The sequence below is a fragment of the Dermochelys coriacea genome, chromosome 1, assembly GCF_009764565.3.
Source record: "Dermochelys coriacea isolate rDerCor1 chromosome 1, rDerCor1.pri.v4, whole genome shotgun sequence".
NCBI lineage: Eukaryota > Metazoa > Chordata > Testudines > Dermochelyidae > Dermochelys > Dermochelys coriacea.
The window spans coordinates 211,774,457-211,918,635 of record NC_050068.2 but is presented as its reverse complement, the minus strand read 5'-3'; the positions used below and the strand labels follow the sequence as shown (position 1 = coordinate 211,918,635).

General features: G+C 45.2%; 2 protein-coding genes across 15 annotated transcripts; one reads left to right on the top strand and one right to left on the bottom strand.

Annotated features, from left to right (window-relative positions):
* Positions 1-26,885: 26,885 nt before the first annotated feature.
* On the top strand, positions 26,886-83,760 carry LOC119851571 (rap1 GTPase-activating protein 1). 10 transcript variants are annotated; one of them, XM_038391656.2, is made up of 24 exons: positions 26,886-27,136; positions 36,388-36,481; positions 36,991-37,026; positions 44,318-44,365; positions 45,927-45,965; positions 46,060-46,251; positions 48,063-48,166; positions 49,167-49,245; positions 49,823-49,876; positions 49,970-50,053; positions 50,888-50,988; positions 51,948-52,077; positions 52,732-52,836; positions 55,635-55,706; positions 58,226-58,312; positions 60,499-60,633; positions 62,504-62,653; positions 64,707-64,810; positions 66,632-66,748; positions 67,122-67,248; positions 71,896-71,998; positions 79,373-79,458; positions 79,604-79,673; positions 81,489-83,760. In XM_038391656.2, the coding sequence occupies exons 3-23, from the start codon at positions 37,009-37,011 to the stop codon at positions 79,625-79,627; spliced, it is 1,959 nt and encodes a 652-aa protein (XP_038247584.1). In that variant the 5' UTR covers positions 26,886-27,136; positions 36,388-36,481; positions 36,991-37,008; the 3' UTR covers positions 79,628-79,673; positions 81,489-83,760. The 10 variants fall into 10 exon arrangements, with proteins under 10 accessions (XP_038247584.1, XP_038247552.1, XP_043369215.1 ...); XM_038391624.2 differs by having other exon boundaries at positions 52,681-52,836; positions 66,635-66,748; XM_038391632.2 differs by having other exon boundaries at positions 26,888-27,136; positions 52,681-52,836.
* GSTK1 (glutathione S-transferase kappa 1) lies at positions 83,253-101,070 on the bottom strand. 5 transcript variants are annotated; one of them, XM_038391687.2, is made up of 8 exons: positions 100,868-101,070; positions 98,873-98,954; positions 97,921-98,049; positions 92,851-92,951; positions 92,405-92,440; positions 88,692-88,808; positions 88,030-88,123; positions 83,253-84,052 (listed from the first exon to the last, which is right to left on the bottom strand). In XM_038391687.2, the coding sequence occupies exons 1-8, from the start codon at positions 100,958-100,960 to the stop codon at positions 84,003-84,005; spliced, it is 702 nt and encodes a 233-aa protein (XP_038247615.1). In that variant the 5' UTR covers positions 100,961-101,070; the 3' UTR covers positions 83,253-84,002. The 5 variants fall into 5 exon arrangements, 3 of the variants coding, with proteins under 3 accessions (XP_038247615.1, XP_043369220.1, XP_043369218.1); XM_043513285.1 differs by lacking the exon at positions 100,868-101,070 and adding an exon at positions 100,304-100,411; XM_043513283.1 differs by lacking the exon at positions 88,030-88,123 and having other exon boundaries at positions 100,868-101,042.
* Positions 101,071-144,179: the final 43,109 nt, after the last annotated feature.

The window sequence follows — 144,179 nt, the reverse complement described above, 5'->3', positions numbered from 1 at the left end:
ATGGCTGGTAAAATAAGCTGTGCTGGAGGGAATATATATTCCTGTTTTTGTGTCTTTTTGTAACTTAAGGTTTTGCCTAGAGGGATTCTCTATGTTTTGAATCTGATTACCCTGTAAGGTATTTACCATCCTGATTTTACAGAGGAGATTCTTTTACCTTTTCTTTAATTAAAATTCTTCTTTTAAGAACCTGATTGCTTTTTCATTGTTCTTAAGATCCAAGGGTTTGGGTCTGTGTTCACCTGTACCAATTGGTGAGGATTATTATCAAGCCTTCCCCAGGTAGGGCTTGGGGGGGATATTCTGTGGGAAGACATCTCCAAGTGGTCTCTTTCCCTGTTCTTTGTTTAAAACGCTTGGTGATGGCAGCATACTGTTCAAGGACAAGGCAAAGTTTGTACCTTGGGGAAGTTTTAACCTAAGCTGGTAAGAATAAGCTTAGGGGGTCTTTCATGCAGGTCCCCACATCTGTACCCTAGAGTTCAGAGTGGGGAAGGAACCTTGACAACATACAATTAGAATCCTTATACACCAATTAAAAAAGTAAGAGGTGGTGGCTTATTCAATAGCAGAATAGGCAGGCAATGAAAAAGCAAGAGAGTGGGATGGTTGCGGTGGTCATTGCAAATGGGGCGACAAGGGGTTGGTTACCAGAAGCAAACAGGACCTTAGAAAATATCTCCCCTAGGAATCTCAGCATATGAAAGAAGAGAGCTGTCAGAGAGTTAAAAAGCTGGGTACATTGGCATTAGTTGTTGGAGGAGAGGCTTTATTAGATTTTGGGATAAGTGGAAGAAATTTGCCTAAAAATGTAATAGCGAAGTTGGCCGACTTGTTTTATGAAAAATTTCTGGATATTGGCATTGAAGATCAGGGTAAAATAAAGGCTAGAATTAATAGATATCTCCGCTGCATTGTTGTTTTTATCTCACTAGTCATGACCTGTGTTACTTGCACATCAGTTTAATCAATATCTGCTATATAGAGTATTAATGGAATTACATAAATAGCTGGAGTGAATCTTCTTAGGACTGACTGATTTAGTTGGGGATTGGTCCTGCTTTGAGTAGGGGGTTGGACTAGATGACCTCCTGAGGTCCCTTCCAACCCTGAGATTCTATGATTCTATGACTGTCATGCATTCATGAGGAAGATAGTTTGTAATGTAATTGTAAATACACAGTCTGAGCATTTTTGTTTCTGTAGCTTCTGCTGGCTGGCATATGGACTCAGAAATACAAAGCAGTGTAAATATTTTGACCATAATAGCCAACACATAATTTCTTGCAATAAAATTCTCCTATTTTTTGCCTCTTTACATGCTGATTTTGGTGTTACTTTTGGTATTTTTCCTCATTTGTCTGTCATTTAGAGTCTCGCCATGTGGCATGGCTCAGCCAGCTGCTGTGCACTGAGCTGGTCACATCACCATGACTGGGAACAGTGGACCATACAGCCAAATTGGGAAGTCCATGGAAATTCCAAGACCTGGGGATTTAAAAGGGGACAGGATGGGTGGGAAAGAAAAGGCCTTGCTGGTGATTAGTACAGTGACCGTGAAGGGAGAGGGTGTTATGTGCAGGGGGAGACATGGACACCTCTACTCGTATGTGAAGCTGTATCTACCCTTTCATGGACACTAATGGCAGTGTTCATGGAATCTGGAAATCTCCATCTCACCCCACCCCCCAAGTCAGCAAACTCAGTCTCCATTAATATATTTTATAATAAAAAGCTATATATCTGCTGCAGAGGGTCCATCATCCCCAGATTCCTCCTCTTTCTGATAAATTGGATTGGTTGCACTATACACTCTTGCAATCTCCCCTTTTCCTCCCACCCAGAATTCCTATAACCTTGGCAATATACAAGGCATCTCCTGATGTGGCTCCTTGGTCCCCAGTTCTCCTAATTGGAGGTGTGGGGAGTGTTTTCTTTCCCCTGCTCCTGGCCCCCCCCCCATGGCTACATCTCAAGGCACTTTGGGGCTGTTTAAGCACTCCCGGCTGGGTGAGAAGAGAGTCCTGATATCTTCTCTATTTCCTCTCATCTTCTAATTTTCCCTTGCCTCCTGTCCAGACTGCTATTAATTAACCTGCTCTTTGCAGCAAGCTTTCTTATCAAAACAGTCTGGAGGAACTTGCTCTGCTCCCTAGAGAGGTGCTGCTGGCATATGTCATAGATTCCATTAATACCTATATAATTAAAAGGGTTAATGTCACTGGTTGTATGTAGAAAGAAATTACAGAAAGTCAGAGCAACAACCTATGGGACCCATGCATGTCCAGAGGGCAGGTTCCCTTCTCTCTGTTCTGCTGAAATCCTGGGCAGTCTCTGCTCTGGGAACACAGTGCCTTTGCATCTGCTGCTCCTGACCCCTTTTCTCCTAGGTCCTGCCAACTCACCCTGAGGGAAAGTGACTTTGCTTTTCCTTATCAGCTTATGATCCAGAGAATGGTTGTGCACTGTGTACATAAGCCATGGGGCAGCAGATGAGGTGGCAGATGTGGTACTGCTCCCTCTAGGCGATCCTGAGTGAATGGGGTGGGTTAGGAGCAGAGTCCCAACTAAATTATGCTACTCCTCCTTGGCACTTTAGAGAAGCATATGGAATGTCAGTTGTGCTTGAGCTGTAGCCTGTCAGAGGCTGATTATTCACTTTTGTCCTACTAGCTGGCAATCTCCTCCTTGTCCTCTGACGCACTCCAGAAACTGTGGACTCTGTATACATACCATAAAAACTTCTCACATCACATCTCCAGATGCTGCCTGGCCCCTATTTGTCAGGGTCAAAGTCAGGCCATGGAAACAGATCAATCATCTATGTTCCTACTATATAAGGGTTAAAGCACATTGGGAGGGGCTATAGTATTGCAGAGGAAACCTGCACTGCTGCTGCTGGAGCCTCGCCAGTTTTGGGGATACACAGAAAGGCAGAGATTGCTCGGACAGATGGAAATCCTAACAGAATTCCTCAAGCCTACACATGCAGAGTTGCATTTGTGGTGAGGAGTTGCTCCAGGATTGCAGGTCTTGAAAAGGAACTAATTAACCAAGATATAAGGTTTCCAGGAATCCTCAGTATTTATCCACCCCAAGCATTCAAAATTCACAAGTTAGGCCCCAAAATCATGAAAATGGCCCCTTAATTGTGAGATTTTACAAAAATAATGAGTGTTGAGTTATTTTTCTTTGCATTCTGGTTTCCTAGACTCTAGGATGCATTCAGGTTACATTTTCAAGCTTTTCTCTACAACAAAGAAATAGAGAACTTTTTTCTTTTAATGAAAGCTGAGATTCTCTTGTAACCCCTGGGCTCCAGGAACAGGGCTCTCAGAGAGGAAAAAACACAAAATATCACAAGACTTGTGATAAAATCATGAGTTCTAGCAACACTGTTGGTCCTAATAATGACCCCTCAGAGCCCAGTGGCACTATGGGGTGAAGGGGATATGTACAGATATGGATTTTAATGTAGAGCCAAACATGAGCACACTGGAGAGGGGCTTCCCCTCAGGGAAATGTCAAGTAGAATTGAATATAGATAAAACCAGTGAGCTTCTACAGACACTACTCTAAAATCCAACAGGATTTAAAAGAGAATAAGATCCTTTCATAGGCTCTTATGCCCCCTCAATGAGAATTCTAGAGCAGGAACAATAATATTTAAGTTCTATCGGACTGTTCAGAAAACCTATAAAAAGCGTCCCATTTTCTGTCAAATTCTGGAGGACTTTTCTGTAATACATTTGTGCCAGAATCCCAAAATGAAAAGGAATGGGTGGGAAAATAATCCCTTGAGCAGGTATTCACCCATTCCTATCTCGCATATCTGCAACCCAAACAAACTCCCTTTGTTTTACTTTTTATTATTTTTTAGCTGTCTGTGGCACTTCAGGCACTAATCATAATAGTGTCGTGGTCCCAGTTTATAAGAACATCGGTTACAATGGATTATGAGCCAGGTTTTCTGAACAGAACAATGGTGTGCTACTAAGTGTACCATATGGTATATGCAGACTGGCTGGGTGCTGTATGGATTGCACAGGTCACATCCCTCACCCCTGTCTATGGACACCAACTATCAACACCTAATGGTCTTTCTCACCTAGTGAAACAAAGGCACCCAGCTTTTGGGGTCTGTGTGTTGCTCCTGGGTAGAATGCTGCAGTTGCCTTGGCTTCTGATGCTGGGCTGGAGCTAATAGTGTGGTGCTGAGAATGGAGGGGAAACCTGATGCCAGGGTAGGAGAAGAGGATGGGGGAGGACAGCAGGGAACCAGTGTCAGGAGAGCTGGAGGGGACCCATTGCTAGAAGATGGTACAAAAGGAAGGAAGAATGGCGTGCTGTGGGAGGAATGAGAGAACAGGAAGAAATACTATAGGGGAGGAAGAACGAAGGTTAATTGAGGAGGGAGAAAGCAGATAAGGGAGACACATGGTATATCTACATGACAAGTGCTAAAGTGGCACAGCTGTAGCTACGCTGCTGTAGCCTAGACACTTACTACAGTGATGAAAGGGGTTTCTCTGCTGCAGTGGTAAATCCAGCCCCTCAAGAGGCCATAGGTGGAACAGTGGAGAATTATTCTGTCAACCAAGCTGTGTCTACAGTGGGGGTTACGTCGGCATAGTTATGTCATACCGGGCATGAAGTTTTTTACAGCCCTGAGCGATGTAGCTAGGTCAATCTAAGTTTTAAGTATATGTGGTGTTCTTGTAGCAATGTTGGTCCTAGGATAGTATATAGACAAGGTGGGGGAGGTAATATCTTTTATTGGACCAACTTCTGTTAGTGAGGAAGACAAGCATTCGAGATTATGCAGAGCTCTTCTTCAGTTCTGTGCAGAACAGCTCTGTGTAAGCTCAAAAGCTTGCCTCTCTCACCAATAGAAGTTTGTCCAATAAAAGATATTACCTCCCCCACCTTGTCTCTTTAAGATTTAGGTGCAGACCAGGCCCAAATGTGGTGACACTAGGCAGCACAGGCTGCCGTGTGACCCTGTGAGCCAGAGAGAACTACAAGGTCTGTCTGTGTCCTGCAGCCCCAAACAGAATACCTTTTGCATTCATAAGAGTCCTGTCTCTTCTCTGTCAGAAATAACACAAATATCCCCTCACAGTTACAAGAATCCCAAACTGTTTTATAAACAATGTGTAGCAGCATAATCACCCACCCCTAAAATGCTGCCACCTCTGGGGTGGAATGCCACAGCTATCTAACAATTTACAGTAACAGTGAATAACAGTTTAAGGCAGGGAATAAAAAAGGATGGGGGATTTTAGGAATGTAGAATGTCCTTATCAGAGCTGGAATTTAGCCTAGATCTCTTTAGTTTGTGGGATCACACACCATCCCTGCCCAGAGGTGCTATGGGGGATGGATATGGGCCACATTATATCACCTAGAAATTGAAACTCCATATTTGGCAATACTAAGGCCTGGTCTACAGTACGTGGTTATTTCAGAATTAGCCGAGTTACCTCGAAATAAAACTGATTCTGTCCACACGACCAAACCAATTTTTTCGATTTAACAGGTTCTTTACTCCGATTTCTGTACTCCACCTCGGCAAGTGGAGTAGTGCTAAAATTGAGATCGCAGTTCCAGTTACAGGTATTGTGGACGCAATTCAACGATATTAGCCTCCAGGAGCTATCCCAGAATGCTCCCTTGTGACCGCTCTGGACAACACTCTGAACTCCGATGCACTAGCCAGGTAGGCAGTAAAAGCTGCAGGAACTTTTGAATTTCCTGTTTGGTCACCATCAGCACAGTCCACCATCACAGGTGACCATGCAGTCCCTGATTCGCAGACGAGCTCCAGCATGGTCCGAACGGGAGGTACTGGATCTCATCGCATGTTGGGGAGACAGATCTGGCAGAACTACCTTCCAAAAAAAGAAACGCAAATATGTACCCTAAAGTCTCCAGGGCCATGACAGAAAGAGGCTACTCCAAGGACACAGAACAGTGTCATACAAAAAGCAAGGAGCTCAGGCAAGCGTACCAAAAAGCCAGGGAGGCGAACGGGCACTCTGGGTCACAGCCCCATACATGCCGTTTCTACCATGAGATGCATGCAATTATGTGGGGTGACAACACCACTACCCCACCACTGTCCATGGACACCTGCAAGGGGGGAGTAACACGGAGAGAGGAGGATGAGTTTTTGAAGGACAAAGAGGAGGAGGAGGAGGACAGTGCACAGGCAGCAAGTGGGGAATCCGTTTTCCCCCCTAGCCAGGAACTATTCTTAACGCTGGAGCCAATAGTCTCCCCCCGCTCCCAAAGCATGCTCCCAGACCATAGAATCATAGAATATCAGGGTTGGAAGGGACCTCAGGAGGTCATCTAGTCCAACCCCCTGCTCAAAGCAGGACCATGACCCTGGAGAAGGCACTTCTGGTGAATGAGAGCTTGATCGGAGCCCGCAGGGGGGTTCGGGGGAACAGGAGGGAACCCAGCCATGCTGGGCTGTTTGCATTTAGTTTAAAGGGCTCATCCCTGCTCAGAGCCTCATCGGAGCCCCGCAGTGGGTGCGGGGAGGGGAGGGTGTTGTGTAAAGTGATCATCCCAGAGAGCCTGCAGGCTGCCTGCAAGCTGAATTCTGTTGCCTGGCCACTGCCTGCAAGCTGAATTCTGTTGGCTAGCCACATGTGATGGCTTACTCACATCAAAGTGACAGGCACTTCAATATAAGAGGCAAAATGAGACCTTGTACAGAAAGAACATGTGCTGTGTACTATGAATTGCCTGTGTCACTGAGAAAGAGTGTCCCCTTTGTGCTCTAAAATGTATCTTTTAAAATACTACCCTCTCTTTTTCTCCTCCCGCAGCAGGTGCAAATGTTCGAACGTGGCCCCTATCTACTCCATCCCAGAGGCTGGTCCAGATTAGAAGGTGGAAAAAACAAACTCGGGATGACATGTTTGCCGAGCTCATGCAGTCTTCCCGTACTGATAGGGCCCAGTTGAATGCGTGGAGGCAAACAATTGCGGAATCACGTAAAGCGTTACTTGAATACAAAGAGAGGAGGGACGTGTGCAATGAGAGCAGGCAGGATGGCTCATGGGGGAGCAATCTGACACGCTCCACTGTATGGTGGATCTAATGCGGAAAAGGCAGCAAGACCACAGACTGCCGCTGCAGCCCCTGAATAACCACCGTCCCTCCTCCCCAAGTTCCATAGCCTCTTCACCCAGACACCCAAGAACATGGGTGGGCGGGGGGAGGGGGCTACGGGGACCCACACAGTCAACCCAGAGGATTGCACAAGCAGCAGAAAGCTGGCATATCCTAAATTTTGATTTGGTTTCTGGACTTGTCCGTCCTTTTTCCTCCACCCCCCAAACCCAATACCCCCCTCTCACATCTAGCTTCTGATTTCTCTCAATGTTTTGTGCAACAAATAATAAAGAATGGATTTTAAACCATTGTGACTTTATTTCCTTTCATATATATTATAGGGGGCAGGTAACTTTAAGAGAAACAAACACAACTCTCACACCGTACCCTGGCCAGTCATTAAACTGGCTTTCAAAGCTTCTCTGATGTGCAGCGTGCCCCACTGCACTCTTCTAATTGCCCTGTTGTCTGGCTGTGCAAAACTGGCCACCAGACAAGTTGCCTCAACCTGCCACCCTAATATAAATGTCTCCCCCTTACTCTCATAGATATTGTGGAGCACACAACAAGCAGCAATTATAATTGGAATATTGGTTGTGCTGAGATCTAACTGAGTCAGTAAACTGCACCAGCGTGCTTTCAAACATCCAAACGCACATTCTACCACCATTGTGCACTTGTTCAGCCTAAAGTTGAACTGCTCCTTACTACTGTCCAGGGTGCCTGTGTACGGCTTCATGAGCCATGGCATTAAGGGGTAGGCTGGGTCCTCAAGGATAACTATAGGCATTTCAACATCCCCAACAATAATTTTCTGGTCTGGGAAATAAGTTCCTTCCTGCAGCTGTTCAAACAGATCAGAGTTCCTGAAGATGCGAGCATCAAGCACTTTTCCCGGCCATCCCACATTGATGTCAGTGAAACATCCCTTGTGATCCACCAGTGCTTGCAGCACCATGGAAAAGTACCCCTTGTGGTTTATGTATTGGTCGCACCCATGTTCCGGGGCCAAGATGGGGATATGCGTTCCGTCTATCGCCCCACCGCAGTTAGGGAACCCCAGTGCATTAAAGTCATCCACAATGGTCTGCACATTTCCCAAAGACACTACCCTTGATAGCAGCTGGTCAATGATTGCTTTGGCTACTTGAAGCACAGCAGCTGCCACAGTAGATTTCCCCACTCCAAACTGATTCCCGACTGACTGGTAGCTGTCACGCATTGCAAGCTTCCACAGGGCTATGGCCACTCGCTTCTCAACGGTGAGGGCTGCTCTCATTTTGGTGTCTTTGCGCTTCAGGGCAGGGGACAGCAAGTCACAAAGTTCCATGAAAGTGGCCCTATGCATACGAAAGTTTCTCAGCCACTGGGAATCATCCCATACCTGCAACACTATGCTTGTTTCCCAGGCCCAGAATAGGCGTTCCACAGCATGAACCTGACCAAACACCACCATGATCTCCCAATCGCCACATGCCATGCCATCTGTGTCCATGTCCTCATCAGTATAGTAATCGCACTGTCGTTGCTTCCTCGCCCGGTTTTTCAGGTACTGCACATACTGCTGGATAATGCGCAAGGTATTTACAATGGTCAAAACTGCGGCGGAGATCTGATCGGGCTCCATGACTATGGTGCCTGCACAGGTAATCCTGGAAAAAGGGCGTGAAATGTAGGAAAGCAGAGTGGCAGCGGAAGCTGTGCTGTTCGGTTCACGATAGCCGAACAAAGGCTGAAAATGGTTGTCTTCTGTAGCTTTCACAGAGATGGGAGCCCAGGACAGACAACATGGAGAAGCTCGGAAGTGTGGCAATAGCGGGAGAGCAAAGTTGACGGTGGAAGCGTGACGGTGGAAGCTTTGCTGCTTGGTTCATGATGGCCGAGCAGAGTTGGCAGCTGAAGCATTCGATGAGAAAGAGTAGATAGTAGAGATTACATAGGAAGTTGAGAGGAAATGAGAGGTGGATTCATAGTAGCAGGAGAGCAGTGGTGCACCGTCTGCTGAAAGCAGTATGGCATGTGCACGCCAAAAAGGCACGAAACAATTGTCTGCTGTAGCTTTCTGATGACACACACCCAGAAACATCCGCGAGAATGTTTTTGGCCCATCATGCACTGGGAGCTTAACCCAGAATTCCAATGGGCTGTGGGGACTGCGGGAACTGTGGGATAGCTACCCACAGTGCACCACTCTGACATTAGATGCTAGCCTTGGTACTGTGGACGCAATCCGCCAAATTCATGCGCTTTAGTGGGGACACAGAAGACCGAATGTATAGAATAGCTTCTGAAAATTCAAATAGAATAATTTCAAAATAATTTCGTACTATAGACGTACCCTAAGGGTAAGAGAAACAGCCCAGCAGAGCTCTGATCCTGCATAAGAAATGTTACAGTGTTTGTCCCTTGCTCTTGAGCAAACTCAAACAGTTTGCAAAGTTTATTAACACCTTTAAAAACTTAAATATAAACATTCACATGCCCTCTCACCCGGGACTCTAGATCAGTGACTCCCATGCATAGTGTGCTGCCTTCCTGGATTTTTATCAGTAGCTGACAGGCTGATTTACCACCTGGGTGGGCTGATTAATTAATTAGTTAATGATTGAACTGTGCTTTGAAGTTGTAGAGCACTATAATATTAGTGATAATGATCATTTATGGAGTGTTTTACACTTTACAGATATAGTGCAGAGTGAGGCATATTCCCTGTCCTGGAGAGTTCACAGGCTGAGGCCTTATTTTCAAAGCTTAAAAAAAGGGACATTTTATACTATGGGGTAACTAATTCGTGAGCTATCCTGAGGTAAAAGCACAGTGAAGACTTTAGTTTTACTGTGAGGTAAACTAAATGAGGTCAACCCCAAACAGGGGTACAGAGCTGACCTTTGTGAGTTTACCTGGTGGTAAAACTAAAGTGCTTGGTCTTCACTTCATTTTTATTTCAGGATAGTTACTTGAGGTAAAAAACACACAACTTTTGTTTAGCAGTGAAGACAAGGCCTTAGGCAGGTGAGATAAAGACAGAGAAGCCAGCAATTTAAGTAAGGGAGGGTATGGCGCAATTACTGATGAGGACAACAAGGTAGGAAAGATTCTTGGAAAAAGTATATTTTAAACAGTGGCTTCACTTGAAAAGTGAGTCTGTAAAAATAGCACCTTCTGGCCTACTAGACCATCTCTATTCAGAGTTGCTGGGCTTAGTGACAAAAATAAGTTTTGCCTGCTTCTTACTCCTGTTTGCATGCCTAACCAGCACTGCTCAGAAAGAAGGAGATGAAGCCTATTCCTTCCCATGTGTCATCAACTGAATTGATTTCTATATTCCAGTCAGTTGCACCTGTGCAAATAGGACTCCTGAGGGGTCACTTAGGGCAGAGTTTGTCTTTATTATTGATCAGGATGTACGAGTTGGGAAGAACCTAACTTGAATCTCAGTTCCTTGAGGCAGTTAGTTAGATAGATGTTTTACCCCCCTCCCTGTAAAGTGAACTCATTTGATCTGGTGTAACTGAGACCAAATAAACAGGAAGTCAATGAATTCCCATTTCTACAATCACATTTCAAAGCAGAGCTGCATTTCCTTAACACTGGCATTTTCTGACTTTGAGTGCTGTTAACTTTGCAGCCTGAATGTACTCTTAACATTGGGTTTGTTCTATGGTTTGTAAAGCTCTTCACAATGAAAGGTAATGTACATACAGATTAAATATTTATATTAATTATTATTATTACTGTAGAAATAAGGAAATGGCCCTATCTCATGGAGCTATCACATTCTCTCTGTGTTTGTTCAGCAGCACCCTGCTCTACCACAATGCAGATATTTACTATTTCTACAGTTTCCATCACTTTGGCAGGGGTCCACTGATGTTTACAATTCCACACATTTCTTTAGGCCCTGACACACATTAAGAAAGAAGAAAACAGCTTGCTCTTCCTTTAGCCATTACAGTTCGTTTTAGTTGCAGTTAAGGAATTGTTGGATGTTCCCTAACTAAAGGATACAGCATTAGCATTGCTAATCCTCCCTGTTTCCATCTAGAAATTATTGGGTGCTCTCTTTTCCAGCCATACCATCACTTGAGGTCTAGGAACTGTTGGATGTTCCCTATCCCATCCACAGAGTTCATTGAAATCTAGCTATTATTGGATGTTCTGTGTCCTAGCAGCCCAGTTCACTGCAGTCTAGCAATTGCTAAATGCTCCCTAGCTCAGCTGTTCTCTTCAGTCTAGTAAAAGTAGATGCTCCCTCTGGTGGGTGTATAATTTTAGGCAAAACAGTAGCTGCTCATATGCCCTATACTATTAAAAATAGCATTTATAAATGAGAAAAGGACTGAGCTTTTGCTGCAGCCCTAATAGTGGAAATACATGATTATTATTAATCATTATTATTTATATTTTGGTGAAGCCCAAGGGTGCCAGTCAGGATTGGGCCCCATAGTGCTAGGTGCTGTACAAACCCAAATAAGAGACAACCCTTTTCTTAAATAATTTACAATCTAATTGGCAAGACAAAGCATTGGAGAAAAGGACGCAGATTACAAGGAGAACATATAACACACAAAGACCTTCCTAACTAATAGGTTTCATAGGAATTCAGCATTAGTGGATGGTTTGTGGCCACTTACTCATGGTCCTTTGTCTGGTGGACAATCTCTCCCTGAATGTTGTGATGCTGTAAATAGTAAGATACATCCTATCTTGTCTGTATTGCAGTAAATAGTGGCAGCTCTAAGGCTCTACTTGAATTGCAGAATGATCTTCAAATAATTGCAGCTGAGTTGCAGATAAGATATGAAAAATCACAAAAAAGTAATAATTGACCTTTACCAATAGCAGCAATTTGGAAAAGCCAGAGTAAACGTATTTGATTAAGAAAAATTTGCTGAACGATTTAACCCTCAAGTATTACATTATGTTTTTGATAACCAAACATTTTGCTGTAACTATATTACATTCATTTAAAAAAAAAGTGACCGGTACAATATAAAATTCAGAAGACTAAAAGTCTTAACAGAGCTACTGTAGAAATCAAGTCCAGTCACTTTAGCCTTTTATATTTTACAGGCATTGGACGTTAGTGCAGTACTAATTGCATAATCAAAATGTGTGCAAAATTGTGCATTGTGCAAAGAAAGCTAATTAAAATCAAAATTATGGGGGAAACCTAATATTGCAGGATCCACAATTTCTGCAGTATCACAAATGAATTAGGACCTTAATAGTGCCCTAACTACTAGATGCTCTCTATCCCTGATATAACCTTATCAGTATGCAGTGTAGTTGTCGCCATGTCAGTTCCAGGATATTAGAGAGACAAAGTGGGTGAGGTAATCTCTTTTATTGGACCATCTTTGGTTGGTGAGAGAGTTTGTCTCATCAACAGAAGCAGGTCCCATAAAAGATATTACCTCACCCACCTTGTCTCTCCAGTAGCCTTATTAGTTCAGTAATTGATGTATGATCCCTACCATTGTCTTTTGCCTCACTGCAATTGACAGACAGTCCCTGACAATATCTTGATGTGTAGTAAATGATAGACACTCTCTAGCTCAGGGGTGGGCAAACTTTTTGGCCTGAGGACCACATCAGGGTTCCAAAATTATATGGAGGGCTGGTTAGGGGAGGCTGTGCCTCCCCAAACAGCCAGGCATGGGCCGGCACCGGCCCCCTATCTGACCCTCCCCTGCTTCTTGCCCCCTGACAACCCACCCAGGACCCCTGCCCCATCCACCCATCCCTGTCCCCTGACTGCCCTCGGACCCCCACACCGCTGACTGCCCCCTGCCACCCCATCCAATCCCTCCTCTCATTCCTGACAGCCCCCTGGGACTCCCGCCCCATCCAACCACCCCTTCTCCCTGTCCCCTGACTGCCCCCGGAACCTCTGCCCCTGACTGCCCCCCCGCCACCCAATCCAACCCCCACTCCTTCCTGACTGTCCTCCCAGGACCCCTGCCCCCATTCAACCCCCCTGTTCCCCACCCTCAGACCACTCCAACCCCTATCCACACCCCCACCCACTGACCACCACCCCAAACTTCCTCTATCCAATCCTCCCCCCCAACACACTCCTTGCCCCCTTACAGCACTGCCTGGAGCACCGGTGGCTGGCGGCGCTACAGCCGTGCCATCCAGAGCACCAGGACAGGCAGCCACGCCACCCGGCTGGAGCCAGCCACACCACCGTGCAGCACAGAGCACCGGGTCAGGCCGGGCTCTGCAGCTGCACTGCCCCAGGAGCTCGCAGCCCTGCCGCCCAGAGCAGTGCGCTGGTGGCGCAGTGAGCTGAGGCTGCAGGGGAGGACAAACAGCAGGGAACGGGGACGGAAGCTAGCCTCTGAGGCCAGGAGCTCAGGGGCCAGGCAGGAGGGTCCCATGGGTTGGATGTGGCCTGCGGGCCACGGTTTGCCCACTTCTGCTCTAGCTGGTTTGTCATGGTTAGGGCCCTACCAAATTCACGGTCCATTTTGATAAATTTCATAGTCATAGGATTTTAAAAATCTTACATTTCATGGCTTCAGATGTTTACATCTGAAATTTCAGTGTTCTAACCATGGGGGTTCCAACCCGCGAGGAGGCTGGGGAGTTATCACAAGGCTATTGTAGTAGGGTGATGGTATTGCCACCCTTGCTTCTGCATTGCTGCTGGCTGTGGTGATGCCTTCAGAGCTGGGCAGCCAGAGAGCAGCAGCTGCTCACTAGGAGCTCAGTAATGAAGGCAGTACCACCATCACCAGCAACACAGAAGTAAGGGTGACAGTATCATACAATGACAGGTGCCATCCTCACTTCTGCACTGCTGCTGCTGCTGGTAGTGCTGCCTTCAGAGCTGGGCACTCAGCCAGCAGCCATCACTGTCAGGCTACCCAGCTCTGAAGGTAGCACAGAAGTAAGGGTGGCCATACTGCGACCCCCCCTACAATAGCCAGATTTCATGGTGGAGACCAGATATCATGGTCCATGATGTGTTTTTCATGGCCATGAATTTGGTAGGACACTAGTCATGGTGTAGTAATGTGGGGATACTTCCTAGCTGAACTCTCTTGACATAATAATTGGGTATATTTCCTATATTGTTTTCTATGCTGCTGGTTGGTACATGCTTGATGCCCACCTCAGTATTGCCAATCCCAAATGTTCAAAAATCACGAGTCAGGCTCACCAAAATCATACAATTGGCTTTAAAAATTATACAATTATGTAAAAATAATAGATTTGGTGATCTTTTTATTTGCCTTCTATTTTTTGAGCCTTTAGGGTGCACTGGGGTCACATTTTGAAGCTTTCTCCACAGCCATGAGGGCTAGAATCTTACTTTTTCTTTAAGAATGAAGGCTGAAATCATCACATACCCAGTTGATTCCAGGAGCTGGTGTTTTAAGGAAAACAATAATTATCATGAGACTCATGACCAAACCATGAGAGTTGGCAACACTACCACCTATCCTGTTTTTAACAGGATACCCCTTAATAGGTGCCTAGTATTCCATGTCTTGAGTCTAATAAGCAGCAGTAGTAAGAAAAGTGGAGGGAGGGAAGATACTGTTGTGGTTGGTTGAGGCACTAGACTGGAACAAGGGAGTTCTAGGTTTAATTTGTTGTATGTCTTCAGGCAAGTCACTTTATCACACCGTTTAATGTATGTAAATAGGGATAATAATACTACCTCGTATATCTTGTTCATTTAGAGAATAAGATCTTCAGAGTGCCCCTTTGAACAAGCTTTATGCTTGTATTTTGCATATACTTGCTCTTTATTTTCTTGGCGTGTAGCTGGTCATCCTGCTGCTTCTCATGGTGCAGTAATTTGTGGATGATCTCTACCTCTGTTTCCCACTTCCCCCTCCCTCCAGCCAGCTCATATACTGCAGTGGATCGTGCTGTCCACGCTAATAGGCAGCCGTTTCCTCTCTTAAAGGGCCAGCTTCATCTTTCTTGTTCCCCAAAGAACCGCCAGGATGACAAGAGTTGTGCAGGGGGGAATGGGGGGGGACATAATCTCTCTGAGAACACAGTGTATCTCCAGATAGTCCCACCCCACAAAAGGATTCAGAGTAGCAGCTGTGTTAGTCTGTATTCGTAAAAAGAAAAGGAGGACTTGTGGCACCTTTGAGACTAACAAATTTATTTGAGCATAAGTTTTTGATGAAGTGAGCTGTAGCTCACAAAAGCTTATGCTCAAATAAATTTGTTAGTCTCTAAAGTGCCACAAGTCCTCCTGCTCTTTTCACAAAAGGATTGTCACTCACAACCTCCCTGTCTGGGAGTCGCTGTCTCCTAGGATGAGGCTGCTGCAGGTTCATTTTAGTCCCTTATAGAGCTCACAAAATGAAACAATCTCCCTCCAAGCTCCTGCATCTCAGGCCAGAGGGGCATGTGCTTGGGAAGTTTGTAGGGAGTCACTGGATCCAATTTAAATGGATGTGGAGACATTAATGGAATTTTATTTTTACTTCTTCTAACCCACCCTCTGCCTGACCCCCTCACCTCCCAAAAGGAACTAACTCTCCTCATTCCCCTCCTGCCTAAAACTGACCCAAACTCACTCTCTGCTCTCACCATGAGCCCTTCCACCATTTTCCTGAAATCTCCTCTCCCGCCTCCCACTCTGCCCAATATCGCTCCCACATCCTCCTGCCTGCTTGGAAACTGACAGGTAGCCTAGAGAGCACATGTTTGGAGACAGTAGGTAACCTAGGTTTGAGTCCTTGCTTCAGATCAGACTAGAGTTAGGACAAGAACTGGGGTCTCCCACATTCTAGGTAAGTGCCCTAACCATTAGGCTCTTCTGCAAAGGGGATTAAATTGCTCTCATTTTTCACAAAAAAGTAGGAAAGGTCTCAGTTTTGTCCCAGTGCAGAATGGGGAAAAATTAAATCTCAACATTTTCACAGGACAAGAAAACAGTTTCCCACCCAGCTCTACTGGCTCTGTCCTTGACTTATTGGGTGACCCTGAGTGGGTTGATTAATTTCTCTGTGCCAGTTTTCCCATCTGTAGAATGGGGATAATAATTGAGACCAACCTCAGTAAATTTTTTGAGGTTTTTAGTTGAAAAGTGCCAAGTAAGCATATAATGCATTATAATCCATATAGCACCAAATGTGTGCTAGAGTCTTTACAGACAGATATGAAGACAAGGGCCCTGCCCTAATGAGTTTATAATCTAAACAGATGATACAAAGATCTAAAATGGAGGATAGGAGCAACGATTTTATTACAGAGGTTATGATTAAGGCAAGATATCAAATCATTCACAGGATATATGCAGTATGGGTCTCATTTTCAGACTTGGATGCCTAAGTTTAGGGACCTACATCTGTATTTAAGCACCTGATGGAGTCTTCCATTGAGTTCAATGGAGGACCTACAGTCACTTATGTGGGTCCTGGGATGAAACCAATAACCAATTTCTGACCTGCAGCCCTGTCTGCAAGTATGACAGGTGATGAGAATTGTAGATGAATGTGAACTGCTTTTAGCTTTACACCTCGCACAACTCTCCTTGATTGCAGGAATCAGGAATTTTGAGCCCTCAAAATCTTTCAGTCTGAGGTGGCAGAGCTGCCGCTATCTGATTTTGTCACTCATGGCTAAGAGATCCCAGGTGTTGAGGTTAACATTGCAAATTTGGAGGTTATTGAGAGTGTCCTTTGGTCTGTCCCTAAAACAACTTCCAGTCTGCAATTCTTGGTAAAAGACCTCCTTTGATATTCTACTGTCAGACCTACAGACCACATAATCGCACCATCTCAGCTGTAAAAGCACCAATGCCTGTGATGTTGCAGCACTCATGGACCCTTGGTGTTTGGAACCAAATCTTGCCATTTATTTCCCATTATCCACAGTAGATATCATACATGGAATGGGTCCAAGCATGTGGTGTTGATAACTAGTCCATGTATCACAGTTGTAGAGAAGTGTGGTGATGACCATGGTGCAGTAAACATCTGGTTTTGTTTGCAGTCTGACACCATGTTCCTTCCAGAGACTACAGTGAAGTTTTCCAAAGGCATCATTGGCTGTATTTATGCACTTCATAATGTTATTGTCAATCATGACATCTAGTGAAATGAAATTTGTCAATGACCTTGAGAGGTCCATTGTCGCTGGACACAACTGGAGTAGTTGCAGTACTTCCCAGTCGAGGCTGGACCATGGTGTCTTCTAAATACCAATAGGATGTACCTGCATGCTGATTTAGGCACCTAAATAGGGCTTTAGCTGCCAAAATCAGTACTTAGGGGCCTAGAACTAGTATTTGGTTGCCAAAATACAGATGGAGGTGATTAACTTTAAGCACCCAAATCTGAAACTCACACGTAGATTCAAATTCCAAATAAATTTACATTCCCAATAACGTATTTTAAAAATTAGCTCCTGTTTAATTAACTTCCTTGTCCAGACTACAATGGCTGGTGACATCCAAAGCAGCACACAGGAAGTCCAGAGCCAAGCCAGGGTGGAGGAGAAAATAATCTGCACCAGATGCAGGATTGGCACATACATTACTTCTTCCTTGGAGCTCACCTCTGAACTATCCAGCATCTCTGTGATGAGATGGAGAGGCCTACCCACAGGAGCGAGGTGCTCTTTGTGGCAGTTAGTCACCATTGCATTAGGCTCTTTAGCCACTGGATTCTTTCAGTACTCTTCCTTAAGAAACCAGGAACTAGACTGTGATTCAGAGTCACACCTTGGTCCTTCCTCTGCTCTTGGGGTACTGCCACAACTATACATTGCCCCAAATATGTATCCAAAGTCGATGTGTCCCCTGTCCAAGAGTGCAGGCAGCCCAGAATGCTCCAAGACAAATGAAGTATGGCAGTAACAAGAGTATCTCTCCTCAATAGCTACGAAGACCAGTTTGGGATCATGTACCATGGGAACATCATATGTGTTCAGTAGGTATGTGCTCTGTTTCTGAATGCCCACACAGGCTGCCAAGCACCAAAAGAAATGGTGCTACAGCATACAATTCCTGCATCATTTCAAGCTGAGTTGACTTGTCCATGCAGTAGCTGACACACTGTGTTATACCGCTCTACATAGCAGTAAGAATTCTTCAAGTCACTTCAAGTCACATAGAGGCCACTGTTTGGTTGATACCAAAGATATCATCAATGGAGTACTGAAAGAATCCAGTGGCTAAAGAGCCTAATGCAATGGTGACTGACTGCCATAAAAAGGGCCTTGCTCCTGTGGGTAGGCCTCTCCATCTCATCTCAGAGATGCTGGATAGTTCAGAGGTGAGCTTGTTCCTCTGGGTAACTCTGAAAGGTCCTTTGTGACTCACAGATCGGGTGTCTCCACTTCTGATTCTCAGGCTCCCTTGTCCACTTGCTTCTTCCTCTCTCTGAGCTGAATCAAGCCACAAGCCCAGCATGGTTGCTTTTCCAACCCAGTATCTGAAACCTTGCATTGCCAGCTCTCATGATTTTATCATGAGTCTCACCAAAAGCAAGGTTTTCTTAAAGCCTCAGCTCCTGGAGTCATGATTATATGAGACTTTCTTTCTTTCTTTCTTTCTTTCTGTGAGTTTCTAGCTCTCATAGTTGTGGAGAAAATTTTGAAAATTTGACCCCCTCTAAAGACTCAAAAAAGATAAATCAAATAAAAAGAGTTATAATGTATTTTTTTAAAATCTCATGAATTTTTAGGGCCTGACTCCTGACTTGTACTTAAGGTTGGCAATACTGAAAACCCCAATACGCTCTTTCTCTGCACTCTGTATATGTGCCTGTGTCCTTGCCAACTTCCTATCCCCTCCCCCAGCTCTCCCAAAACCAATTCCTAAATATAACTAACTTATCTTTCTTATTCTGATCATATCAAACTCTCTTTTTCTCTCTCCTGCTCATCCTCTATCAGTGAGTGTTGGTTGGGCATAGGGGGATTATATTTTACTGGGAGAATGGCTGCAGAAATCTAGTACAGGGATGGTTCTTGAGTAACTGCATCTCCTGGCTTAGTGACACCTCTGACCTGGCTGAATCTGGTGCTGCCGTTGAACATCCCTGCTTGCCTGGAAAATCCTTACGGAGGACTCACCCAAAAACCACATCCTGACTTCACCCTTCTGGAGCACAGGAGACCCAGAACACTCAGAGTGCATGGCCATGACCAAATCCAATCTTTAAAACCCCATGGAAGCCCAACTCAATCTCCAACTTGTACCCAGAGGTGGGCACTCAAATCGTGGTGTGCACATGCACAAGCTTTTGAAAAAGTTGACATTAATGAGATAGAAGGCCAGGGACTGGTTGTCAGAGTCTTTTTTCTTACTCTGACTGTGCTTTACGTTAGTCATAAAGTGCACCTCTCCTTTGAAAAGTGTCTCTCTATCAATTGCACCCTGGGATTCCATGTTTATCATCTCTCAGCGATATGGGAACACATGTGCTGAGTTTACAAGTAAGGAGATGCTGTTTTCTAACTGTCAGTTCCATAATTCATCCTTTCCTATAAAATATGCAGGTGATACCAAGCTGGGAGAGGTTGCAAGCAGTTTGGCGGACAAGATTATAACTTAAAGTGGCCTTGACAAATTGGAGAATTGGTCTGAATTCAACATGATGAAATTCAATAAAGATACATGCAAAATACTTCAATTAGCCCTGGTCTACACTACGAGTTTAGGTCAAATTTAGCAGCATTAGATCGATTTAACCCTGCACCCATCCAAACGACGAAGCCATTTTTGTCGACTTAAAGGGCTCTTAAAATCGATTTCTGTACTCCTCCCTGACGAGGGGATTAGCACTGAAATTGACATCACCTGGTCGAATTTGGGGTAGTGTGGACACAATTTGATGGTATTGGCCTCTGGGAGCTATCCCAGAGTGCTCAATTGTGACCGCTCTGGACAGTATTCTCAACTCAGATGCACTAGCCAGGTAGACAGGAAAAGCCCCAGGGACTTTTGAATTTCATTTCCTGTTTGGCCAGCATGGCACAGGTGACCATGCAGAGCTCATCAGCAGAGGTGACCATGGAGTCCCAGTATCGCAAAAGAGCTCCAGCATGAACCGAACGGGAGGTACTGGATCTGATCGCTGTATGGGGAGATGAATCCATGCTATCAGAACTCCATTCCGAAAGGCGAAATGCCAAAATATTTGAAAAAATCTCCAAGGGCATGAAGGACAGAGGTTATAACAGGGACCGCCGCAGCGCCGCGTGAAACTTAAGGAGCTCGGGCAAGCCTACCAAAAAACCCAAGAGGCTGCTCCAGGTCAAAGCCCCAGACATGCCACTTCTATGATGTGCTGCATGCAATTCTAGGGAGTGCCCCTACCACTACCCCACCCCTGTATGTAGACTCCTACAAGAGGAGAGTCTCATGCAACAGGGATGAGGATTTAGGGGACGAGGAAGATGAGGAGGAGGAGGAGGATGAAACCGTTCTCCCTGACAGCCAGGAACTGTTTATCACTCTGGATCCAATACCCTCCCAACCCTCCCAAGGCGGGCTCCCAGACCTTGAAGATGGAGAAGGCACCTCTGGTGAGTGTACCTTTGTAAATATAATGCATGGTTTAAAAGCAAGTGTGTTTAATGATTAATTTGCCCTGAAGACTTGGGATGCATTCGTGGCCAGTACAGCTACTGGAAAAGTCTTTTAACGTGTCTGGGGTTGGAGCAGAAATCCTCCAGGGACATCTCAATGAAGCTGTCCTGGATGTACTCCCAAAGCCTTTGCAAAAGGTTTCTGGGGGGGGCAGCCTTATTCCATCCTCCATGGTAGGACACTTTACCACGCCAGGCCAGTAGCATGTAGTCTGGAATCTTTGCATAACAAAGCATGGCAGCGTATGGTCCCAGTGTTTGCTGGCATTCAAGCAACATCCATTCTTTATCTCTCTGTGTTAGCCTCAGGAGAGTGGTTTCATTCATGGTCACCTTGTTGAAATAGGGGAATTTTATTAAGGGGACATTCAGAGGTGGCCGTTTCTGCTTGGCTGTTTTCCTGTGGCTGAAAAGAAATCATCCCCACTGTTAGCCACGTGGTGGGGGGAGGGGTGAAGCGATCATCCCAGAGAATTGGGCGGGGGGGTTAGTTGGGTTTGTGCTGCACGTTAACCCGAAAACTGCAGCCCCTCCTTTTAAATGGCCCACCCATTTTAAATGGGTAACCCAACGGGGGCTTGGTATGGGAAATGAGGGCACTGCTGTTTGAAACCATTATCACATGTTATGAAGGTTAAAGAAGCCAAAAGACTGTGGCTAACCATGGCTGCCTGCAAGCCGAATTCTGTTGCCCGGCCCTGCATGTGTGATCTCTCACACCAAACCGGCAGGCCCTCAATATAAGAGGCAAAATGCGACCTTATATCGAAAGCACATGTACTATGTAATGTTAACAGCTTGGTTCACCATGAAAGAATTTACCCATTGTTCTCTAAAATGTGTCTTTTTAAATACTACTCTCCCTTTTTTTCCTCCCGTAGCTGTAAATGTTTCAATGCTCCCCCTATCATCTCCGTCCCAGAGGCCAATGCAGATAAGAAGGTGAAAAAAATGCACTCGCGATGAGAAATGTTCTCTGAGCTCATGCAGTCCTTCTGCACTGAAAGAGCTCAGCAAAATGCATGGAGGCAAGCAATGTCAGAATTCAGGAAAGCACAAAATGAATGCAAGGACAGGAGGGACAAGCAAGAGGAGAGGTGGCAGCAGTGTGATGAGAGGAAGCAGGATGCAATGCTGAGACTACTGGAGAATCAAAGCAATATGCTCTGGCATATGGTTGAGCTGCAGGAAAGACAGCAGGAGCACAGACTGCCGCTGAAGCCCCCGTGTAACCGCCCACCTTCCTCCCCAAGTTCCATAGCCTCCTCACCCAGATGCCCAAGAACGTGGGGGAAAAAGGGGTGCTCCAGGCACCCAACCACTCCACCCCAGAGGACTGCCCAAGAAACAGAAGGCTGGCATTCAATACGTTTTGAAGTGCAGTGTGGCCTTGTCCTTCCCTCCTCCCCCAACCCTTCTGGGCTATCTTGGCAGTTATCCCCCTATTCGTGTGATGAATTAATAAAAAATGCATGAATTTGAAACAACAATGACTTTATTGCCTCTGCAAGCGGTGATCGAAGGGGAAAGATCGATTGGCTTACAGGGAAGTAGAGTGAACCAAGGGTTGGGTTTTCATCAAGGAGAAACAAACAGAACTGTCACACCATAGCCTGGCCAGTCATGACACTTGTTTTCAAAGCTTCTCTGATGTGCAGCATGCCCCGCTGTGCTCTTCTAATCGCCCTGGTGTCTGGTTGCACGTAATCAGCGGCCAGGCAATTTGCCTCAACCTCCCACCCCGCTGTAAAAGTCTCCCCCTTACTCTCACAGATTTTGTGGAGCACACAGCATGCAGTAATAATAATGGGAATATTGGTTTCGGTGAGGTCTAACCGAGTCAGTAAAGTGCGCCAGTGCACTTTTAAACATCCAAATGCACATTCTACTACCATTCTGCACTTGCTCAGCCAATAGTTGAACAGCTCCTAACTACTGCCCAGGGTGCCTGTGTATGGCTTCATGAACCATGGCATTAAGGGGTAGGCTGGGTCCCCAAGGATAACTATAAGTATTTCAACATCCCCAACAGTTATTTTCTGGTCTGGAAAGTAAGTCCCTTGCTGCAGCTGTTCAGATAGACCAGAGTTCCTGAAGTTGCAAACGTCATATACCTTTCCCGGCCATCCCACGTTGATGTTGGTGAAACGTCCCTTGTGATCCACCAGTGCTTGCAGCACCATTGAAAAGTACTCCTTTCGGTTTATGTACTGGCTGCCAGGGTGGTCCGGTCCCAAATTAGGGATATGCGTTTCGTCTATCGCCCCACCACAGTTAGGGAATCCCATTGCAGCAAAGCCATCCACTATGACCTGCACATTTCCCAGGGTCACTACCCTTGATAGCAGCAGCTCAGTTATTGCATTGGCTACTTGGATCAGAGCAGCCCCCACAGTAGATCTGCCCACTCCAAATTGATTCCCAACTGACCGGTAGCTATCTGGCATTGCAAGCTTCCACAGGGCTATCACCACTCGCTTCTCAACTGTGAGGGCTGCTCTCATCGTGGTATTCTTGCACTTCAGGGCAGGGGAAAGCAAGTCACAAAATTCCATGAAAGTGCCCTTACAGATGCAAAAGTTTTGCAGCCACTGGGAATCATCCCAGACCTGCAACACGATGCGGTCCCACCAGTCTGTGTTTGTTTCCCGGGCCCAGAATTGGTGTTCCACGGCATGAGCCTGCCCCATTGCCACCAGGATGTCCAAACTGCCAGGGCCCATACTTTGAGAGAAGTCTGTGTCTATGTCCTCATCACTCTCGTCACCACGCTGCCGTCGCTTCTTTGCCTGCCTTTGCAGGTTCTGGTTCTGAACATACTGCAGGATAATGTGCAAGGTGTTTACAATGCTTATAACTGCTGTGGTGATCTGAGCGGGCTCCATGCTTGCTGTGGTATGGCATCTGCAGGAGAGCAGGAGAGCAGAGTTGCAGTGGAAGCGGTGGCTGATGATGGATGCCATGAGAATAGATATTTATAGAGAACAACGAGAAGACCTGCGAGGTGGATTCATGAGAGCAGGAGAGCAGAGTTGCAGCGGAAGTGGGAGCCCACGACCGCCAACATGGAGAAATTCGCTATCGAGACAAGAACAGGAGAGCAGAGTTACAGCGGAAGCGGTGGTTGGATGACCAGTTTTGCAGACCTACTGCACTGTCTGCCGCCAGCAGCACCAGGACACAACAGCGGCGGTGTCAGTGAGCTAACCTGAGAGAGCTGCACGCTTGCCGTGGTATGGCAAGACAAGAGCAGGAGAGTAGAATTGCAATGGAAGCGGTGGTCATACAGAGGACCTGCAAGGTGGCACCAGGAGAAGAGTTGCAGCGGAAAAAAGGCGCGAAACAATTGTCTGCCATTGCTTTCACAGAGGGAGGGGTGACTGATGACATGTACCCAAAACCACCACGACAATGTTTTTGCCCCATCAGGCCTTGGGAGCTTAATCCAGAATTCCAATAGCTACCCACAGTGCAATGCTTGAAAGTTGACGCACTCCGCCGACTTAATGCACTTAGTGGGGACACATACAATTGACTGTATAAAATCGCTTCTTTAAAAATCGACTTCTATAAATTTGACCTAATTCCATAGTATAGACATATCCTTAGGAAAGAAAAATCAAATGCGCAAATACAAAATGGGGAATAACTGTCTACATGGTAATGCTGCTGACAAGGATCTGGGGATTATAGTGGATCATAATTTGAATATAAGTCAACAATGTGATGCAGCTGTGAAAAAAGCTAATATAATTGTGGAGTGTATTAACAAGAGTGTTGTATATAAGACTCTAAAGGTAATTGTCCTGCTCTACTCAGCATTGGGGAGACCTCAGCCAGAGTACTATGTTCAGTTCTGGTCTCCATGCTTTAGGAAAGATGTGGACAAATTGGAGAGAGCCCAAAGAAGAACAATAAAGATGATAAAAGATGATAAACCTGATCTATGAGGAAAGGTTAAATTAACTGGGGATATTTAGTTTGGAGAAAAGAAGACGGAGGGGGGACCTGATAACAGGCTTCAAATATGTTAAGGGCTATTATAAAGAGGATGGTGATCAGTTGTTTGCCATGTCCACTGAAGGTAGGACAAGAAATAATGGGCTTAATGTGCTGCAAGGGAGATTTAGGTTAAATATTAGGAAAATGTTCTAACCATAAGGATAGTTAAGCTCTGGAACAGGTTTCCAGGGGAGGTTGTGAAATACCTGTCACTGAAGGTTTTTAAGAACAGCTGGGCAGACTGTCAGGGATGATCTAGGTTTCCTTGGTCCTACCTCAGTGCAGGGGGCTAGACTTGAGGACCTCTTGTGGTCCCTTCAAGCCCTACATTTCTATGATTCTGGGCTTCGAGACTCAAGCTGGGATCTTTGCTTCTCACACATAATCAACTCCAGGAATAAAAATTTTGCAGACTAACTGCTGCCTTCATTAAATCCCTGATAGCCTACATCTGAGCTGCAGATGTTCTGTATCCTCTACTACAATGAACGATATTCCACTCACCATAAACACAGAGTCAACCCATCCCAGCTATCCCCCCCTTATTGATGTTCACTGCTTCATTAATGACAGGTTTCAGAGTAGCAGCCATGTTAGTCTGTATTCGCAAAAAGAAATGGAGTACTTGTGGCACCTTAGAGACTAACAAATTTATTAAAGCATAAGCTTTCGTGAGCTACAGCTCACTTCATCAGCTGTAGCTCACGAAAGCTTATGCTTTAATAAATTTGTTAGTCTCTAAGGTGCCACAAGTACTCCTTTTCTTTTTGCCTCATTAATGTTCTCCAAAATGGCCTTTTTGAGTCACACTTTCTCCTGCTTTTATCATAGCCCAAAAGGCAATTTGTATGGAAAGCTAAAATAAAATCACTTGAGTTGGGATGTAATAAGTATAATACACGTCTTTCCACATCCTGCCTCCTCTTCAATCGGCCTACATGCATCTGTCCCCTGCTGCTGCCTGCCTCCATTCTACCCCTCATCCCCTGATTTTCTTTCTCCTGATCCAGTAATTGTTGGAATGAGAGTGATGGGAATCTGTCTCAATCCCAGAGTGTGTGATTTGTGCCACTCTCACACCCAGTCTGTCATTTTCAGTGGAGGTAGTAGGGTGGGATGGTGTGTAAGGAGAGGTTTTGTTAACTGGCTGTATCCCGATCAAACCCCATTCGGTGAGCTTGAGCTCCAAGACTCAGATCCTCAGAGGTATTTAGGTGCCTAACTCCCATTGGAAACAATGGGGTTTAGACACTTAAATACCTTTGAGGAACTGGGGCTTAGTGCCTTTCTAGACCAATTTAAGTTACTCATTTAGTCTTTGATCAGAGCACGGAGGCTCCTCAAGACGCCCCCACCTCACTTACACAAATACTTAAGAGGAGGTATAGGCTTCATCCTCTTCTGGCTCATGTTGTGGGACCATGCCACATCTTTTAATTACCAAGCCACATCTTTTAATTAGAACTTAGCAATAAAGGAATATCTCAGTCTAGACACTGAGGGCAACTTCTGACCTGTACCATGGGATGTGAGATGAGATCTTGGTAAATCCAGCTTACATCAATGGGGAAACGGTCAGGAGGACTGGTTGGCTCATGGGAAGGGAATACAGAGCCTTTCCCCTCTACTGAAGTAGTTACAGTCCAGCCCTATGATGGGGGGAGGGGGAGCTTCCTGTCTTAGATGGGGAGTGAAATCAATGGGTACAGAGCTTTTCACCTATAGGGCACAAGTCTCACAATACTATTAACTGTAAGTAGTTAGTCTCTGTTCCTTGGCCACCACATGAAATAAGCTGGGTTTTCAGTCAATCTATGTACTAAATTCACTGCAATTGACACCAATCAGACTGTGATTGAGTGGGCCACAGAGACAAGCCCCACTTTCCCTCCCCCTGCCAAAAAAAAATCCTGGGTCATTTCTGTAGGGCTGGGATTATGGTGTTGGCAGGGGCCAGGGTGCCTGTGGGAAGGTACCATTGCCAGTGCTGTACCTGCCTTGTGAATGCCAGTTCCTGGTAGGGTTGCTAGTTTTGGTTGGACATATTTCTGGAGGTTCCATCACACCACATAATCTTTAAATACAGATTAGTTCCTGGAGACTCCAGCACACTCCTGGAAGGTTTGCAAGACCACTCCCCAAACTGACCCCTTTCCCTAGGATCCATGTTCCCGGTATAAGAGCACAGCAGGCAGGGCTCTTCCCCTGAAGGAGGATCTCTTTGGTGTGGAGTGTGACCGCTCTACTCCCTCTCTCCGCAGGTGGGGGCAGCGGAAGGGGAGGGCAAGACAGAGAGAGCAAGAGGAAGAAGACACTGCAACCTACTTGAATAATTGATAGCGCGAGGAGGGGGGCGCATATGCGGGAGCAGCTGGACTCCCTGTGTCTCCATCCGCTCACCAGCCGGGGATGAGAGAGCCCAGCTCAGGTAGGGGAGCGCAGCTGCTTTTCATTCTCTCCCCTCCTGCAATGCCAATTAAATGTGTTTTGTGATCCGGGGGGAGGGCGGAGGCAGCTGGGCAGGGGGCTGACACGGGTCCCCCTGGCACGGTGCAGGGAACGGAGCCTGACTAAGGGAGTTTCAGTTACAAGGGGGAGGTGGCTCTGATATTTTGTAAAGAAAGTGTGCTGTAATGCAGTGCGCAGAGAGGCAGGGATGGTTGGCCAGAGGCAGGGAACGTGGTGGGGTAGGCTATGTGGAGAGGGAGTGAGACAGAGACACTGGACAGGTGGAGAGGGAGTGGGGTTAAAGGGGTTTGTCTGAGGGACCTCACCTTTATCCTGCCAATCTCATGGCATCAAATCTTGAACCCAGATGGACTATGGGAGGTGCCACCTGTGCACATCTGGAACTGGAACAGGGGAGTGTGTGTGTTGGTGTGTGTGTCTGCGTTTGTGTGAACGTGCTTGTGTGCAACTGTGTGTGCAGATATGGCTTTGTGTGTTGCTGTGTGTGTGCGTGGCTGCACCTGTGAACCTGTTTGCTTATTTATTAAGGTTGCACAGTATTAATAAATCCAGAGGGAGACAGTTTCTGTGCGGACGAGTTTACAATCTGAGGGGTTATGTTTGTGTGACTGCCTGTGCCTGTGTGTTCCTGTGCATGCATTCCCTTCTGTGAGCTAATGTCTCACTTCAGATGTGCTTACAGTGACTAAATTAATAGACGGATGGTGCCGAGATCAATTTGTATTAGACTAAATCCAAACCTTTCCAGCTCAAACCTATACATATTCAGAATGAATGACCTAACACACTGACCCATACATCCTGAAACATACCCATTAACACAACTGGATGCACGTGCCTGTACAGTCAGGTGGCATCATTGTATTGAGTGCATACCCACAGGCAATCTTTGTCTTGAGTGCAAGTTGAGGGCAGCAGTTGTTAAGAGTGGTTGTGGATTAGTAGTATATTGAGGGACAGTGAGTACCAGGGAGTTGTGACTACATGTTGAAGTGAGGCTTGTTTGAGGAGGGAGGCTGTTTGTAACTAGATTGTGTGCTGGGGACCTGTGGGTGCTGAGTTGCAGAGGAAGCTGTTTTTCAGTTGTATATTGGGGTGTGTATTTTGGTTCTGTAAAGTTGTGATGCAGTGAAATGAAAGCCAAGCCTAACCTACCTAGAGAACCAGTAATAAGAGAGCTCTAATCTACACTCCCCCTGAGGGACTTCTCCTCAGAGTACAAGACCCTTCACCTGTCCAAATTTCATTACCCATATGCTCCCTTTTTGTTCTAGTTTAGCTAATCTCCCCTTCCCATTCAGAAATTCCCGTAATTGTGAGTACACAGTTCTTCTCATTCCCCAGCAACAGAGATGGAGGGACAGAGAGCATAGCCATGATCTGTTCTTGATGGGTCCTAAAGCTTCCAGTCAGCCTATTCAGCTCCTCATTGTATGTGATGCCTCAGGTTCAGCTCTGAAGTGTTGGAAAGAGACATTAGCTAGCTTTCGTCACTTGTTTTGTCCTCTCTTCTCTGTATGTTTCCAGCATTATGAGATGGGAGTTGCTTGTGGGAGGATCTGTGCTTGACCTGGACAACGATGCACAGCCAGGTCACTTGCAATTCCATTGGCCTTTCATGACGAGAACATTTTGGAGGCAGTAGAACAGCATTCCCACACTCGTGTCCCCAACAGGCATTATACCACCCCTCTCTTCTTTTCTTTCTTTCTACCCCATCTATATCTGGTATTTCCTGTATAGTATATGCAGCTATACTCTCTCCTACCTTCTCATTTCCTCTGCTCCTTCCTACCCCTCTGTGACTTTCTTTTCTTTCCTGCTCCTCCTCCTGTCTCCGTTTGTCTCCCTTTTTGTTCTTTTTCTCTGTCTCTCCTTTCACTCTTTGCCACTCTCTCTTTCTTTCTCTTTCTCCCCCCAATGATTAAAGTAGCTCAAGATGAGCGAGGGAGCTCACCAGCTGTAGTGGCTGCTGTCACAGGTCTTGATGTTATGTGGTGACGGAGCATTACATCATTTTGTGGCATTGGGACACACATAGCAAGGGGAACAGATGGGGGCAGAGAGGAAATGTACCTGAAAGGACTCCAAGTCCCCAAGCAGCAGGGCCACAGACAGGTAAACACAACTTTGTGTGTATGTCTGTGGGGTGGGGGGTAGTGCCCCCAACCGCAGTCTCTACCAGGATGGAGAATCTATACTAATGTGAAAGCAAAGAAATGTGAATAGGCCTGGGAGATTCTGTCCCCCCAAAGGTTTGAAATGCCCCATGCAATAGCTTGCAGACTCCAACGGTTAGACATTTCACAAGAGAGATTTTATGCCAAGTCTCTGCATTATGTATTATTACTGCCTGGAGAGGGTAGAGCTAAAAGGGGTTGGTATAGCCTTTTCCTCCATGTATAGGGAATGGGCGGCAGTACGGGATTGCTCCTGTGATCCTCTCTTCCTATAGGGTATTGCAAGCTGGCTGGGGGGGACAGACCCTACTTTAGAGGAGGGGAGGTAAATAGGGGACTCTTCTTCCCTTCTCAGGTTCAGCTGCTACTTTACCCACTGGCAGAAAATTCTGGGAACCCCTGAAATGCCTCAGCCAATCACTAAGTCCCTCAGTTGCTCCCACCTGAGATTCTCCTTCTTGGAGGTCCTCATCTCAACAGCCTGGCAGGAGAGGATGTGCGGAGAGAGCTGAGCTTTCCAAGCCATGGAGAAGGAACAGTACCCACGTCTCACATTAACTTCTGCTCTCTCCCTGCATCCTGTTTCTCAGTCTCTCAATCTCTCTCTGCCACTCTCACTCTCTGCTGCTCACAGCGTGTCCCGCAGTGTCTCCCTGGGAGCTTCCTGCCCTCATGTGGCTCATGCCCAGCCCTAGCTGTGAGCAGCTCTTTCCTTTCTCTCATTTGGAGTGTGTCTCAGGAAAGAGAAGTAGGTGAGGGTTGGGACTTGGGGGGGCAGAGGAAGAAGCCTGTGCCCTCTAGAGATGGGGAGGTGAGTCTGTGTCCAGCTGCATGCCGAGAGGGGAGGAGAGGAAGCTGGCAAGCAGGAGAGCCAGGAATCCACCTTTAGCAGAGAGAAGAGTAGAGAATGTTTTCTCGGAAGCGCAGTTTCACCTTCGGAGCCTATGGAGGGTATGTACCTTTACCAGCCCCTGGCTCCCTCTCACGGACTTTGCATTATGCAGTCTCTTCCTACTGGAACCCTGGCAAAGCTGTGGGAGTAAAACTAGTTAAAACTAGAGAGGGAAACCTCCAGGGAAATTCACATATGCATCTCTGCTTCACCTTATCTCCATCTTTCTGATATTGGGACAACTTCGTCTCCTTTCTCCAGCAGAGAGAGGGCTTTCCCAGGCCTGTGTGTATTGTGGGCTAGGGTGGGGGAGTGACTGATTGTTTTCTTCAGGATGAGCTCTCCTTCAAAGGCTGAGACTTCAATATCTTCCCTCCTCCCTCCCTCCCTCCCTCCCCTTAGATGGAGACGCAGTTCCCCAGTTCTGATGTTTCTGGAGATGGCGATGGGTGTTTGAGGTTAGGTGCATTTTCCTCAGGACTTCTCCTTCCAGAGCAGAACAGTGTAACACCCGGCATGCCTGAAGGGCATGGACCATAGGTGTGGACCAAATGACAGATAGAACTTGGAGTGAGTGTTTAGCCAGTTGGCCAGATGACCCAATAGGCCTTCTCTGTCTGTTCCCGAGGCAAAAGGAGGCTGAGGCATTTAAACAAAATCCTAGACAAAGAATGAGGACACAGTGGTTCTCAACCTGTGGTTCATAGGCCGCTTGAGGTCCAGTCAGCACAGAGCTGCAGCCCATATGAAATCCTTAGGACCATACAGGTAGTATTGGATGCAGCCCACATAACACATTGTGGGCCATATATGCGGCCTTGTAGTGGGGCGGCTGCCTCACTCCAAGGTAAAAGGGATTAAGAACAGCAAAGGGAGGCTGGTGAGGTAGTTGGCCCCAGGTGTGGCTGGCTTAATCAGGTCACAGCTGGCCTGGATAAAGAGGGCTGTAGACCAGGAGCTGTGAGGAGTTTTACTCTAGCCCTAGAGTGGGAAGGGCTAGCAGCCTGGGAGCAATATTCCCTCTAATTTTTGACAGGTTGTGTGTATAAAAAATTTCTTCTGTGCAAATTTTTGACAGGCCATGTGTGCAAAAAATTTCTTCTGTGCAAATTTTTGTGTGTGTGGTGTTTTGCCATGTGCGTGGGGTTTAGGATCTGTGCGTGCACGCACACACACACAGCTTAGAGGGAACAGTGCCTAGGAGCAGGGTACCTGAAGCAGAGCAGTGCTGGGCAAAGGGAGCTGGGGAGCTCCAGCCTGGTAAACCCCCAGGCTGCAAGCCTTGGTGAAGGCCTACAAAGGTACTGGGGCTACAAAGGTGGCAGCCTGGGAACAGGCAGAGGCAGCTGGTCCTAACCCCTTGCCAATGATGAGTGGCCATTACAGACTGCAGTTTGCCCCAGAGAAAGGGAGCTAGATGATGACTGGCAGTAGCCACTGAGGCAAGGTGGGCTTAGAGGGTTGGGGGTTCTCCTGGGAGGGGAGACCCAGAGTGTGGGGGTACTGCAGTGGGCAGAACCCCAGGGTAAGGGACACTGGGGTCCAGGAGGGATACAGGGCCTGAGGCAGGCGAGACACTGGCCAACAGAGGGCATTCTGGAGCTGAAGTTGAGCTAATTCCCAAGATGACCAGCAGGAGGGGCCATGCCAGTGAGTCATCCCTTTGCTACAGGCCTACAGTGGTAAATAGGTTGAGAACCACTGAGCTAGAGTGTTAGCCTTTATCAGTGGCAGCTGTTCACTCTCACTGTCTCTGCCTCTATCTTGCTCTCTTTCCTTTGGAGTTCAGGAATCAATCTGTGACACAGTGGTGGGGAATGCAAAGCTCCAGCTACTACATGCTCTGGTGTTGTGATTAGGATGTGATCACCAAACCCCCGAAGAGCATGATTGGCAGAGCTAGGCACTGGAGAGAGACCCAGATCTGGAATAGCAAGGGCTGCTGCAGGTCAAGACAAATGATCCTCAGCAAACATTTTATTTGATTTCTTCAGAACTATTTTCTGGCTGTGAATTACCTGCAGACAGATTCTAATTCTTATGAATTTGGTGATTCTTCTAAATGTTTCAAGGAACACTTCTCATGAACATAGTTCAGTTTAAGAGGGTTACTTGCCAGCTACTGGCCATGGCTACTACATTGAGTTACCTGTAATTTGCTATTCATGGCCATTTGATTAGTTCCTGAAGTCACATATTGTTGTTTCTGCCCCTGGGCTGGACTCCTAAGCCCATGAAGAGCCTTCAAGATAGCCACATGCACCCTTTAACCCTGAGCCCCTATGAGAATAATTTCATGAGGATTTGGACACTTTCCCTTCCAGAGAGCAACAAATCACTTCTATGAATGCCTGTAGAAGGGGAATTAAAGGGCTTGTGACATCTGTCAAAGTGGATGTGCATGTTTTATTTTCAGGATGGAGAAGCACTGGCAGAGTATATGTGGAGATGGATAGATAGCTGAGAGGGCTGTAAAGGGTCTTCCACAGGATTTCAGGGCTGAATGTGGAGATTGAAGGACTGGAATAGTTGTGCATGCTGCAGATCAGGATTGCCTAGCTACTTTTCTATTTAAAATGTAAGCAGTAGATAGTGAAAATAATTCCAAGGGTGGGTTCCTGTTTTTCTGTTTACAGAAAGCTATATGGTTAAGAAAAATTTCTGCATAAAGAAATATCTCTTTAAAAAGTGGCATGAGTTAAAGAGTTCTCAGGTTTCAGAGTAGCAGCCGTGTTAGTCTGTATTCTCAAAAAGAAAAGGAGTACTTGTGGCACCTTAGAGACTAACAAATTTATTAGAGCATAAGCTGATGAAGTGAGCTGTAGCTCACGAAAGCTTATGCTCTAATAAATTTGTTAGTCTCTAAGGTGCCACAAGTACTCCTTTTCTTTTAAAGAGTTCTCAGTAAGTTTTAATATAGCATTGAATGCCCTCCCCTGGCCCTTTGCTACTTCTCTTTCCCAACCTTTTCCTTTGTGATTTTGATTGGCCTGGGACACTTTGTCCTTCCTTGATAGATGAACATGCGGCTTAGGCTATGTCTACACTGGCAATTGAACAACAAAACTTTTGTCTTTCAGAGGTGTTAAAAAAAAAAAACAACACCACCACCCCCAAAAGACAAAGTTTTGCCGACGAAAGTGTGAACAGCACTTTGTTGGCAGGAGCGCTCTCCTGCCAACAAAGCTAATGCCGCTCGTTGGGGGTAGAAGTTTTTATACATTTTTTTTTATTCTCCTACAAACACATATGCAGATAAATGGTCCTTCCTTGTGGGCCTGCAGTACTGCAAAGCCCCAAAGCTCAAAATTCATGAGTCAGTCTTCCAAAAATCATGAAATTCATTTAAAAAGTTTAAGTCCCATTTTTGTCCTGTCTTCTGATTTTTTTTTGATTTTTTTTTTTAATTCCCCCTGCTCACCTGCAATATGTTTGTCTTGTTGCCAACCCTGGAAGATGTTTAGTAAGGTAGATGATTTTGCTGAAGGAACTCTTACTAGAGGATCCAGCCAAAACTGGGGTCTGATTGTGCTATGCAGTTTCCATTTGCACAGTAAGGGACAGTCCCTGGTCCCAAGAGCTTACAACTGAGTGCAAAGCATGGTGGTGAGTTTGTGATGTGATGAGTTTGTAACTGGGACTCAGGCAGACTAATCTCATAGAGGGGCCACTGAAGATCCATTAGATGAGAACAACTTTTAATCCTTGTTGAGCAGGGAAGGATTCAAACTGGCGATCTGCAGGTGGAAGGTTCTGAGTCTATACTGCATTACAAAGGACTGACGCATTCAGTCTTGCAAAAGCACTAATCTTGCATCTGTGAGAATGAGACTTCTTTCTGGAGAGATGAGTTTATTAAATGAAATTCTGATCTCCTTTGGAGTTTACACAGGCTCATCTGCTCTCTGGACACACAGTGTAAATAACCCCCACTGTGCTGTCAGTCTCAGATCACTCTGTTTGCCTGGCCCTGTTCTTAAAGGAGCATCTCCCATTAACCAAGTGCAAAAAATAAAAAATAAAATGAATATTAGCACAACATTCAAATTAACTATAGTGGTTTGCATATAGACATGCCAACAATTACTCCAGGCTCTAACATTTATACTGTTTTACTCCCATTTGTCATTAGCAGGGTTTCAACCTTCAGATGCACAACACAGATCTCCTCTACTTCAGCTATAGGAGTAACTAATGGGGGAAGCGTGCCTTTACCCTCTATGTGGATCAGCCCACAGTCAGACACCAAATGCACATTGCCAGTGGGTTGCACCAGTACTCATGAGACAGCAGTAGAATGTGGGGCATCAGGATTCTTGGCCCTCAGACCTGCTTGTGCTCTGGTGGTTACAGACAGCATAGAGAAATGTAACAAACACCACCCCTGTTTGGGTCATCTGTGGGATATGAACCTGGGACCACTGATGTTAAAGCATGAATCTTTTACAGAGCTGTTAGCTTGGAAATAGCAGGAGAGTCCTAAACCTCTGTGTGGTTTAGCTACTAGAGTGGGACACAGAGCCAGACCATGTTAGCATGAGTTATATAACTACTTACTTTTGCATGTCCTTTCTGCAACGTTGTATTGCAAAGTGGACACTGTTACATTAGAGACCTGGGTTCTATTCTCAGCTCTGACTGTGCAGCCTCTGTTACCTGTGAAACAATAGTTCTGTCCCTCACTAACTTTGGCCTTTAATAAGTATTGTGAATGGCATAGAAATGCTAACAGCTGCTAGTAACAGTGCTGGGGCTAAACCTTACGGGTGCTGTCAGCTGAGCTTGCAGTATAATACTGCTTCCCTTAGACAGCTAGACATCGTTAGGGTTGCAGTTTGATTTTTCTTCCCCCAGATTGCATGATGGCTGCAGCTCTTCATGTCAGCACAAGATGGCCTGTAGCAGGGGCCAAAATTATGATAAATTTGCAACAGTTGGCAACTTTACAAGGCAGCAGACCTCCTCTGCTCTGCTATGCTCACCCCCTTAGCAGTGATCATTCTGACCCCTTCTTTTCTTCTTTGCTTGCCCTGGCTCGGGCATATTCCCATCCCTGGGTCTGGCAGCAAAGCTGTAGCAAGTGGGTCTGTCTTTAGGTTCTGGTTTCAGTGACTCCAAGGGCTTTTAGCTCTTCAGATACTGATCAGTCTCAAGGTGGCTGATTCTTGGGAACCTGACAGTATTTTTAATAGATCAGAGGCTAGTTCTGATCCCAGAGTGGGTCCTGTCCCCCCTGTTGGAAACCCTCCCCACTTCCCAGTATTTGTTCCATCTAGGACCTACCCATCTTGTCCCTGCAACCCAGCCATTGGATCAGGAGCCCAGAGCAGGGAAGTGGTTTGGCCGACCATGTATAAACACAGGAAAGGGAATTATGAGAAGCTGGTGCAGGTGGACAGAGAGAGGTATCCAGTGGCAGGGAGTGTGGGAGAGGCACATCTGAGAGGGGTACAGGGGATAAGTGAGCCAGGAGTCTCTTGCTGGGTGGGGAAGGAGGGATCAGCAACTGTGAGGAGGGAGGCCAGGGCACTTTTTGAGAGAGACTGTTATGAGTATTGGCATCTTGAATGCTACAAGGCAGTGGTTCCCAAACTTTAACAGCCCGTGAATCCCTTTCACTAAATTGTGAAATCTCGTGTACCCCCTCCTAAAAATAAATATTTCCAGGGATTTAAGTTTAAATTTCCTCCACACTCGGCACTCCGCAATCTATGGGGCTCCTGCTGTTGGACCCCGTTGACCGCACTGGTCAGCTGAGCTCCACTGAGCTCAGGCTGCAGGTCCCGCTGACCACTGGGGCTCGGGCTGCCAGCCTCAACTGCCTGGCCCTGCTCTCCCTGGGGCTCGGGCTGCCAGCCCCATGCAGAGCACTGGGGTTCGGGCAGCCAGCTCCCCCGCTGATGGGGGCAGGTCTTGGGCCGCCAGCCCAAACTGCCTAGCCCCACTCTCCCTGGGGCTCAGGCTGTCTGCCCTGCAATTGGGTCCCACTTGCTGCCTCCAATGCCCGGGGTCATCTGGCTGCCATTAGTGAAATTTTTCTGGTGAACTCCCTGTAACATTCTGCGAATCCTCAGGAGTTCACAAACCCCAGTTTGGGAGCCACTGCTATAAGGGTTAATGGTGATTGTCTCCCTTCAGGAGATCTGATGAAGTGGGGCGCTGCATCAGTGACATCCTAGACTCTCCTGTCCAGGATCCCCAGGCTGCACTTACCCCTGCTGTTCACAACAAGGTAAGGAGCTGCATCCTCCCTGTCCAGAATGGGAATATGCCTACAGTATCTGAGAACAGGGGAGAGAAGCAGGCAATGTGCATTACAACCGGTGGGGGGGAGGGGGTGTATTGTGGGCACAGATATGTATTTCTCAGTAAGTGCCCTAAAAACTGGTCCATCTAGTTTACCTTCCCATCTCTTGACATAACAGAACAGGCCATTATCCTAGCCATTCAGATGCTACTAATGATCCATCTAGTCCAGAATCCTGGCTAATCCAATACCAGATCAGGCTGCTATTCTGCCTTTAACAGTGCAAGGTGAAAACAATGCACCTGGCCAGTTGTTCAGTACTGTGCCATCCAAGTAAGGAGAGGGATTCCTTTCCTGACTTCAGCAGATGAATAATATCTGCCCTGAAGCATGAGGACCCTTGTGATTTTTGTCATAGCTGGTGTTACTGCAGATGACATTCTCTCTCATAGAAATGTCAGATCTCTTTCTATGTCATCCTTTTCTCTTCACAGACTGTGGATTTATTTGAAATGATTGAAAAAATGCAGGTGAGGAGCAGTTATTCAATCAAACTTTGGGATCCTTAATTTATGGTAACTGATAATTGTTAGCTCCTATTACTGTCCCTGCACCTTCACAGCAGCTTCACTTATGCCCTTCAATCCTGACTGGTCTGCTCTCCCAGTCTTGACTCTCCTGGCTCTGCTCAGTCCCCTCCAACTCTCTGGTAGTGTACCTTCATTGTCACTCCCTCAGGTTCAGGGTCTCAAACAATGTGGGGGTGTACCCACGATTAATTTAAATACAAATATATGTCCCTTAGAGAACACTAACGGTGCAGAGTTCAGCACTCAAATGTCAGAAAATGCCAAAGCTAATGTGAAACCTTAACTCTGCCCTTTATATATTTTTAAGGGTGATCACTGTACTTCACTGAGATAGTCTATCGAGGTGGCTGTGTTAGAAGGATGTCCCTTGAGAAACTCCTTTACTTGATCATAGAATATCAGGGTTGGAAGGGACCTCAGGAGGTCATCTAGTCCAACCCCCTGCTCAAAGCAGGACCAATCTCCAACTAAATCAAATTGATGGTAGTGAATAGTAATGACTACTGCTTAGCTGGTGCAGCATTAGCAGGAAGAACAGTCATTGCACTTCCAGTACACTCCCCGCAAGTAGGGGAGGGGAAGGGACTGGGGTGGCTCCACCCCCACATATGTTATCATTTATTATTAATTTGTGTTACCTAGGAGCCCCATTTGTAAACCATGACCCCAATATGCTGGATGCTGTACAAAGACAAAACAAAAAGACAGACCCTGCCTGAAAGCGCTTACAATCTAATTGCCTAGGCAGTAGAGCTGGCTAGGCCATAAGGGAGAAGATGCTGTACCCTGAAACACAGTATAATAAATAATTCCCTGCTGCAATAGAAGAGGGGAATTCAGAGAAGAATTGTGTTTCTCTTCCCAGTGCTTCTCCTGCATCTATGTGCCACCCCATACTCAGGGCTGTAACTAAAGGTACATGCTAGCCCTCAGTGAGTGAGAAGTTGTGTGCATTATTTATATGTATACACCTCTGAGCTGTAAGGGGCAGGTTCTTCCACCTTCATGCATGACGAGTAGCACCTTACTCTGTGAACAGTGTTACTGGGATTATTTGCAGAGTAAGGAATGACTCAGTGTGAGTAAAGGTGGCAAAATCTGACCTTCAGCTATCAGCCCTTTTCTAAATGGAAAAGTATAAGTTAAATTGGAAATTAATTGTCCCATAAACTGACATAATATTTATGGTGTTTCCAGGTGCAAAGTATTGAGCTATATTCAGTAATAATAGTGCATTATGCAGCACTATTGATAGTAGCCTGGATCCAGAAAGGGACATAAGCATTGTAACTCTAAGGGCTTGTCTACACTTGCAGTAATGCAGCTGCACCACTATATCACTTAGTGAAGACGCAACCTGTGCCAACGGGAGACGCTTTCCCATTGGCGTAGGTACTCCACCTCCCTGAGAGGCAGTAGCTATGTCGACGGGGGAAGCCCTCCCATCAACATAGTGCTGTCTATACTGGAAGTTCAGTTGGTATAACTACATCGCTCTTAGGTGTGGAAAATCCACATCCCTGAGTGACGTAGTTATACTGACATAAGTTTGTAGTGTAGACCAGGGCTAAGCGTTGTAATGCCTAACTTTTAAGCATTTAGAAAATCATAGGAACAACATTGTGATTCACAAAGCCTAAGTTAGGCTATGTCTACACAGTGCACCTTATAACAGTGCAGTTGTGCTGCTGCAGCCATGCCCTTGTAAGCTGCACTGTGTGGCCACTCTTTAAATAAAACCACCCCCAACGAGAGGGGGTAGCTTTGTTGATGGGAGTGCGGCTGCTGCCACTGAAGTGCTGTCCATACCAGCACTTTTCGTTGCTAAAACCTTTGTTGTTCAATGGGGTGTTTTTTCACAACCCTGAGTGACAAAAATTTTAGCAACAAAAGTGCCAGTGTAGACATAGCCTATGGCTATGTGTACACTACAACTTCTGTCGGCATAATTTATGACAAGCTGCGAATAAGCTGCGCCCCTGAGCGACATAAGTTGCACTGACATAAGTGCTGGTGTGGACAGCACTATGTTGGCAGGAGAGCTTCTTTTGCTGACATAGCTATCACCTTTCATGGAGGTGAGAGTTTCCATCGGCATATGCCCGTCAGCATTGAGCGTCTTCACCAGATGCACTGCAGCTGTGCTATATGTGTAGACAAGCCCTTAGGGACCAGTACAATACATGGAAAGAGAGAGGCATCTCGGAATGTGATTCACAAATGCCAACACACTAGATGGGGAATTGCCTAAGTTAGCCAATGGGAGATGCCAAAGAGAAGGGTGTGTCCTAAGTCCCACCCCTCTCAAGTGCCTCCTGACAGCCTGGATTAAGGAGCCTAGTTCTGTTAGCAGTCCACAACTGGCCTGCCTTCTGCCACACAAAGTGGCTGGAGGTGGAGGTGACTGCTCCCCACCTTATACTTTTTATCACAGTGGTTAGAGCACTTGCCGGGGATATGGGAGAACGGGTTTAATTCCTCCTTCAGCCAGAGGTGGGAGAAAAGATTTGAAAATGGCACAGTACACTTTACAGAAGATTTTCTCATATCTATGGAAGGACATGCTGTATGTGAGTGAAGGTTTTATGCAACTCTGTGTTGGAAGGACATGCAGAGCTCTTTGCCTAGCTCAAGTGCACATTATAAAGTGTGGATTCCCCTCCAGCCTGCCTCCTAAACTCTGTAGGAGGAGAGCGCCCTAGCACACTAATGGCTGCCTAGAGTGCAGCCCTTCTTATGAAGGGGATTTCATCCACTGTTCTGAGCCAAAGATTGTGCCAAAGATTGTGCATCACCACACAGAAAGCTGGTGAGAATTTGCTGGCATATATAGGCCACCTGATTTTTGCAGCTAAATTAGCTTCTTTGTTGCATGTAATGAAGACTACTGTGTAGCTAAATTAGCATTGTAGTTAACTGCCTCATCCCCAGAATTGCACTAAGGAAGGATATGCTGCTGGATGGAGCAGGTCAAAATTTTTGAATACACAGCTTTTTTAATAGAAAAATTACCTTTTTAAAATTAAAATATGTAGCAAAATTTTCATTTTTTGTGAAAGTTTTCACTATATCTCTTTTGTGATTTTTAAAAAATATTTTTCATTTACTATTTTTCCTTTTTTGTTTTTTCCCATTCTTTTCTCTTTTCCTTTTTCCCCAGTTAGTTTTTGAAAATTGAAGCTTGGATTTTCAAAAGCACCCAAGAGATTTAAGGAGCACAAGTGAGGGACATAGGCACTGTTGAAAATCCCACAGTGAATTTTTAAAAAAAAATTAACAGAGAAAGAAAGCAAAACAACAGAAGATAAACTTTAAAAAAAATGGAAAATGGGTTCATTTGAAACCCTTCAAAACAAAACTAATTTCAGCATTTTTTTTCAATTTTAAAAAATATTTGAAGCAGCTCTACTGGTGGTTGAAAAGGAAATTTATGGCTATGACTGACTGTTATTACAATATACACAGTAGAGAGAAGGAAACTGTTAATAAAAAGGGTAAAGACCAAAGTTTTTCTAGATGTAATTGAAATCAATCGAGCCAAATCCGTTTCCATCAGCAGATACCTTGGGCCCAAGTTTATAAAGATAAATTGGACTATTATGACAATTAAATTAGTGCAATTAAACCGGAATTCAAAATATTATAAATTGTACCTGAGACTGTACCAAAATAGTGTAGTATATGATATTATATGAAAAATAGCATGTGAATACGTAACTAAAACTTATAATGTAATATGTGTGCCCTGGGGTAAGGTGCATGTCCAACCTCAACTTTGGCATTTCCTGATCGTTGAGTACTTTTACAGTCTTAATGTCATCTCAGTGTAATTCTCTGGATGGAAATTAATTTGGCTACACCCTATTAGATGTGCTCAGTTTATAGGTAAAATGATGTTTATAACTGAAAATTCCCTCTGGGATCTGAGAATGAAGCTAGGCTTTTTTCCATTTCAAACATCATCACTAGCAGTAAAGATTCTGCCAGAATACCCTGCCATGAGTGATACTTGTGTGACTCCACTGCCTTCAATGAGTTTGCGCAGGTGGAACTTGGTAGCCAATTCCATGGCTAATGCATAGCTAGGATAAACTTCAGCTCATGGTCTCTGAGCTGTGCTGGCTCTGCAAGGCTAACAGGAGTAAAAAGCAAGTAAATCTGATTTCAGTCACCAAAATGAGATGAGCCTTCTTTTCAAGAGCCTGCATAACCTTGCTTACCCTTCTCATCTGCCTTTATCTTTGATGGTGCCACCTTCACCCCATCTGCAATCCCAACATCAGCATCCCATTTGTCTGCTTCTCCCACAACCATTTCCATGTCTTCTTCCACACTGCTCCTTGTACATGAGCACCCTCCCGGAGCTCATCCTCAAAGCCACTCTCTTCTCCATTGTCAAGTCCTTCCTAAAGTCCTTCTGTGATGTCTAAAAGAAATCAGACAGCTAATGATGGCTAAAGAAGGAAAATCGGGCCTATCCCAGAAACATCTACATTATCAAGTTGTGCTGTTCATCACCTTTGGCACTTTGGTGCACCCTTTCCTTTTTTCTGTTTTGTCTTTTTAGGTTGTGAGAGTTTGGAGGCATGGTCTGTGCTTTTCTATATGTCTGTACAGCACCAGAACTTTGGGGGTGCTACAAGAAACTATTTATGTATGTCTTAATTGGACATGAGCTGGAGAAATATCATTCATTATCATGGCTGTTACTGATGCCTCTCTGGGGCTACTATGTGACCAGTCAATGCTACAGCAGACTTTCTTTTTTCTCCTCCGACTTCCAGTGTTATATTTTGTCTCACTCCTGAGAACTGTTTGAGCTTAATTTTATCTGCTACATCTTTCTTTATACAGCCAGAGAGGGGAAAACAGGGATAGTTGGAGATCCACTCTGAGGGATTACTTTACTGTTTATAAGCCTGATTTAAATGTGAAGTTCACCTCCATGTTGGGATTGTCTACTTCTGGCTCCTTGTGTGTGTGATATTCAACTAACAGTTGTCTGTTATCTGTAGCATGTGGATTAATTCCATGACCTGGAAGGGAGCAAGATGGGACTGTCCATTTCATGAGGAAAAGACAGTTCTTGTCCCAGTGAGTGAGGGAGGTTCTCTGGCCTGCAATGTGCAGGAGGTCAGACTAGATGATCACAATGGTCCCTTCTAGCCCTAAAGTCTCTGAGCCTCAATCCCCAAAGCAAATTTTGGCTGCTTCTCTCAACTGAGAATCAGTATTTCAGGGCTCTAAACTCTGAGGCAGTCTCTGCATCAAAGGGATGCCAGCCTGGCAAAGTTTTGTGGGGAAGGAGGAAGTAAGAAAGGAATGAAAGTTTTGAACTCCATTCTTTGGCTTTCTTTTCCCCCTTTCCCATTTGTTTGGAGTGGGTGGAAAGGCAGGTGGAGGAATTGGAGAGTTAGAAGTGAGAGAAGCTGGCTGGGAGTATGTCTCTGCTCTCTGACCAGAAGTGCTACATTCTGTGGGATGGAAGTTGGGATCATGTTAGTTTTAACCCCAAATTTTTGGCCTTTTGGCAGACAAGTGTCAACTTTTTCTCTCCCATATCACCCTTCTCTCCACCTACAGTCTTCCCTGTGATCCTCCTGTAACTGTGCCTCAGTCATAGCTGAGGATGCCAGATTCAGGACAAAGTGCTGAGAAATAAGGTGTCCACCCCAAATTGGTGGTTATTCTTCCATAAGATATACCAAGCCAGTAACAAAAGTAAACTTCTGTTTCACCAAACTGGTTAACAAGAAGTGAGAAAGATCCCAAGAGATCAGCCACACAGCTAGGTCAATATCTAACTCAGATCTTTCCCAATAATCAGGCTATTGCCATTCCTTTAGTATCTAATATCTAAAGGTTTATTTATAAAAGAAAGAGGAGAGAGTTAAAATGGTCAAAAGAATCAAATACATACAAGAACTTTGGAATGAGTGTATCAGGCCTGAAGCAGTGATGGAATAAACTGCTGTCTTGTACAGTCTCCGGTAACTTCCAAAAGATTGGAAGGTCCTCAGTCCATTGGTTGGAATGCTCCTGTTAGAGTAAATTCATAGTCCAGAGATCAGAGCAGGAAAGAGGCAAAATGGAGTTTCTTCCAGGGCCTTTTATACTTTCTCTCATGGGGAAGGAAAAGCTCTCAGTCTTAGTTTGTGGAAAAGTACAGGTACAAGATGGAGTCCAGGGTCACATAAGCAAGTCACATGCCCTTGCATGCTTCAATAGCAGGATCCATTACCCATATTCTGGCTCAAACATACTCAGGAAGGGCCATGGGGTGGAGACGAGCTTCTTCTATACCCATTATGAGAGCTAAGTGTTCTTTGATAGGCCATCAACTTGGATCATCCTTTCACAATGTTTGGGTGTCACGGAATGTAGGGGAGTCAGGACCCTGCACCCCTCACTTCCTGCGATTCACTGTGACTCAGCCAGCCAGCCAGTAAAACAGAAGGTTTATTAGATGACAGGAACACAGTCTAAAACAGAGCTTGTAGGTACAGAAAACAGGACCCCTCAGTCAGGTCCATCTTGAGGGGTGGGGAGCCCAGACCCAGGTTCTGGGCCTCCTCCCCCCCCCCCCAGCCAGTTCCAAACTGAATCTCTCTCCAGCAGTCTCACCCAGCCCACACCCCAGCTCCTCCTTCAGCCTTTGTCCAGTTTCCTGGGCAGAAGGTGTCACCTGACTCCAATGCTGTCAAGTATCATCCCTCAGTGAAGTCACACTCTTATATCCCACCACCATCTAGTATTAATGCAGACAGTAAACTAGTAAAACTTCCATGCAACATTACCAGGTTAATATTCCCTACTCCATCATAGCTGGCCAGACTGAATGCAAACTTGGCTGTTACCCCAGGAGTAAACACATTTGAAATACTGGAACATAGTCATAATATTACTTAAGATACAAAAATGATGCACACATACAAACAGGATAATCATATTCAGCAACCCATAACTTTTCCATTGACACCTTACATGGTATACTTTGTATAACATTTGTTGCATTGTATAAAGGTGGTAACAACAATGATCTACATGATCATATTTTAATCATATAATGTCACACCTCCCCAACAACATCTCCAAAAACAGTGGATAAAAGGGGGGGCCTTGAAGGATGTCCTCAAATACACAACCTGGGGCATAGGGCGTGAGGCAGTGGGGAGAGAAAACGGACTTGCTGCTTTGTGAGATTTTACTATTTCTATCTCTGTGTTTCCAGGGGAGTCGTCTGGATGAGCAAAGATGTTCTCTCCCAACTCCGCTCAAGGTCAGGTTAGGTCTTTGGTGCCTCATATATTATTGAGAATGGCAAATAAAGGGTTTCTACTTGCAGCTTGCCCTGCATTCTGGCTTCCTCAGCCTCCTTGAGGGGTGAGGAGTCTAGTATTTGTAACTCAAGTCTGTGTTTTTATCACAGGGTTCTGGGGATGTTGCACAATAGGGTCTAACAATATGATGGAAATATAATAAACACCTCTAAAAATCCAAGCAGATTCAATCAGTCACTTTAGTATTATTAATTATAGCATAGTTATGGTGAGATGTTTCTGTGCTTTTATTTTAGTTTGAGTTTTAATAACATTTATAAGAGAAACTTATACTGAGTCTCATATCTTTCAGTAAGCATCGTGAGTCCAGAGCCTATAAGGGCTTAGGGTGGGTGCCAGCTGGTCAACCTGAAATCTCACCAGCTCCTCCTAATAAGTCCATGGCTCTCACCTAATTGGCCTACAAAGAACTGGGTCCCATTTTTTCAAATTTTCAGATCTTTCTCTCTCTTTTTCTATTGTCTCTGCTTTGGTGCTCTAACCTGGTAAGCTAACAAAATCACGCACAAGGAAGCAAGGTGGGTGGGAAGTGGGTAGGACGGAGGGGCGTGTCAATGCCAAGCGTGGATAAAGGGGGGGGGACTAGAAGAACATTAAAGTGGCTTAACATAGGGTTCTCCCCCAACCCTCTTACACAGCCACAGCAGCCCCTGCAGTTGTGGATCAGCCACCCTCACGGTCAGAAAATGGAGCCTCACTGCACTGGGGCCCTGTCTTATGGTGTCGGAGGAAAGATGGGGAGAAGGTTCAGTGTTCCTAGCATTGTGAGAATGGGCTTCTAGCAGGCATCTACCTCTACTGTTCCATGGCACAGAGCCCCCTTAGTATCAGCATACTCACTCATTTGGTAATAGTGCTGTTCAGAGAGCAGGAGTAGAGCTGCCCTATCTGGGAGCTGGGTCACTCTTCTAATCAGAGATTACAGGCTCTCCAAATGGTGAGTGAAAAAGTCCTTCCCCACCTCACAGAGCATCCTCAGAGCCTCAACTACACCCTGGAGTGTAGCTTTGACCATCTGCAGGCTGGTTTAAGTGACACCCCTCATGCTCCCAGAATGCAGGAGTGATACCAGTGCACTCTGTTCTACCCTACTTGCATAAACACTGTCCCCCATCCCCAGGCGTCCCTGTGTGCTGTCCCTTTATGCAGCAACATGTCACTAATCCAACACTCTTCTCAGCATGGGACAAGGGACTAAGGCTGTCAGGCCACACATGGCTTAATTTGCCTCAATCTGGCTCAGAATTTGATTACTCTGTTTTTCCCTCACTGTGCCCTGTGCAGCTGGGGCAGGGGAGTGGAATCTGGCCCCTGGAGTTTATTTGCTGACATTTTTGTGTGTTATAATGCTGTGTGCTGTGAAATGCACCCTAACCTAGATACTCTAAAGAAGTAGGGGTGGATGGGGAGGAGTGGCGGTGGAGGACAAGCAGCCTGGGTCACCAAGTGAAGATGGTACTTTAAAGGCTCCCTCAGTTCTGTAGTCCCTTGTGATTTCAGAGAGAAGAGGAGTATATCCCATACCCCAGCATCCATGAGGTGAGTCACAGCTGGCTCTGCTCTGCTCAGTCTCTTCCTCTACCTCAGTAATGTTATTTGCCTCACAAAGCAATGCCTCTGTCTCTTGGGATAGGTGTTACAGAAAGGGTGGCCATACCCCCTCATTATCCTACCCCAGTTCGGGGGCTACTGGATTGAAGGAACCTGCCACAGCCTCCCCAGCTCGACCTCAGCTCTGCCTGACCTGCCTTCCCCCTGCAGCAGTAAAGTGAAGCTAGAATGCGACCCCACGGCCAAGCTGTACCGCAAGCACTTCTTGGGGAAGGTAAGGGGGAACCCCATAGCCTTCCATTCCACTCCATGGCTATACTGTATCCCAAGGGCCTCCTGACGGATGTTGCGGTGACTTCACACACACACACCCCACCCAGATCCCACACCTCCCCAGTGCCAAAAATAATTAAATAAGATGTGTCCCACTACATACCCAGCAATGTGCTACTTCGAGTAACAGCTACATCGGGGTGCCCCTTTGCACCTTCTGTAGTGTCCTGTGTGCTAAAGAAGAGAGAGGTCTCAGATCTGATGACTATAAAGGGGATCTTTTGCTGAGACTTATGGACACAGATAGACCTTGGGAGATGGAAGGGAAACAACTGTAGTGAATCATGGTGGCCACCACATACAGACACTCAGCTGGACATGGGGATCAAACCCAGGCCCTTCAGCACAAAATGTAGAAGGCCCTGCCAGCTGAGCTAAAGGATAAACCCTAGTAGCTCTCAGTAACAGATTGTTATAGCGAGAGAGATAATTGCATGCACTAAGCGAATGTATTACACAAGCTTGGGGCCAACTACTCCTTGATCTTGCCATTTCCAGCTATGACAGGTATGGGAACACATGGAAGTAGAGACCAGCCTCCAGGTGAGGTTCAAAGCATGGGCATTTATTAGCTGTCCCACAGGCTCCACCTGAACTGGCTCCTCTGGGGTGCTGGGCAGTCACCACATGGATCTCACAATCATGCTGACCAATTCACAATCAGTTGTCAACAAAACCATGATCTGTTCTGGAGACCAGATGCCTAAACCAGAGTTGGCTCACCTTATTTCAACAGACTACACCTTGCAGTACAAGCCCACAGACAGGGGGAAAAATGTGTGCATCTGGTCTCCACTGCAGAAGAGGCCTCACTGAGGCAGAAGTCAAATTCATCTGGTGTTTGACACCAGAGACAAGGTCAGTGTAGGAATGATATTAGTGTACAGACCCAGCACCAGAGGTTTCTTGTCTGAACGAAAGGAGATGTTGTGCTGAATTTGATTCTGGAGACTGAAATTTATTATCTTGGGAGTCTTTCGAAGTGCCGGGTATGCCACCACTAACCCCATATCTGTTAGGGTAACCAGGGAATTTTTCCAGAGCCACCCACGTAGCCAGATACATGCTGGATCTGATCTTTGGCTTAGCTGTAGATGACACTGCTAGCCTGATATGACCTTTATCCTCCCCCCTCCAAGCAGCAATAAGAGTTTTCCCCTCTTCTCATGTGGGATGACTCGTCCGGTATAGCAGAGACTCATAGACACAATGAGTTTGCAAAATGTGCAAGAGTGGAGTATTGCACAACTGTAGGAACCATCTGAAGTGCAGTACTACTGAGTCACTGTATGCTAAGCACTCCCTTCTTCTGCTCAGCCCAACAGATCTCCTTGGGTCACTGCTGAAACATGTATTAGTGAGTTTGGGGTTCAAGATATCTTCACAGTGACCATAACTCCTGTAGTGGATAGCATCAGCAACACTAAGAGCTTGCAGCATATTCACAAGGGAGTTACTGCTTCAGCTCAAAGTGGTAGAGGCCTCTGCTTTTGGTGCTGTGCAGCCCAGGTTCTACCCTCACAGGGGACCTGGGAAGGAGGAAGCTATGCTCCAGGGATAGCTCTATCTTGTCCTGAATAGCTCTATCATGTTCGCAGCCTAGTCAGGGCAATGTGAGATGATGAGGATGGTGGGAAAGACACCCAATGGTGAAGGGGTATCTTCTCGGGGACTATGGGAGATTGACAATATCCTAGTTATAATCTGGTGGGTACCTTGTGGGAGTGAGCTTCTCTGACTTCTTGTTTTTAGGAGCATCAGAACTTTTACTCCAATGACACAACCTTGGGCTACCTGATCCTTTCTGTGAAGTATGAGCAGATTGAGAGGCAGGACAACTTGCACCTGCTGCTGAGGTAACAGCACCCAGCATGGAAACATATGTACCTTGCTCTGTCTCCCACCTTTCCAGGAAGTCTTTCTGTGTGGACTTTGTGACCTAATGTCATTGTCCCAGGAATGGTTGCAGGGAAACCCCTGACTGGGGAAGCCCTTTTTCCTTCTGGCTCATCTTCGAACATTCATCTTTCTTTACTCCCAGCTGTTATCCTCAGGAAGTTGATGGCTGCAGGGCAGCCAGGAGTGGGGAGGGGTCAGAAAGAGAATTTCTGGTGTGTCTGTCCCATTGCAGATGGGGAATCAGAGTGAAAGGATAAGCAGAAATCTTACATAAAAAGGGGGGAATCTAAAAGCCCTCTGAGTTGTACCAGGGAATATTTTCATTGAGCACAGACACACACATAGGAAAGTGCTGGTGGCTGGTTGGAAGAGACTCTGGTTCTATGCATCACCCCTTCTTAATGGGACTCTGGCATACTGTTGGCAAGCCAGCTAAAGCCAGATAGAAGGGAGTTATGATGCCTGATCTATGAGGATGACCTCAGGGCTAGTGCAGTTAGTTTTGTATATGGGAGTAATGGGTTTGAATCCCATTGTTGTCCCAAAATATTCCCTTCTGTGTTGATGAAGCAGCACGTGGATTTCCTTTGCAATATACTTAACTGTTGTTTAAAACAAAAAAGGTCTCTAAGGAGTGATGCAGATACATGTAGCTGCCTAACCAGCTCTGTTTTCTTTCTGCTCAATTAATACCAAGCACTGGGCTACAGGAACCCTAAACAGTGTCCATCTTCCAGTGACATTAGGCACTAGTGCTAAGCTAGAGTCTATGAAACATGTACAACCCTTTTGGGAGCTAATTAACCCTTTAGTTGCTGGACCAGAATATTATGCAAGAACAATATTCCCTCCCTAAGAAGAGATCTGGAGGTGCGGCAGGAGTCACATTAAGCAGCCAGAGATGTTGTTTGCATTTCCCTTTGTCATTTGTTCTCATCTTTTTTCGGTTTGTGGCAGGACTCGAACCGGTACCAAACATGACCTGATCCCCATTTCCTGCCTGAATGAGTTCCCCAATGCAGTCCAGATGGCAAAGGTGAGACCCTAACTGAGTACATTTTCTTTCACACACTCATGGTATGTCTACTCTACAATCAGAGGTGTGAGTGCAGCATCTGTAGACATAACCGAGCAGGCTTTGATCTAACTAGATTGAATAACAATAGCAGTGAAGCCACAGGCTATCCAAGCCCACCTGGGACCTACATATTTGAGTGGCTAACCTGTGCTGCCACAACTTCATTGCTGTTATATAATCTAGATAGATCACAGCTAGCTCGGGTATGTCTAGACAGGCTGCAGTCACACTTCTGCTTGCAGTGTAGACATACCCTTTGTCTGTCTCTGCTTAACTCTCACTCTTCAGCTTCCTTTCTCACTTCTCTCTCACCTGTCTTTTCCCTTCTTCTCCAGTCTTTTGGCCCTTTCTCATCTATCTTTTCTCCTCACTTTGCCTTAGATTTTCTTACCAAGAGACTCATGCAAGATGATTATAAAGCAATACCCACCTCACCTTCCTCCTGCCTGTAGCGAGTCAGGGTACAGGAAGGGGAGTCACAGCCCCCAACAGTGGTAATCAATCACCACTTTTCCTTCTTTCTCTCTCTTGGCAGCTGCTATGTGAAGACGTGAATGTTGACCGATTCTTTCCTGTCCTCTACCCCAAGGTATGTTTACAGTAGCTTCCCACCTGCCTATCCCTCTGATGACAGGGGCTGCTGGTGGGATTGACCGAGACTTTATGCTTTCCGCCCTTCCAGGCTTCCCAGCTCATTGTTGCCTTTGATGAACATGTCATAAGCAATAACTTCAAATTTGGGGTCATCTACCAGAAAGCTGGGCAGGTGAGAGGTCTCTGCACTCCATAACCAAACACCCTCAGGCCCAAACACACCAGATCACATTTCTCAACCCCAACCCTATAGAAGGCAATTTAAGCCAACCTGGGGCCAAGGATTTTTTTCATTCTCTTGTCACTCTGAGTCTTGGGGGCTTCTCTCCCCATATCCCCCTGTCAATGTGGCCAAACCTAGTGCCCTCCTCTGGATCCAAGGATTCATTCCCTGCAATTTCAGCCCTAGAGAATTCCAGTTTCTCTTTGCTGTTTATGAGCCCCAGTCCCATTCTAGTGAGAACAGGTCCTAGTGGTGCCAAGCACTGGTACTATGTATCATTTTCTGTCCTAATGTCTGCTCTCCTTGCTGCAACATCAGTCCACCTCAACTGGGAGACTGTGCCCCCTGCAGGCATTGACCTTCTCTGTCATATTGGTTCTGGGGACCCCTTGGTGCTGTCAATGCACCTGGACCCATGAGATCTTCTTCCTTGTGGACCCAAGGAAGCCCTCTGAGTCCTAGAAACTTCTCTCTCCTCTGCACTGTCCACAGGGAGAGTACCCCCTGCTGGCACCAGAGTGAGATTCGCATTCTTCATGTTCTCAGTGCTGGAGGACAGGCCTTGTTTTATTTCAAGGAAAAGGAGACAATTTTCCATTATATACAGGGGGGTAGGGTTTTGGACCCCACTGAGGTGGGAGGATGTAGACTCTGTGTGTGAGAAGGGAAGTGAACCTTCCCCAGATCAGTTTTCTCTTTTCCTCCTCTCCAGACCCCAGGAGAAGTGAGAGTGTGTATGGGAAATAATCTCCTCTGCTTATTATCTCTCCTCTCCCCTTCCAGACCACAGAGGAAGAAGTCTTCAGAAACACTGAAGAGAGTCTGGGCTTCCTGGAGTTCCTGGAGTTCCTTGGAGACAGGATCCAGCTGCAGGATTTCCATGGGTAAGTAGGGGACAGCATGGGAATGACCAATCAGCACAGCACAGGGACTGCAATCAGACACAATTAAGGTACGAAGCACAGACTTGGGGAGCCCAAAGTAGACCCATGTGTCTTCAGCTCCAAAAATCACAAAGCAGGTCTCCTTCTGCTGGCAGGCCAAATCCTCTTTGTAGGTCCATCTGTTAGAGGGCCATATCCCTGATCCAGACACTACATTATGGGTTGGATTTTCAAAAGAAGTCAGCCCCCATTTAAGCTAAATAGAGCTCCAGCTGTGCATCCTGCAGGGCATTCCCAGAATGGCTTGGCCTATCATTTCCCCTGGGATCCTGTTGGAATCCTATTCACAGCTGGTGCTGTGAATTTACATGTCTCAGTATCCAATCTGATTTGCAGGCTCTGGCTTTCTCCAATAGGCAGTGTTTGGGATTGTGTCTCATGCCTGGGAGCTGGGCTGAATAGTTGGGGATTTCTCATGGGAGATTCTTGGGGCTCTTTCCTGGGATGCTTTTCTCCCAAATGTTAAGCTGTGTGTAACTGACAGCAGCTAGGACTGTCCCACAAGGATCAACAGAGAATGACAGAGCATTGACCATATCCACACTATCCTGTGCTGCTTTGAGGTGCCAGTGGGCATTGGTAAGCCTTGGTTCTTACCATCTGCTTCTGTGGGGCACCCCATGCACTCCACATTTCTCAGCTGGAGATGTTTCCCCTGAGAGTGGCAGGGATGATTGCTCCTCCAAAGCCACCTGGCTTGACAGGAATAGGTGCCTCTCTAGTTCTCAGTGGAGAGAGGATGATGCCAACAGGATTTTCGTGCAGCTCTAGTGTAGCTACTGCATTGATTTTTAGGGTGTGTTGTGCCCTTCAACCACTGAGCTCTTAAACCTGTCTCTGATGACAACCTTACTGGTGTCTACTTTCTTCCCCCCACCACATGGTACCAATGCGTTCAGGTTCCGAGGAGGCTTGGATGTCACAAGGGGTCAAACTGGCACTGAATCAGTCTATACCAATTTCCGGGGCAAGGAGATCATGTTCCATGTATCTACGAAGCTGCCATTCACAGAGGGAGATGCCCAGCAGGTACCATAAGGGGAGGCACCGAGTGATTTGGGAGGATGGGAGAGTGAACTGGTGGATGGGGCTAGGGACTGGGTGGGTGTTGGAGTAGGCAGTGGTTAGGGATGGGTGTAGATTAGTGACTGGGGTTGGGTTTCCAGCTGGGGGTGTGGGTTGGGAATGCTGGATGAGTTGGTGGCTGGGGAAGGAATTTCCCCTCTTATTGACAGGTTTCAGAGTAGCAGCCATGTTAAACTTCCCCATGTTATTTCTCCCCCCCCACTCCACCCCCCACTGTTCGTCAGATATTCTTATTAACTGCTGGAAATAGCCTACCTTGCTTGTCAGCATGAAAGGTTTTCCTCCTTTCCCCCCCCTGCTGCTGGTGATGGCTTATCTTAAGTGATCACTCTCCTTACAGTGTGTATGATAAACCCATTGTTTCATGTTCTCTGTGTGTGTATATCAATCTCCCCTCTGTATTTTCCACCAAATGCATCCGATGAAGTGAGCTGTAGCTCACAAAAGCTTATGCTCTAATAAATTTGTTAGTCTCTAAGGTGCCACAAGTACTCCTTTTCTTTTTCCCCTCTTATTGGTTTTCCTCATCTCACTTGCTCCCTCAAGCTGCAGCGGAAGCGTCACATTGGGAACGACATTGTGGCCATTGTCTTCCAGGATGAAAACACTCCCTTTGTCCCTGACATGATAGCATCTAATTTCCTGCATGCCTATGTGGTGGTACAGCTTGCTCACGGTTCCATTGGGGAGACTCTCTACAAGGTAAACACAGCCAATGGGCCCCTGTTTGGTCAGGGATCCCCTTGCTGGTGGTTAGTCAAACTCCTGCCCCTTGCCTGGAATGCAGACCCTTCCTCCAGCTTTTGGGGAGGCAGGAATTCAACTAGACATCATTCCAACTGCTTTATCAATAACAGTCACCATTATGAACACGCACCCAGTCCCAGGGCCCCACATCAGCTACTCAGTCAGCAATTTGGGCAGGGACAGATTTCCAATTAGGCACAGTAGGCATGTGCCTATGGGCACCAGCATTCTAGGGGTGTGTGGGGAGGGTTGCCAAGTAGGTGATCTTCTAGCCCAATTGGGCTATTTTTAGTTGTCTGTTGCCAGGGTTTTTTAGCAAGTGCGAGTTGCAGTATTTTGGGCTATTTTACTGCCCGACTGCTGCTGGCTGCATTGCTCTGGAGTTCTTAGGAGGGAGGGAGCCTCCAGATCTGCCCCGTCTGCTGCTGAGATGCCCCACAAGCCGCTTGTCTCATGTCATGCCCCCTCTCCTTAGGTAGCATTTGCAGCGTGTGCAGAATTCTTGTCCAAGGGAGGCAGAATTTGTTTTCTGCAGAAAATGTGCTTTTGCCCACCAGAGGCCGCAGTGGCACCAGAACAGCGTGAGCTGGCTGAGGCTGACCGGTCTGGCAGGCACTGGCAAACACCTAGCAAGCGGGTGGTGGGTGCATTTTTCCTTCAAGTGAAAAGTGACAGACACAACAGCCTTCTTGGAGCCAGGTTAGGAGGCAGAGCAGGCCATACGGGCTGCTGGGGGCTCACCGGGCCACATGGGGATGGGGGAGGGAGGCTCCAGGCAGGGCCACATAGGGAGGCAGGGGGGGTACTGAAGATGCTGTGCCTGGGGTGTTTCAGGTGTAAATCCAGCCCTGGATCCAGGGCCACCACCCTGGGCTCTTGTTGACCCTTCTATGTTGCGCAAGGCAGACTCACAGTGGCCACATTCTCAGGCTGCTCCCTGCGCAGTCAAGCTCATACTCTTAGCCTGCACAGGCAGCAGTCATTGCATGCACAGCCCCTACAGTTCCTTCTCCAATCTTTTATATTTGCTACCGGTGCAACCGCTGCTGGAATACTGTGTCTAGTGCTGGTGTCTACAATTCACAAAGGCTGTTGACACATTGGAGAGGGCTCAGAGAAGAGCCATGAGAATAGTCAAAGGACTGGAAAACCTGCTTTATAGAGGTAGATTGAGCTCCTCAAGACTATTTAGTATAACAGAGAGAAGGTCAGCGCAGTCCCTACCCATACGCAAAGTACGCAGCTGCTTAGGGCACCAGGTGCCCTGCGTGCTGCTCCAGCCCCTGCCCCGCCTCTTCCCCATGGCTTCCACCCCAGCCCTGCCCCCACTCCACTCCTTCCCCAAAGCCTCTGCTCAGCCCCGCCCCTGTTCCGCCCCAGCCCCACCCCCACTCCCCTGAGGACTGCAGCAGGGCCGGGCCTGCACTCACCAGCGGCGGGAAGAGCAGCAACCTGACCCCAGCCGTGCTGCCGGTGAGTGCTGGGGGGCGGTTCCTCCCTGTCCCCCAAGCCAGCCCCGCCCTCCCAGCGGAGGCCTGCCCCCTACACACATACACATAGGGGTGCTGTGTATGGCACAGAATAGCTAGGGACGGCCCTAGAGAAGGTTAAGGGGTGATTTGATCACATTCTATAGGTGCCTACATGAGGAACAGCAATTCAGTTAGAGGGTTCTTCAGTCTAGCAGAGAAAGCTCTAACGAGATCCAGTGCCTAGAAGATAAAGCCAAACACATTCATTTTGGAAATAAGATGCAAATTTTGAACAATTGTGGTAATTAACCATTGGAAGAACTTACCAGAGTTGTGGTGGATTCTCCGATGAAGTGAGCTGTAGCTCACGAAAGCTTATGCTCTAATAAATTTGTTAGTCTCTAAGGTGCCACAAGTACTCCTTTCCTTCCTGCTATGTCTGTGTGTAATACCTGGCTCTGCTACAGATTTCCTTTGTGATCTTGGATGAGTCGCTGCTGAATGTGTCTCCTTCAGTTCTCCAACTGTATAATGGGAATAAGAATAATGCTGCCCCATATTTCAAGGATACATTAATTTAATGATTGTAAGGTACTCAGCTATGGTAATGAAGGCCATATGTGTATGTATGTATGTAAAAAAAATGCTGGATATATATAAACTGGATATATATTACAGTAGCACTCCTATGTTAGAAACTAATTGGAGATTGAGGAGTTCATTAAATTGAATATCTCAATACTTCAGCAGATATAGTGCATAACTTTCAGTCTGGTGCACTGCATCACTTTCTTTTTGTCCTTTAAACTACAGTAAAGTGATTTCCATTGCATTGAAGGCATCAGGATATGAAAGGATGTTGACTTGTTCTTCATTGACATCACTTTTGTTACATAATATTCTTTTCCCCCCATTGGGGAAAATGATTTGGATAAGTGGTTGTTCAGAAGACTGGTATTCATAAAATTGAAGTTCTTCTGTGATATAATAATATATTATTTAGATATAAACTTGGGATTTAGCTGGCATAGAACCATCTGCTGACTACACTACAGACTACATGCAGTGGAGAAGTATTGCCTTTGATTTATTTGAAATGCATTTGCCCTTAATTAAATCAGGTGCCCCTTAGTTTTGTATTATGGGACTGATTCACATCGCCTGATGTTTTCAGGGTCCACGACTTCTGTTTCCGCTCTTATACAAGCTTATCACTGTGAGAGGATGTGGCATTCTGGTTCTTGTTATGATGTTGAAGTGGTTTCTTCTGTATTTTTTTAGGTTTCAGTAACAGCTCGAGATGACGTCCCCTTCTTTGGACCCCCTCTCCCAAATCCAGCCATATTTAAAGAGGTTTGTGTCTCTAAGTCCTCTAAGCAAGCGATTCAGGGATCAGGTGTGTGGTTTACACACCCTGTGACGGGTTGGATTACAGAAACCCCCTTGGGGTTGCCAACTAATGTGCCAAGACTACTTCTGCCCCTGCTTTCCTGCCCTGTCAGCTTGGGACTCCAGAGTCCTGCCTGGTTTGAGCCAGACCCGCTAGCCTGCTGCAAACCTGGACCCAGGTCTGAACCATGTCCCCTAACAGCTGTAGGCTTAATTGAAAGCAGCTTAAGAAGTGTTCCTGTCTTTAACACTCAGATGCCCAACTCCCAACGGGGTCCAAACCCCAAATAAATCTGTTTTACTCTGTATAAAGCTTATACAGAGTAAACTCATACATTGTTCGCCCTCTAGAATACTGATAGAGAGGTATGCACAGCTGTTTGCCCCCCCCCCGGTATTAATACATACTCTGGGTTAATTAATAAGTAAAAAGTGATTTTATTAAATACATAAAGTAGGATTTAAGTGGTTCCGAGTAATAGCAGACAGAACAAAGCGAAACACCAAGCAAAATAAAACAAAACACACAAGTCTATACCTAATACAGTAAGAACACTGAATACAGATAAAACCTCACCTTCAGAGGTGTTCCAGTAAGCTTCCTTTTACAGACTAGCGTCCTTCTAGTCTGGGTCCAGCAATCACTCACATCCCCTGTAGTTACTGTCCTTTTTCCAGTTTCTTTCCAGTGTCCTTGGGGATGGAGATGCTATCTCTTGAGCCAGATGAAGACAAAATGGAGGGGTCTCCCACGGGCTTAAATAGACTTTCTCTTGTGAGTGGAGACCCCCTCCTTTCTCCTATGCAAAGTCCAGCTCCAAGATGGAGTTTTGGAGTCACATGGGCAAGTCACATGTCCATGCATGACTCAGTTTTTACAGGCAGCAGCCATTGCCCACATGCTATCTTGACTGTCTCCAGGAAGACTTCTTATGTGGATTGGAGCCTTCCAAGATCCATTGTTCATTAATGACAGGTTTCAGAGTAGCAGCCGTGTTAGTCTGTATTCGCAAAAAGAAAAGGAGTACTTGTGGCACCTTAGAGACTAACAAATTTATTAGAGCATAAGCTTTCGTGAGCTACAGCTCACTTCATCGGATGCATTTGGTGGAAAAAACAGAGGAGAGATTTATATACACACACACAGAGAACATGAAACAATGGGTTTATCAACAGACTCCAACGAGAGACTGCTGAATTGGAATTAATTTGCAAACTGGATACAATTAACTTAGGCTTGAATAGAGACTGGGAATGGATGAGTCATTACACAAAGTAAAACTATTTCCCCATGGTATTTCTCCCTCCCACCCCACCCCCCACTGTTCCTCTGATATTCTTGTTAACTGCTGGAATTAGCCTACCTGCTTGTCACCATGAAAGGTTTTCCTCCTTCCCCCCCCTGCTGTTGGTGATGGCTTATCTTAAGTGATCACTCTCCTTACAGTGTGTATGATAAACCCATTGTTTCATGTTCTCTGTGTGTGTGTATATAAATCTCTACTCTGTTTTTTCCACCAAATGCATCCGATGAAGTGAGCTGTAGCTCACGAAAGCTTATGCTCTAATAAATTTGTTAGTCTCTAAGGTGCCACAAGTACTCCTTTTCACTGTAAGGAGAGTGATCACTTAAGATAGCAGCAGGGGGGGGAAAGGAGGAAAACCTTTCATGGTGACAAGCAGGTAGGCTAATTCCAGCAGTTAACAAGAATATCAGAGGAACAGTGGGGGGTGGGGTGGGAGGGAGAAATACCATGGGGAAATAGTTTTACTTTGTGTAATGACTCATCCATTCCCAGTCTCTATTCAAGCCTAAGTTAATTGTATCCAGTTTGCAAATTAGTTCCAATTCAGCAGTCTCTCGTTGGAGTCTGTTTTTGAAGCTTTTTTGTTGAAGTATAGCCACTCTTAGGTCTGTGATCGAGTGACCAGAGAGATTGAAGTGTTCTCCAACTGGTTTTTGAATGTTATAATTCTTGACGTCTGATTTGTGTCCATTCATTCTTTTACGTAGAGACTGTCCAGTTTGGCCAATGTACATGGCAGAGGGGCATTGTTCATTAAGTGTTTCTTGATGGGGCACTTAATTTGCACATTCCTTTCTCAAGAAGCTGACCAAATGCTTTACAAAGGCTACTTAAAAATCAAGCAAGGACACAGCCAATATTCATAACTTTGAATAGAAAAATGATACATGCATACAAATAGGATGAATAGATTCAGTAGATCATAACCTTTACAGAGATATGTTACATGGCATATGTAGCATAAAACATATTCCAGTTATGTCATATATGTACATTCATAAGCATATTTCCATAAAGCCTTATGGGGTGCACCATCACACACCCCTTCACCTCTAGGTTGCTGTTTCCAATTTGATTCCAGGATTGGGTTGGATAACCCTGGGGGTTAAGGAAATATATATCCAGAGCCTTTTCTAGGTTACCTTTTCCAATTTAGACTTCCTTTTTTTCCCACAGGGTTCAGAGTTTCGTGAATTCCTCTTGGCTAAACTAATCAATGCTGAGTACAGCTGCTACCGGGCTGAAAAGTTTGCCAAACTAGAGGTGGGTCTGTGTATGTGAGTGTTCACATTAATATTTAATAAATGCAAAAAACTGTGTTAGTGCAGGTTAAGGCTGTACAATTAATGAAACGTAGAAACTCTTAGGAAATTAAAGTCCCTTAAAAATAAAGTAAAATAAATTAAATGTTAACTCAGCCTTGTGGTGCTTCTTGTAATTTTTATTATCTATATCTATATTAAAGTACACATTTAACCCTCCAAAACAAAAATAGAATATCTGGCGTACATGCAAAGTGGCTGCTACTAGAACCCTAGTGGTTATATTACCTGACTTTTACAGTGAAAGCCACCCAATCTTAATGTTGCATTCACTTAGGTTTTTGCATTTGATTCAGGGTAGATTGATTTAAATCAGCAAGTAGAAAATCTTGATTTAAATAATCAATTTTAATCTTGTTTTCCATTTATACTTTTTAGTTATTTTCCTAAAGAAAGGTTTATTTGCACTGGTTGATAACCATTAAAGCATATTGATTTGCAATCAAATACAATTTTTACACTAAATTTGATACTTCTTTTTGCTAGTCAGGAGGATTCACTATATCTATACACATTTATTTAAGCAATTATATTGCTTAACCTGCATTTATTCAAATTCTTAATTTTTACATTTGTTTATTATGTTAGAAGATGTGAATTATGCATTTCTTCATTTACTCGATTTTTGTGTGTGTGATTTGTGTGAAGCTGTATTTGGATGGAAATTGGAATATAGATAAAACTACTTAATAAATTTAAAAAGTAAGATCATCAGAACATGTTTGCATTTAAAATCAACTGATTTATTAAACAAAGTAAGTATCCTCAGCAGTGAGTGAACTGTACTATTTTTTCTGGCAACATGTCCTTCAAGGCTTTAGAACTAGTAGGCCTCATCTTCACACTTAGTTTTTATTCATAGATTGGAAGAGGAAGACAAGCTTTCCTGCTTTTTAAACTCCCGGTCCATTTGTTAACTTTGAATAAACTAGGTTTCAGAGTAGCAGCCGTGTTAGTCTGTATTCGCAAAAAGAAAAGGAGTACTTGTGGCACCTTAGAGACTAACAAATTTATTAGAGCATAAGCTTTCGTGAGCTACAGCTCACTTCATCGGATGCATTTGGTGGAAAAATCTCTCCTCTGCTTTTTCCACCAAATGCATCCGATGAAGTGAGCTGTAGCTCACGAAAGCTTATGCTCTAATAAATTTGTTAGTCTCTAAGGTGCCACGGGTACTCCTTTTCTTTTTTTGAATGAACTAGTCATTGAACAAAAGAAAAGGAGTACTTGTGGCACCTTAGAGACTAACAAATTTATTTGAGCATAAGCTTTCATGAGCTACAGCCCACTAACAAATTTATTTGAGCATAAGCTTTCATGAGCTACAGTCCACTTCATCCGATGAAGTGGGCTGTAGCTCATGAAAGCTTATGCTCAAATAAATTTGTTAGTCTCTAAGGTGCCACAAGTACTCCTTTTCTTTTTTGCGAATACAGACTAACATGGCTGCTACTCTGAAACCAGTCATTGAACAGAACTAGTTGAATAAACTGAAATGAAGAAAATATTTGTGCTGTGCCTGCAAAAGACTATCAATAGCTAGCACTTCAACAAACTCTGGTTCCTGATGCTTAGCCAGTGTCTTCCACCAGTTCAGCAGTGATATTTTTTTAAACTTTGGCAGCAGATATATACTGATTTAAGATTATATTTTGTAAATTTAGTTTAAATTATTTTAATAGATTGTAGTAAATTTAGGCCTTTAACATAGGTTTTCATAATTTCAGATAGGTTTATTTTTAAGAATAAAAATGTATTTAATTTAAAGATAGAAAATATGATTTAAATGAAGAAACTTATTTATTTATTTTAAATAATCAGTTTTTATCCACCCTGATTTCATTTCCTAGGCTCTTCTAAGGAGGGGCTGAGGGAAATGGAAAACAGAAGAAATGAAGAAAAAGGGCACCAAAAAACAGCTTAAGGAAGGATAAGGAAGTTAGAGAAGGGTCCACATTTGGAAGAAATCATATTCCTCTTAACACTAGAGAAAGTGGGATGTATCAATTATATCTGAAACATAGAGTCCATTCTCTCTCTCCCTCTTTCTCAGTGCTTTGTCCTTTATTTTTTCTGTCATTCTATTCTGTCCCCTCTCTCTCTCTCTCTCTCTCTGCCCTGGTGTAGGAGCGAACTCGCAGTGCCCTCCTGGAGAGCCTTTTTGAGGAGTTGCAGCTCCGTAGCTGCAGCATGATGGGCCTGGCCTCTGGGGACGATGAGAAGATGGAGAATGGGGGTGGTGGCTTCTTCGAAAATTTCAAGGTGAGAGATCAAGAACTGCTGCAGCCTCTTAAACCTATCCCTCTTGCAGAGCCACCGCCACCCAGCTCAGTTTCAGTTCAGGATACATTAGCCCTGTAGGGCACATGTGCTTGGGGTGGCAGGGAGTGGGGGACAATATGGCTCCTTCTCAACAGCCACATTTTGCATTGTATTTTTACATACCTCACAAGGATAGATGCAGCTTCTCCCTCTCCACTCAGGGGAGATGCAGCTTGGCACAGTACAGCATCCCATGCTGTTCCTAATGTGAGGTCTCTGGGTGGGATGAAATGAAGCCCTACACCCTCTGGCCCTGGCTGGCATGTAGTGGCAGGGAGGACCCAATTCCCCGATGAGAAAAGAGATCAGGAACTTGCAGAAGGAAGTATGATGGGTTCAGGCGGCAGAGCCTTTTGTCCCCCAGCAGCACACTGGCTCTATCTCTAGGACAGCAGCAGCAGCTGGGAAGGTCCCATCTGATGGTGGTTTCTAACACAACTGTTGCTGTAGTATCTAGGTACTTTGGAATACTGAGATACATCTTTTTCCTTCTGAAAGCATGAGCTCTTTTTTGTATGATGTGGTGGTAGCAGTGGCTAATCTCCGGGAGCGCAGGGTCAGGGTGATGTGAGGGTGGAACGCGTATACCAGTGATGCTTAGACCTCAATGATTCAGAAGCCAAATTAGCGATCAACATTAACCAAAAGAGCCACAATTGTGTGACTTCATTGCTTCATTTACTTTCTCTCATATATATATATATATATATATATATATATATATATATATATAGATATATAGATATATATATATATACTATTCTCACAGCAAAATGACTGACCAAGTATTCTACAATAAAAGCATCCTGATTGATTGATTAATAACTTAGCTTGGTTAATAATTAAATCACAGTATTTTAATATCATGTGCTGCAAAGAGCTGCAGGAGACACATTGAAGAACAACTTGCAGCTCCTGAGCCTCAGTCTGAGTATCACTGGCCTACTCAAACAGGAGGGAATGAGTGTGCTGGTTCTCACTTCACTGCCTGCCTCTCTCTTCCTTTCTTCTTGCACCATGTGTGGTACATGCCTAGTGGGACAGACAGCCATATCTCAGGTGCCAGCACCTCACTTGGCACTGTCAGCCCCCTTGGTTGGCAGCTCTCATCAGAATTGCTGGGGACAAAATGGGCCAACTCCCCACTCACCTGTAGAGGTGGTTGGTGCAGGTCAGGGCTGAGGCCCAGTGGTAGGGTGTGTGTGAGTGAGTAGCTTACTGCCCTTGCAGCATCTGTTCAGTGGATAAATAGAAAATTTCAGACTCTGTCCAGCACCTTTCGGCATATACTCCAAAATCTGCTTCTCTGGCCTCTGGCATCACTGTGTTCAGATAGCCTTTTAAGGGGCTGGAGAAGAGGGAGGGGGCCTGGGAACTGTTTTTTTCAGAGTACTCTAGTTTCAGCGGGGCAGCTTCTTTCTCATGGCCATTACATAGGCCTGCATGGGACTGAGCCCTCCCACCTTACATGGGGATTTGGTCCCTTTTCTTGCACTGAGTATGACTGTGTGAGGTAATGCTGGCTTTTTGGGAAAGTTGTAGTGGTGGTGGGGAATCTCTTTATCCCCTGCAGGAGGATGGGGGAGACTGCGAGCAGAGGGAACAATCTTTCACTGACCGAGGGGCACATAGACAAGATGGAACCAAACAGGCCTTTCCCATGGGTAATTTTTGGGCTGCTGAGTTCTAGTGGGGAGGGAGGATATCTCTGGTACTGGTGTCTGTCCTCACCTCTACTCCCCACCGTGGTGATCTTCATACTGTCCTTTATGTGTGTCTGTGTCTCTCTGTCTGTCTCTCTGCCTTCCAGCGGGTAATCCGAGGCCGCAGCCAGAGCCTGGATACCATGGGGATAGCCATGAGGAAACAGCAGCAGCCGGCAACCCCGCCCAGCCGCCCAGCTACTGCTGGCCTTGCTCTCAACCAGAGTGTCGCCGAGGGCACTAAGGCTATTGCTGCGGTAAGGTACTGGGAGGGAGTGCCACTGGAAGGGGCCCAGCATGTCTCTGATCCTCCATGATCCACTCACACATTTTGTCCCTCTACCCCTATTAGTATGTCCTCTATGAATCTTTTATGTTTGTATCACTCCATTTCTGTCTCTGTGTGTCTGACTGGGTGTTTCTTTGTGCATCTCTCTCTTGTGCTGAGTCTGTGTCTCTGTTTTGTCTTCATTTATGTCCCTGGGTCCCATTCATCTACATACTGGATCTGAGCTTGGCACAGGGCTTGAGAGGAAGGGCAGAGGTGGCTTGGCATCACCCTTATGCCTCCTTCATCTTGGGCTAGCTGTGGATCTGCGTGCTGCTCTAACTGAAAAAAGACCATACACCTTGATTTTTATCAAGACAGTCCCAGTTTTTTATATGATGAGAACTGAGAACTTCAGCATGCTGGAAATGTTCCAGTGTTTCACTTCATCAATCAAATGTTAATTTTTTAATAACTACAAAATGTATGTTTCAGTCATATTGCTATGCTGAGTAGAATTCACTTGTCGGGAACAACAGTTCAGTGGAACCAACATTCAGTGGGATGAACCGTATTTGGAGTGAGAGAAAAGTTAGATGAGCACAGGCACTGCCAAAACCATTCTTTTACTTGATGTGACTGTTAAGGACACTTGGTTGGTGTTGCATGATAAACTCATTCACAGCACTACATTCCAGGAGAAATGCTCCATTCTGAGAAATATGCCCACTGACAATGTCACTGACAGAAGTAACACCTACTTGTATAAGAAAAAGTGCACTCATGTCTTCTATATGAATATTTTATCAGAAAATGTTGCCACAAAAGTGTCCTGGTTTCTGATTCTGAAAATATGGTTACCCTAGGTAACTCACACCTGGCTGCCTAAGGCTTCTGCACTGGGGTTCCAGCAGGGCTGGTGTAGTGCCAAAAACACCAGCTCTATGTCAACCAAGGAGGTCCCTTTCTTTGGGGAATTGCTGCCCTGGGGACAGATGTTGTAGCTTTACAGATCCTTTATGCCTGCACTAAGGAGCCATAGAGTAGTGATGAGCTGGGCCCTTCCTCTTTCTCTCTGAGTCTGTATGTCTCTTTGTTTCTTTGTGTCTCCTTTTAATCTGAGTTTATGCCTCTCTTCCAAACTCTTTCTGTGTCTCTCTTGATGACATTGTAACTCTCTGCCTGATCCTCTATCTCTCTTTCCATTTCTCTCACTCTGTCTCCTGTCTCTCTGTGTCTCATTCTGCCTGTCTGTTTTTCTTCCTCTCTCTCTCTCTCTCTTAACATCTGTGTTCAGGGCTGGATTAACTCTCCAGTGGGCCTGGGGCTATTAGATTTTGTGGGGGCCCTGTATACAAGTCTTTTTCCTGGGACGGAGTTTGGGGCTGGGGCAGGGGATTGGCTGGGATGATTTAGTGGGGTATTGGTCCCGCTTTGAGCAGGGGGTTGCACTAGATGACCTCCTGAGGTCCCTTCCAACCCTGATATTCTATGATTCTATGATTGGGGTGCAGGAGGAGGTGCAGGGGCTGGAAGGGAGTTTGGTTTCAGGAGAGGGATTCTGATCTGGGGCAGGAGATTCGGATGGAGGATGGGGTGTGAAGTGTAGGCGCCAGCCAGGAGGCGCTTACCACAGCCAGCTCCCAGCTGGCGGCACAGCAGGGCTCAGGCAGCCTGCCTGAGCACCCCGCTGCGCCGTGGGACTTTTAGCCGCCCAGAGTTGGAGATCGCTGCCTGTGATTTACTTTTGCGGTGTCCCCCTAGAGCCGGGGCCGTGGGCTGCAGCCCCTAAAGCCCCTGCCTGTATTGAACCCTCACTTCCTCCCCTCTCTTTCTCACTGACAGCTTGTAGGAGTTCTTCCTTCACATTCTGGTTCCTTGGGGGGCTCCGGGCAGCACTATTACATATCAGAGATGATGCAAAGAGAGGGTCTGGGATCCAGGCTGCACACTCCCTCTCCCCCTCCTCCAGTACCCCACTGCTTTGTCTCTCACACTCCCCTCCTTCCTTCCTATCACTTCCTTACTCTTCTTCTCTCTAGTCCTTTGCCCTGCCTGGGAGGAGCCCATCACGCACCCGAGGCAGCCACTTCCACGGGCGTCGCAGCAGTGCCATTGGCATTGAGAACATCCAAGAAGAGAAGAGGTAAGAGCTGTGGGAATGAGTGAGGTGCGGTGGGATGAAGGGTGCTGGGGCAGGGGAAGAGAGAGGAGAGGTGGAAGGAACTGGGACCAAGAGGAGAAGGAGGATGGTGAAGGCTGGGGGAGGCAAGAAAAGGGAAGATGGAGAGGTGGGGTCAAAGGAACAGGAAGGGGAGCAGACTGCAGAAGAAAATAGGCCTGGGACCCAGGGAAACTGAGAGGAGGTAGGAAGGGAAAGAAGTCGGGGAGGAGTAGGCAAGGGAAAATGGGAGGGAGGCAGGACCAGAGTGACAGGGAGAAGAGATAGGACCTTCATCAAACAGAGTAGAAGATGATCCAGGATTCCTGCCTGTCCTGTTCCATCCCCACTGTGACAAAAACAGTTCTGCTGTGTGCATGTGAGAGGAGAGTGGAGAAAATACATTTTTTCCATTTATTTTTAAAGAGTAACTAAATCTTGTGACTTTTAAAAGAAATAATTGTGAGAGTTTTCTTAAAATGCTATAATCAAAATGGCTGAGGTTTGAGACTTGCAGACTATCAGAAGTAGCGTTCACTGAAGAGCAGAGCACAGCCTTCATCCAGGGCTTGATGTAGCTGAGTTATGAGCATTTGAAAATTGCACATTGAGCAGTAGAGGTTATTTTGTTAAACGCTTAATGGGCCCCAAAAGGGGTGCTGTGCATTAAGGGTTCAGTGTATGCCAGATCCAAAGCCCAGTCCTTTGAACTGCTGTATATGCCACATGAAACCTTCCCAATTGTTCACGAAATCCAGGAATCTGTCAAAGGGCTCAGTGTAGAGAAGAGAACCCACTCTCCCAGCATGCAGACAGCCATGACCGTCACAATGGGTAAAATCTGTGCCTGTGAAGTCTCTCCCTATGTCTCTTTCTCTTGCCTTTCTTAAAAGAGACACTGACAGACTTATTTATCTTTAAAATGATATATTTTTTCAGAACAATAAATTATATGGAGGCAAGTTCCCATTAACAATGTATCTAAAATAAAAAACTGTCACAACACTCGCACTTTTTGTGGCTTACCTTTAACAACAATTTTACATCTCATATAAATATATTCCTCAGCCCAGCCCTTTGTGTTACTCACCTCCCTATCCTCTTCAAGGATGTTTAAAGATTTCCTGCAAAGGTGGAAAAATGGGACTGTGCCCTTATTTTCTTCTTTATAATACAGAAAGAAGGTGTTGGGTTTTTTTAGATTTTCATCTGCTTGTTTTCACCTCAGATATATCAGGAATACTAAGCCTGATTTTCCCTGCATTTGCTGGTTGACCCTTGAGATGAAGACTGGGAGTTTTCTCAGCTCCTAAGTGAAGGGGCTGCACTGCAGAATAATTCACACAGATATTTCCTCACAAATATATTAATTAAATAGGTGTCAGCAAAAACACAAGTTTGATACAGTCTGAAAGAAAAACCACTGCTGCTCTCAGTTAGTCAAATGTCACCTCCTTAGCATGTTTGACACTATAAATATACTAGCTCTCCAGTCAACTGTAGAGTCTTCCAGATTAAATAAGGTCTGAATTTCTAGTGGGATGGGGGTGGGAGGAGCAAGTTGAGAAGAAATTTTAAAAACTCAAACCCTTTCAGGCCTTTATGATAAAAAATAAAAGAAGTATAAAAAGGCCCAGTCCTGATATGGTCTTCCTTTGTAAACCACGTAAGAAGATTGCTGTGTTCCAGCACCTTGTACCTGTGTCTCCCATAGAAATCCCTCTCTGTATTTTCCCCTTGTAGGAAGCATTAGGTTAACACAGTGATAATTCATGTCTCATGTATCTGGTTTTCCTTTCACTCCAGTAGGGATGTTGCTGACAGAATCCAGAAAGTGCTGGAGAGTCCAGGACCCTTTTTTGACCTCAAGTCTGATGGTTCCTCCAGTCCCAGTTCCCCAGAGTTCCCAAACAGGAAGAGCAAGTGAGTTGAAAATGGTCTTTCTGTTCAGGAGAAATTGTTGGTGTCCCTGGGGAAGGCTTCAGCATGGCAGGTGTCTCACTTTTTGTCCCCTCACATAGGTACCTTGGCTGCAAAGAATGTGGTCGCTAGTGATTAGAGCCAGCGAACAGGATCTAGTTCTGCCGGGTTCTATTCCTGGCTCTGACACTGACCATGGATGAGTGACTTCCCCTCTCTGGATGATCCCCCTCATCAATATGTATGATTACAATAAAGCTGCCTCACAGGGACTTGTAAGGCTTTGTTATTGTCTGCAAAGCACTGGAAGGGTCTTGGGTGGATGGTGCAAAATGAGATCTGCAATGATGGTGATAACTTTGGACTTGGATTTCAGAACCCTCTCCAATCAAACATCGGGATATTGTGTGATGCAGCCACTCTCACGCTCCTCATCCAATGTGAGTAGCTGCTGTAGTGGAGTGAGGGAAAATGAAACATCTGAGGAAGAGGAGAATGAGACGGTGAGTGTAGGATTTATGAGCCCTAAAATACAGAGATTCCCTCCCCCTCACGCTTCGGGTCCCCTCCTTCTCCTGCTTACCCCTAACACCAGCTGTGTCCTGGGGCCTAATAGGTCTACCCCAGTTGTGAGCCTAACTGTGGGCAAGTGGATACAAGTTTGTAAAGTATTACAGTAATCTATAACAATGAATGCTGATAGGAAAAGCTGGAAAAGGAACACAGACTGAATTAGTCTGAATGAAAAGACCTAGTGTTATAACTCAAGGACTATATTAAGCTCATGCCTGGTAAACAAAGTGGGGGACTGGAAATCAATGGACCAAAATAGTGTATCAGAAATTAGGCCTAATTGGTGGGCAAAATAATCATAGAATAAAAGTATAGAAGTGTAGGACTGGAAGGGACCTCAGTAGGTCATCTAGTCCAGTCCCCTGCACTCAAGTCAGGACTGAGCAATAACTAGACCATTCCTGACAGATGTTTGTCTAACATGTTCTGAAAAAGCTCCAGTGATGGTGTGATGTTCCCCTGTGTTATCTGGACCGGTGATCTGCTAGGTCACTCCAATCCTTGACTCTAGGAGCCAGCTTTACCCTGCTCTGCTGTGAGAACCCCCACTCCCGGGCTGGTCATGCACAGCCTCTAGCATGTAAGCTACATGAGTGAGCTCTTTTGGCCAGCCACTGCTTGGATTGTGCAATCGAAAGACACTACCAATATCTCTGGTCCCAGACACAACCCTAGGAACCTCTATCTTGCAGTGTCCAGTTGTGTCCAGTTCTTCAATTTAACAAAGAAATTGATATGTACCAGGCTTGTTATCCCAAGGGGAGTCTCTGACATGCTTCAAACCAAATGCACTGGTTCAGGTAGAATAAACAAACAAATTTATTAACTACAAAAGATAGATTTTCAGATTTATAAATCAAAGCACAAGAAGTCAGATTTGGTCAAATGAAATAAAGGCAAAATGCATTCTAAGCATTCTAAGCTGATCTTAACACTTTCAGTGTTAACTGACCAAGGGGAGTGACTCACTCGAGAGTCCAACAGATCCATTGTTGCTGCCTAGGCCAGTGTCCTTTGTTCCTGTGAGGCTGGGCTGGGTTTGTCCCATACATGCCCTGATGAGGTGTGAACTGCCCCTCTGCTCCTGGAGAGTTTTGCCTGGGTTTGTTTTAAGCCATGAGGTCACATTTTCAGCCTTGTAATTATATACATGAAATTACAACCTATAACATTACTATAACAACAATGCTCAGTACATCATGAGCCTTCCGAAGACACCTGACATGACAAACTTTGCGTTGGATACCACACAATCATATTATAAGGATGAACATGGGGGTGCAGGATGTTATCCTGAGGTACAGAGCATCACAGAAGGAGATTCCACAACTTTCCCAGGCAATTTAGTCCAGTGCTCAACTACCCTGACAGTTAAGAATTGTTTCCTAATATCCAGCCTAAACCCCCCTTGCTGCAATTTAAGCCCATTGCTTCTTGTCCTATCCTCAGAGGTTAAGAAGAACAATTTTTCACCCATTTCCTTTTATGTATTTGAAAACTGTTATCCCCTCCCCCAGTCTTCTTCAGCCTAAACAAACCCTGTTTTTTCAATCTTCCGATATAGGTCATGTTTCTAGATCTTTAATAATTTTTGTTGCTCTCCTCTGGACTTTCTCCAGTTTGTCCACATCTTTCCTGAAATGTGGCTCCCAAAACTGGACACAATACTCCAGCTGAGGTCTTATCAGCACGGAGTAAAGCGGAAGAATTACTTCTCGTGTCTTGCTTACAACACTCCTGCTGATCCCTCCCAGAATGATGATTGCTTTTTTTCCAACAGTGTTACACTCTTGACTCATATTTAGCTTGTGGTCCACTATTGACCCCCAGATCCCTTTCTGCAGTACTCCTTCCTAGGCAGTCATTTCCCATTTTGTATGTGTGCAACTGATTGTTCCTTCCTAATTGGAGTACTTTGCATTTGTCCTTATTGAATTTCATCCTATTTACTTCAGATCATTTCTCCAGTTTTTCCAGATCATTTTGAATTTGAATCCTATCCTCCAAAGCACTTGCAACCCCTCCCAACTTGGTATCACCTGCAAGGTTTATAAGTGTACTCTCTATGCCATTATCTAAATCATTGATGAAGATATTGAATGGAACCGGAGCCAGGACCCCACTCAATATGCCATTACAGCTTGATTGTGAACCACTGATAACTACTCTCTGGGAATGGTTTTCCAACCAGTTATGCACCTACCTTTTGTAGCTGCACCTAGGTTGTATTTCCCTAAGTTTATGAGAAGGTCATGTGAGACAGTATTAGAAGCCTTGCTAAAGTCAAAATATACCAGATCTGCCACTTCCTACCATTCACCAAGGCTTATTACTCTGTCAAAGAAAGCTATTCAGTTGGTCTGACATGATTTGTTCTTGACAAATCAATGTTGACTGTTACTTATTTACGTTCTTATATTCTAGGTGTTTGCAAATTGATTGGTTGATTATTTGCTCAATTTTCTTTCCTGGTACTGAAGTTAAGCTGACTTTTCTGTAATTCTCTGGGTTGTCCTTATTTCCCTTTTTATAGATTGGCAGTGTATTTGCCTTCTTCCAGCCCTCTGGAATCTCTCCAGTCTTCCATGAGTTTTCAAAGATAATTGCTAATGGCTCAGATATCTCCTCAGTCAACTCCTTGAGCATTCTAGGATGTATTTCATCAGGCCCTGTCAACTTGAAGACATCTAACTTGTCTAAGTAATTTTTAACTTGTACTTTCCCTATTTTACATAAGAACATAAAAACAGCCATACTGGCTCAGACCAATAGTCCATCTAGCCCATTATCCTGTCTTCCACCAGTGGCCAATGCCAGGTGGGATTCAGAGTAAGTGAACAGAATAGGCAGTCACTGAGTGATCCATCCCCTATTACACACTCCCAGCTTCTGGCAAACAGAAGCTAGGGACTCAGAGGCTAGCTGCAGATCCTACCTCATTTTCACTATCATTCACTATATTAGACATAAAAAGAAAAGAAGTACTTGTGACACCTTAGAGACTAACAAATTTATTTGAGCATAAGCTTTCGTGAGCTATAGCTCACTTCATCCGATGAAGTGGGCTGTAGCTCATGAAAGCTTATGCTCAAATAAATTTGTTAGTCTCTAAGGTGCCACAAGTCCTCCTTTTCTTTTTACGAATACAGTCTAACACGGCTGCTACTCTGAAACCTATGTTAGACATCTGATCACTAGTAACCTTTTTGGTGAAAACTGAAACAAAAGTCATTTAGCACTTCTGCCAGTTCCACATTTTCTGTTATTGTCTTTTCCCCGCTCACTGAGTAATCAGCCTACCCTGTCCTTGGTCTTCCTCTTGCTTCTAATGTATTTGGAGAATATTTAATGAGGGGATGAGTGATTCCACCTAGCAATTCCTCTTTGGATCCTCCAAAAGACTTTTAGAGGAAAGTTAGAAGGTGGTGGCTGAATGAAAGACCGGAGTACAAGAAGAAGCAAGCTTCACCATCCTGCCTGTCACCCCCACCATCTTTTGGGACCCTGGGAATCACCATGACATTGCTGGGCCTTTGTCATCCTGATCCTGAGAGATGTCCTTATGCGACTATGCCAGAGAGAGGGACCCAGATGACCCTGCCACCTCCATCAGCTAAATGCCAGCCACCAACTGGGATGGGAGACTTTGTCTCTCTTTCTCCCTCCACCCAGCAGCATCCTTTGTTTTCCCTACCTTATTTATTTTCTTTCTATCTCTCGCCTTCTGTTTAATAACAGTCTGGCTTAGCTGGCCAAGACTGCATTTTTATTTATTTTTGCAACACTGCTGTAAGCCTGTTGCCAGGAAGGTAGAAAAAAGCAATGTCTTAAATGGCCCAGTGCTGGTACAAGTTTGCCAGGTTTTAGATTGGGTGATCAGCCCATGTGCTGTGTTCCGCCATGAGCAAGATTGCAAATGAGAGTCAGCATCAGAAATAGAAGCTGCATTTTCTATCTTTTCTGTTCCCTTTTATGTGTGTCTATGTTTTGTTTTCAAGAAAACTGGATCAGATTTCAGAGGCAGCTCCAGCTCCACCCAGCTAACTTCTCTTTTCCCCACAAAGGACAGTTATTATCCTTTTTAATACCATCTAATATTGCCAGATGCGGGAGTTCCTTCTAAAAACTCTCTCCAGCTAAAGGGAAAGGGAATAAGAGATGTTATTAACATGAAAGCCTTGTGTAAAACTTTACATTTCAAATGCTTTGACTATTTTTCCTTCTTTTCTATATCTTTAATAAGATTATTATTACTAATAATAATAATAATATCTTTAATAGGTTAAAAGATTTGTAATGATATGTTTGCCATGTTACTAAGTAGGCTGAGGTCTCTGTATACCAAACCCCGAACTGTTTAATGTTGGACAGTGACATGTTAACAGTGACTTCTTGGGCCCATTTATTCCATCAAAATTAATACAACTGTTCCCCAAAAGATTCCCCTCCTCCCACACTCCAGTTGTGTCTTCCCGAGAGATCCCACTTTATTTAAATTCTCCCTTCTTCTGGGTACACTGGGTCTGTCCATGTTTACGAAGTGCTTTCTTAAAATATCCCTTCTTTCCCCTCTCCAGGAGCTGATATGCTCTCTTGAGGGCTCTCAGAAGCGGGATTCCCTGGTTCAGAGTGTGTGGCTGGATGACAGTGTGGGCACACCCAGTAGTGCTAGCTCACCAGGTAAACTGTGCTCCTACCTCCCTCTCTAGAACATGTGAGGGAATGGAGAGGGAAAGAGACAGCAGCAGCACCTGTTCTCAGTACCCAGAATGGGAGGAGTGCAGGGAGGTGAAGTGGAGTAGCAAAGGCTGGAGAGAAACACAAACTAGTGAGGAAGCGTAGAGAAGAGGGACGGGAGATGTGAGGAGAGAGTTTAGGATGGGGGCACTTAGGATGTTCACAGTATAAATGCTTTGATACATATGGGAGTGGGGAGATGGCAGGGGGGACTTTTAGGTAAATCCTGTGCACAGCATATGTGTGTATGTATACACATATATACACACACACACACACACACACACACACACACACACACACACACACACACATTATATATATATATATATATACACACACACACACACATACACAGAGACAGATTATAGACAAGGCTAGCAGACCTGTCTGCTATTATGGTTGCCTGCCACTTCTCATTATAAGACCCTGTTTTCATTTGCTTATAACTTTGCCAGACTTTAACTGTTTGCACTGAAATTGCCAATGCTGGGTGTCTGCCACAGGCTGATTTTGAGCGGGGAGGAGAAAGGGGGGGAAATTCAGTGAAATTGGTTCAGCTGTTTCTAACAATTAGATTACCTTTTTTCCCCCATGTTAAAAAAAAAACCATGAGACTTTTTCTCAGAACAGCTCTCATGCCCCCATGGTTTGGAGCAGGCAGGGATTAAAATTTGGAGCAGGAGGGTGTCAGGGATGTGACTTTCGCTATCCCTGTGAAAATCCAACCAAACTTGGCCAGATTAAAAGCCTTTGAAAAATCACACATGCTCAACACAGACTTGCTAGAGTTTAACAATTAAAATCTCTGAAGAGTCCATTGTCACTGAGCATACTGCATCCCCTCCTAGCACTGACCAGCAAATGCATGTGCCATCCCCACAAAGTGACTGAGCATGTTCCGTCCCCTCTAATCTTCACACATGACAGGACTGTACCTGTGCCACCTCCATGGAGCAATTCAGCATATTCCAACCCAGAGCTACAGGAGCTCAGACTGACTTCCCCTGTTGTTGATGCTTCCAGCTGCTCCAGACTGGGGTGGGGCTGGGCAGGGGCACTGGAACTGAGAGCAGGGAGCCTGTTTCTCCTGTTCTGTCAGTGACACTGCACCCCCCTCCTGACAGACATCCAGGCAGAATGGAAAAGGAAGCCATTTTTTTAGAATGCAGAGGGGCTAAGAGCTGGATGGGGGGATGGAAAAGAGAATATTGAGACAAGGAGTCTAGTGAGACTGGGACTGCAGGGGGAGGGAAACTGATTGTGAGTGGTGGGGGCCAGGTTGGGCATAGAGACTGGGACAAGGAGCTAGGGAGGGCCTGGATGGGGAACATGAGATGGGATAAGAAGCTTAGGGAGGGAGACTAGGACTGGAAGCAAGTTTGCTGTGGAGTGGGGGGAGGCGGAGGGAAGGAAGAGAGGGACAAATTGTATGAGGAGTTGGGAGGGGAAGACTAGGACTGGCTGAGCAAGATGACTGGGATGAGAAGCCTGAAGAATGGAGACTGGGCTTGGGGAATGGAACCAGATAGAGTCTCTGCAGGAATAGGAGTTTCCCTCCCTGCAGGGCTATATATCAGGCTGACATTGATATTAAGTTAGGGTATGGAGCCAGACCTCAGGATTTCCAGAGCAGCAGTAGTGTGTCCCTCTCATTATATCCCATGTAGGGCCCTGGCAATGATGATATGTTGGGTGGCACTCAGGTCCCTGCCTTGAGTGGTCTGGTCTTATTGGGAGTAGTGGGGAAGAGGAGACGGTGTGTGGTAGAACAGACTTGTACAGGACCTGATGTTCTGGAACATGGAGATGCAGGAGAACCTGAGAAATTAGAGCTCTTAGTGATCTATTACAACTACTCCGATTTGAGAAGTAGGTCAGCAATTCAGTGTGTAAAACTGAAACTCCACGGCGTCAGCTCATACTGGGATGGCGTAGACCAGTTTTTGTAGGATTCGGTTCATGTAAAGCCCCAGAGAATATTATCTCTGCCCTCTAGTGATGCCATGCAGCAACCATACAATTAAGATGGATGCCTAGCAGTGTTTGTGATCCCACATTAGACTAAACCGACTTTTGGAGACAGTTTTTTCTGTATTGTTTCCTCTCGTTTCTCCCTATAGGGCAGAATTAAGGTTGTTTGGGAGTCTTAATTTAGCATGTATGCATGTCTTTGAAGTTTAACTTGAACTCTGAACCTGCTGGGGACATAATACTTGTTTTGGAGATAATTACATCATCTCTATAATATTTTTTCACCCTAAAATGCTGCTCTGATCTCTCAACCCTTACTCCATTGTAATTCAGTGATTGTCTGGGAAATATACAATACAAACTAGGGACTTCAACCCGATCCCAGTCAGTGCAGAGTCCATAAGAGGAAAGGGAAGTACCATTTTACTGAAAAACAAGGCAGAGATTTCCAGTGCAATAACAAAAGAGCAGATTGGTGCCCCAAAGGGTTGAAGTGGGGAGAAGCAGCTCCAAATGCCAATTTCATGGTAGGGTGTTTTTTTGTTTTGTTTAATTCTTCTCTTCTGCCCTGAAGTTCAGCAGGTAGGAGGGGTGGTGGGTAGTTCCAGCAGCAACATGGGGAATAGGAGTAATTAGCAGCTACACAACAGCACATTCCCCTCAGCAGCCAGCTAGGAACCCACATATTAAGTTCAGTGATGGAATCAGGCTGCAGGGTCTCCAAAGCAGTGGAACCAGGCAGCAGCAGCATCTCTCCTATACTGCAGTATGACAAGAGGTGAATTCTGGGGGAGGAGCTTCAGATTTCCCACAGCAGCAAAGCATCCCTTTCTGCCAGGCTAGATAGTACTCGTAAGGCTATATCCAGAATCAGGGTCTTCACAGCAGCAGTATGCAATCTGTGCCTGCAGGGCTTCAGAGGAACCCATTAACAATGTCCATTGTAGGGGTGGAGCCAGGCCCAGCAGCAGAAGGATGTTCTTGGCTGCAAGCCTATAGATCAACCTTTTTATAGATGTTATTTGTGGGATGGAGGCAGGCACCAGAGTCTCTGCAGCAGCAGCAGTTTCCTTCCCCAAAGGGCTATATAGGTGACTGGCATTGCTGTTGAACTTGGGGATGGGGGTAGGCCCAGGATTTCTGCTGCAGCAGCAGCAGTAAAAGAAGCAGCCTCAGCATATCCCTCTCATCCAGTCCCTATACCCCCTGGCAATGATGATACCCTGACTCCCTACCTTAAGTGGCCCCATGTTATAGTCAGCAGTGGGGAAGGGGAGATGACGTGAGGTGACAGGAGACGAGGCTGGCAAAGACTCTGATATTCTGGCATAGAATAACCTGAGGACACTGGTGTTGAAACCCTGGAAGAAGAGGAGTCTCCAGCAGGGATTGTTATTATTGCAGGGGAAGGAAGGAGCCACTTTTCAGGGCTGCTGTGAGTGGTGGAGCAGGAAAGAAGCCAGATAGAGGGGCTTGGTGTGAGGAAGGAGCCATAGAGCTGGGCTGGTTTCAGGGGATGAACTGAAGAAATAGACACTGAGGGGGCTGGTGTGAGGGACACGTGGAGAAGGAGCCTCCATAGAGGGCTATTAGTGGAAAGGGCCAGCAAAAGTGCAAGGGACAGTGGTGGGGATTAGCACAATGGGGCCTGGTGTTTGGGGCCAGGGAGGGGATTCTAGTCTTTAATATCTCCACCCCTTGGGGGCTTTCTGTGGTTTGGGAAGGCCACCAGGAAGCCAAGCCCTAACTCTATGGAGTGGTGGGGTGGCTGCCCTCAGACTTGGTATCAGGCATCACAGAAGTGTGAACCCTCTTGGTACCTGATGGTGGCAGGGCTTTCACTGTGCCTCCATGGCAGTTGTACAGGGGCAGGTCTCTAAAGCATCCAAACTGGCCCAGGTGACAGGAGGCATCTCCCTGCCACACCCTGAGCACATCAACACTGCCTCTGCACAAGTGGCAGGGAGTAGGGGCCCAGGAAGAGGGATTGGAAACTGGTGGGATTTCTGCACCCGCAGGGAGAGACGGACACAAATGGGGACTGAGGAACCAGGGTAAGTTCTGATTAACCTACTTCACTTTGGTAGTGAATTTTGTTGTGTGAGCAGTAGGTGTATTGTGTAGGCAGTAAAAGCACCAGCGCCTTGTGGTTAGATGTGATCCCATCTCATCCACAGGCTTTGTGGTATTTATGGACAGTCCAGGACTCCTGGACAGTACCCCACTCCTCCTTGCTTCCAGAAAGGGAGTGAACAGGATCAACAGTTTCATCCAGCCAGGTCACCTCCCTGCAGTCCGCCTCTATCCTCGCCTCGCAGAACTTGGTCCCATCTAACCATGCAGCCCTTTTATTAAACTGCTTCAGACTCCTCACTTCTCTCCCCTCCCTACCTTTACACCCTGCTGCCTCATCACATTCATTTTGGTCCCATCCTAGAGCTGAGCCAGAGCCATGAAGTTCAGATCCAAACCACACCTGAATATGTGGATGTCCAAGCTCATCTCTGTCCAATCCTCCCACTTGGGGAAGCTTCTGTCACCCCCATATCTCCTTCCGCCAACAAGAGCCAGGCTGTCTTGCTTACCTGCTCCCTTCTCAGCCCATATAGCAAGGGAGTGGAAGCTGGTTGACTCCCTGGACATCTCTGTTTGTGTAACAGAACCTGGAGATAAATCTCTCAGAGGCTGGTGGATCATGCCCCAACATTTGCAGTCAGGATTAGACACTCCATGGTTAATGGTAATGTTGAGCTCCGGACTTTCCTTGAGATTTCTCTCCTGCTGGCTGGGGGTGGGTGGCTATACCTAACAATTGCATGCTAAGGGGCCAGTGATCTAGTACCACTTCATAGCTCATCCGTGGACTTAAAGGCAGCTCCTGACCTTGCTCCCCTAGTTAGTGACAGTTTGTCAAAAAGAGAACAGGAAAGCCGGTGTGAAAGTGCAGAAGGGAATGCAGATTTGTACCTCGGTACAACCTTGAACCTTGCACCATGAGAGATCCAAGGTTAAAATGGGGAAACCCTGCAGACGTTATCACAGCCAAATGATAATAAAAATGAAAGCTCAAGAAGCAGGATAGAAATTGTCCCTGGGGGCAGACTGTTGATTGCAGACTCCATTAAAACAGAAAAGGGTCTGTGATGTCATCACCCCCAACAGTCTGAGTCTTGTCACAGCAATAGAGGATGGTGCAGAAAGGAAGGGTCTGTGGGATGGATTGAGCCCTTTGGGGATGGACGGGGCCTTTCCTAGAGATGCTGGAGGGGTTTGAGATGGAATGTAATGAGATTGGGAGTAAACAAAAGTGGGGGAAAGGCTTTTCCTAGGGAGTGTGGGGAGAAAACTGGGGCAGGGATATTTAGATTTATGCAAGTAATAAAAACAGCACATGGTGCTCTTGACAGAATGTAAAAAATACATCACAAAAATACCCTGAGTGCAGCAGTACAATTTAATATTCCCAGACAAAATGACATTCAAATAAAGATAAGGTTGCAAGCACAAATTAGTAATTCAGCATACTCCATGTTACAGGGATGATGTATTTATGCCAAAACTGAGCACTATGGTATTGAAATGTGGTGGGATGTTAAAATCAATGGTTATAACCTATTTAGGAATGATTAAGGGGGCAAAAGGAGGAGTACAGTCTGTCAAAAATGGCATTATTTGTTTCCAATTCACTGATACCTCAGAAGAAAGTGATCTTGAGTGCTTATGGATCAATGTCCTCACTGGTAAAGCATGAGATTGAGAATTAGTTGGTGTCTTCTATAGATGACCAAATCACAATAAGGATCAGGAAGATTGGTTCCTTATACACCAATGTATAATGTGTAGGAGGAAAAAAGTCTGTATGATAATCAGGGATTTTAATTTGAGTGACATATGCTGTGGGTCTCATACTGCCAGTACTAAAATATCCTGGAATTTCTAGATATTATAGATGACAATTTCCTAACTTAAAAAGTGTTGCATCCAATCCAGGGGAGTTCTATGTTAGACCTCCTTGTAAGAGATAATGAAGAATTGATCACAAAGCTAAAAGTATTCCTTACTTGGGATACAAATATTTAATAATAAGCTCTTCAATCTAGCAGACACAGGTATAACATGCTCCAATGCCTGGATATTTTAGCTAGACAAATTCAGACTGGAAATAAGGCATAAATTTTTAACATTAACTATGGGAACAATTTACCAAAGGTTGTAGTAGATTCTCCATCACTGGCAATTTTTAAATCAAGATTGGATTTTTTAAAAAAAGATATGCTGTAGGAATTATTGTCCTATTTCATACTGGGCAAGTCACTTAAACCAAACTTTTCCCAGGTGGTCACTGATTGTGTGTTCCTCATTTTCTACGTGCCCAGTGTTAGATCCTGGGGTCTGATTTGCAGAAGTGCTAAAATCTATGATAGCTGTGCTTTGTATATGAACTGCTATATAATGCTAAAAGTCTCAAATTAGGCTGCCAAAATTAATGGACAGTTCTGACTATTCTCTTTGTGCCTCACTTCCCAGTATCCAAAATGGGGCTAATATCGCTGCACAACCTCACAGGGGTGTCGTGAAGATAAATTGATTAAAGTCTGTGAAGCACTCAGGTACTGTGGTGAGGAGCACCACAGAAAAGCCCCTGAGGAAATTAGTAATTCTGAATTCAGAACAGTGTTTGAGTAGTGTAAATAAGCCCTGGGGCCACACACTGAACAACATGGAGAAAACAAAACATTAACTGAGCGCTGTCCATTCTGTGTACTGAAAGAGGCAAGGGGCCTGTGGAAAAAATAATGTGTAATTAAATAATTATGCATATGCACAAGGAGGCTGAACTCAGGCTGCACAGGCCGCCTTAATTCTGGCATTTCCTCATTTTTGAGTGCTTGACTTTACAATCTTAACAATATTCTTTTAAAATAATTTTCTGTGTGTAACAGTAGACAGAGGGGTTGAAATGAGGGGACAGAAATATGTACATTTGGAGTGGCTGGAGGCAGTGCTTAATTTGTAATGAAAGGTACAAGGCCTCAAGCAATGTTTTTACTTTCATAACTGATGCAGCAACCCCACAATTGCTGCGGATATGAACTGCCAAGCCTAGAGGTGCTGAAGCTCAACCCTAGCAAGCCCTGGCTCAAATTAAGAACAGTTGGAGAGCAGCTTTGCCACATGAGATTGTAAAATAAGATTTGCCACATTTCTTGATTGTAGGGATCAGACAGATGGGGGTGATGGCTGAGAGGTTGAGACAGATTATGGATCACAGATTGGGGTGACAGAAGTGCTTTTCCCATTCCTGGAAGAGCCCATTTTCTTGTGTGCTTGGCTCTCTTCTAGTAACCCGACTGCTCCCATCTAGCAACGCTGCAGGCTCCATGGAGAAGGGGAAAGGCAGCAAGGCAGATGCTCAGCGTTACAGCCCGGTATGTGCCAGGCCTCCATGTGCTTCCATCCTCACCAACATCCAGATGATGATGGTGCAGGGGGTTTTGTATGCTCAAGAGTCCAGGGTGCACGGGGAAGATGCTTCAGGGAAGGTTAAAGAACTGCCATTTCCTTGTTCTACAGGCCTCCATTTTGTGCTGTGTGTGATGTCATCGCTGGAGGGGTATCACAGTGCATGCTGGGTGATGCACAGGTAACTGACATACTAGGAGCCTTCATGCCCCTGGATGGAGGTTTGAAGGCAGGTAGCTGAAATGTGAAGGATGAGAAGGGGCCTTTGCCCCATCCCCACCCCTCCACGAGGCAGATTCACAATGAAGCAACATCCTAGTGGTTCCTTCCATGACCAACTCCTTGTGCCCCTACACATCTAGCTGAGCCCCCTTCTCTGGCAACTTCTTTGCACCTCACTCAACAACATAATCTTCCCCAGCTACCTCTCCCTGCCTCATCATACTCTGGCCCCTTCTTAGTGCTGTCCCCTTTCCCCCAAATGCTCTTTAAGTTTCCCACTTTGCTCAGACATCCTCCATGGGTCCCAGGGTTTTCTTATTTTGCTGAACCATCTCTTGCTCACTGGCTAGTTTTGCATCTGTTTCCATGTCTGTCTGTCTGCTGCTTTCGGTCTGTCCATTGGTGGGATGTGCTTCTCTGTGGCAGTGTTACAGCTTTTTCAGATAGTCATAACGTGACTATGAGCTACTAGACAAAGTAATAATGGGGTGAGTGGTAGAAGGGCTGGAGGGAGAAGGCCGTAGGGTTTCTGAGATGCAGTGGGAGCAGTTTCTCTGGTTTTGTTAATGTCTTGGTGAGTCAGTTATCCAGGTGACAAACTTCCTCCCTCTGACCTGACAGGAAAGTAGCATACTGCCCCATGGGTGATGCAGATGTGACACACTCCCCACAGGGACTGCAGATTTATCAATATAACCATGGGGGAGACAGGGCAGCAGAGGAAACACCACAGGGAAGGAAGTACACTGCATTTAGATGGAATAGCTGATTTTCCATTTGCTGGCCCTTCTGAAAAGTCAGAAAAAAAATTGTTTCGGGTTCAACAAACCATTTCATCTGGCTTTTGAGTTTTTTAAATGTTTGTCAATTTTTAAAAATAAAAGTTAAAGTAAAGTTCAACACAAAGTCATTTAGAATTGAAACATCTAAATATTTCATTTTGAAAATGTCTAAATGAAACATTATTTAGACTAATATCTTTAGGGCAGGGACAATCTCTTTGTTCCGTGGCTGTACAGTGCCTAGCACAACAGGATGAGGGACCATGACTAGGGCCCCTAGGCACTGCAATAATACAAATAAATCAAACTTTTACTTATGTATTTACTTTTTTACCAAAAGCACTTGGTGAATTTGGCAAATTCATGAGATGTCAGTTGACCCAAATTTCCATTTTTCAGTAGTAAAAGGTTCAGCTGAAAATTTTTGCCCATTCTACGTGCATAACCCTAAATGGCCAGTGGGTAATTCTGCTACTGCCCTATAGCTACCACTGGGCCTAGTAACACGAGGTGCTGAAAATCCTCATCTTCAAACCACATGACTTCAACTGGAGTTGAGGGCATTTTTCATCTCTCCAGAGGTGCTTAGCACCTTGCAAGATTGGTCCAGTGTCTTTGGCTCAATGGCAAATTCTGTGTGTCATGCTGGAGATGTTTTAGTTAGGCCTGCACTGAAACAACCAAATGTGCACCACAAATTCTCTGAGGCTCTCTTTACTTCTAGACTAGCAGCCTGTGCTGCCTACTGTCACCCCCCAGGGTCTCCTTAAATCCTAACCTGGATTTAACCATCACAGAGGAGACTGCTGGCTGCACCACAGGAGTTTCTCATGAATGGCGATATCTTATCTGAGGTGGAAGGAGGTGGTCAGGTTGAGGAGTAGACAGAACAAGTGAGGCCAGATGGTCCCTTCAGAAGCAGTGGCAGCTGTAAGATTTGTGTGAGGGGAACTTGCTTTTACTGACTGTGCGTCTGGTTCTCTCTCTGTCAGGATTTGCTGCTGAAGTGAAGGGCCTGGCTACTCCTCATCTTAGAGATTCAGAGGAGACAAAGCTGGATTCCCAAGACTGCTGGCCCTTCTGCTTCCTCCAGTGATGGTTGTGTCAAAAGCAGCCAGAAAACCAACCATGAAAACAAATGTGGCATTAATGCATCCAAGTATATCATTCCAGTTCAACCACCTCGGGGGCCAGAAACAAGCTATTCCACTAAGGGATTTCCATCCACCAGTGGAGGGGAGAGAGTGAAAAGGGAGCACTTTCAGTTTGTTTTTATTCCTGGTGTAAAACTTTCCCCACTGAGTCCACTGCAGAAGGGTTCAGATAGCCTGTTCATGGTCTTCTCTTCTTGGGAAGACAGCACTTAAGAGTTCATTCTTGGAGGCGGCAGAGAAATCCAGTTCATGATTGCTGCCGTATGAAGTGACATGGAATTTGCCATTGACCTCCAAGGTCATTACTGTAACCCTGTCATTAAAGAGAGGCCTAGGCCCTGTAACCATTGAGAGCTATGCCTGTCCCCTCAGAATGTATGTACATGAAGGTCTCTCCTTCCCCCATCTTTCATCACACTGCAAACTTAGTGTAGGAAACATTGTCCAGTTGGGAGTCATTCTTACAGTACCTGATGAGTTCCCCAGCCTTGTCCTTGAGGAGTTCATTTTCCCTCTGTGTCTCCTCCCTTTTCTCTCTCTGCCCTCCACTCTCTGTACCCTGCAGTAGCAAGATGTGTAAATGTGAATCTCTGACCCTTGCTCCATGCTTGTGGTGTGTGTGTGGCATCTTGGGCTCGCAATAAAAGGAGATTGTGGCCAACCGATCCTGGGCTCTATGAGGCTGTTATTGGCACGCTCACATCTTCATGCTACAATCCTCTAAAAATGCTCATGATGCTAAGACAGTTCAGGGCATTGTATATTTTGTTGTCATTTTTGGAGGGGTTCGGGGGAGGGGGAAGAGAGGGGTGAAAGGAGGAGGAGAGAAAAAGAACTCGCTCCACCCCCAGGTGGTGACCTCTCACAGTGCTAGTCCTCAATTCCAAAGCAACAGCCCTTTGCCAATCCTGGTATGTCCCCCAGCCCCGACATTGCCCAGGAGAGAGAAAAATCAGTCACCCAGGCTGTTGTGGCTCCCAGCCAAGTCACACTCATGCCAGGGAGAGCAGTCTCCTAGCCCAAACATGCTCAGCCAAGGAAGTGGTGACTCCTAGAGGTGAGATACTTAACATAACTCCTAGCAGCTTGGCTAGGGAGATCTCTCTCCCAGCCAAGACACTAGCACAGCTCTTACTTCAGCACAAGCACAGCCCCACCCATCAAGGCTCCTTCCAGCTTAGTCCCTGCTGGGGGTGACTGATACTTGGGAAAATGATAGAAATAATCATGTCAGTCTTCAGTCCCTGCTTTTCTCTCACACTCACACTCAGAGGTAAAACATGAGACAATAGACTAACTTTGTGTTTGTTTATACCAGCTACTGGGGTACTATTCAGGCAGAATTCCAAGTTAAATGGCCCAAGAGTCTGATCTGATATGGCAGACAGGTCACTAAGCCACTTGAGATATTGGTCTGTTCTGATAATAGAGACCTAGATATTGCTGTATTTGTTTCTTATTTTGTGAGGCACCTAAATCGGGGCTGAGGATTCCACTAGGCCAAAGGGATCTAGCTCAAATGTCATTTTTCAGAGTAGAATAAATTGCACTTTGTGGGGGAATAATCAGCCAGTGTGTCCCCACAATGCAAAATATCCAGACTAACAATCAGATGAAATTTATTCAGTGAGGGATTCAGATAATATGAGAGAAAGAATTACATTATACGACAACCACATGAGAGGCATTCAAGTGCACAGCAATGCAGGGATAATGAGGCAATGGACTGGCAATACAGACTGAGCCGCAAGGTACTGGTACAGACAGGACTCAAACCCTGCTCTGAGCTCTCAGCCTGAAAACGATTTCCTGCAGCCAGGTCTAGAGAGTTTGAATATATAAAACTTACAGCTGTAGTTCCCCTAGCAGTTCCCACTGATCACCAAATACTGCCCACTTTGGGTAAATTGAGACAAAAACCTGACAAGCATTTACACTTCACAGGATGAAACAAATTGAGTTGTTCTCAGCAGCGCACTTTCAGACTGCAGACCATTAGTGAAACAAGATTTCAATCATCCTTATCAGCCAGCCAGAGCTCTGCCATTGCCCATGACCCTGTATTAACATTTCACTCACCAAAGTGTCACCACGTCCCCATCCTCCCCGGGAAAAAAATCTATCTGTATGGTGAAAAAAGTGAAAAATCAGTCTCCAGTCTATCACAGAGCTCTAGGCTCAGTAGAACTAGAGTCCTGATTATTCTCCTGACAGAGGATTCCAGGGAAACATCACTGCTCTCCTCTCAGACCCTCTGGGACCCTAGATGCCATGTCTCAGGCATGGACATTACTACTTCATTTGAATTTTAGTAACTTATTTTCTGGTTGTTTCATATTGCACCTGGATTTCTCACATTCTGGGTTTTGAAGCTGCAGGAACTGGTCCCAGCCATTTCTCTCCTGTAAGAAAAGCCAGCATAAATTAAATCCTGAAACTGGGGGTGGGTTGCAGGGTAAGGCTGCCCTTCCTCCTCATGGAATGGGTAATTGTGCTGAAATGGGAATGTAATTAATGGGATGCAGAGCTATTCACACCTAGGCTACTGGACTCTGCTACCTGAGATGTACTGCCCAGCACCAAAGATAAGCTTGAATTTTAAGATCTGGGGGTTAAGGATGGGCTATGGAGCCTGTAATCAAGCCTGGCATCCCTTAGCCAGTTTCCTCACAGTGCTAGGCCAAAAAAGGGATCATGAACTCATTTCCCATGACTGACACGCCACAAACACTGCCAAATCTGAGGTTGAAATTCAGTTTCCCTTTTTCTGGCTCATCCAACAGTGGGTAATGCTGTTTTTTTACAGTCACCACAACCTATGCCAGTTCTCTTAATTAAAAAACAAAAAAGAAAAAGAAATCACAAAACTATAAGCTAAGCAGAATACACATCCAGCTGGACTGTCTGCTATGGAAATGGAACTAGAACCCCTCTCATTTTAGGATTAATGAAGTCCTGGTAGTAGTAGGTCTCCATTGTAATCCTGAATTTGTTCTCTTTCTCCTTGCTACAATCCATAAACAAGTTTTAGGCTGATTTCCCTTTACTAGGGTAAGACTAGGATTGAGGTACATTTTTCTGTCAGATTTGAAATGATTTGGACAGGTGGTTCCTCAGCTATTATACCCAAACAGGGTCTCACCTGAACTCAATTTTTTTTGCCACTTTATACCAAAAATACACTTGACTTAGCTAGTTGCAATTTCCTGTCCAGCACCTACAATTAGTTTTCAAAATTCCACCTTAATCAGCTACAGTAGTGTGAGAATGGCATCTTGGAGATGCTGACAGTCTTAAAACAGGACATCAGGTGACCAGGAAGGCTTCAATTTAAAAAAAAAAAAAAAAGGCTGGATCTTTAGCTGGGAATTTAGTGTGTAGCTGCACCATTCCCCAGCTGAGCATCTGGTCATCAGTCTCCAGACATTCTGCCAGCAGAGGCAGAGCTCAACACGTAACCTATCACTGGGGAGGGGACTGGCATGGGGAAAAGGAATATTGCCACCAAAGTGGAGTTAATCAGACAAGCATACCTTCTTTTACAGTGGTAACTAAGGAGGATGTTACACAACTTCAGCTAATTTTACAATGTTTAATATTAGTAGATCTGATTGATTTGCAACCAAGAGTTTTATAAGACCTTATCAAGGTGCTCTTTGGTCCACTGATGTTAATTTTCAAGAACCCTAGGAAAACTAGAAAGGGACAGAAGTGGAAGAAAGCCACTGTCAGGCCAATCCTTAAAAAGGGTAAATAGGATGATCTGGGTAATTAAGGACTAGTCAGTCTAACATAAAGCCCAGGCAAAAATAATGGAGAGTCCTGTCAAACAAATTTTATATAATTATTTGAAAAGATTTCAAGTCTGGTAGATAAAAGGTAACTCTGTGGAGATGTGGATTTAAGTAAGACATTTGAATTAATACCACCTGATATTCTGATTCAAACATGAGTGCTACTCAAAATCAATATGGCTCAATGAGTTAAAAACTGGGTAACTGACAGGTTTCAACATGTAGCTACTAACTGACACTTAGTACTTGGGGTGCCTTCACTGGGATCCTTCAAGGATCAGTTCTTGGTATAATGATACTCACTATTGTTATCAATGATCTGGAAGAAAATGTAAAATAATTGATAACATGCAGATGGTACAAAGATATAGCTCTCCCTTCCCCTAGCCCAAGAGGGAAGGAGATTCTGATTCTTTGGGTATGTCTACACTGCAATTAGACACCCATGGCTGACCTGTGCCACCTGACTAGGGCTCAGGCTGCAGGGCTGTTTAATTGTGGTGCAGACATTCAGGCTTAGGCTACAGCCCGAGGTCTGGAACCTCCCCCTTTGCAGGTTCCTAGAGCCCGGGCTCCAGTCCGAGCCCGGGCTCCAGTCCTTTTGGGATCCGGGAAGTGGGCAGGCGAAGCCCATCCACTGCTAAAGGATCCCCCCCCAGCATAGAAGGGGGATCCACAGGACCTAGATTACAATTAATTTCGGTGGACAACTAATGAAATCTTATTGGGATCTGGGAAGTGGGTGGGCGAAGCCCGTCCACTGCTAAAGGATCCCCCCCAGCCTAAAAGGGGGATCCACAGGACCTAGATGCCCAAAAGATTCCGGGGGACAACTAATGAAACAACAGGGACAGGGGTGCGGTCAAAGGGTCAAACGAAGGGAACCGGACGGGAACACCGAGCAGAGAACCACGGACAGCGCCCACTGCTCCTCAAAGGCGTCAAGGGAGTCAGAGGACGCCGCCCAGAGGAACTCTGGCCGGATACGTGAACAGACCGAGGATCGGAAATAGGCCCCACAGTCACAGGAGACTCCATCGGCCAACCTCCTCACGCTGGTTTTATAGATAGCCATTTTAGCTAGGGCCAGGAGGAGGTTGACCAGGAGATCCCGTGACTTTGTGGGGCCACGGATAGGGAGTGCATAAATGAGAAGGTGAAGGGAGAAGTGCAACCAAAAACGTAATAAAATATTGGTGAGGAGCCGGATTAGGGGCTGCAGCCTGGCACACTCCAAGTATACATGTGCCAGGGTATCCCTCACGCCGCAAAAGGGGCAGGTGTCTGGGATTGAAGTGAACCGCGCCAAGTACACGCCCGTGCTCACGGCTCCGTGAAGGAGCCGCCAACTGACCTCCCCGGCGGGCCTCGGGACTAAGGTGGAATATAGGCTGGCCCACCGGGGCTCCTCATCCTCCAAAGGTGGCAGGAGGTCCCACCATTTTGTATCGGGGCGGGACACGAGGGTGCGGGCGTGAAGGGTGTGGAGCACGAGCCTGTAGAGATGTTTTCTCTGCGCGGTTTGAAAGCAGACCGGCTGCATCTCGTGCAGCTGGCTTCCGGTGAGGCGGGTGAAGGGGTCGGTTGGGTCCACAGGGCAGGGGTCAGATTAAAAGGTCCGGCGGGCCTGGGGTAGCGGGTGGGCGGGGCGTGCCCTCGTGCAGGACCCGGTCAAGATAAACCCGAGCAGCGGGTGGCAAAGCGGCCTTCACCTCCTGTACTATGCGCCGGGGAGTACAAGGTCTGGAAAGCCCCATGCGCTGAGCGAAGGTCAGGGGATCTAGCCAGTCTCCCCGGTCATAGTCCAGGAGGTCTCCGACTCTTGTGACCTCTGCCAGGACCAACCTCTGGCGCACCGAGCGGGCCTCGGCCACCTGCACACGGAGCTGGGGGTTGTGTAGCAGGGGCTCCGCGAGGAGATCTGCCCTCTCGGTGGCCGCCATGGACCTGGTCGTTGAAAAGAGTTTCCAGGTCCGGAGGAGGTCCTGGTAGAAGACCGGGAGCCCGGAGAGGTCTCGCGGAAGACCTCTCAGATGAAGATAAAGGAGCTGCCGGTCGTATCGGAGCCCTCGGAAGCGGCGCAGGAAGGGGTGCGCCAGTATGCTCCACGCCGGACTACCTGCACCATAAAGGAGCCTCTGAAGGGTCTGCAGGCGGAAGACATGGACCTGAGCGAGCAGACATTTTAGGCCCTGCCCTCCCTCCTCCAGAGGTAGATGGAGAACCCCTGCAGGGACCCAGCGCAGTCCTGACCAAAAGAACTCCAGAATCGATGTCCGGAGGTTGGCCAGGAAACCCGGGGCCGGGACCAGGGTGTTGAGCCGGTACCAACAACTAATGAAATAACAGGGACAGGGATGTGATCAAAGGGTAGCCTGGGCTCCAGTCTGAGCCCGAGTGTCTACACTTTAATTAAGCAGCCCCTTAGACTGAGCCAGCTGGCACATGCCAGCCATGGGTTTTTAATTGCAGTGTAGACATACCCACAAAGCGTTAATTTGTCTGTCACATTACACATCCCATTAGAGCAGATGGATAATTACCAGGGAGAGAAAATAGAGGGAAACGTTAATAGAAGCACTCACCTATAACATTGCCCAGGAGCTCTAAACGATCAGAACCAAAGAAGAGGTGAGATTCACCATTAATATGGGCCACAACTGCTGGCATTCCAAATGCCTAATGCCCACATGGAGACAAAACAGGAAGAATCACAAAGAGACGAATAAGCACAAGACCAGTTCTAAGAAAAACTTCTACAAAGAACTGTATCACCTTTCCTCCTACCTCGCGCTCTCACTTTCTTTTTCCCTTTCCCTTCCTTTCTTCTTTCTCTATCTCAAATCTGGGTCCCATGCACCAAGCCTAGATTCTGCAAAACTCTTATGGCCCCGTCATCCCATGGGACTAAGAGAAAAAGAATCAGAAACAAACCACGGCTTCGTGCATGGTAGTGGAGAGCAGTGACCCCAGGCACTAGCTCTGGTCTCTGGCATGCCAGTCCCCTGACACCTCCCTTGGAATGGGCCAGGAATCAGACCTGGGTTTCTCAAAAGATAGTTTCCTGCACTAATACCGAGGGTATTGAGCTGGCTTGCAAGATGTGTGTTTAACATACAAAAAAGTCTGAGAGCAATGGGATCCTTGTGTATTCTGATCTACCCTTTCATTCTGCCTTGACCCACAATATCACTGCTGGGAAAGGAACACACAGATCTAACCCCATGTGGCAATGGGAGCTTCTCACCCCATATTTCAGTGCCTCTTCTGTTGTCGCCTTCAGGCGATTCTTCACCTCAGGGGTCGAGGTCATTGCCAGTAGCTTCTGGGCCAGCGCAGAGGGTAACCCAGCCTCCCCTGCAGCCTGAGGAGGCAGACAGACAGAAAATAAGAACAGCCACTGTTTTCATGATAGTTACATAATAATTACATGCAGCTTCATTGCTTGAATCATAGAATCATAGAATCATAGAATATCAGGGTTGGAAGGGACCCCAGAAGGTCATCTAGTCCAACCCCCTGCTCAAAGCAGGACCAAGTCCCAGTTAAATCATCCTAGCCAGGGCTTTGTCAAGCCTGACCTTAAAAACCTCTAAGGAAGGAGATTCTACCACCTCCCTAGGTAACGCATTCCAGTGTTTCACCACCCTCTTAGTGAAAAAGTTTTTCCTAATATCCAATCTAAACCTCCCCCATTGCAACTTGAGACCATTACTCCTCGTTCTGTCATCTGCTACCATTGAGAACAGTCTAGAGCCATCCTCTTTGAAACCCCCTTTCAGGTAGTTGAAAGCAGCTATCAAATCCCCCCTCATTCTTCTCTTCTGCAGACTAAACAATCCCAGCTCCCTCAGCCTCTCCTCATAAGTCATGTGCTCTAGACCCCTAATCATTGTTGTTGCCCTTCGCTGTACAAGCTGTTGAAGGTCTGTTGTCATACAATTATTCCTCCTAGAACATTTCTCTGGCAGGACGTCTGGCCTACTTTCTTCCATTGCCTGGTTACATCACCTATTCTGAGTGACTTTGGAATATGAAGATGAAGGGATATCACCTCTCAGGCTCAAAATATGCAGCTCTTGTTAGATGGGCTTTCAATTAGCTAGCAAAAGGGAGAAAGGGAGTTTATGCTTAGTTTAAGTTAAGTACTATCAACATATGAATTAAGACAGATGAAGTGCTGTAGTGGAAAAAAAAGATGAAGAGTATTAATGTATTAAAGTGTCTAAACAGTATTGGAAGGAACCTGCCAAACACAGCAAGAGAGGAACGAGGAGTGACACTGCATGACAGAGACCAAACTCAGTAAGCCTAACTGGAAGTTGGTGGGTGATCTTCAGAACTGGAATGTTGGTACAGAAGGGCAACGCACGTTCTACTTCATTGGAGACAAAAAGAGGATCCTCATCCCTTGTTCTAGCAGTGAACTTCTCAAACTTCAAATCTGCCATGGTGTGATGCCGACAATCAAAATGCAAGACATAGGGCCCAAAAGTGGGACACCCATATCTTACTGTGTCACAACATAATGTACACATTATAAAGTTATTTACTATAAAATCTCCCTGTGTCAATGAAGAACCCCATTTAAAAAAAAAAGAAAAGAAAACGAACAAATTCTCTCACATATAACCATAAAGTCCACAAAATGGACCATCAGCAGGGGCTGAACCTGGACATTCAGGTCTATACAAATAAGCTGCACCAGTTGAATGTAAATTGGTTTGTAAACCAATGTAGTAAAACTAGTGCAACACCCTGCTCTGGGAACACTTATTTCATTCTGAGGGTCGCTTATTTCCATTTAGCTTAAACCTGTTTCCATCAATTAATGCTAAACTGAAAAAAACTGCTCCCAAACCAAAATAAGTGTTTACACAGGGGTTTGCTCCAATTTAGTTACTTTATTTTAAATTCACACCTTATATTAAACTGGTGCAACTTTCTCACATAGTTAAAGCCTCAGTTCAACAGCACACAGCTTTATTGCTTGAGCTACAGGAGTAACTGCTAACTACTACGTGGACTAGCCACTAAGAGAGGCCTTGACACATCTTTTCCCAGTGGATTTACATTTGCTAGGAAGAAGTAGACTATTGGAGAGCTGATGTTCTGAGTTCTAGCTCTGGTTTAAGAGGGATGAGAGACAGGACAAGCCAAAGCACATATACCTAGAATATTTATTCTGAAAGGTAGTGTGACTGTGTGGCTAAGGGCTGGTCTACACTGCCAAGTTTTTCACCAAAAGGCAGCTTTTGGCGATAAACCAGCAGAGGTGCACATACTACAAAGCCACTTTTCAAGACAAACCTCCTCAATTGCAGCGTTTTAATAAAACCACGTAGACAAGAATGATAAGGCTTTTTATCGCCAAAGTGCCAGTGTAAACATCTTGCTTGCTTTTATCGCTGTAATTGGCCTCCGAGGTGTACCACAATGCCTGAAGTAACCACTCTGCTCATTGTTTTGAGCTCAGTAGCCCTGCGGGCAGGCACCCTTCCCTTTTCAAAGCTCCGTTCTGACAGTCAGCACGCTGTGTTGCTCTGCTCCAGGAAAACAAAGAGCATATCATTAATGTGGAATGCTCCTGCTGTCTCCCACACTAAACACAGAGGCAGGCAGGGTTGGGTGTTTGTGTGTCTGTCCCAGAGCCAGGAAGGGATACAGGGGCTAATGTTGGGTTTCCCCCAGGACTGATTGTTTCTGGTGGCCATCTGAATTTACGAGACAGCATGAGGACACACACACACACACACACACACGCACGCACACACACTCTCCCCCGCTACCCTCCACACTTCAGTTGAAAAGTGACTGGCAAACTATTAGGATGCCCATGGAACAATGGGATTGAGAAATCTGCATCATGTGAGGCACTGCAAACCCTTCTCAAAGCACCCAGCCAGTTGCACAGTGGGATAGCTACCCACAGTGCACTGCTCTCTTGTAATAGTAATAGCAAGAGCTGCTAGTTTGGATGCACTCCAGCGACACAAGGGGCATAGTGAGGACATGTAACAGCAGTTTAATTAAAGCGCTTTAATAAAAGTGGCATAACTTTTGGTAAAAAAATCTTAGCAGTGTAGACATAGCTTAAGACTTTGAGAGACCTGGATTCTCATGCTAACACTGCCTAAAATAATCTTCTGCAACCTCTCTGCTTTGAGATATACTGATGAAAAGTGCTATATAAGAGTAGTAGTAAAAACAGTGTTTGTAAAATTAAGGTGGCAGCTAATACTTGGCAACCATCTAGGGCTAGAATATGAGATCCTAGTTTGGGATCAAATTGGAACTGTGGCCTTGATTTGGCCTCAAACACAAACCCCAAAACTAATCCTGGTTCAGATCTGAACACTGTCTTCTGCCTATCTAACAAACAGAAGAGGCAGGATGCAGATAGTGGAACTGAGGAAAAGAAGAACTGACACTATTTCAAAGCAACTTCAAAGAAAGGCATACCAATTGGGGTTTGAGAATGGAACCCAGCTACACCACCACCACTGTCCCCTCCACAATCTGCCTTCTGAATCAAATTTTAACTCAAGTTAAAAGCCTTTTATAGAAGCAAACCCATTCCCTTCCCTGAGCTCACTCTTGAACATGGCTCGTGGCTTTATTACTGTTTATTAATTATATTTTAATTGTGTATCCACTGCCTATTCTGGGGCATCCTGCTAGGGAAGGCACCTAAATATCCACCCTAGGCCTGGCAATAAAATGCACCAAAGTTACTTGGGAAATTACCCCCACGTTTCCACAGACTTAGGGGATTGGAGTCACTGACATGGGAGTCACATTTTCCCTAAGGGAATTTCCTGAGAACTCCAAATGATCCCTTAAGAAATCCACAGCCAGTGAAAATTATTTAAGTTGTCTCCATAGATGGTAACCTAAGACCCATATCAAATAAATCACAACAAATTAATGTAGAAGCAGTAGTGACAGGGAGAAACTTACTGCCAATATACTCTCTGGTTGGGTGATATCTTCATCCTGGTGAGAGGAGAAGGAATAAATCAAATGGTTAAATGTTTGTGAACAAGATGCTGAATCTACAAAGATAATTTCTCACAGTGACCCTGTCTTCCTGCAGGGATGGAGTCAGAAAAGCTCAGCTGAGGACAGGGATCCTATTGGAGAATTTCCCACAGGAAAGAGGAAAAGATCCCATTCACCTAGACTGGAACTGGATTATGTGGACTCTGGAATTAACTATTGGTGCAGCATCCACACACTGAAAGAAACAGAAATTGAAATTGACTTGAAATGTAGTGCTTTCCTTGGATTGGACCCTGAACCACAGATTTCAACCCTCCTGCTGACACTACATGGTTGGCTGAGGGTAGAGGAGGGTCAGGAAGATGGGGAAAGGAGATGGATTGGGAATATGAGAAAGTACTCACCCGGGACCAGATGCGCATCCAGAGCTCTCTGGACACGGGCTCCAGGAACTGTGGCTGTGTCATATCCGTGGCTGTGATAAAGCGCATGGCAAAAAGGCTGCCTGGGTTTGATGGGAAAGACAGAAAGACACATTGAGGAGGCGTAGGAACAGCATCAACCAATGAAGTCTGCCACTGCCCTGGGAATGTCCCCAAGCAGTAAAAAGGTCATTAAATGAAACTCTTACCAATGTTCATAAGAAGCTTACTTCTGTATGGGACTGTCCCAAGGAGTTAGCTACTCAAGTCTGCAGCAGGATCTGAACACGGAGAGGGTGCTCTAAGAGAGGGACTTAGTTGGGATTCATCTATGGAAATAGCTTGCTGAACACAGTCTGCACTGGTCTCAGATGGAGAGTGGACTCAAAGTTTGTTATGGCCAAAAACATCATGGGCCAAACTTTCAAGAGTTGCTTCTAGTTCTGGGACCTCCAACATTGGAAGTCCAACTAGAGACAAATAGGACCTGATATTCAGAGGTGCTCAACATCCTCAATTCCACTGATTTTAACCAGAATTGTAGGTACTCAGCTTCTCAGCACGTTAGGCACTAGCTCGCTAATGTATGAACTGCACATGGCAGATTTCAAGTTAAGTGCTAAGAAGTAGCAGCATTAATATCTTGAGCACTAGTTATATTCATGGATGTCCAATTTACAGTGGCACCAGTCCTTGGGGTCTTAACCCTCTCTATTAGGGCAGGTCAAACTATTCATTGCCAGTAATACTTGTTTTGAATTCAACCCCATTTCTGTTGAGTGACTCATTCAAAAGTCTATCCTGAGTCCCACTGATCTATTCATTATTTCTAATGAATCAATAAACTTGAAGAAGAATTTTCAGCCTATGGAGGGTTGTTGTAAAACGTTCACTTCAGTCAATTGCAATTTGTTTCTGGTTGCGTGTGGTCACCTAAGTCACATGGAATTGGTTCTGCACTATGCTTTGATGATGGAAACTTTTTTTAAAGCAGTAATATAATAAATAACCAGGGTGAATAAAAAAAAAATCAATGTTTTTAAAAAAAAAAAATTTATTAAATCGGATTTTTTTGATAAAATGCTTTTTGAGGTAAAAACCCATCTAAAGACTGTTTTAATTAAGAAACAATATAACTCAAAGATATCTCATCACAGAATAGGGATTATAAATTCTAATTCTATAGCATGAGACAATATATAATGTAATATTTAAGAAAAGGTTTGTAAAGGAGTTCCATAGTTCATGGATTAGGGACCCAATCTCATGGGGTTCCAGGGGCTTCTGTATAGATTATTTAGGTTAATTTTTCTATCTACCCAATGGGACTCAGTGCTCAGTCTAGACGATACCATCAGAGATGCTGAGTTTTGCAGTTCTCAAACTGTGGATTTGTGTCTCCAGAGATGTTAACAACAAAAATGTTTTTAAATAAATAAAATATAGAGGTGAGAAATAAGACCTCAACCCTCCTGTCCCTCTGCAAATTTGTGTACACAGCGTTAATCCCTTACCTCTCTCTAAAAGTGCAAAGTTTCAAAAAGTTCAATGAATAGAAGATTGTTGGGGGCGGAATAGATCTGGACAAGGAGAAGAAGCTTGGAGATAAATGTCAGAAGGGAGGGACAGGAAGTAGAAACAAAAAAGTGAAACTGTTTGAGCAGCATATTCCAGAAGTCTTGAGGTCTTTCTGAGTGTAGCCTTCATTGATTTGAGATCTACCATACCATTCTCTCACTAGAAGGGAAAACCTATAATGGCAGTAGGCTGTAAGAGAGACCCAGTTTGGGAATATTTTAATGAAGTTCCTCTACCTGTGGGTAAGACAGGCATGTGTGCAAAATGCGAACAGTGCAACAAAGAAATGCAAGGCCTGGTTGCCAAATGAAACAACATCATGAGAAGTGTTCCTTCTCAGGAGGAAGCTTCATTGAAGATGATGAAAGGAACATGTCTGAACATGCAGGATCTTCAGGTTGATAAACTTTTTTATTTCATACTTCTTTCTTAAGGACTGCCTGTCTTCCTTCTGGACTATTCTTAAATTATCATGTTTGAACAAAAAATATAGTTGTTATTCTATGGTACTATCATTTTAGATGCAATTGTAACAAAAAAAATAAACACCTGAGATCTTCCTTTTACAATTTCACCTTTAAAGTAGTACTGAGTGTCAGTGAATGCAATGGAGTAATACTAAATAAGCAGTATGGTAATAATAATTAAATAACTGCACTGACTTATTTTGTTTAGGAAAATCCATCCTCAACATACAGGATTCTGAAGACTATCCACCTTCAAGATCACTATCATTTTCTATAGTTTCAGAGTTATCTGCCAATGATAGTGTTTCAGTCACATCATATATGTCACACAGCCACAGTATATCACCTGTAGCAAAAAGAAAAAAAAATCATCCAGAAACAACCATAGATAAGCTTGTGATAAGAACCAGCAGTTTACAAAAAGTGGTATTTGATGAAAAAATTGCCCTGTTTGTTTATGCAACAAACTCTCCTCTCCGTGTGACTGAGAGCCCACACTTCAATAACATGGTTCAGTCATTAAGACCAGGATAGAGTCCACCCAACAGAGCAGATGTTGCAGGCAAATTGCTGGATAACATGTATGAAAGAGAAATTGAGCAGCGTGCAAAAGGTCTAGAGGGTAAAATTGTTAACCTGAGTCTTGGGTGGAGCAATGTCCACAATGATCCTGTTATATGTGCTCGTGTGCCAACAGAAGAAGGGAATGTCTTCCTTACAGAAACAATAGCTACATCAGGAAATGCACACACAGCAGAATACTTACAAGTAGCAGCAGTAAAAGCTATAACTAACTGTGAAAAAAAAAATTTCAAATGTTTAGTATACAGCTTGGTCAGAGACAATGCTGCAAATATATCAAAGATGAGAAGAAATTATTTAGAAGAGTCACAAGCTAACAACATACGGTTGCAGTGCTCATCTGATGCACCTCCTAGCCAAAGACTTCAGTGTTCCAGAAATAAAGGCTAATGTTGTTGAAATTGCAAAATACTTCCGTAACAACCACTTTGCAGCAGCTACTCTGAAAAAAAAAAAAAAAATGGAAGGAACAAAGCTAACTCTCCCACAAGACATGCGATGGAACTCAGTAGTGGACTGTTTTGAGCACTACATCAAGAACTGGCGTAATCTGATGACAGTTTGTGAACAAAATTGTGAAAAAAATAGATGGCACTGTTACAGCCAAAGTTCTCAACATGGGGCTTAAGAGAAATGTTGACCACATGCTGAATATCCTGAAGCCTATTTCTGCAGCCATGAACAAAATGCAGGGAAATAGCTGTTTTATTGCTGATGCTGTAGAAATTGGGACGGAACAGAGTGAGATCTTAAAAAGAGAAATATGTGATGACAGAGCATCATTACAAGCATTAAAAAACAAATGGGACAAGCACTATCCCCAGCTCATTTTCTTGCAAATATTCTCAATACTCGGTACTAGGGTCAAACCTTAACTGCTGAAGAGGAGGAGTTGGCTATGACATGGACATCCAGCAATCATCCTTCCATAATGCCAACTATAATAAATTTCAGAGTTAAGGGTGAAACCATTCAAGAAATATATGTTTGCTGATGATGTTTTAAAGAAAATCACACCAGTGAACAGGTAGAAGTCACTTAAGCACTTGGATTCAGAGACTGTTGAAGTGATCATCTCATTTTTAACAGCAGTAGCTTCTTCTGCCGGTGTAGAAAGAATATTTTCTTACTTTGGACTAATTCATTCCAAACTGAGAAATCATTTGGGACCTGAAAAAGCAGGAAAGCTTGTTTTTCTTTTACAGATTATGAACAAACAGGAAAATGAAGATGAAGACGACTGAGTTAGCTGCAGAAGCCAATATTTCAAGTTTCTCATGTTGACCTGGCTATTTAATTTTTGTTTTTTTTAAATATTTCATTTAACTATTTTAGTTAAAAACCATTTTAACAAAAACAAACCTGATTTTAAAAAAACTTGAATGTTTAACTAAATTCAAAAATTCATATGCTTGTTTTGTTAAAATAGTATATGTTTGCTGTTGAAGAAAAAAAAATCCAGAACACATAACGTTGTTTTAGTTAAACAAAACAATTTAAACGCCTGTCTGGTGACGTTCCTCTCCTGATACAGTATGGCAAGAAAATCCTCCAAATATTAATGAATAACCATTGAATTGGAGATATTTATGAAGTCATTGGGAGGTGAAGTGCTTCAATTATCTTTGGTAAATGAAATAACCAAACAATCATTCATTTTCTGATATAGCTGTAAAACTAATCTGAAAAGTTTTCAAAATAAATCACTTAAAAAATGTATAGTGTGTACCTTCTAAAAATGAAACCTACATCTATCTGAGTTGCGAAGAATATGTATTAAGGTTATAACAACCAACAAGAATGCACTTTTTAATCATGATTTCTACATAATCGAGCCTTCCTGACTAGCGATTTAAATCAAATCCACCCTGTAAACAACAAAGAACACACTCACCTGTATGAATTTTTGACCAAATAATTTCTGTGCTAATATTTTAGATTTTCAGCATTTGTGAATATTGTCATGAATTTGTGGCAGTCATCTGAACAGTCACAAGTAACATGACCCTGTGAATAGGACTGATCTGAACTTAGTGCTTTTATTTGCAAAACTATTTGCTATTTTTAAACACAGATCTGTGCCTCATGTAATTCAGTGATGAAAAAAATATTACAGTGTCAGAGCTTGTGGGCTTGCCTCCTACCTCCTTGCCTCCTACTCTGAGCTGTTCTCCCTCCCAGCTCTGCCAAAGCACCTTAGTCACAATCTGCAAAAACTCTTATGCTATTCCACTCTCAGCCCTTTCCCGAGTAGGAATTTCCACTCATGCGAAGCTATGCACACAACTCATACAAATCACAAATGGGGGAAGAAGAAGAGAATATTTAATCTCATTTTCCCCCCTTCAATGTCATGCAAGATTTGGACACTGAGCTCCTTAAGGTGAAAGGTCAACTCACTGACCAAGCAGCCTCCTCTACTTACTTTTTCTGATAACACTTCCAAAAAAATCCTTGGGGATCTGCAGTGGGACCTGGTAATATTTTGCCATCCTCTTTATATCCTTCATCATGTATTCCCCACGTTTGGGCACCATCGCTGGGGGCTGGTTACCTTACAGAAAAGGTGAAATTACAAAATGAAGATTCCAGTTATAATAAGGTAGGTCTGGTCAACACACAAATTTAAATGAAAAAAGTATAATTTTATACTGATTTAGTAAAACAGTTGCAACTTTGTGTGAGTACACTCTTATATGAGTTTAAACCTAGCTTACTACAGTTTCACTTGCATCAGTAAATTTGCAGGTGCTAAACTGACATAACCAGTTTTAAACCAATAAGAATGTCCACAAAGGAGTTTGCACCAGCTAAATCAGTTTTTAAAAGATAAATAAACTTTTGGGTACAGTAAAGTGCTGTTCATCATAAAGCACTTTACTAAGGAGGGTGAGGATCATTATCCCTATTTTAAAAGTGAGAAACTGAGACACAGCAAGATGAAGTGCTTTGCGATTTCAGGCAAATCAAATCTCCAACAGAGCCAGAAACATAACTCATGACAGAGCTCTCCTGCTAGCATAATTAAACCTAACGAGCGGCAGTAGCTATGTCCATATAGCTTTTGCTGGTGAAACTTTTGTCAGCTGGGGGGGAGGGGGATGTTTCCTGATCAACAAAAGTGCTAGTGTAGACAAAGCCTTAGACGTCCGAGTAGAAAGGAAGGGCTTCAGCAATGCCTGGCTAATGACAGCAGGGAGTCTCAGTGGTCTGTGATATTCCCCATAGAATCCATTTTCGCGTCTGTGGTGAGCTCCCTCACAGCAGTGCCCTGCCAGAGCCCGATTGCAAGATGGAATCTCCACTCTCTCATAGCCACACTCTGCAGGAGGTTCCAGATGTTCTCTGTTGAGGGTCAGGAGCAGTCGAACACCTACCAGTCTCCTTCATTATGCCTCCAAGGAAAGCAGGACGAAAACGCAACTCAATGCTCCAGTTGTGCCGGTACCGGCAAAGCACCTGCAATGGGACAAATAATAATGGAAAACAATATCTAAGACCTGCAATGAGGCCCAGGTGCCCTGTCTCTGACAGAAGCCAGGATCTGGGTACTGAAATACATCTAGCAGATAAAGCCTGATCTGTCTGAGACCATTAGAAATCAACCCTGGGATCAGCAAGGCAGTTCAGATCTTCATGCCAGTGATACTGTGGGGAAGGTTTGTAAATTCCTACAGAGGAACCAGGGATTAAAATATCAAGCAGCCCTAAACCCCTGTGAAATGCACTCCAACGATAGCCATGGAGATAACTGCACCACTGCACCCAGGTTTCTCTCTGGAGCAGAAAGAAGAAATGACACACCAGATTCATTTCTCTCTTTTAAATCAGGAAAACAACAGCATCTCCCCTTTCTTTAAGCACTTCATGAGTATAAGTTACATCTATTTCCTCTGGGCTTGTCTCACAGAACAACTCTGTTTATTGCTGCTCTAATCTATTTAAACCAGGACCAGATGATGATATAGATGCTATGGGACCCAGCTATGGAGTCATGTGATAAAATGAGAATCTCAATTTTCATTTTAAAGAGTGTGTAATGTGATGCCCCAGGTGTGTCACTGGCAGTGGAGACTGAACCCACTATCTATTGCGCTAGTAGCCTCAGATTGCCTTAATTTTGCCTTGATTTTAATGTCGTTTTCACGGTAGCAACATACATGCCACCCAAAGCGTCATTAAAAAAAAAAAAATCCTGAGTTTTTGGAAACACCAGCTTGAGAAATCCCTGAAAAACCAGAGGTTATGCAGGTATGATGTCAATATGTGTATCCCTAAAGTTACCCTTGTAAGTCTTGTACAAATAGAGTGGGTTGAAATTTTTCCATTCAAAACATTGACAAACAAAAGGTCATTTTAAAAAAAAAAAAAATGAAAGTTACTGCAATTTTTGTTGTTGCAATTTTCAATTTTTGACAAAAGTGAGAATTTGTTGGCTTTGTTGTTAAAATTTGTTTCCTGGCCCCTTTCTTTTCCTCCCACTTTCATTAGCCAAAATGGAAACAGGAAATAGTTGAGCGAAATGGGGGGAACCGCAAACGAAAAAGTTCGTTTACAACATTTTCAACCGGCCAAAAAACAAAACAAAAACAACAAAGACAACCCCTCCCAAAGCCTAGTCCCTCTTCAAAATGCGTGGAATGAAAATTATTGCAAATTAAAAAAGTTAGCAGCGTCTTCCAGCTAGCTTTAGGCATAAGGCGCGGGCTCCTCATGTTCCTGAAACAGTATTGATTTCACTGAGCTTCCATGGGGCACAATTTAGTCCAAAGGCCCTGTGTAATTAAGATTAAGATCAGGCTCAGAACCTCTGCTCCAGTCATCACTGTAGGACAGTCATCTTCTCTAAAAGCAGAATGAGTAACTTTCTCCAGTGAACCGTCAGCACTCCTGGCTGGCTTTTATCCAGTTGCACTAACTTCGGTTGCTCCAGGCAAGGCGACACAGTCAGTATGAAAAAACACAAACAAACACCCCCCTATAAAAGAAAACAGGGAGCTGGAACCCTGTATGAAACAAACTAAGCCAGAGCTGGCCAACAGACCCGCGGTGAGTACGCAGGGGTAAGAGCTTGCAAACTGTGATTACTATAAACGCGTTTCTGCTGAAGGGAAGCGCAGGGGACAGGGGGGAAAGGACCGCCCGGTTCTCCCGCAAGGTCCGGACCGTGCCTGCGGCCAGCCGGGGGAAATTCAGCAACGACACGGAGGGGAAGCAGCTGACGTACGGCAGGTCCTCGGGGCTCGGAGACTCGGGAAAGGCCGGGGATCTCCTAGCACTTCCACAGGCCTAAGGTCTATTCTTCCAAGCCCCAGCGCCTTCGCCCCTGCCCCCGTGTTTCTCGGCCGGCCGGTCCCTGCCTCCCGCCTCACCTCGAATCCGAGCCAGGAGTAGGGGGAGGCCACGTCATAGAAGATTTCCACCAGTTTCTTGCTGCCGCCAAAGCCTCCCCCGGCTGCTGCCATTGCCCCGCTCGCCGGGAGGGTCGCCGCAATCCCTCCGGCCCGCTCGCTCCAGGCCAGGGGGCCTCCGGCTGGCGCTTAACCGAGCCGCGACGCCGCCTCGCTGCGGCAGGACTCCGCTGCCGCCTAGCGGCCGCTGCCCACAGACGTGGAAGTGCTGCCCCTTTGCAGGCGGCCGAGACTCAACAGCGGCCTTGGGAGCTTCGGCTCTAAGAAGTGTCCAAGGGCTACCTTGGGAATTCTACTAGCCAAGGGTCTAGGGCAGCGCTCGCCCCTATTTTCGAAGGGGGAGGGGGGGCCACTATGGCAACGCGCCTTCAATGGGAGAGCCCCAGGGGGTAGGGCGAGGGGTTCGGAGGGCGGGAGGTGGCGGCCCAGTGTAGGGCAGCGGGTGGGGTGCAGGCAGTGGTTGCCCCAGGAATTGAAACTAGGGGGGCGTTCGAATTTACAGGGGGGGGTGTCAGGGCCGATGGGTGAGACTGTGAGGGTGAAGGTGGGCGGTACGGCACCCTAGTAAAAACTGAAAAATGTTTCATGACCATTTTATTAGATTTAACACAAAAGTAAAGTTGGCTACTCAAGCCTCCTATGAAGCACTATGTCTACATCCTTCTTGGTTTCCTGTTATAATTTTGTACAACTCTGTTAATGAACTTCTTGAATGCAATGCATTCATCTTTGGTGGCTTCTCGTGTGGTCCAGTACTTCCATTCCTTCAATCCATATGCTCATTAGTTCATTCACATGATCAGGCAGAAGGCGACTTCTTTCAGAACCCAAAATTCTATTCGATGATGAAAAAGAAGGCTCAACTGTAGCTGTTGTGACTGGGAGTAGCAAGAGATGAATTCCTACTTCTTTCAGCCCAGGAAACATAGCACAAAGATCAGGTCGAGCCACTAGTTGAAGTCAAATCTTCATTCATTCGCCGCATGATATTCCACTCTGTGCTCAAATTCTCTACTCTGTCCTGATCACATGGCAGTCCCATTGCTGGTAGTGCCTCACTCCACTCAACTGTCAGCGTTTTATAGGACAGGCATCTGTAAAAGCTACATAGAGGTTGAGTAGCATCTAGAAATCGCTGTTGTAGATTTTTAAGAATCAAGTCTGTGTACTTTTTCAGTTGTCTTAACAAACACTTCTTGTCTTCTTCACTTAAGGATTCAATATAAATGCCTTCATTAGTCAACTTCTGGACTGCAGTCTTTGCTTCTTCCAGTACTTTTTCAATGGATAGCTCTCTGATTGATCCAAATGTAGCTTCTACCCCGGACATCAAGATAAAGCACACAATGACTTAATACTTGATGCCCATTTTCATCGGTGCATTCATTAGCCATGTATGCAAGTTTTTTGAATGTGGTGAGAGAGTTTCTTCACTCTTTCAACTGTTAAGTCTTTTTCACTCTTGCACCACATGCTTCTAGCCAGTCAGTTGAGTTTCTTGCAGAAAGATAGTGAGCTTTCTGCACGTTGATGCACTCCAGAGGCCTGGTGTTTTGCAGCCTTTTCACGTAGTTTGTCAGCATTGGCTTTGCTGATCAGTTTGACAAACCAAGCTCCTTCACTTTTACCAATTATAGCATTGGGAAGCTTTCCTTCTTCGCAAGCTTTCTTGCAAGAGGTGCACCAGTAGCCATATTTTGTAACTTCAATAAATGGGAACACTTTGACTGACAAACATCAGGAAATGCCTTTAGGTTTTGGAGACACTGTTTCTTCAATAAGTAGCTGTATTTGTGCTTCAGGCTGGTCAGATGTAGATACACCACTTGAACCTTCAGTTGACATGTTCATATATTCTTGGTTCTTGATGTGTTCTTCACCTTGGTTAGTTTTTGAGGCCTTTGAGAGGAAAAATTGTTGTATTGTTTTTTGTTTTTTCATTTTCACTGTGACCTGCAACCTACAAAAAAGATATGAATAAAGTAAATGCTTTGTTAGGATAATGCAAATTTAACATAAGGATAATGCAAGTTACACAAAAACACATAACAGGTCTAGATTTCTAAAAAAAATATAATTTAAAAAAAATGTATTTAATTTAAATTGACTTTTGAAAAGTAAGCCATCATGGGATAAGAGGGACAGTCCTCTCATGGGTCAGTAACTGGTTAAAAGATGGGAAACAAAGGGCAGGAATAAATTATCAGTTTTCAGAAGGGAGAGAGATAAATAATGGTGTCTCTGAGGGGGTCGGTACTGGGACCATTACTGTTCAACATATTCATAAGTGATCTGGAAAAATGGATAAACAGAGAGGTGGCAAAATTTGCAGATGATACAAAACTATTCAAGATAGTTAAGTCCCAGGCAGACTGCAAAAAGCTACAAAGGGATCTCACAAAACTGGGTGACTGGGCAACAAAATGGCAGATGAAAATCAATGTTGATAAATGCAAAGTAATGCAGATTGGAAAACAATCTCAACTATACATACAAAATGATGGAGTCTGAATTAGCTGTTAACCCTCATGAAAGAGATCTTGGAGTCATTGTGGATAGTTCTCTGAAAACATCCACTCAATGTGCAGCGTCAGTCAAAAAAACAAACAGAATGTTGGGAATCATTAAGAAACTATCGTATTGCCTCTATATAAATCCATGGTACATGCACACCTTGGATACTGTGTGCAGATATGGTCACCTCATCCCAAAAAAGATATATTGGAATTGGAAAAGATAGAGAGACAGGCAACTAAAATGATTAAGGGTATGAAACAGGAAGAGAGATTAAAATGACTGGGAATTTTCAGCTTAGAAAAGAGACCACTAAGGGGGGATATGATAGAGGTCTATAAAATCTTGACTGGTGTGAAGAAAGTGAATAAGGAAATGTTATTTAATCCGTCACATAACACAAGAACTAGCAGTCACCCAATGAAATTAATAGGCAGCAGGTTTTAAAAAAAAAAAACAAAAGGAAGTACTTCTTCACACAACATAAAGTCAACCTGTGGAACTCTTTGCCAGGGGATGCTGTGAAGACCAAAACTATAACAGGAATAAAAAAAGAACAAAGATAAATTCCTGGAGAATAGGTCAATCAGTGGCTATTAGCCAGGATGGGGAGGGATGCCATACCATGCTCTGAGTGTCCCTAGCCTGTTTGCCAGAAGCTAGGAATGGGCAACAGGGGATGGATCACTTAATGATTACCTGTTCTGTTCATTCCCTCTGAAGCACCTGGCCTTGACCACTGTTGGAAGACAGGATACTGGGCTATATGGACCATTGGTCTGACCCAGTATGGCCATTCTTATGTAAAAATTAATTATAATAATAAAAATGTTTAGTACAGAAACTCCCCAACATAATAACCTCTCAAGATAGCAAGAGTGTGAGATAACAACCTTGGCAAATAATGCATTTTAAAAATCTTGGCCTATTAGGAAACATATGTATATAAGTTTCCATTCCCAGTCACAAATCTAGCATTCTGGAGCAAAGTCACTAAAATATAGTCCAACAAACAAATGTTTATTTAATGTGCCCCTCACTTTTCCCTCCATTGCACCCCACTCTCTGGTGTTGTCCTTGGTCAGTGGAGACTCCAAGTTCAGAGGTGCTTTCATGTGAGTACACCTCCCAGGTGGGGGGGCAAGAAGGCACCTTGCTCATTCTTCCAGCTGCTCACTGTTTGCTCTGGCCACTACTGTTTGTTGTGCCACTATTCACTCCACTACTCTGTTGCCAATGGCCCTGCGCAGTCACCTTCCGCTGCCACTGTGACCTCTGTGAGTTGGTCTCTTGAGGTTCCAACCAGCTCTCAGTGATTTCAGCTGAGCTCTCAGTGGGGGAACCTCATAGCTAATGCAGTCTGGGCTGTGTCTTCAACTGAAACACTGTACCCACAGCAGTACTAAGCATTTAGACCTGATTATCAGCGATTTCAGCTGCAGTGATCACTTAACAGAACAAAAGACTATTTATGGAGCCTAATCAGCTTTGTCTTTAAACAGTGGAGGGAGACAGGTTCCCACCCTCTCTCTTGATGCCCTCAATCAGCACAGGCTAAGTACAGTTCTACTGCCCTTTACTCATACAATAAGAACAACATTTCATTTTCATTTCTACTGGTGAGAGACACAAGCTATCCATCTTACACTGATGTAAGGTCCTAAAGAAAAGCTCTGTGTCAGCTTGGAAAGCTTGTCTCTCACCAACAGAAGCTGATCCAATAAAAGATGTTACCTCACCCACCTTGCCTCTCTAATATCCCGGGTCAACAAGGCTACAACACAGCATAGTACCTATCGCATGGTGGTTGTGAAGCTTAATGAAATGGTATTTGTAAGGTGCTTTGAGATCTGATACCAGTCAGATCTCTGTTCTTGGGAAACCAGGGTGCAGTAGCCAGCCTGTCTGACTCACGAAGGACACCCCCAGCCTCTGCTTGAATCAAAACCAATCAGAAGAAAGACTTACAGAAAGCAATGAAAAGACAGTGAGAGACACACCTAAACCCTGTTCAACCCAGCCTGCTCAGGCTTACTCTATTCCAGTGCGGTAACTTTGGCAGTTTGGAAGTGCTGCTTGGCCCAGCCTATTGAGTCCAGGGACATATAAGGGTGGCAGCTTGGGAATTCTGCTTGACCCAGCCCACTGAGTCCGCTTGAGAGTGCTGATTGACACAGTCCACTCAGACTTGCTCTATTAATGTGTATGTGTGGGTGTGTTCATCTGATTCTGGGGCTGGAGGAACCCAGCCCTGGGGAATCTAGGTCCTACAGGATAGCTCCATTGGGAGGGGACTTGCAGAATTCCATATGAAAACACAAGTGACATAAGCAGTACATTGATAGAATTACAGACCCATCCCCCACCCCCAGAAAAGCAACCCTAATAAATGAGTGTACCCCAAAGTAACGGGCAAACCTGGTAACAAATTTGTGGAGAATGCGGCCAGCTCGTGACTCTCATCATGTGATAATTGTTGAGTAGTTGATGTGGAGTAGGGAAACTGAGGCACAGACCTGAGCAAGTTTTTTTTTCCTTTTTCAGACGACGCTTCTTCAGCAAGATCCCTCTCTCATAGAATATTTGGTCACCTTCTGTTAAGAATCATGCTTAGAATACCTGTAGAACTGTGCAATAAGGAATTAAGAGTTATGCCTTAAAACTAAAGGTTTCAGAGCAATACTGTGACTAATGAAAGACCCATTGATGAGAATCATTAGTGAAATTAGGGAAGTAGAGATGGCTGAAAGAGACCTCTTGGCTGCTTGCTTGAGAAAGGAGAAAACCAACAGGTTTGAGGAGATGAGTAATGAAGAAGGGGAAATGCCCCTGGAAAAGGGGGTACTCTAAGGGAAGCAACTCCAGGAAACAGCCCCAGGATCAGAGTTGCCAGACCTCGGCCTTGTGCCAGTGGCACCATGCAGAGGGTGGAGTCCCTCAGATGGACCTGATCCTGGCTGGCCATCAGGAAGGGTTCATCTGGCTTGTTAAAAGTGGTGAGCACTGTGTGTATGGCGTGTACATTCTGTTTTGGTAATTGTTAATAGGTCGAGATTGAGTGGGGTATTGCTGTGTGGGGCTCTTTCACTGGTGGGAGACCGCCATAAACCTGCAAAAGATTAAGCCTGAGTCCACAGGGAAAGGGTGTTTGCATGGAGCCCGCGGAGGAGTAAAGTTAGGTGCCTTTCACCTGGAACCCTACGAACTGGAAAAGGGGGAGGGTGCCTAAATTAAGAGGGTTACACCTTGGGCCCTAGGGACTGGGTAAAGGTGGATGCCCCTAGAGTGTGTAAGTAACAGAGACTTTTGTGCAGGTAACAATTAGGCCAAGCTGTAATGTACAGAAAGTTTTCACAGGTTTCAGAGTAGCAGCCATGTTAGTCTGTATTCGCAAAAAGAAAAGGAGTACTTGTGGCACCTTAGAGACTAACAAATTTATTAGAGCATAAGCTTTCGTGAGCTACAGCTCACTTCATCGGATGCATTTGGTGGAAAAAACAGAGGAGAGATTTATATACACACACACAGAGAACATGAAACAATGGGTTTATCATACACACTGTAAGGAGAGTGATCACTTAAGATGAGCCATCACCAACAGCAGGGGGGGGAAGGAGGAAAACCTTTCATGGTGACAAGCAGGTAGGCTAATTCCAGCAGTTAACAAGAATATCAGAGGAACAGTGGGGGGTGGGGTGGGAGGGAGAAATACCATGGGGAAATAGTTTTACTTTGTGTAATGACTCATCCATTCCCAGTCTCTATTCAAGCCTAAGTTAATTGTATCCAGTTTGCAAATTAATTCCAATTCAGCAGTCTCTCGTTGGAGTCTGTTTTTGAAGCTTTTTTGTTGAAGGATAGCCACTCTTAGGTCTGTGATCGAGTGACCAGAGAGATTGAAGTGTTCTCCAACTGGTTTTTGAATGTTATAATTCTTGACGTCTGATTTGTGTCCATTCATTCTTTTACGTAGAGACTGTCCAGTTTGGCCAATGTACATGGCAGAGGGGCATTGCTGGCACATGATGGCATATATCACATTGGTAGATGTGCAGGTGAACGAGCCTCTGATAGTGTGGCTGATGTGATTAGGCCCTATGATGGTATCCCCTGAATAGATATGTGGACACAGTTGGCAACGGGCTTTGTTGCAAGGATAGGTTCCTGGGTTAGTGGTTCTGTTGTGTGGTGTGTGGTTGCTGGTGAGTATTTGCTTCAGATTGGGGGGCTGTCTGTAAGCAAGGACTGGTCTGTCTCCCAAGATCTGAGAGAGCGATGGCTCGTCCTTCAGGATAGGTTGTAGATCCTTGATGATGCGTTGGAGAGGTTTTAGTTGGGGGCTGAAGGTGATGGCTAGTGGCGTTCTGTTGTTTTCTTTGTTGGGCCTGTCCTGTAGTAGGTGACTTCTGGGTACTCTTCTGGCTCTGTCAATCTGTTTCTTCACTTCAGCAGGTGGGTATTGTAGTTGTAGGAATGCATGATAGAGATCTTGTAGGTGTTTGTCTCTGTCTGAGGGGTTGGAGCAAATGCGGTTATATCGTAGCGCTTGGCTGTAGACAATGGATCGAGTGGTATGATCTGGATGAAAGCTAGAGGCATGTAGGTAGGAATAGCGGTCAGTAGGTTTCCGATATAGGGTGGTGTTTATGTGATCATCGCTTATTAGCACCGTAGTGTCCAGGAAGTGGATCTCTTGTGTGGACTGGTCCAGGCTGAGGTTGATGGTGGGATGGAAATTGTTGAAATCATGGTGGAATTCCTCAAGAGCTTCTTTTCCATGGGTCCAGATGATGAAAATGTCATCAATGTAGCGCAAGTAGAGTAGGGGCATTAGGGGACGAGAGCTGAGGAAGCGTTGTTCTAAGTCAGCCATAAAAATGTTGGCATACTGTGGGGCCATGCGGGTACCCATCGCAGTGCCGCTGATTTGAAGGTATACATTGTCACCAAATGTGAAATAGTTATGGGTCAGGACAAAGTCACAAAGTTCTGCCACCAGGTTAGCCGTGACAGTATCGGGGATACTGTTCCTGACGGCTTGTAGTCCATCTTTGTGTGGAATGTTGGTGTAGAGGGCTTCTACATCCATAGTGGCTAGGATGGTGTTTTTAGGAAGATCACCAATGGACTGTAGTTTCCTCAGGAAATCGGTGGTGTCTCGAAGATAGCTGGGAGTGCTGGTAACGAAGGGCCTGAGGAGGGAGTCTACATAGCCAGACAATCCTGCTGTCAGGGTGCCAATGCCTGAGATGATGGGGCGTCCAGGATTTCCAGGTTTATGGATCTTGGGTAGCAGATAGAATACCCCAGGTCGGGGCTCCAGGGGTGTGTCTGTGCGGATTTGTTCTTGTGCTTTTTCAGGGAGTTTCTTGAGCAAATGCTGTAGTTTCTTTTGGTAACTCTCAGTGGGATCAGAGGGTAATGTCTTGTAGAAAGTGGTGTTGGAGAGCTGCCTAGTAGCCTCTTGTTCATACTCCGACCTATTCATGATGACGACAGCACCTCCTTTGTCAGCCTTTTTGATTATGATGTCAGAGTTGTTTCTGAGGCTGTGGATGGCACTGTGTTCTGCATGGCTGAGGTTATGGGGTAAGCGATGCTGCTTTTCCACAATTTCAGCTCGTGCACGTCGGCGGAAGCAGTCTATGTAGAAATCCAGGCTGCTGTTTCGACCTTCAGGAGGAGTCCACCTAGAATCCTTCTTTTTGTAGTGTTGGCAGGAAGGTCTCTGTGGGTTAATATGTTGGTCAGAGGTGTGTTGGAAATATTCCTTGAGTCTGAGACGTCGAAAATAGGATTCTAGGTCACCACAGAACTGTATCATGTTCGTGGGGGTGGAGGGGCAAAAGGAGAGGCCCCGAGATAGGACAGATTCTTCCGCTGGGCTAAAGTTTTCAGAGAAGGAGCACTCTTTGACACACATCTGTGATGGCCCCTGCTTTATTGTGAATCGGGCCAGCCCCAGTGTTTATCAGATAGAAATCCTGAATGGAAAAAATGGGAAACCCTGGCAGAAATAGTTTCATTCCTCACAGCTCAAAAAATGGAGGGGAAACCACCTGACCCACAAGGAAAAGTATAACTGTCTTCTCCATCCTGACGGCCACCCTTCTTGGCCAGCAAGAAGGAACAGCTTTGGGCATTGGAAAATACACATTGTGTGGGCAGGTCAATGCCTATGCCGATGTTGAGACAGGAAAAGGCCTGAAAAGTCCTTGACGTATTATGCCCACCCTCACGTAGGTCATTGCTTCATGTTCACCCTGTAATATCTGTCTCAGATTCTCCCAGCATATACAGGGGGAGTTTGGAAATTTGTTCTCTTTTCTCTGTCCCCTCACAGGTCCCGAACACGAGCCATGACATCTCAGTATCCTGCTGTTCATAAGTGTCTGGAGTCTGATGCTGTCCAGGCTCTATGCCAGTGGTTCCCAAACTGGGGTTCTCAAACCCCTGGGAGTTCACAGAATGTTACAAGGGGTTCGCCAGAAAAATTTCACTAATGGCAGCCAGAGAACACTGGGCGTTGGAGGCAGCAGGTGGGACCTGGCTGCAGGGCAGACAGCCCGAGCCCCATGGAGAGTGGGGTTGCAGCTTGAGCCCTGCCCCCATGAGCAAGGGATCCAGCCCCCTGAACCCCAGTGCTCTGAGAGGGGCTGGCAGCCCGAGCCCCAGGGAGACCAGGGCCGGGCAGTTGGGGCTGGTAGCCTGAGCCCCAGGGGTCAGTGGGACGTGCAGCCCGAGCTCAGCGGAGCTCAGTTAACCAGAGTGGCCAACGGGGTGCAGAAGCAGGAGCCCCACAGAGTGAGGAGGAAATTTAAACTTAAATCCCTGGAAATATTCATTTTTAAGAGGGGGGGTCATGAGATTTCACAATTGAGTGAAAGGGGTTCATGAGCTGTTAAAGTTTGGGAACTATGGCTCTATCATGAGCCTGTAATACCTCTCAACCTCTAGAAGTGATTGCGAGCTAGAGCCCAAGAAGTAAAATTACTCTGCCACATGCATGGATTCTATGGGAATGGGCGCAACCCCCTAGCCCTGCTCATGACAACTCCTCAGGTTGCCCCATAGAAAGCATTGTCAATTGCACACAGAGTGCCACCGGAGAGTCTCTCAAACTTTGGTACGAAACTAAGAGTGATTTAGGTGATGAACTGAAAGCCCTTCAAGGTAACATTTCAGCAGCTTCAACGCCAAAGGCTGCTCTACACTGGCAACTCTTAAGGGACATCTTAGAAAGTATGTGCAGAGCACAAAAAGCATTTGGAAAGAGGATGGTGGTCTTATTTGGGCACATATATTCCAGAACAGCCTTTAGCATTGAACCTGCCGAACTTTAAGCTGAAAGGGCTTTCAGTTCATCACCTAAATCACTTGCATCAATAGCGCGCGTGTCATCATGTGTTACTACCATCGCTAGTGCCCTGCATCGCTGGTGGAGGACGTCTTCAGGTAGGGTGAGGCGTTTTGGAATAGCATACAGCATCCCAAATATACGACTGTCTTCCTTGAGCTTCATAAAATGTTCTTGAGCTGCAGGAATAGGTGCACAATCTAGCAAGTGAAAGAATTCTCCGTTTAATTCTTGTTTGGGGAGTGTTAAGGAATTATGCGGTACCTCATAATAAAACGTCTTATTCTTCAGTGATTCTCGTATTCTTCAATGGGTGAGAAAATGGATTCCGTGTCAAGTTCCTCTGCCAACTTCTGGATACTCTTCACAACATTTTCTGAAGAGTCTCCTGAGACATAGAGATATAAATGTTCATGGTGAGCCTTCCGGAGCAATGAAAAAATAGATGCCTGATCTTGCCGGTTGTTTGACCTCTCAGCTACTGCAGCGTCCATATCTCAAATGAATGCAACCATGCAAATGCCAGAAGAGAAGGGTAAAACAGAGAAGACTGTGGTGGAGGAGCAAGAAACAGCTGCTGCTGAGTTTACTTCCTTAAGTCTAGATGATCTAGGACCCACTTGAGCAGTAGCCCGAGGGACTTCCTTGTACTGCGTGGGCCAGAGCAAGTGAAAAAAACCTCTTGTTCCCCAAAAGACAACAAAAAATAGAAGTTTCCCACACATCACTGGCATGAAATCCCCAACGGTGGCCAAGGCTTCTCTACACAGAACCCCATTATGGTGGTTAATGCTATGACAGGAAGGGTTCGTGAGCTAAAAGTAGCAGAAGGAACTGAAATCACCAGAAACGTAGAGACCTGCAAATGTCTGTGTGGCTTAGTGTTGTGGCACGACATACTGTTTGAAAGAAATGTGGTAAGCAAGAGACTCCAAGTGTTGCCCTAGACATAACTGGAGCAAGGGAACCATTGGACAAAGCAAAGCCACACGTACAGTCTTACCGGTCAGATGAAAGATTTCAAAACGTTCTGAAGCGTGCACAGAAGTTGGCAGAGGAACGTCACACTGAAGCTATTTTCTCACCCATTCAAGGTGCCATTCAAGGATTCTTTGCCCCTTTTACACATCCAGACTAACAGTTGACAAGAGTCACTGAAGAAGAAGACATTTTGATTACGAGGCACGGAATAATCCCAGAAGAGACCCCAAACAACAATTCTCAGTTGAATTCTTTAACCGGGTGCTACATTGAGCAATACACTCAGTAGAAGAACGTTTCATGCACCTCAAAAACGAACACAGCAGTAGATTTGGGATGTTGTATGTCCTGCATTGCTGGTGTAGGTCTTCTTCAGGTATAGTGAGGAACTCCTCTCTATACCTGAAGACGACCTACCACAGCAATGCAGGGCACGAGAGACAGTGCTGAGACGTGAGGACATGCGCGTTGTTGAGGCGAGTGATTTAGGTGATGAACTGAAAGCCATGAAGAATGTTTCATGCACCTCAAGAAACGAACGCAGCAGTAGATTTGGGATGTTGTATGTCTTGCATTGCTGGTGTAGGTCCTCTTCAGGTATAGAGAGAAGTTCCTCACTATACCTGAAGAAAACCTACACCAGCAATTCAGGACACGTGAGACAGACCTACACCAGCAATGCAGTGCACGAGAGACAGACCTACCCCAGCGATGCAGGGCACGAGAGACAGTGCTGAGACGTGAGGACATGCGCGATGTTGAGGCGAGTGATTTAGGTGATGAACTGAAAGCCATTTCAGGTTACATTTCAGAAGCTTCAACGCAGAGGCTGCTCTCCACTGGCAACTCTTAAGGGACATCTTAGAAAGTATGCGCAGAGCCAAGAAAGCATTTGGAAAGAGGGTGGTAGTCTTATTTGGGCACAAATATTCCAGAACAGCCTTTGGCATTGATCCTGCCGGAATTTATGCTGAAAGGGCTTTCAGTTCATCACCTAAATCAGTCGCATCAATAGCGCGCCTGTCGTCATGTGTTACTGCTGTCGCTAGTGCCTTGCATCGCTGGTGGAGGACGTCTTCAGGTAGGGTGAGGCGTTTTGGAATAGCATACAGCATCCCAAATATACGACTGTCTTCCTTGAGCTTCATGAAATGTTCTTGAGCTGCAGGAATAGGTGCATAATCTAGCTCGTGAAAGAATTCTACATTGAATTCCTGTTTGGGGACTCCTATGGGATTATGCAGTGCCTCGTAATCAAATTGTCTTTTCTTCAGTGATTCTTGTATTCTTCAATGGGTGGGAAAAGAGATTCCGTGTCAAGTGCCTCTCCCAACTTCTGGACACTCTTCACAACGTTTTCTGGAGAGTCTACTGAAACATAGACATACAAATGTTCATGGTGAGCCTTCCGGCCCCACTGAAGTGAGAGATGCCTGATCTTGCCGGCTGTCAGAGTGCAAGTGACCTCTCAGCTACTGCAGCGTCCATAGCTCCATCTCAAATTAATGCAACCATGTAAATGCCTGAAGAAAAGGGTAGAACAGAGAAGAGTGTTGTGGAGGCTCAAGAAACAGCTGCTGCTGAGTTTACTTCCTTAAGTCTAGATGATCCAGCACTCTGGACCCACTTGAGCAGTAGCCCGAGGGACTTCCTTGTACTGCGTGGGCCAGAGCAAGTGAAAAAAACTTCTTGTTCCCCAAACACAACGAAAAATAGAAGTTTCCCACACATCACTGGCATGCAATCCCCAAAGGTGACAGAGTGGAGTGGCCATGGCTTCTCTACACAGAACCCCATTATGGTGGTTAATGCTATGACAGGAAGGGTTCATGGGCTAAAAGTAGCAGAAGGATCTGAAATCACCAGAAATGTAGAGACCTGCAAATGTCTGTGTGGCTTAGTGGTGTGGCCTGACATACTGTTTGAAAGACATGAGGTAAGCAAGAGACTCCAAGTGTCGCCCTTGACATAACTGGAGCAAGGGAACAATTGGACAAAGCAAAGCCACACATACAGTCTTACCGGTCAGAAGAAAGATTTCAAAATGTTCTGAAACGTGCACAGAAGTTGGCAGAGGAATTTCACACTGAAGCTATTTTCTCACCCATTCAAGGTGCCATTCAAGGATTCTTTGCCCCTTTTACGCATCCAAACTAACAGTTGACAAGAGTCATTGAAGAAGAAGACATTTTGATTACGAGGCACGGAATAATCCCAGAAGAGACCCCCAAACAACAATTCTAAGTTGAATTCTTTAACCAGGTGCTACATTGAGGAATACACTCAGTAGAAGAACGTTTCATGCACCTCAAAAACGAACACAGCAGTAAATTTGGGATCTTCTTCAGGTAGAGTGAGGAACTCCTCTCTATACCTGAAGACGACCTACCACAGCAATGCAGGGCACGAGAGACAGTGCTGAGACGTGAGGACATGCGCGTTGTTGAGGCGAGTGATTTAGGTGATGAACTGAAAGCCATGAAGAATGTTTCATGCACCTCAAGAAACGAACGCAGCAGTAGATTTGGGATGTTGTATGTCTTGCATTGCTGGTGTAGGTCCTCTTCAGGTATAGAGAGGAGTTCCTCACTATACCTGAAGACCTACACCAGCAACTCAGGACACGTGAGACAGACCTACACCAGCAATGCAGTGCACGAGAGACAGACCTACCCCAGCAATGCAGGGCTCAAGAGACAGTGCTGAGATGTGAGGACATGCGCAATGTTGAGGCGAGTGATTTAGGTGATGAACTGAAAGCCATTTCAGGTTACATTTCAGAAGCTTCAACGCAGAGGCTGCTCTCCACTGGCAACTCTTAAGGGACATCTTAGAAAGTATGCGCCAAGCAAAGAAAGCATTTGGAAAGAGGGTGGTAGTCTTATTTGGGCACAAATATTCCAGAACAGCCTTTGGCGTTGATCCTGCCGGAATTTATGCTGAAAGGGCTTTCAGTTCATCACCTAAATCACTCGCATCAATAGCGCGCCTGTCGTCATGTGTTACTACTGTCGCTAGTGCTCTGCATCACTGGTGGAGGACGTCTTCAGGTAGGGTGAGGTGGTTTGGAATAGCATACAGCATCCGAAATATACGACTGTCTTCCTTGAGCTTCATGAAACGTTCTTGAGCTGCAGGAATAGGTGCACAATCTAGCAAGTGAAAGAATTCTACATTGAGTTCCAGTTTGGGGACTCTTTTGGGATTATGCCCTTCCTCGTCATCAAATTGTCTTCTTCTTCAGTGACTCTCATAATCTTCAATGGGTGAGAAAATGGATTCCGTGTCAAGTGCCTCTGCCACCTTCTGGACACTCTTCACAACGTTTTCTGAAGGGTCTCCTGAGACATAGAGATACAAATGTTCATGGTGAGCCTTCCGGACCAATGAAAAAATAGATGCCTGATCTTGCCGGCTGTCAGAGTGCAGGTGACCTCTCAGCTACTGCAGCGTCCATATCTCAAATGAATGCAACCATGCAAATGCCAGAAGAGAAGGGTAGAACAGAGAAGACTGTGGTGGAGGAGCAAGAAACAGCTGCTGCTGAGTTTACTTCCTTAAGTCTAGATGATCCAGGACTCTGGGCCCACTTGAGCAGTAGCCCGAGGGACTTCCTTGTACTGCGTGGGCCAGAGCAAGTGAAAAAAACCTCTTGTTCCCCAAAAGACAACAAAAAATAGAAGTTTCCCACACATCACTGGCATGAAATCCCCAACGGTGGCCAAGGCTTCTCTACACAGAACCCCATTATGGTGGTTAATGCTATGACAGGAAGGGTTCGTGAGCTAAAAGTAGCAGAAGGAACTGAAATCACCAGAAACGTAGAGACCTGCAAATGTCTGTGTGGCTTAGTGTTGTGGCACGACATACTGTTTGAAAGAAATGTGGTAAGCAAGAGACTCCAAGTGTTGCCCTAGACATAACTGGAGCAAGGGAACCATTGGACAAAGCAAAGCCACACGTACAGTCTTACCGGTCAGATGAAAGATTTCAAAACGTTCTGAAGCGTGCACAGAAGTTGGCAGAGGAACGTCAAACTGAAGCTATTTTCTTACCCATTCAAGGTGCCATTCAAGGATTCTTTGCCCCTTTTACACATCCAGACTAACAGTTGACAAGAGTCACTGAAGAAGAAGACATTTTGATTACGAGGCACGGAATAATCCCAGAAGAGACCCCAAACAACAATTCTCAGTTGAATTCTTTAACCAGGTGCTACATTGAGCAATACACTCAGTAGAAGAATGTTTCATGCACCTCAAGAAACGAATACAGCAGTAGATTTGGGATGTTGTATGTCCTGCATTGCTGGTGTAGGTCTTCTTCAGGTATAGTGAGGAACTCCTCTCTATACCTGAAGATGACCTACCCCAGCAATGCAGGGCACGAGAGACAGTGCTGAGACGTGAGGACATGCGCGAGGTTGAGGCGAGTGATTTGGGTGATGAACTGAAAGCCCTTCTGAAAGACATTTCAGAAGCTTCAACGCAGAGGCTGCTCTCCACTGGCAACTCTTAAGGGATGTCTTAGAAAGTATGCGCAGAGCAAAGAAAGCATTTGGAAAGAGGATGGTAGTCTTATTGGGGCACAAATATTCCAGAACAGCCTTTGGCGTTGATCCTGCCGGAATTTATGCTGAAAGGGCTTTCAGTTCATCACCTAAATCAGTCGCATCAATAGCGCGCGTGTCGTCATGTGTTACTACTGTCGCTAGTGCTCTGCATCACTGGTGGAGGACGTCTTCAGGTAGGGTGAGGTGGTTTGGAATAGCATACAGCATCCGAAATATACGACTGTCTTCCTTGAGCTTCATGAAATGTTCTTGAGCTGCAGGAATAGGTGCATAATCTAGCTCGTGAAAGAATTCTACATTGAATTCCTGTTTGGGGACTCCTATGGGATTATGCAGTGCCTCGTAATCAAATTGTCTTTTTTTCAGTGATTCTTGTATTCTTCAATGGGTGGGAAAAGAGATTCCGTGTCAAGTGCCTCTCCCAACTTCTGGACACTCTTCACAACGTTTTCTGGAGAGTCTACTGAAACATAGACATACAAATGTTCATGGTGAGCCTTCCGGCCCCACTGAAGTGAGAGATGCCTGATCTTGCCGGCTGTCAGAGTGCAAGTGACCTCTCAGCTACTGCAGCGTCCATAGCTCCATCTCAAATGAATGCAACCATGCAAATGCCAGAAGAGAAGGGTAGAACAGGGAAGACTGTGGTGGAGGAGCAAGAAACAGCTGTTGCTGAGTTTACTTTCTTAAGTCTAGATGATCCGGGACTCTGGACCCACCTGAGCAGTAGCCCGAGGGACTTTCTTGTACTGCGTGGGCCAGAGCAAGTGAAAAAAACTTCTTGTTCCCCAAACACAATGAAAAATAGAACTTTCCCACACATCACTGGCATGAAATCCCCAACGGTGACAGAGTGGAGTGGCCATGGCTTCTCTACACAGAACCCCATTATGGTGGTTATTGCTATGACAGGAAGGTTTCGTGGGCTAAAAGTAGTAGAAGGATCTGAAATCACCAGAAACGTAGAGACCTGCAAATGTCTGTGTGGCTTAGTGTTGTGGCATGACATACTGTTTGAAAGACATGTGGTAAGCAAGAGACTCCAAGTGTTGCCCTTGACATAACTGGAGCAAGGAAACAATTGGACAAAGCAAAGTCACACGTACAGTCTGACCGGTCAGATGAAAGATTTCAAAACGTTCTGAAGCGTGCACAGAAGTTGGCAGAGGAATGCCACACTGAAGCTATTTTCTCACCCATTCAAGGGCCATTCAAGGATTCTTTGCCCCTTTTACCCATCCAGACTAACAGTTGACAAAAGTCACTGAAGAAGAAGACATTTTGATTACGAGGCACGGAATAATCCCAGAAGAGACCCCCAAACAACAATTCTAAGTTCAATTCTTTAACCAGGTGCTACATTGAGGAATACACTCAGTAGAAGAACGTTTCATGCACCTCAAGAAACGAACACAGCAATAGATTTGGAATCTTCTTCAGGTAGAGTGAGGAACTCCTCTCTATACCTGAAGACGACCTACCCCAGCAATGCAGGGCACGAGAGACAGTGCTGAGACGTGAGGACATGCACGTTGTTGAGGCGAGTGATTTAGGTGATGAACTGAAAGCCATGAAGAACGTTTCATGCACCTCAAGAAACGAACACAGCAGTAGATTTGGAATGTTGTATGTCTTGCATTGCTGGTGTAGGTCCTCTTCAGGTATAGAGAGGAGTTCCTCACTATACCTGAAGAAGACCTACACCAGCAACGCAGGACACGTGAGACAGACCTACCCCAGCAATGCAGTGCACGAGAGACAGTCCTACCCCAGCAATGCAGGGCACGAGGGACAGTGCTGAGACGTGAGGACATGCGCGATGTTGAGGCGAGTGATTTAGGTGATGAACTGAAAGCCCTTCCAGGTGACATTTCAGCAGCTTCAACGCCAGAGGCTGCTCTCCACTGGCAACTCTTAAGGGACGTCTTAGAAAGTATGCGCAGAGCAAAAAAAGCATTTGGAAAGAGGGTGGTAGTCTTATTTGGGCACAAATATTCCAGAACAGCCTTTGGCGTTGATCCTGCCAGAATTTATGCTGAATAGGCTTTCAGTTCATCACCTAAATCACTCGCGTCAATAGCGCGCCTGTCGTCATGTGTTACTGCTGTCGCTAGTGCCCTGCATTGGTGGTCGAAGACATCTTCAGGTAGGTTGAGGCGTTTTGGAATAGCATACAGCATCCCAAATATACGATTGTCTTCCTTGAGCTTCATAAAATGTTCTTGAGCTGCAGGAATAGGTGCACATCTAGCTCGTGAAAGAATTCTACGTCGATTTCCCGTTTGGGGACTCTTTTGTATGCACAGAGCAAAGAAAGTGTTTGGAAAGAGGGTGGTGGTCTTATTTGGGCACATTTATTCTAGAACAGACTTTGGTGTTGATCCTGCCGAAATATAAGCTGAAAAGGCTTTCAAAATTACTGTTTTCATTTGCAAACACCTGTTCGTGAACTTAAAAATAAAAAAAAGTTAATGTCTGTGTTGTGTAAAGAAGTGTGAGTGCATTTATAAAGCCCGGTGGGACAAATGTTAAGTGGAAAAAGTAAGATTAAAGTAGGTACGGAGGGTATATGCATCTGCAAAGTCCAAGTTCCTCTTATTAGAGAGTAGAGGTCCATTAAAAATTTTCCTCTTGCAACTTGCCAGCATCACTGAGGAAATCTGACAGAACCACAAAATAAGACCCGATCTCCTGACTCAATGTTCTTTATCCCTAATGACAGGTTTCAGAGTAGCAGCCGTGTTAGTCTGTATTCGCAAAAAGAAAAGGAGTACTTAATCATAGAATATCAGGGTTGGAAGGGACCTCAGGAGATCATCTAGTCCAACCCCCTGCTCAAAGCAGGCACAATCCCCAATTTTTGCCCCAGATCCCTAAATGGCCCCCTCAAGGATTGAACTCACAACCCTAGGTTTTGCAGGCCAATGCTCAAACCACTGAGCTATCCCTCCCCCTTAGAGACTCAAAGAATCAGGCTGTGGGCTGGCAAAGTTTAGGAGAATGTCAGGAATGGATTAAAACTTTTTTTTACATATTTGAACAAATGGGTAAATGTAACATTTTTATGCCAATAGTACAACAGCCAAATAAAGCGATAACAGACCACATAGGATAAGTGCATTTTTTACAAGGAGCAGCAATAAACTGTTTTTTTAAATCATTCAATACTATTTTGTGGGCTCCAGCCAAATAAATATGGTATTAAAGACACAAATGAAATTGACTTGAATTGCATACACTGGGCCTTATCCTGTAGCTGTTGTGGACTTGATCCTGAGAGGTTCTGAGCCACCTTCAAGTCTCCTGGACCCCTCTCTGCATTCAAACTACAGTTTCCAGCAACTACCATTGGAGTCACATGCCTTTAAGGCACCTGGCCCTTAGTTGACCCGTACATTGTGTTGTCATTGAGTCCAGTGTCAAGTGGGTCTTTAGTGCTCCCTTTCTAAGCTGGTAGCGTTTTGCACCCATTGTTTGCTGATGTAAATGATCACCCAAGGTGCTGGGCAATGGAGACTGGCAAGGAGTGCAGTATCATATTGTCCTGAGGGGGCTTGTCATGGTATCACAAAGAAACCACATGCTTCTTCTAATGGAAGTTTTTTAAAGGTAACCGTTTGCGCGACTGCTTCCATCCAAATGTCTGATCCGCCAAAATTCTGTCTTGTGTAAGCGCTGGGTTTCTGAGGGCCTCTTCAATCAGACAGGCCAGAGACATGCCAATCCGGCATTTGCCCTCAGGCAAGGTGGCTCTAGGGCCCTGAGCCTTCCTTGAGTTGGCCACATGGTTCCATTTTTTTTTCCACTTGAATTTCCTTTTAGTAATTTGTTTTTCAACTTTTGACACTCAAAACCAGCTGTTTTTAAAGTAAATAAAATGAATCTATTTAAACATGTTTAATTTTCCTTTTTATTTCACCTCTATAAACACCTATAAAGAATTTTTTTTTCTTTCTTTCTTTCTTCCCCCTCCCCCCCCGGCTGGTCACTGAAAAAGTGAGACTAAGCCAGCCCTGTGGTTTTTAGCACCACCCTATGCTGCTGCTAAGAAGATTCTGACTCACAAAATCATTAGGGGCAGGGGGCAGGTTAGAGGCAAAAGTGGTGATACTCCACCCACAATCCCAGCTCCCACTCATTATCCTAGGCTAGCTGGATGGTTTTGGAGTAGCAGCCGTGTTAGTCTGTATTCTCAAAAAAGAAAAGGAGTACTTGTGGCACCTTAGAGACTAACAAATTTATTTGAGCACAATCTTTCGTGAGCTACAGCTCACTTCATCGGATGCATTCTTTAGGGGCCTGTTTTGCTACATCTCAGCAGTTAAATAGGCAATAATATTGACATTTTCAGTGTCAACGTTATGTTTCAGACGAACACCCCATTTAGGAGTAAACAATGTCTACTAGTCTGTCACTGCTGCTGTTTCAGGCTGCAGATACATTTCATACAATGTTGATCCAGGTCACGGTGGGGTGGGGCAGGGGGAGAGAGGCATAAGTTTAGAACTTTTGTGTGTGTGTAAGTAATGAGGTTCTTTAGCTGCCCCAGGACTTTTATGTGGTAGTGGCAGCACACCATTGAATGCTGTCTCAATAGGATCCTACACTTAGGATGAGGTTACTAGTCTGAAGTCACTAGTTTAGGCCTGGGCTATACTGGGGGGGGGGGGTTCGAACTAAGATATGCAACTTCTGCTACGCTATTTGTGTAGCTGAAGTCGAAGTATCTTAGTTCGAGTTACCTAGCCGTCCTCGCAGCAGCTCCCCCCTCGACTCCACTTACTCCTCCTGCTGAGGTGGAGTATAGGCATCGATTCGGGGATCAATTTATAGTGTCTAGACGAGACGCGATGATCGATCACTACCTTGCGAGCTGAGTAGTGAAGACGTACCTTTAGAAATACTATAAGGGCAGCAGATTATTTGACAATATTTTTTCCCCTCAAGCCTTTTGATCAATGGTTTTGGTGGCCCTAAAACCCAAATCTGTTGATGTGCAAGTGACTTTTTTTCTCCCTGCACCGCTTGTTGGCATTCCTTGCTCTTCACTTAAGCAAAGCTCCTTTGAATTCAATATTAGGAGTGCTAAATGTAGTCTTCTGTCTTCCTCCAGGATCTTCACCTGGCTCCCTCTGAAGCCCATGGAGAGACTGAGGCCCCTAAAGATTAATTTGGAAATGAAAAAGCTGTACTACAGTTTACCTTTTTGATTACTAAGAGGAGATTTTCCTGTTAGAGCTAACTTCCTAACAGGTGCCCAAAACAGGAAGCAATAGTTACAAGAAAAAACTGACCCTGATGTCTAACTTTCAATGGATATTCAGCTTGTTATTATAGAAGCTCCTAGAACAGAGGTGGGCGAACTATGGCCCGAGGTACCGTTCTGCCCAACCCCTGAGCTGCTGGCCCAGGAGGCTGTCCCCTGGCCCCTCCGCCTCGGCTCACAGTGCTGCTGGTGCAATGCTCTGGGCGACGGGACTGCGAGCTCCTGGGGCAGTGCAGCTGCAGAGCCTGGCCTGACCCAGTGCTCTGTGCTGCGGGGCATATGGCTGGTTCCAGCCAGGTGGCATGGCTGTAGCTCCACCAGCCACCGGTGCTCCAGGCAGCATGGTAAGGGGGCAGGGAGCAGGGGAGTTCAGGGGCTGGTCAGGTGGCAGGGGTGGGGAAGAGGGGGGTTGAATGGGGGCAGGGGTTCCAGGGATGGTCAGGGAGAAAGGGTAGTTGGATGGTGCAGGGGTCCCGGGGGGGAGCAGTCAGGAAGGAGAGGAAGGGTTGGATCTGGCGGTGGGGGGCAGTTGAAGCAGGGATTGCAGGGGCGGTCAGGGAGCAGGGGTCTTGGGGGGCAGTCAGGGAGGAGGGGATTGGATGGGGCAGCGGGGGGCAGTTAGTGGCAGGAGATCTGGGGGTGGTCATGTGACGGGGGGAGTGGATGGGGCACGGGTCCGGGGGGAGAACGACATCGGGGGAAGGGTTGGATAGGGGGTGGTGACCGGATCACGTTTGGCTGTTGAGGAAGGCACAGCCTCCCCTAACCAGCCCTCCATACAATTTCTGAAACCTGACATGAACCTCAGGCAAAAACGTTTGATCAAATCCCACTGGAGTTTCTCCTTTACTAAAGAAAGATGCACCCTTTCCCTCCAGATTTAACACGTGAGGTCAAAGGGGTGACCCAACAACTGAGTCTCATTTTAAAACATTTGCTGCTCTTGATAAACTGCCTGGTGAAGGCAGTGGCCTGAAGTCACTGCAGTCCCTGATCAGCGTGGTTTATTGGGTTCAGACACTTGTGGAGACTAAATGTTTCCTGCTGGAGGCCTGGGGTTTGCATATCAGCCTAGCAAGTTAGAGCGACTGCTGCAACTAAATGAATAGCTTTCCTCACTCCCTGGTATATTAGCAAACCCTAGAGAAAGGGGCCAAGTCACAGCCATCCTGCATTAACCCATTCCGTGGTCTCTTGTGAACTCGGGAGATCAGGAAAACCAGGCTGGGGTTTGGGAGAAGCCCTGATATGCTGTGGAAAAGTGTCAACAACTGTGGTGGTTAGTTAAATGTGAAATCAGCCAGCAGCCACATCAGCTGATTTGTTCAATTTGCCTGCAGTCTGTCAGTTGCTAGGGGCTTGATGTGCCCAAGTACTGAGTAGGTCCTTGAGCTGCTAAGTGCCCTTAACTCCCATGGTGACACCCCAAGAGAAATAGATGCAATTTCTTTTAGAAGACCAGAGCCTAGACAAACGGACTGAAGAGGTATGGAATAGCAGTTGGTGCAAGGCAGTGTAATCCTATCACTAGAACAAGCAACTGGGAGTCAGATCTCTTGAGTTCACCTAACCTTTCTGGGACTCCATTAACTTCTCTGTAGATGAGGTATACTAGCACCTGCATCAGAAAGTGGAGGCATCCCTTTTGCCTGCAGCCACCCATATTTGCCCATCCAGGTGGATACATGCATCACAAACTGAATGACTGCACAAGCAGGTGGTAGGGTTTGTGTCTCTTTCTAAAGATGCTTTGCCCACAGCTCAAGCAGAGCCTGCTGAGAAGTGTAACACAATCACATTTTAACTTTACATAGTTTAGGGCAGGAAGTGAATCAGAGTATTGGGGCCAGATGGAATGAACAGGGGTGGGATGCTAGCATTAAGTACCATGGGATCCTTGATAAGTGCAAAGAGCCAAGGACTTGGGTTATCAATTTCATTGAAAAACACAGGACCGTGCCTGTTTTCATCTGGCTGGAACCAGGGTCCAGGATTGATTCCATGGGAAGAGGAGTGACCCTCTACTGCATCTCCACCTCATTTTCCACAGCTCAATGAATCTTCCTCAGACATCTCCCAGGCAAGCATTGAGAACAGCCAGCCTTGCTTAGCTAATGAGACCAGTGCCCAAAGGGGTGTGGCTAGCGGGGAAAAGGAGGAGCATTTATTTGCACATTAACTGAGGTAACTGCGCTTTTGCTGCAGTTTACCCATTAGGGTTGAGTGCATGGTAATGATTTCACCCCCGTGACACGTACAAAGAATGCTAACACCATCTGTTTCATTTTCTGGCTGGAACTAGCTTTCCCTTCCTTTCTGCCACCCTCAATCCTGCCAACATAGAGATTTCCTTGTTTAAAAAAACCAAAGTCTGGATTAAAAACCATCCCTAAAATAGGTTGAATAACAAAGTCAACTGACTCTGCTGCATCGTGCCCAGTGAATGGCTGCCACATATCAGAATATTGTCAATGGGAGTGGAGGGGGGCAGTCATGTGTTTTACTAGATGGGTCCTGGAAAAGTTTCTGTTCAGCCTGATAGAATGTCTGGCTGCTGTTATCTCTGCACTTGCACTTAAATGGATGTGCTGCATCTGCTTGCCAGCTATGGTGGTGGTGGAAAATTTCCTAAACTTAATAAAAAAAAAATCCTCCTGTGATACAATAGAAATTGGTTCTTCCTGTGACCTGAATAATAATCAACTATAAATGGTAATCCAGGCTGTGCACATTTTCAAACCCTTGTAGTACACACGTTTAGAGTGATGATATGAGCACTACGTAGGATGGGCGGGGGAAGCTGGCCTTGTTATTGAAAACCGAGCTGAAGGGCTGAGCCGTCGTCCTCTCTGGGAAATGCTGCCGGCAAGGATTCCACCTTTCTTCTCACGCCAGCTTCCCCCACCGTTTATTTGTTTATTTATTTATTGACATGGAACTTTTCCAGCCTTTCCAGTTGGTTGCAATGCTAATCAACAAGGATGAGCGCAAATGAAATAGTTGGCCGTGGGGAGAGGGAGCATGCGGGGGCAGGAATTAGAAATCTGAATTTCACAAACAACCCTTCTTATTACAGAGAGCTAACTCCACACAGCAGATCTCAAACCTGGGGTGTCTGACATTTGCATCTGGCTCAAGACCTGAGTTTTGCAGCTTGAGTCTATTGGTAACAACACCCCCACCAATAATAATATCAGAATAGATCTATGCACTCAAAGGAGCTAGAGCAGGGGTAGCTCTGGCAAAGGGAAGAGTCTGTCTCAGATAAGGATAAAGAGTGTGGGAAGGAGATTGAGGCCCATGCTTGTTAGAAATGCACATCCAATTGTGTGCCTAATTTTCTCGCAGTTGCAGTTATGATTGTGCTGTTATGATGATTGTGCACACAGCTGTAAATGCAGGAGCCTGACCAGTTGGATGGTTAAATTCCTGTGTTCACTCGAGCTCCTTCCATTGCACTCATTGGGAGTCACGCCTGAGATAATGCACAGAGGGGAAATTTCCAAAAGAAAAGTCCAGGTGAGGCCAGAGCTATGCTAGGAGCCAGCGGTGAACAACAGAGAAGCTTAATTAGCTATGAATGGTTGATTGAGCTGTGGTTTCTCATGGCAGCAGAGTGAAGGAAAAGCTCCACATCCCTGTTTCTATGGGGAGCCCTGACACGTTACAATGGAGTCCCGGATGTGGTTTATATGAAGTGTATGTGGCACTCTCTTTGCATTGCTGAACAGGAAAGGTTTTTGAAAGCCCGGTGATAATTAAAATAAAGGGGATAGTAAATATGAAACTAGAATGTGCACTGGGGCAATAAAGCCACAGCAGGTCCTTCTTAACCTAAACTCCCACTGCAGTCAATAGAAATGTGAACTGACAAGGCTCCCAGGATGTGGCCCAATTAGTTTTCTCTCCACTATTCCCCTGAAAAGTAACTTGCCTTTAAATTGCTGCCACCAATTCACAGGATGGATAAAAGAAAACCTTCAGCCAAAGATTTAATGAATGCAGGGACTTCCCAGGAGCACGTCTCTTATTCCGCACTCCCCCTCACACCCTTTGCTCCACTCCTTTTGCTATTCAGATGCAGAACAATGCCAGTTCAAATGCAGAAGACAGTCTCAAGGCATGGGGAGCAAGTAATTATTTTTTGGACAAAGGCACTAAGCAAGCCGTGGCAAACATCCTTCTCTCTTCCTAAGGTCCCGAGAGCAAAAGCTTGTCTGAAACTGCCGAGCACAGAGGGACAGTGCTGGTGTGTGCAGTGGGGGTGGGAGCCTTCCAGGCCACTGGCAAACAGTCCAATTCATTCTTGCAGGCTGTGCCCAAACTTAGGGCTGAGTGACAAACAAATCAATGGTAACAAAAAGGCTTTGAGCCCCGAATAAATGAGACTCGCAGTGTTCAGGTTTCACAGGCACACTCGTTTTGCAGAGACATGGCACAGGCATTTGGTCTGATTGTCACCCGGGTCCTAACTTCAGCCCACAATACAAACTCCGTATAGGAACCAGCTCTTCCTTAACCCTGAAGCTCCACGCCTCACTCTAAAGGACATCAGATATGTATTCACAAGTGGCATCCGCCCATTCTTGTGCTGTGCTGTGGTAGCATGTGGATGTCAGCATGGGCCTCGGTGAGGGATCACTGTCTTTCCAAATGCTCTGGTTTGTGCTGGTGCCACATTAAACCATCATTATCAGCCATTTACAAACTACTGTTTGGCCTCTGCTTTCAAGCTCTTTTACACACACCTATACCGTAACACTTCAATAATAAGGGAAAGAGACAGGTAAAATTTTCCCCAACCCCTACATCCACAGGTGCCTTTCAGTAAGACAGTGCTTGTGTGTATGAACAATTAGTGCTCAACAAGCTGGGATATAAATCTACCTTGAGGTACCACGCTGTGCACTAACGCCTCATATAGACCATGCTGCTGCATGCTAAAACATCCCTAGTGGGTATTGCTTAACCCCACTTTGACATGGGAGTGGGTCAACACGCACTAGGGCACTTTCAGTGGAGCATAGCAGGGCTTGGCTGGCCTTGGGTGACAGTGGGGAGGGGGATCTCAGGGTGGCCCTGTGCAGGCAGGAGGGCTTGATGTCCCCACAAGTGCGGAGGGGAAGTGGGGGAGGGGGCTGGGGCCGGCCCCAGTGGGAGGGGGACCTCAGCCCAGCCCTGCACCAGCAGGAGGCATGTCCTGTTTTGGTCACCCTAAGCAGGGGCAATATGGACAGCTAATGTGAGGTAAATTGACACCCGTCCTGCTGCATACTCACTGTTCATGTTAAGAAACCCATAAGTGCCTAGGAACAGATTTTTAATGATATTTAGACACCTAAAATTGTAATAGGTGCTTAGAGGGATTTTTCCAAAGCATGTAGGCCCCTAACTCCCAGTGAGATCAACAGCAGCAACATACATTAAAAAAAAATCTGACCCTTCAACACTTCAAAATTTTCTCCTTACCTCTGTCTTTGTAGATAATGCTTGCTAGTGGTCTAGGTATATTCCCCCCCCCCCCCACGCCCCGCCATTCTTGAGTCATTAATAACACAAAACTAAAGGTGATTTTAGATTGGAAAAACTAAAACCACATATAAAAATGACCTTGAGCCAACCACCCTTATTAATGTTGAGGTCAGACTTGAACTTTTGAGTAGCCCCAGTGATTTAAACATGAATAAGTGTGTTAGAATCTATCCCTTCAAAAATCCAATTTAATGTTCAGCGTTCATGCTGCTTTTTATTTCCCACAGTGTCGTGTCATGATGTCAGTTTCTGTTGCCAATCAACGTCACATGCTCTAGCCACTGTTGTAAACAGGCCTCCAGTCCTGCAGGGGCTTGGGTATATATGTAGGTTAGATTAGGACATGGGTGTAGTAAGGCCCACAATATTATACAGATGGGCTGGATTTGCATGTCCTTTTTCCTAATCTCCTTTTTTGAAAAAGTAACAGATTTTTTAGATAAAGGAAATGCAGTGGATCTAATTTACCTAGATTTCAGTAAGGCATTTGATACCGTGCCACATGGGGAATTATTAGTTAAATTGGAGAAGATGGGGATCAATATGAACATCAAAAGGTGAATAAGGAATTGGTTAAAGAGGAGACTACAACGGGTCCTACTGAAAGGCGAACTGTCAGGTTGGAGGGAGGTTACCAGTGGAGTTCCTCAGGGATCGGTTTTGGGACCAATCTTATTTAATCTTTTTATTACTGACCTTGGCACAAAAAGTGGGAGTGTGCTAATAAAGTTTGCAGATGATACAAAGCTGGGAGGTATTGCCAATTCGGAGAAGGATCGGGATATTATACAGGAGGATCTGGATTACCTTGTAAACTGGACTAATAGTAATAGGATGAAATTTAATAGTGAGAAGTGTAAGGTTATGCATTTAGGGATTAATAACAAGAATTTTAGCTATAAGTTGGGGACGCATCAATTAGAAGTAACGGAAGAGGAGAAGGACCTTGGAGTATTGGTTGATCATAGGATGACTATGAGCTGCCAATGTGATATGGCTGTGAAAAAAGCTAATGCGGTTTTGGGATGCATCAGGAGAGGCATTTCCAGTAGGGATAAGGAGGTTTTAGTACCGTTATACAAGGCACTGGTGAGACCTCACCTAGAATACTGTGTGCAGTTCTGGTCTCCCATGTTTAAAAAGGATGAATTCAAACTGGAGCAGGTACAGAGAAGGGCTACTAGGATGATCCGAGGAATGGAAAACTTGTCTTATGAAAGGAGACTTAAGGAGCTTGGCTTGTTTAGCCTAACTAAAAGAAGGTTGAGGGGAGATATGATTGCTCTCTATAAATATATCAGAGGGATAAATACAGGAGAGGGAGAGGAATTATTTCAGCTCAGCACCAATGTGGACACAAGAACAAATGGGTATAAACTGGCCACCAGGAAGTTTAGACTTGAAATCAGACGAAGGTTTTTAACCATCAGAGGAGTGAAGTTTTGGAATAGCCTTCCAAGGGAAGCAGTGGGGGCAAAAGATCTATCTGGCTTTAAGATTCTACTCGATAAGTTTATGGAGGAGATGGTATGATGGGATAATGGGATTTTGGTAAGTAATTGATCTTTAAATATTCAGGGTAAATAGGCCAAATCCCCTGAGATGGGATATTAGATGGATGGGATCTGAGTTACTATAGAAAATTCTTTCCTGGGTATCTGGCTGGTGAATCTTGCCCATATGCTCAGGGTTTAGCTGATTGCCATATTTGGGGTCGGGAAGGAATTTTCCTCCAGGGCAGATTGGAGAGGCCCTGGAGGTTTTTCGCCTTCCTCTGTAGTATGGGGCATGGTTGACTTGAGGGAGGCTTCTCTGCTCCTTGAAGTCTTTGAACCATGATTTAAGGACTTCAATAGCTCAGACATGGGTGAGGTTTTTCATAAGAGTGGGTGGGTGAGATTCTGTGGCCTGCGCTGTGCAGGAGGTCAGACTAGATGATCAGAATGGTCCCTTCTGACCTTAGTATCTATGAATCTATGAATCTATGCAGGGATTCAGCCATTGCTAGATAGCAATGAGTAGAGCGCCCATAATCTGTAGTCAGCATGGGGTTCGTTTCAGTCATGAAGGTTGAACACGGTCAAGACTGGAAGGTTCCTTTTTTGGCAAAATAGGAGCAAGTTCTCCTTGTGCTTAGCCCACAGTAAAAGCAACAAATGGTGCTTTCAAAGGCTCTGCAGCACTGTAGTAGTGCACTAGTGTTATACAGTGCTGACAGTGCTGAAATGGGCATGGCAGAATAGCTGTATTAAAGGGGATTTGTTTAAGGAGCCCAAATGGCCTTGCCATGGTAATGATGCAGTGGCTTATGTTTATAATAGTGCCTTTCAGCCTATACGCTATATTGGGCGGAAACACTTCATGTTATTATTTAGTATTTCTATGGGGGAGGGAGGGTAAAACCTAGACACCCCAAACAGGGATTAGAGTTCCACTGTGCCAGGCACTGCATACACCTATGATGCAAAGATGCAGTCCCAGCAGCCCTGAAATGCAGCCACTTCTGGTGTAGCACACAGCAAATGATGAACACTCATTGTAAGACTAAATAACAGTTTAAGACAATCAGCGAAGAGGGAATAAACAACCCACATACTTCCAGGAGGTTTTACACAATGCTTCCAACTTTCTATCCTCAGCAGGGAGGAGTTCTGTGACAGCCCATAGTACAGCACAATCATTGGGTGGAAAAAAGGGTGGGGGAGTGGGGTAAAAGTAGGAAACCACTTTTTAATGAAAAAAATGTTTATTTTTTTTAAAAAAAGAGGTAAAAATTTCAAGCGTCTGAGTTCCATTTTCAAAAATGAATTTGGCACTTTGGTGCATCAGTGAGATTTGACTCTAAAGCACTTTTATAACTGACACTTAGGCACATTTCCCCATTTCCCCCATCTCCTTCAAAGCAGTTAATGCTCAGTGACGTAAACTGGTCACCTCTGATTTGCTACTAAAAATCACCATTCTGGATGTGAGAAACTCAGGGCAGTTTCTAAAGCTGCTCTCAGGACTCAGTTTGGTCTGTTGTATAATATATATTTAGGCAGTTCTTTGGCTATGTATATTGCCGTGTCCCGTGAACCATATAGTCCTAGAGTTCTAAATGTTCTATTTACCCAATAGACCATGCGCTTTTCCCTTTCACACAAAAGAGGGTTTTAGAATCATAGTTTGTAATCAGCATAATTGTTTTTCCCCTTCCACAAAAGGATTTAAGACTTTTTCACATGCATTGTCTAAGACAGCGATTCTCAGACTGTGGGTCGGGACCTCAAAGTGGGTCACGACCCAATTTTAATGTGGTCACCAGGACTAGCATTAGAGTTGCTGCGACCTAGCCAGGGCTGAAGCTGAAGCTCTAGCTCCAGCCCCACCTGGGGCGGCATGGCTCAGGCTGTGACCCTCTCTCCACCCCACCCAGGGTGGTGGGGCTCGGGCCCCACTCCCCTCCCAGGGTCATATAGTAATGCTGTTGTCAGAAGGGAGTCACAGTGCAATGAAGTTTGAGAAACCCAGGCTAAGGTTTCTTGCAGACATCTCTGTTTTATGAACCTGGTTCAGTCATTTGAAGGAGAGAAGCCTCCTATATAAATCATGTTGGTGAATTTAGGTTTGCCATACTTGGCCAAGATGTAGACACGTGTTGCACAGTGAAGCAACTTGTGGTTAAACCAGATGTTATCAGTCATGGGTGCCTAACAACAGCTGCAATATACTGCAGGGTTAGCGAGCCATAGAGCCAGATCTTTTAAAAGCGCACAGCCAGATTTTCAAGTGCGCAGCACCCACCCTTGATGCAGGTTCCTAGACCTGCTGCAAATTCTAGCCATAACTTTTATGACAACTCATGAGCTAATAAATGCCAAATTCCGACTGAACAAACGTGTTGTTCTCACTGGCTTTCAAATTGCCAGAGACTGATTATGTGACTTTAAAGCCATGTGATGACGACACACTTCTATAACACTTCCTATACACACTGTTGCCAGAGTCAGCATTTCTGCGGGCAACATACAGGCAAAAGCATGGCGCTAAGCCCAGGTTTTGTGGAAGAATGGAAGGAGCAGCAGATGAGTGAGCAGGATGCTTTTCAAAGCTTTCTGCAAATAAGCAGGAGTCGGCAACGCCTGCCTGGAAAGAACTACAGTGCGAACATGGACTGCATTGTTCCACAAGGGCCCAAATAATTAACAGCCACTGTCTATGCTGCAAGGAGGCCCCTGCCTGCTCTGAAATCAAAGAAGCTGCAAACTCCCTGACAGGCTCTGCCTACCTTGGAGGTTTGGTTGCATGCAGGGTAGTTACACTAATAGGGCTGTTCGAGCACAACTGATCATGATGACGTGCTGCACTGCTGTAAAAAGTGACTTTCACCAATGTAGATGCCGGCACAACCAGCCTACAGCCTCCCTGAGAAAGGAGGAAGTTTTAAAGTATCACAGTTACAAAAACATTGCCTCTGATACTGAGCTTCTGCCCTGTCTGAAACCACAATCTCTGGCTGCTGCTCACATTGCAAATGCGTGTGGATTTTGTGATTGATGCTCCTTTGTGTAGGTATAATTTCTGAAGAATTTTCCCCTTTGATTTGTTTACATAATGTTGTTCCAAGTGTAATTGAGCTTCATTGCGTGGAAAGAAATCCCTTATAGGCTGAATCCCATATACAAGAAGTGAGCATTGCACAGCTACAAGCCCTTGATAGAGAGAGGCAATGTCTCCTATTTTCTCCGGTTTGTATCATGAGAGAGTCTGCAGATCTAGCCTTCTGTGACCATAGGTGAGGCACCTGGTCCCTCAGATGGATGGGTCCCAGAATTCCTAAGGCTTTATATGCCAAAAGTAAGAACTTCTATGGCACTTGGGGTGACATTTACTCTTGTGCAGGGGCCAGCATGACACCTATGTCATGCTTAACCCCTCTTCTATCAGGCTGAGCCATCAAGTCAGCATTATTACTACTTGCCAGCAATGCCCCTCTGCCATGTACATTGGCTAAACTGGACAGTCTCTACGCAAAAGAATAAATCGACACAAATCTGACATCAGGAATCATAATATTCAAAAACCAGTCGGAGGGCACTTCAGTCTTCCTGGTTACAGGGCCGCCTGTGCCGCAGCAGGTAACCCCGGGGGAGGGCGGGGGCAGAGGAACTGCTCCCCTAGCGTGGTAGTTATGGAGGTCCAGGGAAAATGTGAACACAAGAGCCTAAATGGAGAAAACTCGTTTAGATTTTTTATATTCTCCACTCTGAAAAATTTGGGTTTTATTACAGGCATGTGATGTTGACCGGGACATCAAGATCCTCATTATCCTATCAGTTGTGACGTTCATTGGACTCGCCTTTAAATCAGTGCTGCATGTGTCTGCAATGGCAATGATCACCTCCACCCCACCCTGCCCCAGGCTGTGACACTTCACCTTTCGCTGGCACTTGTGGCCTGCCTTCCAGAGGTGCTGAGCACCTGCAGCGCCCATTGACTGCAGCTGGAATTCTGGATGCCCAGCAACTCTGCCAATCAGGCTCTTGGAACTTCAAGCTTCCCTTTGATTGAGCTGTTTAATTTCCGATTGACAAAGAAGGGCGTCTTCTGAAAACCTGGGTTCTTTCTCAAGGGGAAGAAAGTGAAACTTGGAGAGGTAAAAGCACATGGAATGCACTGAACATTTTAGGTGGTCCAAGAAAATGTGGCTAGCCGTAATGGAATGAAACTGAGCAAAGGGAAACTTTAATTTGGCTATCCGGAAACATTTCCTACCAGTGAACAATGTCAGTGTGCGGAATAGACTCCCAAGGGAGCACTGTCATGTCAGCCCAGTCACTTCAGTAATTTCAAACTGGACAGGCCGGAGGACAAAATACTAGAAACTAGGCTGGGGGAAAAACTATGGGTGTGATCTTGCTCCATCAAAGCCAATGGGAACTTTGCCATTGTTTTCAATGGTCAATGTACAATGATTATGCCCTATATGATCAAAGGGTACTTTTTCTTCAGATCTCTTTCTTACACTCCAAAGTGTGGAGATGGCTCTGGGGTAGTCCAAACAAAGCCCAAACTCTCAAGTTCAGCTCTATTTCCCTTTCCTCAGGGCCAGTTTTATGAATAAACAATAGATGCAAGAGGCTCAGTGTCATGCAAAATGCTGGGAAACAGAGGCCTATCCTGCTTTCCACAAGCAGGGAAAGGAGAGGACATGCCCTTCCCTCTAGGTAGCCCTACCTACCTATGTCCTAGACCCCAAGATTCAATTCACTAAAACACACTCCTCTCCCTCTCCTCCCTTGCTCTGTCTGGTAGATTTTTGTGGATTTCCTCTCCACCAAGCCACATTCCGAAATGTCTGGCCCTGCCCATCTATGAATAATGCCTTCAAACATTTCCTCTCCATGGACTTCTCTGAACACTCCTCCGTGAAAAATCTCTATTGCTATTCCTTCTAATCGTTCCTGGTATTCCCCAGGCATGCCTGCTGCACTAGAGTATATTTGTGTTTGGAGTAGACAGCAGGAGGGAAAAGGTGAAGGCAAATACTGTGGTTTCATGAATAAGGCATTTATTTGAGCAATAACCTCTATGGTGCTCTCCACCCAGATAATCACTCTGAACAAACATTCCATATGTCAAAGTGCTATCGCAGATAAGAGCTAACTCAATGACCTCCGTCCTCTCTCAGCTTGATCTGAACTTTCAGCACTTAATACCACTGAGCCCCGTAGTGCTACACTTGCAGAATGGAAGGAATGCTCTCTTCAACTAGCTGGCATAGTGCCACACATTAGACGTTGCATGTTCCCATCATCATTTTCAAGAGAGACCTTATTTTGAAGGATAGTCCACACAACAGTGGGTTCTAAATTTTCAAAGCAGCTTTGGGCTAACATCTAAAACTTTGCTTGCAGTTTATAGTGCATGATAATTCATATGCAAGTTTTTGACAATCTGGAAACTCAGATTTGTGTATGAAGACTGCCCTTGTGCATACAAATCACAGCTAGACTTCTGTTTGAGCGATGTGTGCAAATGCTGCCTGATGGAGTAAATCCACACCCTAGGCATCCATATGGATAACTGCAAAGGTGTAGTTTTAAAAAGTGCTTCTGAAAATTTGACCTCAAAACTGTCCTGATATATACTTGGGGCTGACACACCATCATCATCTTGTGATGGTTGCCTAGCAACATTGTGATAGCTGTGCTGAGACTTCCTGATATCATTGAGGGATAATTGTGTTGGACGCAGTAATAGTTGCATTGCAACATAATGATGTTTGCATGAGTATGTGGAGCCATTGTGAGATGCTGGTGTAATAATATGGTGACATTTACATTCTGCCTTAGTGCTTACGCACTCGATGCCTTATCATCTTAGTCCTTCAGAATCCTTATTTGGCTTTATCCTGTTAACATTGCTATGAGGTAGAGAAATATTCTCTGCATTCTACAGATGAGGAACTGAGGGTAAATTCAGTAAAAAGGGCACACAGAAAGTGGGTGACTGAGCCTGGAATTGTACCTAGATTTCCTGCGTGCCATTTCAGTGCTTTAACGACAAAGGCATCCTTCCCCTTGTAATGTGGTTATTTTTGCTTTATTACATCATAATATAACAGTCAGAATATTGAAATGTAACTTCTCCCTATCACAAAACATAAACTTTTCCCCAGAGGTCAAGGTATAGAACATGGAAACTATCAACTATACAAAATCAGAGTAGCTCATATTATATGGATTAAAATCTGGTTAACTGCTAGATCTCAAAAAGTAATTGTAAATGTGGACTCGTCAGCCTGTGGGCTTGTTTCTAGTGAGTTTCTGAAGAGATCTGTTTTTGGCTCAGTGCTGTTCAAAATGTTTATCAGTTATCTGGAAGAAAATATAAAAGCATTGCTGGTAAAATTTGCAGATGTCACAAAAAATAGTGGAGCGGTAAATAATATTGGAGATGGTTCAGTTATACAGGCTGAACTGAACTGCTTGGTACAGTGGACACATTTTAACAAAATGTATTTTAAGACAGGCAAATGCAAGGTCATACATCTCGGAACAGATAATGTCCATGACATTTACAGGATGGGAGACAGCATCCTGGAATGCAGCGACCTTGAAAAGGACTTACGGCTTATTGTTGATAACCACCTGAACATGAGCTTCTAGTGAAATGGAGCTAAGTGAGGGAAAACACACTTTGGGATGTATACGGGGACTCTTAAGTAAGGTAGGGAGATGGTATTACCTCTGTTAACTTCGTTAGCGGGACCATTCCTGGAATATCATGTCCAATTCTGGAGTCATGTTTCGAAAAGGATATTGAACAATTGGAAAGGATTCAGAAAAGAACTACAAGAATGATTCACAGAAATGAGGCATACATTTTTAACAATGAGGGTAATTAACCTTTGGAACAATTTATGAAGGGATGTTTAAAATCAAGTTTGGATGGGTTTTCCCCCCCTAAAAGTATGCTCCAGGAATTACTTTTGGCAAAGTTCTGTGGCTCTGTGGTGTGACAGAGGAGGTCAGACTAAATGATCACAATGGTCCCTTCTGGCCTTGGAATCTATAAATCTATGGGCTGATCTACACTACACGGTTATGTCGACCTAATTATGTCAGTGTACATACTACAGCCTTGCTCCTGCTGATGTAACTGCCCTACTACACCGACATAATAACTCCACCTCTGCGAGAGGCACAGGGCTTATGCCAGTGTATTTAAGGCAAGGCTGTATCTGTGTAGACACTGCATTACTTACATCTGCTGTTGGCTGTCTTGTCAATTTCATTGCAGGAGCCATGAAAATGACAAGAAAATCGGGCAGCTAGATCCCAGCTTCCCCTGCTCCCCCGGAGAACTGGGCAGCTAGACCCTGCTCCCTGCGGGGAGCCGGGGTGAGAAGCCCATGTGGCTGGCCCCACTCCCAGTGGGGAATGGGAAAGCAAGAAGCCCCAGGTGGCTTCTCGCTCCCAGAGGGGAACGGGGAGTGGGGGCAGCCCATTGGGAGCCTGTGTGGCAGCCATCTCCCAACAGAGAGCTGCCAGTGGAGCTGAGAGGCTGGGCTCTGAGCTCCCCACACTGCCCCTCTTAATTCAGTAGAAGCACTCCTTGTGAGGACATACACCATCAACCCAAGGAGGGTAGTGTGGACATGCCCACACTGTGGTGACTGTAAATCGACATAATATAGGTTGACTTACATTTCTAGTGTAGACACACCCTAAGTCTGGTGTAACCATGCCTCAGTGGGTCACAACTGAGAATGCCAAATTCAGAATGAAATGCTGAGAAATAGGACAGATACACCCCAAGACTGGTAGCTAATTCCTCATAGGATATAGCAAACCAGCAACAAAAGTAAATTTCTGTTTCACCACGCTGGCTAACAAGAAGCCAAAAAAGCAGTTTCCTTGGGCATCCCAGTCCTTGTATTACTACTGGATTTTAAGGTGAGTTGTTCTTTACAACCAGTCTCATGAACTTCTGATTCTGGGTTCTTCTGATCCCAAAGGAACAGCCACACACCCAGGACAATATAGAACTTAGATCTTACCCCAAAATCATGCTGATGCCAATCCTTTAGTATCTAAAATCTAAAGGTTTATTCAAAGAAAGAAAGAAAGATGAGAGTTAAAATTGGTTAAAAGGATCATATACATACAGTAATTGCAAAGTTCTTGGTTCAACTGCTGGCTTAATACATCTCTGGTTGCCTCCAAATGATTGGAAGGACCTCAGTCCCTTGGTTAGAATGCTCCCATTAGTATAGTCCAGAGGTCTGGGCAAGAAGAAGGAGGCAAAATGGAGGTGTTTTCAGGGCCTTTTATAATTTCTGCCATGTGAAGGGAATCCCATTGTTCTTACTGCGGACAATTACAGCAACGAGATGGAGTTTGGAGTCACATGGGTTCCATGCATTTCGCCTAGTCACAGCAGGAAATTCCATTAAGTGTAAATGGGCATCTACCATGGTCCATTGTGAGTTAAGTGTCCTTTCCATGGGCCACTCCATTTGAATAGTCCCTCCAAGATGTGCTGGCTAGCTACCTTGTGGGCAGTACCCCAGGAACAAACATTTGAAATCCAGGTATAGAGCCAATATGTATAACTTCGAATACAAAGATGATACATGCATACAGATAGCATAATCATAATCAGCAAATCATCACCTTTTCATAGACACCTCACTTGACAACCTTTGTACAAGGTTTGCTGCAAATATATAACTGTGGTTGCAACAATGATCTATATGGTCATATTTTAATCAGATAATGTCACAAGATAGTGTGGACATGCACACACTGTGGTGACTGCAAATCAATCTAATATAGGTCGATATCACATTTCTAGTATCTAGTATTTCTAGTATTTCTATATCGACTTACATTTCTAGTGTAGACACACCCTAGAAGACATGCCTTATAGTGAGAGACTTAAGAAGCTGAATCTATTTAGCTTATTCAAGAGAAAGTTAAGAGATGATCATGGTCTGCAAATACCTACATGAGGAAGAGATTTCTGATAGAATATGGCTCTTTAATGTAGCAGAAAAAGACATTAACAAGATCCAATAGTTGAAAGCTCAGTCAGAAAAGTTCAGACTACAAATAAGGCACATATTTTTGACTGGTGAGGGTAATAAACCATTTGAACAACTTACTTAGGGACATGGTGGATTCTCCATCACTTGAAGTTTCTAAATCAAGATGTGGTCTCTTTCTAAATGGTACACTTGAGCTCAGACAAGTTGTGGGCTTGATGCAGGAATTACTGGATGGTGAGGATCTATGGTCTATGCTATGCAGGAGGTCTGACTTGATTATCACAATGGTCTCTTTAAAATCTATGAACTCCCACAGTACAGCAAGTTTATTACAAAGGGAGGAGTGGTTATTGGGAGAGAGTCCTCAAGAAATCCCTGGGAAATGGAAACAGTATAATTAATTCTCAACAGTAATTAAACAGAGCTCTCAGCTTTAGTGAAAGTGCTCTGATAAAATCTCTTGACAAACTTGCTCCAGTGTGCAGAAGGTGGAAGCCATGCTTGCCTGCAGGTCCATCCTCTGGGGAGTGTGCAGCCCCAGCGTACTCTGGAAGTAAAAAGGAGCCACAAAGCCCTCTAAAATGGGAGGCAAAACTTTCTAGTTGTGGATTTGGACATTTCAAGCAGTGATCAGATAGCTGGCCAGGAGTCTGAAGAAGTGAAATAATTTTCTCTGGATGTAAAGGCACGTTGTTGGCCAGCAGTGAAGCATCTGAGCCACAGGCTTGAGGGATGGGCATGGGTGGAGAATGTTACAGTGGGCACTCCCTCATCCCCTGCCCGACGTAATATAGTAAGTGAAGCCAAAGGTCAGGTACGAGAATTGGCTTTCCCAGGGTCCCTCCCCATTGCCCACCAAAATGAGGGCACCCCTGAGGTAACAAGCAAATGTGAAGGTGCTAGCTAAAAATTTTGCAGTGCTAGCTGCAGCGTATTAGTGATGGGGAAACAATCTCTTTCCCAATAATAACACGTAATAGGGTTCTCTAGCACTGTCCATCTGAAAGGGTCCCAAAGCACCCTGCAGACGCTATATGGTCTTTCAGAAGAAAGGCCTCCAGTTCTCCTGACCTTATGTAAAGCTGATGAAACAGCTGCGAATGGGGCTTGTGGGGAACTTTACTCTCTCTATATTTTAATTTTCATTCAAATCATTAGAAAGTGGCTTTTCACTTCTGGATGGAAACCAAATAAAGGTGAAACGCTTATGCATGTGCTTAAGGGCCTTGATGGACTGGAGACAGGAAAAAACCCACCAGTACATTTTGGCACAGTTTTGTTGTGACTCTAATGCTGTAATATTTTGTAACAATCACTCAAGCCTGCGCTAGCACTATTATCAGAGGGAATGAGAGGGCATTGGTCTAGAATCCCATATTAATTCTAAAGAGGAGGCAGGCCAAGGAAGAGAATGAGCGGGGATGCTGCAGGTCAGATTTCTAAATGCATGTTAGCAGAGCCATGGGACATCCTTAGGAATGAAATAGGTTTTTCAATATCATGACTGAGGTTATTTATTTGGCGTATGCAGTCCGGTCAAGCCAAGCCACAACATTCTTTATCAACGATGTTCAATGCATGAAGGCCTCCAGGAAGTTGAGTCATTTTGCAGGCCTCGACAATGTGTGTCATAGTTTGTGGCTGCCTACACTGACATAGTGGACTGTCTTGACAATGCCACTGAAATTCTGCTGCAGCACAAATGCCACGTCCAGTATGAAACTGGTTCAGAAGGGTCCATTGCCTTCGCGGAAAATCAAACCTGGGTTGAAGCTGAGTGAGGTCCGAGACAAGATAATTATTTGTCACTTTCTCTGCGGACCATGAAGCCCACCACACATCCTCAACCAGTAAACTTATCCACAACTGGCGACTTGAGGGCAGACGACCATGTGATGGATTAAACAAGTCTTTAATTAACAGTAGATGTGGTATATCACTCAGTTTTTTCACAAGCTTTGCTATGCTTTTCCTCTCTACAATCACTGGGCGGAGCAATATTGCAGAGAACCAAGAACCATGGTAGAGGAGTAGATTTAAGTGTGCCTGAAATAAAACGCATGGTGGAGTTAAATTGTACGTCCACCATCTTTGTGTGAGACAAACGAGCCCATACTGGAGTGCAATACTCCGCGGCTGAATAACAGAGTGCCAGGACTGAAATGTGTAACGTCTGGGTGTTGGCGCCCACTATTGAGGTGCATTGGCAGAGCTGAGAGCCAAGTCCCAGGTCTGGAACAACAAAGGACTGGAGAGCATTGGAAGAGCTGTTTGGTGCACCCACACTGGGTTAGCAAAGGGATGAGACATCAAACTCTGCATTCTAGATTTTAATCCATTCTTGTAATCCCTGATTTAAAAACCCTTTTACTTTGAGAAAATGGGGGAAATCATTAAAAATTCAGTTAACTAAAATAAAAATCCTCTTGTGAAAAACAATGGATGAGAGCCAGGCTGGGATTGTGCCTTCCCCACATCTCTACAGCTCTCCCTGGAAGTGGGTCTGAGTCAGGTTGAGCAAGGCCGGAGATCACAGCGCCTGAATATGGGTAGGCTTGTTCCCTGTCATAGTTGTTGTAACATTCTTGTGACATGTAATCCTCACTGCAAGTCTCATTTGTCTTGCTGTGATGTTTCACCCAACTGGGAGCAGCCCCTCAGAGTGGCAGCCACAGATGTTACTGCCCCTGACCTCTCAGGACTTCTTGTTCCTTTCAGGTAGGCTGTCTGGCTCCTCATCAACTGCAGGGCTGCAGGCTTCTTCTGACTGTATCCTAGCCATGCCATCCTCTCTCTCTCTGTTCCTGTCTGCCTGTTCATAGATCTATTTTCTTTTCCCCTCTGAGATTCTGTAGCTCATGCAGAAAAGTCTCAAACCATGCTAACTGCATTGTATAAAAACAGCATATCATAGAAATTAGAGATGGGGAAGTCCTGTTAGAGCATCATGTCCATCTCTCTACATTGAACCCGAAGGACTGTTCCCTTACAGTACCATTTCCAGAGCTCTGTCCAGTCTGTTTCTATATGGCTTTTGCAATGAAGCATCCATCACTTTCCTCAGGAGACTTTCACACTCTAATAGCTTTCACTGTTTGGAAAGATTTCCTAGCTACGCTCTAGATTTTCATTTTCATTTAAATCCTTCAGGAGTGGATTTTCACATTTGGATGGAAACCAGATAATATGGTAGGACCAGAGGCCTTGATCCAGCAAAGCTCTTATGCATGTGTGTTAGGGCTTTGCTGGATTGGGGGTAGAAAGAACATTGCTTTCCACTCAGTATTATCCATGTTCTCCTAGTTATACCTTTATAACGCATTAACCAGTTTCTCTCGTTCATTGTATTTACACCTTGCAGATGGCTGTAAATATTGCTCATGTCTCCCATATAGTCTTTATTTAGTCAAGCTATTTAGTGTTTGGCTATGAAGTCTGGCAATTATAAGTCTTACCTGCCTTATGGGAATTGTTGTTAGGATTAATTAGTTAGTGTTTGTACAGAACTTTATAGGCAGGATTGGTAGCACCGCCTATTATTAAGGTTGCCCAATAATTCCCATTAGGAGACACTGTTTTCAGTTGCATATTACTTTGCTAGGTTTCAGAATAGCAGCTGTGTTAGTCTGTATCCGCAAAAAAAAAGCTCACGAAAGCTTATGCTCAAATAAATTTGTTAGTCTCTAAGGTGCCACAAGTACTCCTTTTCTTTTTGCATATTACTTTGCCAAACTTTAACACTTTGGACTGAATTTTTCTCTATGCATTGCCTGCCTGAGGCAGAATTGTTTTGGAAGATATCTGCCACAACAGTTCAGCCATTTCTCAGAATGAGGCTAAGGGGGGGAAAAGCACATTGTTTTACTTATGTTAGACTATTCTTGCATCCTTCTCTTTTAATAGCTCCTGTGCCACCTTGCTTTAAAACAGGGCCTTGAATTCTGACAGGGGAGTTGCCTTTGCATGAGGGATACCTAAGTCGGTCACCATTCCTATGGAAATCTGCCTGGGTTTGGTCAAGGTACACACCTTTGTAAAATCACAATTCGCACATGTTCAGGAGATACCTTCGATTTTAACAGCTAACATCTTGGAAGAGTCTCTCCTCACTGAACCTCTCTTAGCTCCTCCCTTTGAGCAGACTGCTTATGTGTCATCCCCACAGAATAACTGAGTTGGACTGAGGGTAGGAAAATGAGTAGACTGGGACAAGGAGTCTGGTGATACTGGGAATGGAGGACAAAGAGAAACTCTGACTGGGAATTGGAGAGAGGGAGGCTGGAACTGGTTGAGAATGGAGACTGTGATGAGTAACAACATGGGAGAGGTGGAGATTGTGATTGGTGAGAGAAAGGGGATAGGACAATTTGGCTGGGGATGGGAACACTGAGAGCAGATGAGGATTTGAAAGAGGGGATACTGGGACTGGCTGGACAAGGAGATTGAGAGTAGGAACCAGTGGGAGGAGAATGGGGCCATGTGCAGGGAGGAGAGACAGATTTAACAAAGAGTTAGGATGAAGGGGGAGAACTGGGATGGAATGGGCAGAGACTGGGCCAAAAAGATATGGAGAGACTGAGATTGGATGAGGATCCTAGTGTGGGGAGACTAGGACTGGGAACCATTGTGGGGAGGGGAGAGGCAGGTCAGATGATCTGGGAGGAGAACTCGAATTGACTGGGAAAGGATAGGGAGAGAGGCTGGGAGTTGGGGGAAGACAGGGATTCAGACAGCAAGCCCAGAAAGGGAGAGTAGGATTGGCTGGGCAAGTAGACTGTAATGAGAAGCCTGAGGAGTGGAGACTGGGTAAGTGTGACATTCCCCAGGATACAATCTGGACTGTTGAACAGCTGTGTCCCCTCAACTCTCCTATTAGGGTACCTTTTACACTGCTTTGCTTTGAGAACAACCACTCTACTGAAGTGATTTGTGTCCTCTGGTCTTCCTTCTTATAACATTTTTCTTCTTTGAGAATCATCTCCAGCTGGAGTTCAGGTGACAGCAAGTCTGTCTGCTGAGATGTAAATTTCGTGCTCACACCCTTCTTCTTGCCAAAGAATAGCTGCTCAACCCAGTAATAGTCCACTTGATTATGTTGACACCTGACTGAGATCCTGGCTAACCTTTTACCTCTGAGAAATTGGTTTGGGCTGCATTTTCTAAACTTGGATCATGTCTCAGCAATCTCATAGAATAGACTCTTTACATACAATGTTGCTACACACATTTTACCAGGACAATAATGTTCAGTAGGGTATAAGTTTTTAAATGACACCTCACAAGGGATACTTTGTACAAAAATTATCATAGTCTTGTAAAAGTGGTGAACAGCGGGTACGGTCTGTCACAGTAGACTAGTAGGATAAGACTGGGACAAGAACCTATAGGTAGGAAAGAGACAGGACTGGAACAGGGATAGGCTGATGGGGATGAGCTAGAAGGGGGAAAAAAGCAGAACAGTCTGTGGCTTCTAAACCATATGCCTCTCCAGAGGCTGGGGTGGAACCCAAGTTTCCTGAGTCTCACTACTCCTCTGCTGTCAGAAAACATCTATGAAACCCACTGGCAAAGTGTGTGTGTCGTCCCCCTCTAGTGCTTGTCCATATAAAAGATGACAACTTGCTATTGCTATTGGTTACTCTGTTAGCTGAAATGGCAGAGGTCTCTGTGGTTGATCTAAAAGTTCCAACCCTGGTGATTAATCATGTGGGGGTCAATATGATGCCACGTGATGGAATTTCTGTTTTTTCAGTTTGCTTTTTTTATAAACCTAGGAAATTACTTGCAACAAACTATATTAGAAGCAGATTAGGGATGCTAAGTCAAGCAGCCAAGCATTAGAAAATGCCATAATTAAGGTTACCTGTGCAATCATAATTCAGCCCCCTTGTGTGTGTACATTGTGATACAGACTTTAGTTTCATGAAGACATGCTATTTTTTTTCTATCGGACTCTTGTCACATTCAGTGCACAGACTTGACAAGGCTCTGGGGACGAATCAGGGTTGTGTTGTGGAGGAGGCTGTTGTCTGTAGGACCCCTGCCGGATTTATTGCAGAAGGCACAGGTACCGGCTTCCTCCTTTCTCTGGGGTAGCATAACTACGCCGACGGGTGCTTGACCTGGTTGTGCAGAACAGAGACCGGCCCTCAGGAGTTTACTCCTCCTAATTGACTGCTATCTGTCCTAATCTTAAATAACCTAGTAATGGTCTGGGATCCTAATAATCTAAGTTAGAAAAACAAACCCGCTGAGCCACAGAATCCACTCATCTCTTCCCTCCCCCCTCGGAGGGGCTGTGCCAGAGCTTTGTCCAGTAGCCCGTGGCTCTGATGCCTGTGTGTGGGAAGTGAGTTAACAAGGGGGAAATGTAGCTGTACTGTCTGGTGCCCAAGCACAGAATTAAAACCACCCCCACAAGAGTTGCAGCAGCACCTGTCTCCTCTGGTATATGTGTGGGGCAGGGGCACGCTCCCTGGGAGTTTCTTTGGCATGTGGGTGTCTGGGAGAAGT

Bases quoted from the DNA above. Each gene is read 5' to 3' on its own strand.
- LOC119851571 (XM_038391632.2), top strand. The intron at 49,246-49,822 runs GTGAGACCCTAA...CTCTCTTGGCAG, and splicing joins ATGCAGTCCAGATGGCAAAG to CTGCTATGTGAAGACGTGAA. The intron at 71,999-79,372 runs GTAAACTGTGCT...GCTCTCTTCTAG, and splicing joins CAGTAGTGCTAGCTCACCAG to TAACCCGACTGCTCCCATCT.
- GSTK1 (XM_038391687.2), bottom strand. From the start codon at position 100,960: ATGGCAGCAGCCGGGGGAGGCTTTGGCGGCAGCAAGAAACTGGTGGAA. The intron at 92,952-97,920 runs GTAAGTAGAGGA...CATCAAACCCAG, and splicing joins TGGAAGTGTTATCAGAAAAA to GCAGCCTTTTTGCCATGCGC. The intron at 88,124-88,691 runs GTGAGAAGCTCC...TGTGGGCATTAG, and splicing joins AAGAGGCACTGAAATATGGG to GCATTTGGAATGCCAGCAGT.